The following is a 142,055-nucleotide window of genomic DNA, read 5'->3' as shown; positions in this document are numbered from 1 at the left end:
ACCATGTCCGGGGTTCCTAGAAGCTCAAGGAGATCCCGCCTCTGCTCCAACATAAAACTTTGGTTCCCTGTGGGTCTGTAGTCTCAGCCCCTTGCATTCTGTGCCACACACACATACTCAGTTCCCGTTCTTAGCACCCTGAGAAGCAGGGGGCATGGGGCCCTGAGCAGAAGTGTTCTGTTTGCCGCTGTACCGCATACCCTGGGCAAGTCAACGTCAGAGTCCACGTGTTCAATGTCAGCGTCCATGTGTTCAATGTCAGCGTCCATGTGTTCAGTGTCAGAGTCCATGTGTTCAATGTCAGGGTCCATGTGTTCAATGTCAGAGTCCATGAAATGGGTCTGACACTCAACAGATGCCCCCCTACCAGGTGAGGGGTGCAATGGTGTCCCAATAAAGACACATCCTGAACCGTCAAGGAGCTCAGTTGAGAAAACCACTTAATCCAAGGCAGAAGGATTTCAGGTTTAGGGCAAAGGTACAGAGTGTTTGGGAGGCCCAGGACAATAAGGGGTATCCTAGCTTCAAATCCCAGCTGCCCCACCTGCCAGTGGTGTGAACTTGAACACACTGCCCGTGGGAGTCAGAATAATGCCCACCCACCTCCCCACTCCCGCAAGATCTCCACATCCTAATCCCTGGACCCTATAAATATGTAAGGTAATTACATGACAATGGGGATATAAGGTCACAGATGTAATTAAAGTTGCTAATCAACTGTCTTAAAGATAGTGAGTTTGTCCTGGTTTCTCTGAAAGGGCCCAATGTCATCACGAGGGTCCTTAACAGTGGAAGAGAGAAGCAGGAGAGACAGAATGACATAGTGTGAGAAAGACGCAACTTGTCACTGCCGGCTTTGACGATGGAGGAGGGAGATGAGACATGCAGGCAGCCTCGAGAAGCTGGGAAAGGTGGGAAACAGATTCACACTTAGAGCCTCCAGAGAGCAATGCAGCCCTGCGGAGTGAGACTTCTGACCTCGGAATGTAAGGTGATAAATTCACGTTGTTTTAAGCCACGAAGTTTCTGGTAATTGGTTACAACCAAGACCAAAAACAAATACACTCTCAAAATTCTGTAAACCTGTTTCCTCACCTATAAAGTGGGAATAATAACCACATCTACTGCATAGAGTAGGTGTGATGATTCAACGAAAATCCTCGTGTGCCAAAATCCTAGTGCAGGGTTTCGCCCCCTGAGACGCTCTATGACACCTCCCTAGACAAGCCCGCCCAGGCTCCCTTGAGACAGGGGACAGGCGTGCCCCCCACCCCCATAGCCCAGGGTACATGGGCATCTCCCCTTACCTCTTTTTGAGGATGCCCGATTCTCCCTAGGACCATTCAGCCCACTTTCCCTTGTCCTCCCAATTTCTGCTGTCGTTGGTCTTTGATAGTGCAATCTCTGATTCTGGGAGGTGTGGGCACATGACGGAGAGAGAAGCTACAACCCACTTTCCATCAAAAAAAAAATGTATCCTTGGCCAGGAGACCAGGGTGTGCCCCTGGTATTCAGTGATGCTCTATTTCCAGAGCAGGCCGCGGGCAAGTCATCTCTTTACCGAAAAAGATGGCCCTAGTGAAAAACTGCTGGGTGTTTGTATTTTCGCCCATCTATTTATTCAAAGAACGCTAAGCTTTCTGATGCTGGGTTGATTCACAAAGATAAACGGGAAGGGAAATCCCAGTTTTTCTTCTTGGAGGGAAAAGAAAGGAGACACGGCAGAAAGCAGATTTACCACCACCGTTTATTAGAGTAGACAAGGCGGCGGGGGGGGGGGGGGGGGGAGAGATGATCAGACACCTGCACAGCCCCCAGTGCAGGCCTTGCAAGACTTGACCGAGTCCTGAGGGCCCACAGCCTGCCCAGCGGCTGAGCCCGAGGGACCCTGCCTCCTCCCCAGCTGAGCTTCCCGCCTGCCCCCTCATCAAACCTGTAGGAAGGTCAAGTGGGGAGGGGGGTTATACTTTAAGCTATTGGCTTTAATGAGTGACACAGGTTAGTAAAATGAAGCAGCATATATGTATTTGCCATCAGTCCCCAAGGCAGACTTGGCCACACCTGGAGCTCACAGGGTCTGAACACATCCATTTCCACGGCTGAAAAACACATGCAAGAGGGAGCCTTATCCCGTTTTGACAGTAGCCAGGTCGATGCTTATCAGATGGCTTGCTGGAAAAGAACAAGAAAAGAACAATCATGGGATGGTCAAGTTGACAGAAAGGGGAGGGGAGGAGGGGAAGGAGGAAGAGGGGGAGGGGAGACAGCCGAAAGCAGTCAGCTCCTAGCACTTCCCCAGATGCACCAGGCAGCACTGTGTTCCAACCACTGACTTTTTTAATGCTCCGAACGACCCTGTGAGGGAGGAGCCCTTACTGTCCTCATTTTGCCGATGAGGACACAGAAAGAAATCGGTCATTTTTTCCCGTGATCGGTTTTCACCATCTGAATGCTCTCCGAGTCCACATTCCAAGTTGGTGTGCACCCCTCCTCCCGTTTCCATGTAAGTGGGAGCTGCCTGCCGTGAGGCCTCTGTGGGATCCGTGTTTTGCAGGAGCCAGCGGTCCCCACCCCGGGCTCACCAGCAGGGCCGATCCCACCCAGAGGCAGAGGCCTCAGTTGGTCAGCCCCTGGAGGGTGCCGCCATGTGTGGGGCTCGCTCGACCCAGAAACCATCCCTCTTGCCCGGCCACACAATGGCACTAAGTGTCTCCCTTTATGGAGAGATGTCAGTCCAACCCCCACCCTTCAAAAGTGGAACTTCTGTTCCCCCCTCCCCTGCCCCAAACACACAGGACCGGGCAGTGCCGTCCACAGGAAGGGTGCGGGATTTGGCGTTGGCGGAAGTCTGACATCCCGACCAGTGCCTGGCATGAGTTAGTAGCTTAACACTGAGCTCCTCCATCACATGGGGTTAAACATATGCTCTCAAATGGCACCGGGTGTTAAGAGGATCAAACAGGACAATTTGTGTGAGAGGGAGCACTCTGGAAATTCTAAAGAGCACCACCCTAGAGGGTGGCTCGAAATGCTCTCCCCTGCATGGCTCTTGCCGTTCCTCTGTTGACTCATAGTAGCACAAAATCAACAACACAGATGTAAGATTCTTCTTAACCACAGATGATAAACGACCCAATTATATCCCGTCCTGCTTCGTCCATAAAAATGACAGAGGAGGACCGACATCCACTAGGCTTACCCTCTGAAGGGATTTGCTACTTCATCTAATGGGATCTGGAAAGGAGGAGCCAGCGAGGGAAGAAGCGAGGCGCCTGGTGTGGGAGCAGGCAGGGTGCGCAGGCACGCTGGGAACGCTGACAGTCCAGCTCAGGTGGCCCGAAAGAGCAAAGCCAGAGCAAGAGGGGGGCGGAATGGGTGGGCCGGGCAGACCCCGGGTCGGAAGGCTAGGGGAAGGCAGGAAAGAAGTTGCTGGTCCCCGTGACAGTGGTGATGGTTATGATGGATGTCACCGGTCAAGGCCATTGTTGCCAACTCCACCTGTAAAAACCCGAGTCTCCACAAGCCACACGTCTCCAGCTTCGTATTCCAGAGTGACCTTTTCTGGACAGCAAACAGGGTCACATCCCGCCCCTCTCTGGGATCTCTTGGTGTAGGGGTCAGGTTCCCTGTGTGTCCCCAGCAACCCCCTCGACCTGGCTGCCACCTCTCTCCCCTGCATGGCTCTTGCCGTTCCCTAGCCCTCAGCCGGCTGGTTAGCTGGCTCCCCTAAGCCACGGCCTTGAAAACCTCTGCGCCCACGCACGTGCTGTCCACCGCCATCTCCCTAAACCAGAAGGCCCGGGTGGGCGAAGGCACATACCGGATGCTGGCCCGGAGCCCCTCACACGGGATGGACCACGTTCCTGTCACAGTGGGGCTTGCAGTGAGGGTTCAGCCAGTGCTCCAGGAACTGCTCCTCGGCACGGTGCTCCAGGTGAAGCAGATGGTGCATGTATTCCTGTCCAAACAAACCCGCCCAGCAGAGAGGTTTTATCCACCGTGACAGCTGAGCCGCCTTCGAGCATGACACGGCCGTGCTTCTGAGACAGGGCGCGGCCAGGCGGAGGGAGGCTGGGAGGCAGGACCAGACGGGAGCCCGCCATGCCCACGCCTCTCTGCAGGGAAACGCAGTCAGACAGACCCGAGCAATGGGCAGAATAAAGAAGTCTGACAACCTTAAGTGCTGAGAGAGTGTGCATCTATGGGAACTCACACACACAGCTCATGGCGTGGAACGTGGAACCACCACTTTGAAAAACGGTCGGTTGCCGGCAATCGTCAATTATACCCTGAGCGGTAGCCCTCAAATGTGCTCAGGCCTCAGAATCACCTGGAGGGTTTGTCAAAACCCAGATGGCTGGGCCCCACCCCCAGAGTTTCTGATTCAGTGGGTCTGGGGTAGGGATCTGGAATTTACATTTGGGGCAAGCTCCCAGCCCGGGCTGATGCGGCTGGTCACTTCGAGAAGCAGAGAAACGTTTATCAGGAGCTGTGCAGGAACGTTCACAGCCGCCAAGCACTTGCGGTAACAAAACACTAGCACCATGCCAAATAGCCACGCACAGGAGGATGGATACGTAAATTGTGGTAGGAACGCACATGGAATAGTACACCGCAGTGAACACAAATGAATTCCAGCTACCGATGTCGTCTCAAAACATGAGTCGCTAAATAAAATATTATTTACGGCTGCGTGCATTTGTGATTAAAATCATCGCTTTTAAAAGGCAAGGGATAACTGTAAGAAAGCTGAAGTTGCTCTATTATTATCAAACAAAAGAGACTTTAAAACCAATAAAATGTGGGGCGCCTGGGTGGCTCAGTTGGTTAAGCGACTGCCTTCGGCTCAGGTCATGATCCTGGATTCCCGGGATCGAGTCCCGCATCGGGCTCCCTGCTTGGCAGGGAGTCTGCTTCTCCCTCTGACCCTCCTCCTTCTCATGCTCTCTGTCTCTCATTCTCTCTCTCTCTCAAATAAATAAATAAAATCTTTAAAAAAATAAAATAAAAATAAAACCAACAAAATGTTACTAGGGAGAGGGGGGCCAAATACAGCCTAGCAGTTCCTCGAAATGTTAAAAAAAAATTTTTTTTTTTTGAGACAGAGAGAATGAGAGAGAGAGAGCACATGAGAGGGGGGAGGGTCAGAGGCAGAAGCAGGCTCCCTGCTGAGCAGGGAGCCCGATGCGGGACTCGATCCAGGGACTCCAGGATCATGACCTGAGCCGAAGGCAGTCGCTTAACCAACTGAGCCACCCAGGCGCCCTCCTCGAAATGTTAAACATAGAGTGCCATGTCACCTGGCGGTTGTGCTCCTAGGGACACGCTCAAGAGAAACGCAAACGTGAGCCCACACAGACCATGTGCACCGATGTTCAGGACAGCATCAGAGAGCGTGGTCAAAAAGTGGAAAGAACCCGAATATCCATCAGCTGATGAATGGATAGATAGATACAATGTGGCAGATGCGTACGATGGAATATTATTTGGCCATAAAAAGGAATAAAGCACTGACGCATGCTCCAAGGTGGATGAACCTTGGAAACATTCTGCTTCGTGGAAGAAGCCAGTCACAAAGAACCGCGAGCTGTAGGATTCCCTTTCCACGTAGGAGCCTGCCCTACAGAGTGACGTGTTCACCGTGGAAAGCAGTTCACTATGTGGTGCCGCCCGCCTCGGAAACCATCTACTCGGGAATGCAAGCCAGGACCCAGACTGTCATGGTCTCCCTCACCCCCAAACTCAACATGACAGTGAGCAGGAGGACTGCGAGTCAACCCCTGAGTGTCCCAGATGCACCCCCCTCCATCGCTGCCACGTCTGTAGGTCGTGGCACCTACAGACCTAGATACAGACCTAGACCTACCACCCAAGATATGACAGTCTCCTCACCCCTCCATCCCTCCCTTAGCGCCCCCATCCCTCCACCCCACGCCACACCTGCCCCCAACATCTCCGCTCCACCTTGACAGTGACCAAATGCTGCCCAAAGGGGTGGGTTACAGCTGCCTTCACCACCACTGCCCACCTGGAAGGAAGAGCAGGTGACAACCCACTCTGCCCTCGGGGTTGGTCTGCTGGGTACATCACTGTGCCCAGCAGGTATTTTCTCCCCAGAAGAGAGGAGGTGGAGGTGGGAATGATTTTTAACTTGAAGGTATGCTGTTGACACTGTCCTGAATGAAGCCTGGGTGCTGTCATTATGGGATGTGAACCATTGCAAAGTATAAAACAGACCCATATAAACACATGCGGGTAACCCAAAACAGCAGGCCAATCATCAGAGATGTGGCATCTCACTTTGGGAGAGAGCAATCATATTCAGTAATATCTGTACAAGATTAAGCGATTTTGGTGTGTGTAAGTATCATAAAAATCCTAAATCCTGAATTCCCTCCTCTGGTGTTGATAAAGCTTTAAGAGAGGAATCCAGTTTAGAACTTTAAGTTTTTAAGGTTCTACGAAACCCTCTAGGAAGTCTGCATCCTGTATTAAACATAGTTTGGGGGGGAAAAAAATTTTTTTTTTTAATGACGGTGCAAAGGAATGAATTCTAAAGTGTCCAATTTTTCTGAATTTTTCTTCCTTTCCCAAAAGCAGGACCCATGCAGTTTGAATCTGTTTTGTTTACCGTTGTTGTTTTCATCTGACTTGTCAAAAGCACTCCTTGTCCTCGGCAGGGAGACCCTGGGGCAGCCAGGGAAGGAGCGGATGGTGAGAGGCCCCTGCGGGACCCCACTGTGGAACGATGACTGCCCAGCGGCTCACAGGACCCGTTTGTGAGTTTGGGGCTGAATCCTGCCCTGTCCTGGCCCGTCTGCGAGTCTTTGGGCAGAAGAAGAAGAACTGGGCGTGGAGCGGGGAGGTGGGCAGAGAGACAGGAAAGCAGTGTGGGGTCTTGTAAATAAAGAACAAAGACTTTCCAGCACACAGCCTTCCTTATTCTACTGTTCTGGGCAAGCAGCTCACTGAAGGAAGCCCACGTGGCCGGCTTCTTGCCTGCCTGTGCGCCAGACCGCACACGGTAGAGAGGCTTAGAGGTCTGGGTGTGAGCCTAGGTCGGGCGTCGGGGTCTGTTCAAACCCAGACCCTGCCAATATCGCTTCACCTCGCCGGCTTCCCTGTGCCCGTCTGCAAGACATGGATGGCCCTGACTCTCATTCCACTGGGTTATCAGGATTAAATGAAATGATACAAGTCTATGCCACACCTGTAGGCTCCAGCTACCCGTCTAAATCCATTCCTCTCCTCCTTCGCATGGCCCTGTGCAATGAGAAGCTGGCTTAGAAGTGCAGCCCAGACTCCCTTGACCTGGGGCTTCCAGATGGGTCTGATGTAGAGGCACCAGCAGGGGATTGGAGATAGGGGAGAGGGAGGCCTCCGGAGGAGTCCCAAAGGATTGGCTGGCTGCATCCTCTCCTGAAGACCACAGCTCCTAGGGGGCTGTCCTCTCCTACTCTGGGAGCCTGCCTTTCCCCTTCATGCCCAGGAGCTGATAGCCCCAGATCCTTTATCATCTCTTGCTAGTTGGCCTGATTCCTGCCTCGCCTTTGCAAGAAGTCCCTTCCTTAAACTCGGCTCAATTCCTTGGGGTTACTATTAGATAAGAAAGATCTGAGCGTGTCTTGAGGTTGTGGGTGGAGCCTCTCTCCCAGGAACTGGTCCACAGGAAACTGTCATAAATGCTTGTGGAACGAAAGACGAAAGCAGCCGTCCTCAAAGTGGGGTCTATGCTCCCCTCAGGGCTCCACAAGGTCAAAACTCTTTTCAGAATCATCCTAAGACATTATTTGCCTTTTCATTATGTGCATTGGTGGATAAAACTGGTGCCTTAACCGGAGTCAAGGCACTGACAACCACTATCACTGTCCTTGTATTTTTTTTTTTAAGATTTTATTTATTCGGGCGCCTGGGTGGCTCAGTTGGTTAAGCGACTGCCTTCGGCTCAGGTCATGATCCTGGAGTCCCGGGATCGAGTCCCGCATCGGGCTCCCTGCTCAGCAGGGGGTCTGCTTCTCCCTCTGACCCTCCCCACTCTCCTGCTCTCTCTCTCTCATTCTCTCTCTCTCAAATAAATAAATAAAATCTTTAAAAATATATATTTTATTTATTCATTTGACAGAGAGCGCAAGAGAGCATGAGCCAAGAGGAGCAGCAGAGGGAGAGGGAGAAGCGGGCTCCCCGCGGAGCACGGAACCCGATGGGATGCGAGGCTCGATGCCAGGACCCTGGGATCATGACCTGAGTCAAAGGCAGACGCTTAACGAGCCACCCAGACGCCCTGTCCTTGTATCTTTCACCATCACGCACTCACAGTGAAAGTACATAAATATAGAACATTCCAAAAATGCCCATTTCACTAAAGAACACCCCCGTGAAGCAGAAGAAAGTGAGCGCGTGGGAAAAAAAAAATTTTTAAATATTAAAAAAAAGAAAGAAAGTGAGCCCGTGGGGAAAAAAAATTTTTAAAAATTAAAAAAAAAAAGAAAGTGAGCCCGTGGGAAAAAAAATTTAAAAAAATTAAAAAAAAAAAAAGAAAGTGAGCCCGTGGGAAAAAAAATTTTTAAAAATTAAAAAAAAAAAAGAAAGTGAGCCTGTGGGAAAATAATTTTTTTTAAAATTAAAAAAAAAAAGAAAGTGAGCCCGTGGGAAAAAAATTTTGTTTTAATTTTTAAAAATTTAAAAAAAAAAGTGAGCCTGTGGGAAAAAAAATTTTTTTTAAATTAAAAAAAAAAAAGAAAGTGAGCCCGTGGGAAAAAAATTTTTTTTAATTAAAAAATAAGAAAGTGAGCCTGTGGGAAAAAAAATTTTTTTTTAAATTTAAAAAAAAAGAAAGTGAGCCCATGGGGAAAAAAATTTTTTTTTAATTAAAAAAAAAAGAAAGTGAGCCCATGGGAAAAAAATTTTTTTTTAATTAAAAAAAAAAAAGAAAGTGAGCCCATGGGAAAAAAAATTTTTTTAATTAAAAAAAAAGAAAGAAAGTGAGCCCATGGGAAAAAAAAATTTTTTTAATTAAAAAAAAAGAAAGAAAGTGAGCCCGTGGGAAAAAAACTTTTTAAAAATTAAAAAAAAAAAGAAAGTGAGCCTGTGGGAAAAAAATTTTTTTAAAAATTTAAAAAAAAAAGAAAGTGAGCCTGTGGGGAAAAAATTTTTTTAAAAATTTAAAAAAAAAAGAAAGTGAGCCCGTGGGAAAAAATTTTTTTTTTAATTTTTAAAAATTAAAAAAAAAAGTGAGCCTGTGGGAAAAAAATTTTTTTAAAAATTTAAAAAAAAAAAGAAAGTGAGCCCATGGGAAAAAAAATTTTTTTAATTAAAAAAAAAGAAAGAAAGTGAGCCCGTGGGAAAAAAAAATTTTTTTAAATTAAAAAAAAAAAAGAAAGTGAGCCCATGGGAAAAAAAATTTTTTAAAATTTTAAAAAAGAAGAAAGTGAGCCTGTGGGGAAAAAAAATTTTTAAAAATTTAAAAAAAAAAGAAAGTGAGCCCGTGGGAAAAAAAATTTAAAAATATTTTTTAAAAAAAAGAAAGTGAGCCTGTGGGAAAAAAATTTTTGAAAAAATTTAAAAAAAAAGAAAGTGAGCCTGTGGGAAAAGAAAATTTAAAATAAATTTAAAAAAAAAGAAAGTGAGCCTGTGGGGCAAAAAAATTTTTTTTAATTAAAAAAAAAAAGTGAGCCCATGGGAAAAAAATTTTTTTTAATTAAAAAAAAAAGAAAGTGAGCCCGTGGGGAAAAAAATTTTTTTAATTTAAAAAAAAAGTGAGCTCATGGGGAAAAAAATTTTTTTAATTAAAAAAAAAGAAAGTGAGCCTGTGGGGAAAAAAAAATTTTTAAAAATTTAAAAAAATGAAAGTGAGCCCATGGGGAAAAAAATTTTTTTTAATTAAAAAAAAAAGAAAGTGAGCCCATGGGAAAAAAAAATTTTTTTAATTAAAAAAAAAAGAAAGTGAGCCCATGGGAAAAAAAATTTTTTTAATTAAAAAAAAAGAAAGAACGTGAGCCCATGGGAAAAAAAAAAATTTTTAATTAAAAAAAAAGAAAGAAAGTGAGCCCGTGGGGGAAAAAATATTTAAAAATTAAAAAAAAAAGAAAGTGAGCCCATGGGAAAAAAAATTTTTTTAAATTTTTAAAAAAGAAGAAAGTGAGCCTGTGGGGAAAAAAATTTTAAAAAATTTAAAAAAAAAGAAAGTGAGCCCGTGGGAAAAAAAATTTAAAAATATTTTTAAAAAAAAAGAAAGTGAGCCTGTGGGAAAAAAATTTTTGAAAAAATTTTTAAAAAAAAGAAAGTGAGCCTGTGGGAAAAGAAAATTTAAAATAAATTTAAAAAAAAAGAAAGTGAGCCTGTGGGGCAAAAAAATTTTTTTTAATTAAAAAAAAAAGAAAGTGAGCCCATGGGAAAAAAAATTTTTTTAATTAAAAAAAAAAAGAAAGTGAGCCTGTGGGGAAAAAAATTTTTTTAATTTAAAAAAAAAAGTGAGCTCATGGGGAAAAAAATTTTTTTTTAATTAAAAAAAAAAAGAAAGTGAGCCCGTGGGAAAAAAAATTTTTTTAATTAAAAAAAAAAAGAAAGTGAGCCCGTGGGAAGCCTGCTGGCAGCGCCTTGCTGCATGACCAGGTATAGCGGTTTTCTCTAAGAAGAGTCCTTGAATGATTGTTGGTGTCAAGGACTGAACTAGCTATGTGTGGCAGGCATCTTTTCGAGAATGAACGAAGTGAGCCTGTCACTTCAAGGAAAACAACGAACAGTACTATTTACTAAACGAGAAACTTCAAGCTTTTAAAGGGAAATTAGAATTTTGGGAAACTTGTATTTATTCCCATGAGCCTGACAGCTTCCCAATACTTACAGACTTTTCTGATGAGATCAGTGGGGATATTAACAAATGTCGCCACTATGCCTCTTTTTTAAAAAAAAAGATTTTATTTATTCATTTGAGAGAGAGAGCGTGCGAGTGAGAGAGAAAGCATGAGCAGGAGGGGCAGAGGGAGAGGGAGAAGCAGACTCCCCACTGAGCAGGGAGCCTGACCCAGGACTCAATCCCAGGACCCTGAAATCATGACCTGAGCCAAAGGCAGACATTTAACCGTCTGAGCCACGCAGGCGCCCCGCACTTGCATGCCTCTTATAATTATATGTTCATTTGCATCCTTACTCATTTAATCCCTGTCCCACTCAGCCAAATCTCCAACTGGCTCTTCAATGGCAGGGACCAAGGTATACCTAGAATATGGCTTAGCGCTTGGCACAGAGTAGGACCTCAATAAAAATCACTGGAGAAGTGTACAAACGAGTGAATGAATAGATGACATGACTGTTCTTTTTCCGTAATCCTTCTAAATCCCTCTTGGAATTTCCTCGACATCTGTGTCAATTTGCTCATTATAATGGCCCAGGCCAAACGTACATAAAAGCGTCAAAGAGTAATATGTATTTCACACTCCTAAATAGCAGCTGAAATCAGCGTTGAAGAAAAACAACCAAAACAGACACACACATAGAGAGAAAGAGAAACGAGCACTGGTTTCCATGACATTTCCCTATTTATTTAAAATGTTAGGAAAATGGATACACCACAAAGGCCTAGGAGCAATCATTAGTCAAAGATGAAAAGCCCAACTGCAAATCTGCTGAAAACCACAAATTCAACAATTGCATTGGCTGAGTTAGAAATGACCCAGCATTAATGATAAACTCAAATGTTCCTGGATCGAGAAAGAAGGGATAGATGGAAAATAAGTTTTAATTTTTTTTTAGATTCCTTTCTTTTAAGGGGAAAAAAAGTAAAGCAAAACAAAAACCAATATCTGCATTCCATGTCCCATCCCAGCTGTAATGATTTAAGTAAATAATCTCTCAGTAATTAGAGAGGAAATTGGAAGTGATCCTTTGTGATGGCATTGGTGTGATAATGAAATTAAATACCCTCTAGACCCTGATCTAAGTGGAGAATTATAGAGTGGACAGTTAATCTATCAAGGCAGGAAATTTTTCCAAGAGGGCAAAATCCTTCCTCTGACATTTGCATGAAATTAAAAGTCCATCAACATGTGGATGAATTATTTTGCTCATTAGTGCAAGCAGAGTAATCCTCTAGGCAGGAAGGTGGCTGGGAACTTAGATACACGGGGACCCCAGAAGGCTTAGCACTAAAAGAAGGCAGATCAGTGATGTGTGCAATTTACATCACGGTCACTCCAAACTGACCTTTGAGATCATGGGGAACAAAAGGGTAGTAGAGTTACTACACATAGTTGTCAGAGGGCTAAACATGAAAGCATATTTTAGGAAGACTACTTACAATAAAGCTAATATGATTTATACTTGCCCAATAAGAACGTTCCTTAAAGGAATACAGGCCAAAATGGAAATCATATCCCCAGGGCACATGAGCACTTATGAACACACACAAAAGGCATAATTTTAGCTCCGATGTCATCCTTCTAAAGAATTTCCATGGCTCACCCCAGTCATTGGCAGATAATTCTTTCCCTAAATTCTGGGATGATTAGGAGAAAATTAATGAATTTAAGTGAGGCCATAGAAAAGATTTCTTTGAAATAACCTCCTGGTTATAGGGTAGAGTTATGTCCTACAAAATTTCTCCCCTGCAGAGAAGAAAAAAAAAAGCAATGGAAATAAGTATAATGTGTGTCTAGTAAACGTCAAATACTGTGCTTGGTGCTGGGGACCCAGAAGTCCAACAAAAAGTCCATCTGCTCTAGCAGTTTAGAACAGTCTAGCAGGAGAGAAAAATTAAAAAAAAATAAAAAGTCAGAAATAGCTATCTTAGGGCGCCTGGGTGGCTCAGTTGGTTAAGTGTCTGCCTTCGGCTCAGGTCATGAACCTGAGGTCCTGGGATGGAGCCCTGCATCGGACTCCCTGCTCGGTGGGGAGCCTGGTTCTCCCTCCCTCTCTGCACCTCCCCCTGCTTGTGCTCTCTCTCTGTCAAATAAATAAATAAAAATCTTAAAAAGAAAAAAAAAAAAAGAAATAGCTATCTTGTGTTATGCCAGAGCAAGGCACTAATTCATGGTGGGGAGGCCAGGGGCATCAGGGAGGCCTCCCGAAAAAGGCATCATTTACAGAGAATCTCTATGAACAAGAGTTAACCAGGTGGACAAGAGCAGAAGAAGGCAAGTTCTATCAGAGAGCTTCGAATTCAAACAGCATTATCGTAGACACCTGCTTCTCCTCATTGGTTTCTAATGACAATGAATGGTCTACGGCCATCCCACCCTGAGCACGCCCGATCTCATCTAATGCCAATGAATGGCACCACAGTGTCCATACAGATCCCTACAAGTCTGGGCTTCAGACCCAGCCACCTGTGGCCACCTCTTACTATTCTCCTGTGTTGTTTTTGGGAGATGTATACATATATGCCTTAAAACTAGAAAACTGAGTGTACTGGATTGAAAGGATTTCCCCCCGCCAAAAAATTTATGTTCACCCAGAACCTGCACATGTGACCTTTTTTGGAAATAGGGTCTTTGCAGATGTAATCAAGGCTAAGATGAGGTCATACTGGGTTAAGGTGGGCCCTAAATCCAGGGACCAGTGTCCTCATGCACTGAGTGCAATTTGGATGCAGGGACACAGAGCATAAGAGGCCATGTGATGATGGACAGAGAGACCTGCCAAAAAACACCAAAGACTAAAGCAACCATCAGAAGCTGGGAGAGAAAACCGGAACAGATTCTCCCTCAGAGGCCCCCAGAAGGAACCAAACCTGCCAACATTTTTTTTTTAATTTCTGGTCTCTAGATCTAGATTAGAGAAACGATGAGAGGGGATCGATGTCTACCGTCAGAAGCTACCCCATTTGGGGCACTTTGTTATGGCGACCATAGGAAGTGAATACACTGAGGGAATAGCAAAAAGGACATAAAGATGAAAGTAAAAAGTTTGCCCCAAATCTTATCACCGAGAGAATACTGTCACTATTGTTTGGCAACGTGTCTCCATACATATGTACAGAGAGAAGAGTAGATAGGTGAGGTTATCTTTTAAAACTTTATTTCTTTCCATTTTGAAAGTCCTGGCAAGAGTGTAGGGACCCGAGTATTCTTACGCGTGCTCGACGTGGGGGTTGGTACAGTTGATCAGGCAATTTGGCCAGATTTAATTCAGTCAAAAGTGCATAAACCCTCTGACTCAGCAATTCCACGTGTTATCATTGAACTCGGCCAAACATGTGTGTGCAAGGATCTTCATCACACGCTGGAAATAACTAAAAATGTCCATTGTTCTGGGAAGGGCTAAGTAGGTTAAGTTGAAATATGCCTTAGCCCGTTTGGGCTTCTCTAACAAAACACCACAGACTGGGTCGCTTATCAACAACACCAATTTGTTTCTCACAGTTCGGAGGCTGGAAGTCCGAGGTTAAGGGCCCAGCGTGGTCAGGTGAGAGCCCCCTTTCAGGTCACGGACTTCTCGCTGTCACTTCACTAGGCAGAGAGGACTAGGGAACTCTCTGGAGCCCAATCACACTGGGGGTTAGGAGGTCGACTTATGAATTGGGGGGGGGGGGGGACACAAACATTCAGGCCATAGCATGATACATTTAGACTATGCTTCAGGTAAAAATGAGCCAGAACAAGACATATGGTTGAATGAAAAAAAAAGCAAGTTGCAGAACAAACCCAGCCCCACTTACCACACAGCCTTACTTCAGCAGTGAAGTGATAGATAAGCCTGATGCGTTCAGAGCACAGAGGAGGCCGGTGCAGGGAGGCGGAACTGGGGGCAGGGAGGGGGCTGACAGGCCTCTAGCACCCGGGATTGGATGAGGTGGGAAGGCAGACCCTGGGACTCTCTGACATTTAAAGGACTAAGGATCCTGCAAAGCAGATGGAGGAGCAGAAACTGCCCAGCAGGAAGAGAAGTCGGGGGCAAGGTGTCCCAGGAGACTGGAATCCAAACGAGCAGAGTGCCCAGAAGGAAGGGGGAGAGATCGGTTGTGTCATACAAAACAAACATGGACTGGCTCCTGAGCCCTAGGACGCCGGGAACAGAGGCTAAGTGCCCCCCTCACAGGTAGCTCTGCAGGACTGAACTTAGTTCTCGCAGACCAAAGTGTGCCCGGGGCCTCTGGGGCCTGGCAGAGGTGCAGACTTGGCCTGCAGGGGGTGCGAGGAGGAGCCTGAGGCTCCAAGAAGCCCACCAGCCAGGGCTGGGGACCACATTTTGAGTTTAGACCCAAACCCCGAAAATCAACATACATGCACAATCACGGCTGAGGAAATATTCAGGGAAACCTCAGAATATTTTTTCCACTTTCTTCCCTCTAAACGTAAACCCAGCTCTTCTTCCCATGCATTGATTTCTCCCCAGTCAGATTTTTTTCCCTCCCTGAGGATCTTGAGGCTTCGTGATGCCAAAGCTCTTCTAACACGATGTCTTTGCGAACTGTCCTTGGGGTCCTAATGTTGACCCCAAAGAGATTCGGCTGACACCTAATCCAGATGGGCTGTCCCCCAACCCCCAGCAAATCCCAGCCTTCCGGGAGTGCCCATCACATTCCTGCGAGGTCTAGAACCACTCCCCCGAATCCCTGAAGATTTGGGGGCCATGTTTCTCCTGAATCAGTCTCGTGGCCTGTTTTGCCACCACTGGCTTCCAAATCCTCTTTTGTCAACCACACAACACACTGCCCACCACCTTCCCACCCGCTTCTCTCTCTCTTCGACCCCTCTTCACATCCCCTACCCCTTCCTGCCCGGCTGCCCCCATACAGTCAACATCCCTCCTGTTTTCTTCCCCGGAACCATGTCTCCTCTTGGTCTCAATCCCCATCCCCACTGGGATTCTACCTTCTTCTGTCAAGGATCCTAGCACAAAGCTTCCACTCCTCTGGGGCAGAAACCAGCCATCCCCGCAACGCAGGGCCGCACCTTCCCAAGAGCATGTGTCCTTCCCACCACAGAGGCAGAAAAGAACAGTCCTTGCGGTGAATCGGCAGGATTCATGTGGTCAAAACAGTCCAGCCCCTTGGATGCACTGGCACAGCTGGTCTGAACCTGTTTCCAAAAATCCTGTATGTCCGCAGAAGCCAACATCTGCCAATACTTGAGCCATGCGTCAAGATCATAAACGTTGTAGGGGCGCCTGGGGGGCTCAGTCAGTTAAGTGTCTGCTTTCGGCTCAGGTCATGATCCCAGGGTCCTGGGATCAAGTCCCACATCGGGATCCCCACTTGGTGGGGAGTCTGCTTCTCCCCCTGCTCCTCCTCCCCCACTCGTACTCACACTCTCTCTCTCTCTCTCTCTCGTGCACGTGCGCAAAAATAAATAAAATGTTTAAAAAAAAAAAAAGATCATAAACATTGCTTAGTAAATACTCATGAACAGGGGACTGCTGCAAATCTTCATACTTGTTTGCATTTGGAATTCTTAATACCTCCCCAAAGCTTCATTCGTTCACCCCCATCACTGGCCTCTCCTCTCTCTGAACTCGTTTTCTTTTGCAAGCCCCCAAGAAGGGAGAAGCGAGATAAAACCATTCATCTCTCAGTGATTTCAGCTCAGGGGGGAGCACAAATCTCAGGGCGCAGCTCCCAAGGGCGCATACATTCCCCAGAGATCACTCCCTCTTTTCATTTGTCCCCATCCACCGGTCTGTCTCCTGGGTCCCATGGCAAAGAGGAGCGATAACCTGTCCAAAAATGTCATTTCCCATTACCCGTGTGTAGCGGTAGCTGAAAGACAGAGTTGAAGAGACTTGTCCCTGACCTCTGCATGGCTCCGGTCGACTGGCTCCAAGCTCATCACCCCCCCGCTTAAAACCCCGGGTGGCTCCTGCTGAGTACAGAACAGAAGTCACCTCTGCTGATAGCTGTGGCCTTCCAACCTGGCCCCACAGGACCTCCCGGTGCCGTCACCTGTCCTTTCCTATATTCCAGGGACACGAGTCAAGGTCAAAAGTGGAGGAGAGAGAATTGGAATCCAGACCAAAATTATTCTGCAAGGTCTTTTCCAAAACATACATGCACATACCCTCACACGTACACAGACACACACAATCATACACAAACCCTACACACACTCTCTCACACACACACACACCCTCACATACACAACGCCGCACATGATATGCATACACAGGACGGTGCATCTACAGGACGGTGTGTCCACCCTGCCCTTTTCCCTAGCAGATGGTTTGCACAGAGAAACAAGGAGGGTAGCAGGTGATTTGGGAAAAGGTCAAGAACAGGGAAGTGTGTTTCCCCACAAATCAAAGGGACTTAACCCCCTGGTCCCCATGCGGTAGGCTGTAAGCCTGTGTGGCAGTTCCATCCACCACCCTGACCTCCCCTGCGACCAGAGGTCCCCCCTTGTGGCCTCCTCAGGACCAGACAAATGTGGGGTCACCGTGTCCAACGCTCACATGCAACAGTGATGTAGGACCAGGATCATCATGATGTCAGCCGCTCACCTAAAATGAACAAATGGCTTCTTGTACAGGACAGGTGATTGGTATTCATTTTGCTGTCAGCGAATCCATAAGAAGAAAAAGTCAACAACGAGACCCAATGTGGGGGAAGAGGTCAAATATAAGTCTAGGATGCTGGATACGGCGGCAGCAGGGCCGGCACGAGGGGAGGAGGCTCTGGCACTTTAGAGAAGCCCTCCAGGGCCTCTAAGTAAACCCTTCTGGCTCCTCGCCAGGGGCCAAGTCCTGCTACCCAGGGCTTTTCCTCAAGCTTTAGCCTGGCTACCAGGAAACCTGGGTCATCCCCAAAGCTCTATTCGGAACCCTAAAATACAAGACCTAGAACAGACCTCTTAGCCAGATTATCGGCAAATTCTCTGCACTTGACGGAGAAAACTGAGCTCCAGAGAAAGGAAATTGACTCATCCTACGCCCAAAGCCCAAAGGCCGTGACCATTTAGTGGCAGAATACGGACTGAAATCACATTGGGGGGACTATCCTTCCCATGTCACCTCCATCCCTTGCACAGCCTGAAAACTCTTCATCCTTCAAGCCTCAGTCAGATGGACACCTCCTCTGGGAAGCCTTCCTAACTTCCTCGCTCCTTCCAGTTAGAGCTAGAGACCCTCTCCCCTCAACCTCATTAGAGAACTCAAATCCAGGTGGATCGCTCTGACTCTTCGTGTCTTCACACAGTGGACATGGGCACCTGGAACAAAGGAAGGATGTCTAGTTCATTTTCCGAACCCGGTACCCGGCACTGGGTATGGTCCAGTCAATGGAAAGTATAATGAAGGGCACATCTGGGTCAGCAAGGAGCGCTCTCTGCATGTACCACGTGACCCTCTCATTCTCGCTATCTGAGCCGAATCCAAACTGGGTCATATACTCTCCATACCACTCAGTTCAACCTTTAACTGTTTCCTAAATGTTTTGTGCTCTTGGCTTTTGTGGTCCCGACTGGACTATGGGAGCTGGTATGACACATGGCAGGTCTCTCCCAGAAGGCCTGGCATGGGGGATCTCAGCTTCGGCTGCATGGCGAGACCACCTGGGGAGCTGTAACACCCACCCAGTACCCCAGGCCACCGCCCTGGGAGTGGGACCCGGGCATCAGATTTTTAACTTCCCAGGTTGGTCCCAGCATACAGCCAAGATTAAGAAACACATTCCTGGAAAAATATACTACCAGAAATTGCTTGTTGATTCAGCCGGTTCTGCATGCGGGTAATACAATATAATAAATAAAATAGAATACAATACAATAGTGAATGATAGTGCAAGAGACACACAGAATAAAAGAGAAAGAGGTTGTTCAGCATTGTTAGCCAGGGTAACTCACCCTGAGCAATGTGGACATTTTAGGCAAGATCATTCTTTGTTACAGGAGCTGAGCCCCTGTGCTTTGGAGGATATCTAGCAGCATTCCTGGCTTTAACCCATTAGACGCCAATAGGTTGTGACAACCAAAATGTCTCCAGACACTGCCAGATGTCCCTGGCGATGGGGGAGCAAAATCACCCTTGGATGAGAACTACTGAGGTAGGCTAGCCACCAAATAATTTATTGCATCTTTATTTCCCATTTCAACTGTAGGTCACATGAGCACTTTTCCAAATTTGGCTGAGTGGCAGAGGGTTCTGGACACTGGGGTCAGTGTCTCGGTGAGGGACATGCAGGACTGGGCTGGACGCAGGATGGATGGAAAATGGTTGGTGAGGTCAGCGGGGAGTTCCGAGGCAAGAGAGAATCACACAGAAACTAGATAAGGCAGGTTCAAGGCAATTAAGTCATTGGTGATCAGCCTATAAAAGATGATCAAAAACAGAACAAAACCAAAAAAGCCAGACATTCAGTAAAATCACAAGGTTGTCACAGGTGAAGGCCAGTGGCGACCAGAGGCCAGGAGGAAGGAAATGGTCAGAGAAGGGGCTCTTGGAAGTTCTGGGCAGGGAAAGACCTCGCCAAGCCATGGTTGGGGACACAAGTCTAGAACGGCATGGAGGCTGACATGGGGCCGGGGGCTGGGGGCAGAGCGCGGGAGGCAGGAAGTTGATCTGCAATGGTTCAACCCCACCTGCTGCAACAGTCCAAACTCACCTGTTGCCGGATGCCTAAGATGCCTTCAGCCCCTGTGAAGACTGCTCTTCCCCAGCCAGAGCTCAGAAAAGCCAGAGGCAGGTGCCAGCAGAGAAAATGCCCAGTGGCCAATTCCACTGCTGATTAGAGCCTGTCTCCTGGGCACCTGGAGGGGAGCAGCTTCTTGACTTCTCCCAGACTCCTAGGGCCCCTGAGGAAGAACTTCTGGAATGGCCCCTCCAGACATCACTCCAAAAGCACAAGGGACCAGTTAGAGCCCCCAGGGACCCTGGAGCCAGGCATCCTGCTCCCCACACTCTCTCGGTTTCCCCAATATCTCCCCACATTCCTTCTCAGCCCCTTCGAGTTCCTCCTCTTCGGCTCACCTCTGAACGTTGGCATCCCCACACTTCAATCCGGGGCCTCTTCTCTTCTAACCACTTCTCAAACCTTCTGTCTAACGCTCCAGTCTGCACTCCCCCATTTGAAAACTCCCATTGTCTTCCACTGGACACAAGATAAAGTCCAAGGTACTCCAGCCCTTCCTGATCTTGCACCTGCCCCCCTCCCAGTCCCCTTCTACCCTGCACTTAGATAGTCCAAGTCACATCTGACTGGAAGGAAGGAAGAAAGGAAGGAAGGAAGGAAGGCAGGCAGGCAGGGAAGCCATATTCACTCTTGACAGCCTGAAGTCCCTGACTCATTTCTAAGCCACGCTGTATAACAGCCATTCACTGACTTCTCTGTGTCTGCTACCAACTCTGAGCGGAATTCCAGGCAACAGTCTCTGCAGCTTGCCTGGTCCCCGGTATGTAATACTCAAAGGAGTAGTTACTGTTTGTTGAGTATGATTATAAGTGCGTTACTAGGAATTCCTTTACTTCATCCTTATAAAGTAGTTATTTTATGTTATTATTCAGAATAATAACATTATAAGAATGTAAGCAATATTCATTGTTACCCCATCTTATAGACAAGACTCCAGAGGTACAGGAACATGAGGAGTGGCACCCAAGTTCACACGGGTAGAAAAGGGGGAGCCTCGCCCACACAGTCTGACCCAGGGCCAGCACTCTTCTGCACTGTGCAATACCGCTTCTTTTTTTTCTTTTTTTTTTTTTTAAGATTTTATTTATTTATTCATGAGAGACAGAGAGAGAGAGAGAGGCAGAGGGAGAAGCAGGCTCCCAAGGAGCAGGGAGCCCGATGCGGGGCTCGATCCCAGGACCCTGGGATCATGACCTGAGCTGAAGGCAGACGCTCAACCATCTGAGCCACCCAAGCGCCCCTTTTTTCTATTTAATACTGCATCTGAATAAGAGACTTTTATATGAGCTGATCCTGGTAAAAATACCAGGGATACCAGTACTCCTGCCCCAGAATGGGGAGACAAGCCAGGCCAGGGCCAGCAGGGTCTGACTGCACCCACCACAAGTCACAAAGTGAAGGCAGGGACAGTGTCCTGGTTCAGAAAGACGAGGCAGATGGACACCATAGACCCAGAGGGCAGGCCTGAGGCTAAAGACCGAAATCAGCGGCGCAAGGTGAGGGCAGAACCCCACAGGCAGCAGGGCAGAGGGTCTGCCTGTCCAGACAGAGCTCGGTTGGCTGAGGATGCTGGTCTGGCTTGCTGGTCACCCAGGAGAAGGGGGGAAGATGCGGTCGGCACCAGCTACAACACACAGCTCCCTAGCATCCCGTTCAGGGGTGACATCCCGCAGCCCAAGGGAGATCCTGGGACTCTGGCCATCAGCCCCACTGTGTGCATTGTAAATACTGTGTGCAGAGCAGGCAAGCGGGGCTGGCCCCTCTGGAGGAGAAAAGGCATGAGGAAAAGGTTGAGCTCCCCATGAGCAGGGCAGCGATGGCCCCTTCCCTGCAAGTAACGGGACACCTGCACTCACCCGCATGGGCTCGTCAGGGAAGCCGGGTTTGCTGGGCCTGTCCTGGCGTCGGGACCTGAGGAGCTGCTTGGCCTGCTTTTCCGTCAGAATCGGGGAGGACCCTGAAAAAGCCAGGAAGGGGCCTGAGGGACTCTCGGCACACCTGCGCATGCTCCAGCTCACAGGCCAAGACCAAGGATTTGCAAGTTCAATTTCGGTCAAACACAAAAGTTCTTTCACAGGGACCTGTCCCAAAGGACATGGCATTCCAGAGGGCTCCGGGAAGAATTCTGAATTGTTCCTGACATGGGAAACCGAGAACAAAAGCTGCACAACTTAGACTTAACCTATTGCAATGGTGCGTTTCTTAAAAAGTGGGAGCTAATTTAATGAATATGGGGGTTTTCTTTTCCTTCTTTTTTAAGTCATCTCTCTACCCAACGTGGGGCTTGAACTCATGACGCTGAGACCAAGAGTCCCACGCTCTACCAACTAAGCCAGCCAGATGCCCCTGGATAAGTTTTTTAAAACATATTTTCCTCAGTTCCCTGGTCAATATGTTTCTTGTCCCTTAAGTTTGCTTTGATGGTTTTTTTTCTTTAAATCCCCAAAACACTAAATCAACTAAAACTTGTTATTGGAAGATTCTCCATGAGAACAAGATTGTGTTAAACTTGATAATCACACGGGATCCCTCAAAGAAGATATTATGATAATAAAATTATATTGTTTATAATCTAACATAAACTCCAAATGATATCATCACATAAAAGTCTGTGAAGTCTTGATGATCTCATATGAACTCTAAAAGATGATACAGTTGGGGCGCCTGGGTGGCTCAGTCAGTCAACCGTCTGCCTTTGGCTCAGGTCATGATCCCAGGGTCCTGGGATCGAGCCCCGCATCAGGCTCCCTGCTTAGTGGGGAGTCTGCTTCTCCCTCTGCCCTTCCCCTCTGCTCGTGCTCTCTCTCTGGCTCTCTCTGACTCTCTCTCAGATAAATAAATAAATAAAATCTCTAAAAAATAATAAAATAAAATAAAAGATGGTATAGTTAAAGATTTATCAGCATTTCTGAGAATTAATATTCAAGCACATTTAAAGATTTTAAAAAATAATCTATCTCTAACGATAGCAATTCTGGGAGTCTGCTCTTGGCAGGGGGAGCATTGAATTATCATATATTACCTATTCTTTGACATGAAAAAAAATTTTAAACATAAAATAGACTTACTCCAGTTTATCATGTCAGCAGAGAAACAGGCCATTTTCAGAGTGGATACTCACCTGTGAAGCAAGTCAGTAAGGTAAGGAAGAGGACGAGCACAAAAAGCTTCTCCATCCTGCCTTGGTTCCTGTCTCAGCCTCTTGCAGAATGAATGCCCCCGCCCCCGCCGCCCCAATGGGCCAGCCTACTTGGAGGAAGCCATGTCCAGCCCCAGGCTTGTTTACACTGTGACTAACTACATTTACGGTATGATGCTAAGTGCATCTGACTCTGAGTTTTTAGTATGACCACTAAACTATTTTCCTCTGAATCCCTGTCAATTTTCATCCTGAGCAAGGAAATTACCCCTCTGTGATGTGAATTTCAGTGCATGAATTTGAGAAAGCAACACTGATACTCGCTTCATTTAAACAGACACAGCTGGGGTGCCTGGGTGGCTCAGTCGTTAAGCGTCTGCCTTCGGCTCAGGTCATGATCCCAATGATCCCAGGGTCCTGGGATCGAGCCCCGCATCGGGCTCCCTGCTCCGCGGGAAGCCTGCTTCTCCCTCTCCCATTCCCCCTGCTTGTATTCCCTCTTTCGCTGTGTCTCTCTCTGTCAAATAAATAAAATCTTTAAAAAAATAAAAAATAAAATAAAAAAATAAACAGACACAGCTACATCATACAGGACTTTGTGAGAGTCTGTAGCTTCCGAGTATGCTCCTACTGTTTGCATCTCTTTCATTAATCACCTCTTATATTTGTCCATTGTATGGCATTTCTCCAAAGTCGGTTCACCAATTGATTTGACCTTCCTGAGAGTTTCAAAGGTAGGCGGGGAAATTGGCAAGGGGCACAGCAAAGGGGAAAATTTTTTTTCAGCTGACAGTGGAGCCAGAAAGACCAGGGTTCATGTCCTGGCTTCACCTCTTTCTAGCAACGTAACCTTCAGTAAATCCTTACCCTTCCTGAAACTCGGTTTCCTCCCTATCTTGTGGGTGTGATTAAAGATGAGGGATAAGCGGCAGCCAGCACCAGTAAGGACGTGAGGTTTGGAAAGACGGAACCATGATCAAGTTCACACATTATGGATGCTGAAGTCAAGCCAAACTCTTCAGTCTTTAAAGGCCACTGCTCTTCCCATTATGCCCAAAACGGCCTCCCACAACAGGCCCTCAGTAAGGGGGGTAAGCAGTCCCCACTCCGGACTTAAGGTTATTTTTGTAAAGACAATAAAATCTCAGTAAGCTGACACCCTTTTGAGTTCAAATCGTCTATAAATATTACATAAAGAAATGATCAAATATGTTCTTTTTTTTTTTTTAAAGAGTTTATTTATTTGACAGAGAGAGACACAGCGAGAGAGGGAACACAAGCAGGAGGAGTGGGAGAGGGAGAAGCAGGCCTCCCGCTGAGCAGGGAGCCCGATGCGGGGCTCAATCCCAGGACCCTGGGATCATTGGGATCATGACCTGGGCCAAAGGCAGACGCTTAACTGACTGAGCCACCCAGGCGCCCCAAATATGTTCTTAAAATATGTCTGGAAGGTATGTGGCATTTATGGGGATGATATCCTCAATTCAGAGAAATGATCCGCTGTTTCTGGGATCACTTGGCCAGCTCAAAGGAAAATAATGCCCCCTCTGTAGTTGTCCGAATTAATGCTAATGTTGCATAACTGATATTGAACCTAAATGCTCTGCCTACTCTGTTGGTATAAAGACAGCTTGAACAAACTGTAAACAAGGGGGGAAAATCATGCATTGTCAGCAAAGTTGCTCAGAGTTAGATCTTTGGTTTTATGCTCTCTGTCCCTATTAACCACCCTTCTATTTTTATATAGTTTTCAGTAACTGAGGAATTTTAGGAACATTATTTTAGGAATAGATATTTGTCATATTAAACATCTTGGGGTTTTTTATGTGCATTGTCAAATTTTTCATTGCTTTTGCTCTTTGTGGTTGGAATTGAACACTAACTGTATTGTTTTGTTATATCAAATAAATACCTTCAGTGGACCAGAAAAAGAAAATTTATACCTAGTCAGAGATTTCTAATGTGTCCAATGTAAATTTGCTAGAAAAGTATTTTTTAAATTCAGTAATTTTTGTCCATATCAGCAGTGTTCAAAAAAAACATAATGCGAGCTACAGGTACAAGCCACATACATAATTTAAATTTTTCTAGAAGCCACATTTTTTTAAGTAAGAAACAGGTGAAATTTTTTTATATTCTATTTTATGTATCATGAAATGTCCAAAATATTATTATGTCAATATGTAAGGAAGCTAAGCAAATTATTAATGAGATATTTTGTTAGTTGTTTTGTACCAAGCCTTCAAAACCTGGTATGTGTTTTTACACTCATGCATTTCAAGTGCTCAGTAGCCACATGTGGCCGGTGGCTACCATATTGGACAGCATGGGTCTAAATCCTTCTGTCTCTACGGCCACCACCTGATCTAGGCTCCTGTTACTCCTCACCCCGCTTCCAGCACCAGGCTCCCAACTGGTCTCCCAACTTCCCTTCCTGTTCACTTCCATCCATTCTGCATGCAGCAGCAATGGTGACCTACTTAAAACAGAAAATGGACCTCATCACTTCCCTAATTAAGAATCCTTTCTTGGGGGCGCCTGGGTGGCGCAGTCGTTAAGCGTCTGCCTTCGGCTCAGGCCACGATCCCAGGGTCCTGGGATCCAGCCCCGTGTTGGGCTCCCTGCTCCGCAGGAGGCCTGCTTCTTCCTCTCCCTCTCCCCCTGCTTGTGTTCCCTCTCTCACTGTGTCTCTCTCTGTCAAATAAATAAATAAAATCTTAAAAAAAAAAGAATCCTTTCTTGGGGCGCCCAGGTGGCGCCGTCAGTTAAGCGTCTGCCTTTGGCTCAGGTTGTGATCCCAGTGTCCTGGGATCGAACCCCATGTCATCATCATGGGGCTCCCTGCTCAGCGGGGAGCCTGCTTCTCCCTCTCCCTCGACCCCTCCCCTTACTCATGCTCTTTCTCTCTCTCTCAAATAAATAAATAAAATCTTAAAAAAAAAAAAAAAAGAATCCTTTCTTATCTTCTCACTGGACTCAGAATAAAATCAGAATCCTTCCCATGCACCACAGGACCCTGTTACCTGCTGCCCTTTCCAGCCCCACTCCGACCACTCCCCTCTAGCTCACTGCAATCTAGCCACACTCAGTTATTTTCAACTTAACAAACTCTTTCCCACCTCAGCACCTTCACATATGCTCTTCCTCGCTCTTTTAATGGCCAGGTCCTTCTCATCCTTCAGGTTTTGATTTGAAAGCTCTCTTGCTCAGGCAAGCCTGCCTTTACCAACCTAATAAAGGTTCCCTGCTCCACCCCCCACCATTCCACTCCTTTCATAGCACTCACCATAATGTGTAAATACTGGTTTTGTTTACTTTTTAAAATCTGTCTCTTCCACTGGACTATAAGCTCTAAGGAACCGTGTATTACTTTTGTAATAAAAAAAAAAAAGAAAGGGCGCCTGGGTGGCTCAGTCGTTAAGCGTCTGCCTTCGGTTCAGGTCATGATCCCGGGGTCCTGGGATCGAGTCCCACATCGGGCTCCCTGCTCCGCAGGAAGCCTGCTTCTCCCTCTCCCACTCCCCCTGCTTGTGTTCCCTCTCTCGCTGTGTCTCTTTCGGTCAAATAAATAAATAAAATATTTAAAAAAAATAAAGAAGAAAAAAAAAAGAGAGAGATAAAGGAACCCCTGGTGGACTGGAGAGGCGCTACTGGAGTCAGGCGTCTGGATCCCACTGTGGGATGCTGGCTCGTCTCAGGGCAAGGCGCAGAGGGCTCTTCAGGTGTGATGGCTGGGCCATTTTTTTAAAAAGATTTTATTTCTTTATTTGAAAGAGAGAATGAGAGAGAGAGCATGAGAGGGGGGAGGATCAGAGGGAAAAGCAGACTCCCCGCTGAGCAGGGAGCAGGACTCTATCCTGGAACTCCAGGGTCTTGACCTGAGCCAAAGGCAGTCACTTAACCAACTGAGCCACCCAGGCGCCCCTGGCTGGGCCATTCAAATGTCCCTCTGTCAATATTGTCCTAAAGGGGTAACTGTAGGAAAACTGAAAGAGCAAGGTCACTTTGTAATGAGTGTCACTCGGGTGAGGAGAATTCTTTTCTACCCCCTACCCCTGATTCTCAGGGAAAGCATCAGACAGATCAATTAGGTGAATCTGCAGGGCTCCCAGTTGAAGATGCAATTCCCAAAAACTCCACAAGGTGGCAGCCTAGAGAACAGAACCAGGGACAACCAAGGTCGGGGGAAAAAAACTCAAGGCCACCAAGGTTAACTATTCTAGAAGTTGCCAGGAGTACCAGGGAATCCACTGGAGATGGAGAGATGGCACTGCTGTGCCTCGGACTGTTTTCCTAGGATTTTAATCAATCTCAAGGTCTTCATTAGATGCTGAGGCCTAGGAAAGCTGCCTTACCAATTCCCAGCAGAAAGAATGCTACCACCCATGTTCTCGGCATCCTAACATAATTGATATTTCCATTTGTGTGGGTTTCCCATCTCTTTGTAAAAGGAATTCTTGGGGTGCCTAGCTGGCTCAGTCAGCAGAGCATGCAACTCTTGTTCTCAGGGTTGTGAGTTTGAGCTCCACGTTGGGTGTAGAGATTACTTAAAAATAAAATCTTTAAAAAATAAAAAATAAATAAAAGGAATTCTCAAATTATACTGATGTTTAAGGATCGATAATAAACCTGACACCATCAAGCTCCTGACATCATCACACCAGATACTTTCTTAAAAGGAGAAGACAGTGGGGGCACCTGGGTGGCTCAGCCAGTTAAGCATCTGCCTTCAGTTCCTGTCATGATCCCAGGGTCCTGGGGTCGGGCTCCCTGCTCAGCGGGGAGTCTGCTTCTCCCTCTCCTTCTTCCCCTCCCCCTCATGCTCTCTTTGTCTCTCAAATAAATAAAGAAAATCTTTTAAAAAAAAAGGATAAGATAGTGATTTCTTTATTTTAAGATTTATTTATTTATTGGAGAGTGTGTGTGAGCAGGGGAAGGGGCAGAGGGAGAGAATATCCAAGCAGACTCCCACTGAGCATGGAGCCCGACAAGGGGCTCAATCCTATGAGCCATGAGATCAGGACCCAAGCCGAAACCAAGAGTCAGATGCCCAACCGACTGAGGCACCCATGTGCCCCAAGACAGTGATTTCTAATTCTGTCAGCCAAAGAAACTTCAGAGACAAGGGAAACATCTTTAAAAACAAAAATAGAAACAAAAAAAAAATTATAGAAAGGTGCTGAATCTGTCCCAAGAGAATTATACTGTGTCCACTATCTTTAGGCCCAGAGTCAATTAAATAACTTCTAATATTCCTTTTTGTAGTTGTTTTCATTTTTTTTTACTATCTACCTTCCCCACTAGACTACAAACTCTGTATTTTTACAGTATACATATAATTCTCTTATAATTTTTGTAATTGTCCCTCCATAAGCTGCACATGGACCCTACACATGTTCCTTTACAGGCATGTTATGCCCGCAGGTGTCAGGTGTGGACAGGTGCGGTGGGTGAGATCGTCCCCATCGACTCGTCACCACCACCACCACATATGTGTGCTCTTTGCCATATGACTTTGCAGTCCTGCCCTTTGACCTTGGGCTCAACCAAGGGTCTTGCTTCAGACAATGGGGTGGTATCAGACACAGCACAAACAAGGGTACATGCCATGTGTTTGTGCACCTAGGTGCACCCTCTTGCATTTCTGTCATTCCTCCAAAAAGAGCTTCCCCCAGACCCCACCCCACCCCGCTTCAAGCTGAATCTCAGAATTAACTCAGATGGAAAGGAATCTGAGCAAGGAGTTCAGCCTACCTAGCAGTGGACCCACTCAACCCAGCCCCACTCAGCTCACCTGGCCTCCAGCCACCACAGCATGAAGCGCAGCCACCCATAACCTGCAGATCCTTAAGATTACATGTTGTTATTTTAAGCCACAGAGTCTAGGAGTGGTTTGTTACACAGCCTCACTCTGACAACAGCTAACCAATACAGGGGGTTCTTATGAGATGGGTAGTGTGTCCAAACCTGGGTGCTCTTGGGTCTAAGTAATTTATAGGGTCCTGACAGAAGCTTCACTCAAGAGTGAATGAATATCTACTGTGTAGGCCATGTGGAATCATGGCCAAGATTGTGGAGCACAGAGTCATCAATGAATCCTGGCTCCGAAACTTAGTACCTGGGTTATAGTGAAGCTGTAATTGGGCAGACTTCTTGACTCTACAAATTACTGTGTATTCGTTTATAAGAAAAGAATAATAATTATAATATGACTTGCCTCTCAAGGTGTTTTGAGAACTTAAAAAAAGAAAATTAAAAATAATAATAAATAGAAAAGTTAATTTTAAAAATAAACTAATAAAAAAAGAGAAAGTTGGGCGCCTGGGTGGCTCAGTCAGTTAAGCGTCTGCCTTCGGTTCAGGTCATGATCCCAGGGTCCTGGGATTGAGCCCCGCATCAGGCTCCCTGCTCGGCGGGAAGCCTGCTTCTCCCTCTCCCACTCCCCCTGCTGGTGTTCCCTCTCTCACTGTGTCTCTCTCTGTCAAATAAATAAATAAAGTCTTAAAAAAAAAAAAAAGAGAGAGAAAGTATACGGAAAGTACTTGACAGATACAGGAAGGATCTAATCGTTGGAAACCCCTGTTATTATTGTTATTAGTAGCATGATTATTACTATTCCTCCTTCTCTTTGTGAAATCACCTTTGTTTATATTAGCACACCCATCCCATTCTAAGACACGTGATAGAAGGTCTATAAAACTGTTTTCAATGACCAAATGATACAGAGATTAATCAAACACATATTAAGATACATAATTCTATATATTGTTGAAATAAAAATCCATCTTTATTAGAAAAGAAAATATGGGGCGCCTGGGTGGCTCAGTTGGTTAAGCAACTGCCTTCGGCTCAGGTCATGATCCTGGAGTCCCGGGATCGAGTCCCACATCGGGCTCCCTGCTCGGCAGGGAGTCTGCTTCTCCCTCTGATCCTCCCCCTCTCATGCTCTCTGTCTCCCATTCTCTCTCTCAGATAAATAAATAAAAAATATTTAAAAAAGAAAAGAAAAGAAAAGAAAATATGGCCCCTTTTCAGTAGGAATTGATATCCCAGCTCTGTCTCCACACCCCATGCCCTTGGCTTCCCTTTTCATATCCTTGGTACTTCTACACAAATGCGCATCTTCCTGTTTGGAGTAGTAATACAATGGTAAGATGGTTTGGCCTTGGACAGGAGCCTTGCTGGCCTGTTGCATGCTGCCACAAGCGGGCTATAATTTCTGCTCTGGGTCCAGGACATTGGCCCCGACTTACGTCTGCCCAACAAGTAAGGACAGACAAGGTCAGCATCGGATTCCCGATGGCCAGTGCCAGGCTGCCCTCCAACCTAAACAGGAACGACAGGGGCACTGGCAAAGTGTAAGAACGTACGGTGGTACAAATAAACACACTAGGGGAGGGGAGCATGGACCGAATAATTTGTGAAACCACTTCTAAGACTGCTGTCATATTACACTTCATTCAAGAAAGGGCTTCAGCTGGGAGAGAAAAACTCAATTCTTCTGGGGAAAAGATACTGAAGCTTGTGTTTTTCTCTGTGGGATCTCAGTTGGGACCATCAGCTTCAGAGAAATGAAGAGACACTCTGGCGGTGGTTCTCTAAACTTAAGCTACGTTAGAATCACCCGGAGGTTCATGAGACATCTGTGAAAGCAACTCACATGGAAGATGAAGACAAAGGAAACCAAAGGGAAAAGCAACGTGCAGCAATCAGAAACCATGCGAGGAGAGAAGGAGGGAAAAACTATCCAACACTATCCTCTGAGAGGCAAGAGAACGTTTCTGCTCCCATGAAACGTGAACAGGATGCTGTAAAAAAAAAAAAAAAGGAATATTCCAAAATCAAATCAACAAAAGTTCTTAGAAATTAAAAAATCAATAAAAAGGTCCAAAGACAGAGCTATGGAAATATTTTAGAAAAATAGAGCAAAATTGAGAGAGAATGAGAGAGAAAGGGGGATGGGAGAGGGCTTTAAAAAAAAAAGCAAGAAAGAAAAAATATATATATATTTTTTCAAAATAGACTTTTTTTTTAAAGATTTTATTTATTTATTCATAAGAGACAGACAGAGACAGAGAGGCAGGCTCCCCGCTGAGCAGGGAGCCCGATGCGGGACTCGATCCCAGGACCCCGGGATCACGACCTGAGCCGAAGGCAGACACTTAACAACTGAGCCACCCAGGCACCCAAAAATATATATATTTTTTTTAAGATTTTATTTATTTATTCATGAGAGACAGAGAGAGAGAGAGAAGCAGAGGGAGAAGCAGGCTCCCAAGGAGCAGGGAGCCCGATGTGGGACTCGATCCCAGGACCCTGGGATCATGACCTGAGCGGAAGGCAAACGCTTAACCGTCTGAGCCGCCCAGGTGCCCGAAAAAATATTTTTAAAGAGAGGACATTTCTCCAGGTGAGTTGAAAACTTATGTCCATACAAAAACCTGCACACAGATGTCTATAGTTGCTTTATTCATAATGGCCAAATCTTGGAAACAAACAAGATGTCCTTCGATATGTAAATGGATCGTCGATAAACTGTGATAAATAATATTCCAGACAATGGAATAGTATTCAGCACTAAAAAGAAATGGGCTATTGGGGCGCCTGGGTGGCTCAGTCGGTTAAACATCCAATTCTTGGTTTAGGGCCAGGTAATGATCTCGGGGTCCTGAGGCGGAGCCCCATGTTGGGCTCTGCGATCAGCAGGGAGTCTGAGATTCTTTCCCCTCCTTCTCCCTCTGCCTCTCCTCCCCCACTCATGGGCGCACATGCTCTCTCTTTCTCTCTCAAATACATAAATAAAAAATCTTAAAAAAAAAAAAAGAGTGTCTTCTTCAGACGTGGTAATCTCTATTAATCTGCCCTCACACAGATAAATTTCCCAGATGATTTTCACTTAGGAAAGAAAGACTATAATTGTTTAAAAAAGAAACTTCCTTAAGCCTTAAACTGTTCATATTCTTTACCTAAATGTGAGAATCTGAGGAGATAAACCTAAACAGAGGAATTATATATCATAGCAAAATATTAGAAACAAAGAGCCAAAAACAGAGGTAAGGTTGCAACTGTGAACTGTCTTCATAGAATGGAATATTATGCAACTATTAAATACAAATTCATAAAAACGTTAAAAGTTATTGTGTAAATGAAAAAATAGCCAGACAGACAATATATCTACCATATAATCAAAATTACGTATAGAAAAAAGTAAACCACAGTTTCCATAGAAATTAATGAAAAAATGTGCCAAGATTTGCAAACACAGGTTGTCTTTGGGGTGAGAGATGGATGATTCTTCTTCCTTTTTTCTTTTCTACATTTTCCAAATGTTCTATAACGGGAATTTTTTTTTAATCCCTCAATTTTTAAAAGCATATTCTTTGTTATGTTTTCAAATCGAAACTAAATTAAGGGCTCTGCCTCAGCTAGGAGCCACAGATGTGTACGGCCAGGATCAATCTTCTCCAAGCCTCACGATGCCTTACACGGGTCCCACGTTCACCACAGCCAGCCCCCAATCTTCACAATCCAGATGGTTAAATATTTTTGCTGACTACTCAAAATGTGTCCCGGGAACCCTCAACATCAGCATCGCTGGACCGTGTGTCAGAAATGCAGACCCTTAGGCCTCTTCCCCAAGAAAGGGAAATAGAATCTGCCTTTTAACAAGATCCCCAGGGGCAAGGTTCTTTGAAATAAGAGACACTCCGATGGTTTGATTTGGATTGAAGCTAACTTGGAATGACCAACTTAAAACAAAAGGATCTCAGTTCCAACATTGGCTTTGGGGCATCAAGCATGTTTCTCTACCGGTCTATGCCTTAGTTTTCCTCATCTGGAAAATGGGGATGATAAACTCAGCCTGGTGTCTAGCAAGGGCAGAGATGGAAGCTGGGATGCAGTAAGCCATTATTAATAGGTCTAAATAAATGCTTTTTATCAGGCTGCGAGAGCTGGGACTCCTGGCACAGTGCGTGGACCACAGTAAGCCAGCGTGTGTTTAATAAACTGGCAAGCACTCAGGTGACATCTATCAATTTTTGACCTGGATTGTCCCATTCTTTTAGTATGTAACACTCAAAACTGCCAGTTTTCTCCCTTCCATCATTCAAAACGTGCCAGCTCCCATCTCGGCCAGACAGTGAGGGAGGTGGGGGAAGTTGAAGGTCACAGATAAGCTTACTGTAAATCACTCATACTAGAACTTCCTATGGCTACACACGGGCGCGGCTCAACCTCGCATCCTCTCTACCGCCCCCACCTTACTGTTACTCCGCCCACTGTTCTCCCTAAGCCACGCCCACGGCCCAGCCCCTTCCTCTGGCCCCACCCTTACCCAAGGCCCGTCCCCCCAGGCCCGTCGGCCTCCGCGTCCCTCCTCACACCTCCGCCCCGCCCCGGGGCTCGCGCCGGAGGCCCCGCCCCCGCCCCCGCCCCCGCCCCCGCCCGCGGCCGCGCCGCCCGGCTCGGCGTGCGTACGGCTCGCGGGGCCCTTCGGCGGCGTCCGCGCCTGGGCGGGCTGCGGAGGCGGGCTCGTGCGGGCGGCGGCGCGAGGGCCGCCCCAGCCCTGGGTCCCGGGGCCGCGCCCCCGCCCCCGCGAGGTAGGGCCCGAGGGGTGGGCGGGGGCCGGTCGCGAGGCCTCGGGAGAGGGGTGAGCGGGTGGGGGCCTGCGGGAGGCCGCGCTCGGCCCGAGTGGCTGCGCCCGGGAGCGGAGTGCGGGCCCCGAGCTAACGGTCACGGATGCTGCCGGCGCCGCGCGGCCCACGTGCGCCACGGCGCCCAGAGCTCCGGGCGCCCAGCACCGCGGCCGCCTCGCCGCCGAGGGCAGCCTGTCCGTTTCTCCGGTGCCCGACGCGGGGAGGCTGCCGGGTCGGGCCGCCGGGAAGACGCGGCGCGTGCGCCTCCTTGGAGACGGCGGGGCCCCCTGGGCGGACGGCGCCCTCGGGGTCCCCTGAAAGGCGGGGGGCGGGCGGGGACCGCGAGCCCCGGGTGGACGCCGCCTGTTTGTCTCTCAGTTAGAAATCGGCCTTGGACAAGATGGAAGGGGAGAAGCGGCCGGCGCCCTACGAGGGCCTCTTTGCCGACGGGCACCTGGTCCTCTGGACGCTGTGCTCGGTGCTGCTGCCCGTGTTCATCACCTTCTGGTGCAGCCTCCAGCGGTCGCGCCGCCAGCTGCACCGCAGGGACATCTTCCGCAAGAGCAAGCACGGTTGGCGCGACACGGACCTGTTCAGCCAGCCCACCTACTGCTGCGTGTGCGCGCAGCACATTCTGCTGGGCGCCTTCTGCGACTGCTGCGGGCTGCGCGTGGACGAGGGCTGCCTCAAGAAGGCCGACAAGCGCTTCCCGTGCAAGGAGATCATGCTCAAGAGTGACGGCAGGGCCCTGGACGCCATGCCCCACCACTGGATCCGGGGCAACGTGCCCCTGTGCAGCTCCTGTGTGGTCTGCAAGCAGCAGTGCGGCAGCCAGCCCAAGCTCTGCGATTACCGGTAAGGACTTCGTGCCCCAGAATGCGGCGTCGGCGTCAGGATTTCACGCAGTGGGCGGAGAGGCCTACCTTGATCTCGGCAAATGGCCTAAACTGCCCACTTCGAGGAAACAAGCTCATAAACGTCCCCGGAATTGGACAGGCAGGGCAGCTTTGCAGTAGTCATTTGCCCAGATGATACATCCCCAGCCCCCACTCCTCAGCCAGCCTGCCCTTTCGGGTAATGAAACTTGGCACTTAACTTGGATCCAGAGGTCTCTATGCAGACTTCATAGCCACGGTGTGTTGTATTTTAGCTTTTGTTCCTATTGATTATCTCCATTTTAAGCAGGGAGAATCCAAGTATGGACAAATTAGCTTTTCCCTAGACTCACCAAACTGATCCTTCTTCTTGGGGTATTATGAATGGGGAAATGAGTGAAAACGAGTGTCATTCCATGGCAGCGTCGGAAGCATCTTTTTCAAATCTAGATACCGGTGCTGTCCTGAAAGATAGCCCTTAGAGGGACACTACTTCTGCCAAATGGCCTTCCAGGACATGTAGCATCTCAGACAAGAGTCTTTGGTTAAGCCAAGAATATTTTAGCGGCTTCTGAATACACACACGGGACAACACGTTAATGTTCTTAAATACTGTCTGAAAATAGGGAAGACACTCTTTGCCTTTGTTAGAGGTTGGTAAGAAGGAAGGCTGCTTCCACAGATCATCTGCTCTCATTTTACAGTTGAAAGAACTTTACTCGGTGGTAAAATAGACCTCTGGATTTCTAGTAAAATAGACCTGGGATTTCTAACCCCCAGATTAGGATTAGGCACTCCTAGCCTTGGCTCAGCGTTAGGTCTGGACATTTTCATTGTCATGAGTTTAATTTCTGACAAGTGGAAAGGGCCCTAAAAGTGTTTAGGAGCTAGATTCGAAAGCTGACACTGGATGTCAAGTTACTTTTTTTTTTTTTAAGATTTTATTTATTTATTTGAGACAGAGAGAATGAGAAAGAGAGCACATGAGAGGGGGGAGGGTCCGAGGGAGAAGCAGACTCCCCGCCGAGCAGGGAGCCCGATGCGGGACTCGATCCTGGGACTCCAGGATCATGACCTGAGCCGAAGGCAGTCGCCCAACCAACTGAGCCACCCAGGCGCCCCGTCAAGTTACTTTTTAATTTTTGTCTTTATTTTTTATTTTACTTGAAAATCCCCCCCTTTTTTTTTTAACTTAGCATGAGCACTGTTAGGTCAACACCTATTTTTAAATCTTATTTTTAACAATTTTACACGTCAGCTTTAGACTTCAGAAAGATTTTCAAAAACGTATTTTAAACAACTACTGGGTTTTATAACCATTGATTTTTATTTGGTATCTTTCAAATTTAGATATTGTTCTTTTGGCATCTGGGAGAGCTAGGTTACCAGCATCTTTAAGTAAATTTCATAATTCTCTCTATAGGTAAGCTTTAGTTTTCAAAACCTAGGATTAGTTGGAAAGATGACATGACTTGCATCTTATTCCCTTCCCTTCTTTGTGTCTGTGCAGAATTAGATAAAAATGGCTTCCATAAATATCTCAACTGTGCTTCCCATACTCCTTAACGAATAATCCTAGTAAACCCTTTCAGATGCTCCCATCACTTACCCTGATGGTCTTTCAGTGTAAACTTCCAGTGCTTACCATGGTACCCTCTGGACCCCGCTTGCTCTTCCAGGGTTACCTTCTACCATCTGCATTAAACTTGATGCACCAGCAATCCCGAGCTGGCTGTGCCTTACTTCAAATATCAGGCTTTTTTGTTCTGCCCTTCTCTTTCTTTCTCAAGGCTTTCCTCCCCTGGCTAGTTTCTAGGCATCCTTAGAGACTCATCTCATGCCCTTTCCTCCAGGAACCCTTACCTGATCTTCTACTCACCCCCAGGTACCAATCTTTCCTTCTCGATGATGACATAACATCCTATATTTTAGTGGTTCTCAAAGTAGGTTTCCCGGACCAGCAGCATTAGCATCATTTGGAAACTTGTTAGAAATGCACCTTCTGGTGTTGCCAGATTTAGCAAACAAAATAAAACATTTGCAATATTTGGGGTAGACTTATACCAAAAAAACGGTTTATCTGAAATTGAAATTTAACCAAGCGTCTTCTATTTTCCTGGCAACCCTACTTTCACCCCAGACCCACTGAATCAGAAATTTGGCCTGGAGACCAGCAATCTTTGCTCTAGCAGGCCCTGCAGGTAATTCTAAAGTTGTAGGACCACTGCTATATTTATGTACCTTTTACAACATCAGCCTCTGTCCTTAATGAGTATCCTTCCCTTTGTGCACAGTGAACGTGATGATTTTTTCCTCACGAGCTTGTTCTTACCAGTTACTGAGCAGTCTTTTCCCAGCATGCTAGAACCCCTCAACCATGGTAGAAATTATCTCTGTATAATTTAGGAAGTGTTTACTATTCCCAGGAGAAAAGAGCACAGTGTCCTGAATGTTCCACAGTGTTCTGATTTATTTTAGCCAATAATGTTACGCAGGATTACTGTCTGCTATGACCTTCAGTAGGAATTAGATATTTCTGAAAAATAAACAAAAGAAATATCTATTCAGAACCTTTGAACACAAGCCACACTGTCCCTCTGGATTTTATCCAGCCCTGGCAAGGGCTCCTTCCATGTCTGTATCACAATCTAAGTACGAGACTTAAGGGAACTATAAAGACTCAGGTAATAACTAATTTTAAAGCCTGCAGCCCACTTCAGCTCTGCAGAATAAGTGACACAGACCCTTTAATTTATACTCATTCAGTCATTATTTAATTTTCACATCGCGAGCATCTATTTTGTGCCAGGCACTGTGCCAGATTCTACTTTCCCTATAAATTTTTTCTCTTCTGTGTGTATTCCCTCATCTACCCCCAATCACTAGAATGTGTTTCTGCACCTAGTATCTTAGGCCCCTTTCCTGGTCTTTTCTTCTTCCCACCTCTCTTCTGACTAAAATAGGGAATTTTGTTAAGAGTATTTGTTACATTTTTTAAATAAACCTTTCTTCCTCATAGTATTCCATCTCTTGTTAAGAAAACTTAAGGTGCCTTTTTATTGATAAGACCTTTTCTTCATTACATCCTATCCCTCCCCACCACACACACACACACACACATACACACACTGATTAATGAAACAAAGCTTCTGACTTTGAGTAGGTAATTACATTGGCCACTTTAGTCTCGGCTTTGATCTTTTTTTTTTTTTTTAAAGATTTTATTTATTTATTTGACAGAGAGAGACACAGCGAGAGAGGGGACACAAGCAGAGGGAGTGGGAGAGGGAGAAGCAGGCTTCCCACGGAGCAGGGAGCCCTATGTGGGGCTCGATCCCAGGACCCTGGGATCACAACCTGAGCCAAAGGCAGACCCTTAATGACTGAGCCACCCAGGCACCCCTCAGCTTTGATATTTCTATGGTCTCGTGGTATGTATTTATTTATTTCACTCATTATCTGAAACGGTGAAAGATACCAGATCATCTTCTAGAGCAGAGGTAGGCAAACTTTCTATAAAGAGCCAACACTAAGTATTTTAGGCTTTGCGGACACTTAACCCACTGTCCATCATAGTACAAAACCAGCCCTAGACAGTACATAAGTGAAAGGGGATAGCTGTGCTTCAGTAAAACTTTATTCACAAAATCAGGTGGCAGACGCATTCATAATTGGCCAACCCCTGTTGTCATGGGAATATCATACACGAACATCTCAACGTGACGGGTAGTTCTGCCGCCTCTTCCAGCAAACTAAAGAAGAGAGCCATCATCAACAGGTAGCTTTACGGAAAATATTAAGCACTGTTGCCAACAGTTTCTTTTTTCCCCTTGTAAAGCTTCTTTTTTTCTTTTTTAATTTTTTTTTAAGATTTTATTTATTTATTTGAGAGAGACAGAGAGAGTGACAGAGATAGTGAGAGAGAGCACAAACAGGGAGGAGAGGGAGAAGCAGACTCCCCGCTGAGCAGGGAGCTGACACGGGGCTCGATCCCAGGACCCCGGGATCAGAACCTGAGCCGAAGGCAGAAGCTTAACCAGCTGAGCCACCCAGGCGCCCCTGTAAAGCTTCTTTTTAAAAAAAATAAAGCAGGGGCGCCTGGGTGGCTCAGTTGGTTAAGCGACTGCCTTCGGCTCAGGTCATGATCCTGGAGTCCCGGGATCAAGTCCCACGTCGGGCTCCCTGCTCATCAGGGAGTCTGCTTCTCCCTCTGACCCTCCCCCACTCCTGCTCTTTCTATCTCATTCTCTCTCTCAAATAAATAAATAAAATCTTAAAAAATAATAATAAAAATAAAAATAAAGCAGTCATACTCTAGCACAAGAATGGCACATAGGGTGACGTTCTATGTCTTGATAAAGGTTTTAGTTACATGAAAATGTTCATTTGTCAAAACTCAGCAAATGTACTAATTTGTACATTTCATCACATGTAAATTTTACATCAAAAGAAAAAACCTATAAATAAATGATGAACTCTAGGTAATGATATGCCTGCTTGGTGAGGCATTTAGGAGGTGTCCTGATCTACACTTTACTTGAAATGCACCAAAAATTAGGTGGATTAATGGATGGATAGAAATGTAACAAAGTAATTACAGTAAGATATTAATGCTGAAATGTAGGTGGTGGGCTTATCTATGTTTACTGTAAGAAAAAAATTCTAATGCGAAACATTTTAAAAAGACTATCCATGTATTTTGGAAATACTTGTTGAAATAGTGAAAGGTAAAATCTCATAATGTCTGTAATACTTTCAAATGATTCAGGAATGTATGAGTTCATGAAAGAGATGAAGCAACTGTGGGAAAAAAATATTAAGAATCAGAGTAAAGGGTTGGCTTACGGTCATTTTGCTATACTTTTGACTTCTGTGTATGTTAAAATTTTCAAAGTAAATAAGCAATTAGTCAATGACATGATTGCTGAAACTAAAATATCAAGACATTATTAGTAATGTCTTATTTTCCCATCAGGTTTGAAGTCTAGATCAATTTAAACACTAATTCCAAAATACATAAAGAGACCAGTCCCACTTTTGAATATGGTATTTGTAAGGAAAAGTAGAATGTTGCATAGCTAGCAAGCCTTTGGTTCTACCTTTACAGAGCAAAGGCTGATAATAGGCATCGTTTTAGGTACAAGAATCTTCTGTGAAATTGATGAGAATGTCGTAAATGATAAAGGTGTCCCAAATCAGTAGGGATAGAAAAGATTATTTTATGAATTGTGCTAGGACAGGTACTCCTTGGGGGGAAAAGCAAGATCTTCATATCACACTATCTACCAAAATAAACACCAGATGGATTAAAGCAGGGGCGCTTAGTTCACAGATGGCTAAGATTCCAAGAAATCCGGATACTTTCGAGATTCTCAGTGGAACCTGTAGCCCCAGAAGCAGCACTGAATTAAAGACAGAGATATGAAAACTGAATTGAGGGGATGGGGAGCCAGGGAGATAAGCGAGTGTCTAGTTTGGAAATGGTAAAGGACTTCAGAGCATAAAAGCATTTAAATAAATCACAAAGGGAAATAGAGATCTATCAAAAAATAAACTGATGTACATGAAACAAGTTTGCAGTAAACGTGACAGAAAAGAGGTTGATATCCTACATCAATAAAAAGTGCATGAAATTATTAAAAGCTAGTACAAGATGGGCGCCTGGGTGGCCCAGTCGTTAAGCGTCTGCCTTCCACTCGGGTCATGATCCCAGGGTCCTGGGATCGAGCCCCGCATCGGGCTCCCTGCTCTGCGGGAAGCTTGCTTCTCCCTCTCCCACACCCCCTGCTTGTGTTCCCTCTGTTGCTGTCTCTCTCTCTCTCTCTCTGTCAAAATAAATAAATAAAATCTTTTAAAAAATAAAAAACTTAATGGCATAGAACAACATTCATGAGAACATGGAAAGAAAAGTACTGTCCGGATATATATATACACACATCATATCCGTCCTGAAAAACAAGCATATATGCACAGTAAAACTGAGAAGTACATCAAAAAGTTAAGAGGAACTGTCTCTGGATGATTTTTATTTTCTGTCTTTCTGATACACTGATATTATTTAAAATATAATTTTAAAAGTTTATAAAGGGAGTTCATGAATATATTCTAGTTTTTAGAAACTCAAGCAGTACAGCAATACGGAAGAATATAGAGTAAAAGGGGAGCATTCTTCTCATCCCTCAGTCCCACTTTTCTTCCCAGAGGACAGCAATGTGAAATAATTCAGGGGGACCCTTTCAGGTTATTCTCAGTAACAGTACCCTATTTGAAAGTGACTGGCACACACAGTAGGTGGGGTTGGTGGACTTGGGCTGCAGTAAGCAATCTCTTGTGGTTTCTCAGGCTTAGTTTGAAAGTGAGTACTAACAAAACATATGCAAGTTGTTTTACAGTTTTCTTTCTAACAGATCCTGCAGATAACACTTCTTTCAGCAGTAAATAGGACTCCTGAGTAAATAGCAGTAATCACTTGGCAAATCTGAACATCCATCGGAAAAAAACAACCTTAAAATAGAAGTCCCAAAGGCTTGACCTTGGGCGAAAGACTTTTATCCTCTTTTTTTTTTTTTTTAATTCATTTAATTATAACCATTATTTTCTGTGGGCCTGCTTTTGTACGGTCAGCTCTGCCTTGTCTGTAAGTGGATTAAATTCTTAGCAGATTAATAATGGAAACCTAGGACCTTTTCCAGCGCTATTCTCTGCTTGTTCCTCACACCCATTCTGAGAGGCAAATCTGAATGTAAATGTCTTTTGTCTGTATTTCACATGCAAATGTATAGACTAGTTTTGTGTTAACTGCCAACAAGAAATTGACTATTGTGCTATATTTACTAGTGTTCACAGATGGTCATAAGTTAAGAGGTTTTCAAACTGGACAAACTAGACTGAGGAACACTCCAAAGCCCAGGCCAGGGGGCATTTAATTAAGATTCAGAACCACTGTTCTAGACCCACTTTTGTTCATGTAGATTATGTCTACTGGCATTTACCATGTTACACATTAAAACTGAGAAACTATTTAAATATTCATTTTTTAAGTAATGTAACAAAATATTTTAATGAAAATTCAGTGAGAAGAGCGACACTGTTTTTACTTTTTTGGTACACTTTTTGGTTTAGAGGCCACTTAGATTCTCCTGTCTGCTTCTGCATTGGGTCTGTACACTCTTGAGAGAAGGAAGATAGAATAACAGCTTGGTATTATTATTAAAGGGATTTTTTTTTTTTAGTAGGCTCCACGTCCAGCGCAGAGCCCAATGTGGGACTTGAACTCATGACCCCGAGGTCAAGACCTGAGCTAAGATCAAGAGTCGGACACCTTGGGACACTTGGGTGGCTCAGTCAGTTAAGCATCTGCCTTTGGCTCAGGTCATGATCTCAGGGTCCTGGGATCAAGCTCCCCATTGGGTTCCCTGCTCAGCAGAGAGTCGGGAATCTGCTTCTCCCTCTGCCTCTATCGCTCCCCCTGCTTGTGCACGCACTCTCGCGCTCTCTCTCTCTCTGACAAATAAATAAAATCTTAAAAAAAAAAAAAGAAGGGACATTTAACTGACTCAGCCATCGAGGCGCCCCTTATTATTAAAGTGATTTTGACCTCAGAGTCGTCCTGAAAGGATTTTGGGGGGCCCCAGACCACACTTTAAAAACCACTATTAGATTACACTGCCAAGTATGTTCAAACTTGATTGCCCATTTTCACTATGTAGAGAGTTATAAATCTTTTATTTGCTTGATTTTATGTCTAATAGTGATGAGATTACTATTAATTTTTTTGACAGAATGATCGGTTTACACATCATTAAAATTATGGTTTAAAATTAGTTATTGTCTTTGTTTCTTCCTTCCCTCAGGTGCATTTGGTGTCAGAAAACAGTACACGATGAGTGCATGAAAAATAGCTTGAAGAATGAAAAATGTGATTTTGGAGAATTCAGAAACCTCATCATCCCCCCAAGTTATTTGACTTCTATTAATCAGATGCGTAAAGACAAAAAAACGGATTATGCAGTGGTAATCAGAGTTCATTTTTCCTTATGTAATTGATTTTCATAAAGCCGCTGAAATCCCGAGTGTGCAACAGGTACAGAGTGCAGAGGGAAGAATCCTTATAGCGGGCCAGAGAGCCCTGCCCCATGTTCAGGGAGGTGCCTCAGAGTTTGGCTCTAGAGTCCTTTCATGTCTAAAGGGAAATTGGAAATGTTCTCTTACTGGTTTCTCAGTCACTGCCTGCATCTGAGTCACTTGGGGAGCTTTTTGAGAATGCAGATTCCTGAGTGCGCCTCCCTCACCAGGTTTGATTTAGTGGGCCTAGGACAGGTCCCAGGAATCTCTATTCCTTTAAGGTCCTCAGCTTTGAAATTCATTATTACTATCCATGAAAAGAAAACATGGATTTTCCTCACACATTGTTCTAACAGAATTTTTCTACTTAGAACTTTATGTAGGCTGCCTAGAGATAAGTTTACTTTACACATTAGGTGTTCCTTACAAATAATTTGAACATTAAAGCTGTCAGTGACGCTTTGCAGTATGTATGTGTATGGAAACTGATAGAAATATCTCTCTCAGTCTGTATGTAGTTCTTAAGGGATAACTATAAAAATTTGCATTTATTTCCTACTTGAATATGCCAAAATAATGGAACTATTTTTTCTAAAGATTTTATTTATTTGAGAGAACACACGAGCAAGTGGAGGGGCAGAGGCAAAGGGAGAGGACGAAGGAGACTCCCCGCTGAACAGGGACCCTGGGATCATGACCTGAGCTGAAGGCAGGCGCTTAACCGACTGAACCACCCAGGTGCCCCAATTAAACTATTTTATTTCAAAATTAAATTATGTGTCTTTTCCAGTTACGATTTTATATCTTAAATGTCATCTTTATCGGTATTCCTGCCAAAGGAAAAGGCATTTTAAAATTTAAAAACATTGGGGCATCTGGGTGACTCAGTCAGTTGAGTGTCTGAGTCTTGATTTTGGCTTAGGTCGTGATCTCAGGGTCCTGAGATCGAGCCCAGGCTCCTCACTCAGCATGGAGTCTGCTTGTCCCTCTCCCTCTGCCCTGCCCCAGCTCACGCATGCTCATTCTCTCTCTAAAATAAATAAAAATCTTAAAAAAAATTTTAATATTATGATACATATTTTTTAAACATACAATCCCCTAATGTATCTAAATTCAGTCTGAGATCCTGAGGGATGAGAATCGCTATGTAAGACTGTGGAACATCCCCATTCATGTTTACATCCACAAGGAGAAGGGGAGAAGAAAGAAATGGAAAGGTTAGAGGAACATGAATTTCATTTGACTTTGGCCTTTGTGCAAATCTGGATTCTTGAATCTAATTCTGAGTACCTGGTTTTTAATTTTTTTTTTTAATTTAAAAAAAAAAAACAACTTGCAAACTAAAATACATTAGAATACATCCAGAGAAGGACAGTCAAGGTAAGAGCAGAGAAAATCTGTGTCCATTCTGTGAACAGTTGAAAGAATCTAAAATGGATCACCTAGGAGACAAGACTGATAAAAGATCTAATGCTTCAGGTGTTTGAGCACAAGTTCAGTGGAAGAACAAATAAAATTATTTCTTGTAGCTTTAGGAAGCAAAATTAGAACGATGAAAGTTATTGAAAGACAGATTTTTAACTCTGTTTAAGTCAAAACTTGCTAACAATTTGAGTTAGTAGTGGAATGGGCTGCCTTGTTAGTTCCTTCCTCCATGAGTATCCAGGCATCACCAGGTGACTTATCTAGAATAACGGAGAAGAGAATTAGTACAGTAAGTGCGAGTTAAATTATTCATCTGAGTTCACTTTCCATTCCTAGAATTCTTTGATTTATATATTGTATTCATTGTACTGAGATAGTTCTTCTCCCAGCAAATTTACAGCACTATTGTTACTGAGAAATGAACATTTTATTGCTCGCCATCTTTGAGGTATTAAACCCTTTCCACTGGCATTAATTTTTTTAGCTAGGCTCTAAGCTGGGAAAGCAGTGGACCCCGTTAATAATCCTGGCCAACTCTCGGAGTGGGACGAACATGGGAGAAGGGCTGCTGGGAGAATTTCGGATTCTCCTAAACCCAGTCCAGGTAACTAAAGAGAAAATTTCCTTCTGTGTTAATCTTGTCATGTTTAGCTTTTCATTTTCCATCGTTGTAATGGTGGTTAATGCTTTAAAACAGTCATCACTCAATTATAGAAAGAATTTTAAAAGTATCAAGCCATTCAAATACATGGAGAAAGAGGTGCTTTCATGGTGGGGATGTAAAATGGTGTAGCCACTTTAGAAAACAGTGCAGCAGTTTCTTGAAAAGTTGAACATAAATTCACCATACCACCTACCAATCCCATTTCTAGCAACCGACCCAAGGGAAATGGAAGCATGTGTCCCGCAAACGTTCATAGCAGCGATATCCATAATAGCCAAAAAGTGGAGACAACCCAGCTGTCCATCAGCCGGCAAATTGATAAAACCAAATTTGTTCCCACCCAAGGGAATGTAACTCCATGAGAAGCAGGGACGAAGTACTCATGCGTACATGTTACCAAGGGTGAGCCTCAAAAACATGCTGAGTGAAGGAGGCCAGGTGCAAGGGCCCAGAGAGAATGGCTCCACTTACAGGGCTTGTCCGGAAAAGGCAGGTGCACAGAGATAGGAGACGAGCGGCCGCCCAAGGCCAGGGCTATAGATGGGGAGTGACTGCACCCAGACCCTGAGGGTTCTTCTCAGAGCAATGATAATGTTCTAACCTGGATGGTGGTGGTGGTTGCACAACTCGATAAACGTACTAAAAATCATTTAATTCACTTTAAGTGAGCATTTTGTTACATGCGCATTATACCTCAATTTAAAAAATAAGAATTAAAGGATCACACCATTGAGTTTACATGGTAGTAGCTTGTACTTTGAAAAACATTAATAACCCATGCAACGATCAGAAATGCAGTAATTTTTTTCCTTCCAATTTGTATTTTTCCCCTTCAACATTGTACAACTTAAGGAAACTATAAAAATGATAAAAACAAAAGAAAATCACCTGCAGTTTCCCCACATGAATACATCTGTTGTTTTCATTTGTCCATGTTCTTTCCATGAATTGTCTGTGCATCTCCCTATTAACATTATAGTAACAATAATTTAGATTTAAAATTTGTATTGTTTTAATTACTTAATATTTGTCCATGGTGTGATATAGTCTTCATAATTAGACATGTAATGATGAAGATAATTAATTGAATGGATGTATCATGTTCATCCAGTCTCCTGCTGTTGGAGGTTGAGTTTGTCTCTAAGATTATACAACTGTAAATAATGCCACACTGAATACTTTTATAAACAGGCATTTTTGGTTTTTGAAATATTTTCTTAGATCATTTACAAAATTACAGATATCAAGGATCCTTGCATCTTTCTGTCATTTTATGCATATAGCAAAACTTTTCCAGAAACGTGCTCTGACGTGCACTAGTAATGGATGTGAAGAATCCAGGATAAAGTATGAAGTACTGGTTAAAGATAAACTTAGCACATTCTGGTTTCTTGTGAACAGGAAGGAGGCAGTGTTGTATCATGGACACACCATAGGATTGAATCTATATGTCAGCACGTAATTATTGGGGAATCACGGGCAAGTTATTCAACTTTCCTGCGCCTCAGCTTCCTGGTCAACAGAATGAGGCTCACTCATCGTTAAGTAGGGTCAGTGTCGGGATGTGCCGCAAGGAACATCAAGAATCTGGCATATTGTTAGACACATCGTAGCCAGGACTGTTCTTCAACCATATCCGTACTCATCTGGAGGGACAGCATCCTCACAAATGGAGGATGGTGTTGGATAAAAATAATTTTTCCTTTTCTTTCATTTCTAGGTTTTTGATGTAACTAAAACTCCCCCCATCAAAGCCCTGCAGCTTTGTACTCTTCTTCCCTATCGCTCAGCCCGAGTGCTTGTCTGTGGAGGGGACGGCACTGTGGGCTGGGTCCTGGATGCGGTGGATGAAATGAAGATTAAGGTATCCGTCTGCAAGACCTATGTGCCTTTCACAGCAGTAGCTCAGCCGCTCCGAGACCGCGAGGCGCTCTTCGGGTTCTGTTTTGTATGATGCCGAGGAATGTTAGAAGACGTTGGCAATTTTGAATTTCGTGACTAAGCAGTTCTATAACCTTCAGCAAAACAACAGACAGTTGTTACGTTGTGTCTTTCTTGCTTCGGTCTGTGAGTTTTTACCAAATACTATGAGCCTACAAGTGGTCTGAAGAGAAAAATCTAACCTGTACCTCCCGTTTTCTAGGGACAAGAAAAGTACATTCCCCAGGTCGCGGTCTTGCCTCTGGGAACAGGCAACGATCTGTCCAACACCTTGGGCTGGGGCACGGGGTACGCCGGGGAGGTCCCGGTCGCGCAGGTCTTGAGAAACGTGATGGAGGCGGATGCGATTAAACTGGACAGGTGAGCTGTGCTTCCCCCAAAAGGTGGACTTCTGGAGCTTCGGGGATATCGTTTGGTTTAAGAATGAAGACTTACGGGGCGCCTGGGTGGCTCAGTTGGTTAAGTGACTGCCCTCGGCTCAGGTCATGATCCTGGAGTCCCGGGATCGAGTCCCGCATCGGGCTCCCTGCTCGGCGGGGAGTCTGCTTCTCCCTCTGACCCTCACCCCTCTCATTCTCCCTCTCTGTAATTCTCTCTCAAAAATAAATTTAAAAAATTAAAAAAAAAAAAGAATGCAGACTTACGTAGCTCCAGTGTAATTGAAACATAAGACTGTGTTAGCTGCACTCATCCACAGGTGCTGGGCATTTCTTTTGTTGCTGCCTATTGTGTTGTCATAGAAGGACTGGAGTCACGTGAGGCTGAGGACTTACCTCGTAATTTGTGTCGTTGCTTTGATGTGCTCATTTCTTCAAATGCTGTTTTCATCATTTCCAGGCATCCAGAGTTGACTGGTAATAATTATAGTTAACTGGCGGTTAATTTGGTAATAACTACCTTTTTTTTTTTAATTTCTGTTTTTTAGGTGGAAGGTTCAAGTAACAAGTAAAGGGTACTACAACTTAAGAAAGCCCAAGGTATGTGTCTGGGGCCTCCGCTGCAACGGTTTCCGCAGCCGTGAGGCAGTGGCCCCTGTATGGACGTGGCACGGTGCTGGGGTGCAGAGCCGTGGTGCTCACTGCCGCCGGGGGCCGCTCGCGGAGCAGAAGAGAAACCCACATGCTCAGCCCCCACGTCGGACTCAAAAGAGGGCCATGGGGGAAAAAACAGCAAGGGCACTCAGTGCCTCCCCAGCAGATCAGGCAGGAGAGATTTCAGGGGAAGTGACTTGTGAGGCGGTCCTTACAAGGTAAACACAATTTAGAGCAACAGGAAAAGGAACAGAAGACTCTCCAGGCAGAGGAAGTAGATCCTGGAGGATGCAAATGCTGGGTAGCAACTACTGCGGAGAGAGCAGCTCTGTATTTTCTAGCAGATACTCTGGGGATGGAGCGAAAATAGCCTGGAAACTTGCACGAGGGCAGAACAAGGGGCCTCTCAGCAGGAAATCGGAAGACATTCTAGAGACGGAATTAAGGGAGACCTGGCAGCTGATCGGTACTAGGGGAGGAGAGAAGATACTCATTATACCGCATTTCTTTTTTTTTTTTTTTTTTTTTTTTTTTTCACATGTATGTATAAATGTCAATTTTTTTTTTTCTTTTTTTTTTTTTTAATTTTTTTATTCTTATGTTAATCCCCTTACATTACAACATTAGTTTTAGATGAAGTGTTCCATGATTCATTGTTTGTGCACAACACCCAGTGCTCCATGCAGAATGTGCCCTCCTAAATACCCACCACCAGGCTAACCCATCCTCCCACCCCCCTCCCCTCTAGAACCCTGTTTGTTTTTCAGAGTCCATCGTCTCTCATGGTTCGTCTACCCCTCCGATTTCCCCCGCTTCATTCTTCCCCTCCCGCTACCTTCTTCTTCTTCTTCTTTTTTTTTTTTTCTTAACATATATTGCATTATTTGTTTCAGAGGTACAGATCTGAGATTCAACAGTCTTGCACAATTCACAGCGCTTACCAGAGCACATACACTCCCCAGTGTCTATCACCCAGTCCCCCCATCCCTCCCACCCCACCCCCCACTCCAACAACACTCAGTTTGTTTCCTGCGATTAAGAATTCCTCATATCAGTGAGATCATATGATACATGTCTTTCTCTGTTTGACTTATTTCACTCAACATAATACCCTCCAGTTCCATCCACGTCGTTGCAAATGGCAAGATCTCATTCCTTTTGATGGCTGCATAATATTCCATTGTATATATATACCACATCTTCTTTATCCATTCATCTGTCGATGGACATCTTGGCTCTTTCCACAGTTTGGCTATTGTGGACATTGCTGCTATAAACATCGGTATACCGCATTTCTGGTTGTTACGGCTGGATGTATGGAAATGACATTAACCAAGATACGAAAAAGAGTTTCAAGTTTGAGTAAGAGGAAAAGGAGTTAGATTTGGGGCCCCTTAACCTCGAGGCTGTGGCACATTGGACAGGAGTTGGAGATGCAGGCTTAGTGCTCAGGAGCAAGACAGAGCTGGAGATGGAGACGGGTCCATGCGGGGTGGGAAATAGATGAAGTGGGGACCCTGCAAGTTGCCATGACAGTAAAAAGCACATGTGATGGGAACACAGGCGGGGAGAGCCTGGATGCAAAGTAGAGCCGGGCTGGACGGTAAGATCTGATGCGCGTAGCTTATTAACCAGAACAGCAAAGGGAAATTCATATGGATTGTTATCGGCCTTTGAACTGAAGCTTTAGTTCTAGAAACTTCACTGGATAGTATCAGCTCTAAGTGAAAAGTAAATGCAGAAAGTATAAAATTTTCACAAAGAACATAAAGACGAAGATTTACATATTTAACATATGTCACAGGCTTAGACTAAGCATAATCTGTCACTTCCTCTTACCCCCTCCCACAGGAATTCACAATGAACAACTATTTTTCCATTGGACCTGATGCTCTCATGGCTCTCCATTTTCATGCTCACCGTGAGAAGGCGCCATCTCTGTTTTCTAGCAGAATTCTTAATAAGGTGTGTTGGATAAAATAACATTGCCTGCTTATCACCGAAGGTACAGTAAAAATCAATAGTTTAATTCTATCTAGCATCCTTTCAAGTAGATTCAGCTAGAACTTACTTATGGAAACATTTACCTGTTCTGTTTTTGTGTAAGACTGTCAAATTAGATCCTTAAATGTATTTTATCAAAGTATTTTATAATTCTGACACACTTTTTATAATTCAGAGAACGTTTTACAGCACATTTTGTTTAGGTAGCAACTAGATGGAAAGATACATGATCGCTTATCTTATTTAAATGGCAACTAAAACTGGAAAGAAATTTTAGGCAGGAGAAAGTTTTGGTGAAATCATAGTAGAAAAAGAGATTCCTTTAGCTTCAAAAAACTGCAAAATGCAGATGAAGTAAGAGAAGGAGCAATTTGTTAACCACAGCTTTTAACTATGATCATCACTCTGATTTCTAGTACAAGTGATTTCCTTTGGTGGAAGTTTGATTTTGGAATTTTTTTTTTCAAAGATTTTATTTATTCATTTGAGAGAGAGACAGAGCACAAGCAGGAGGAGAATCAGAGGGAGGAGGGAGAAGCAGGCTTCCCACTGAGCTGGGAGCCGAACATGCAGCTCGATTGCAGGACCTGGAGATCATGACCTGAGCCGAAGGCAGACGCTTAACCATCTGAACCACCCAGACGCCCCTGGAATTTTTTTTTTTTTTAATGACTTTTGGTGATTGAGCAACAGGATGTGAAAATTAAATGCAAAAAGTTTTCCTCCTGGTTTTGTTTCACAGATATTTCAAATTAACAGAGTCTCCTCTTATTCATATAGTTACTAAGGCAGTAAGTGTTGCTGTTTGTATGATTAGTAATTCACATCTCAGTGCTTTTATCAACCTTTCTATATTCAAAAGTGATTATAAAATGTTCACTAGATTGATCTGTATTCCTTTCAGTAAGTAATCTGAAGTATTAGGAAAAGATAGAATTTTCTAATTTTAATATAGTATTTCTTTATAAAATGCAGCTTTTTGGATAAACTGGGAGAAAACACCATTTAGGCACGAACTACACCTATTTTACATTCCCTGTGAAAAATGGGCTAATTCAGCTCAAAAGTAACGGTGCCCATTCTTCCCATGAGAATCGGGCCCACTCTAAGGAAACATGGCTCAGCGGTCGTGTCAGGAAACTTTGCTACAGTGTCTTTGTCTTGCTTACAGAGTTTGTTAGGTTGCTTTAATATCCCCTTTTCTATCCATTTCTCACAGGCTGTTTACTTATTCTATGGAACCAAAGACTGTCTAGTGCAAGAATGTAAAGATTTGAATAAAAAAGTTGAGGTAAGCTTTTAAAGTTTTAGGTGATTATAAACTTTTTTAACAAAAATGCTGAATTTTCTGTTAACATATTTTGCTAACATACATGGAGTATTTATTGTGTGCCAGGCACTTTATTAAGTGCTTTGTACACATTATTCCCCTAAATGGTCACCACAACCGTATGAGGCAGGTACCATTATATTCCCATTATGCAGAGGAGAAAACTGTGGAATTAAGTAATTTGCCCAAATTCACACAGTCCCCAAATACACATAGAACCAGGATTCGAACCCAGGTTTATCCACCTCCAGTCAGTTGAACTGATGCTGAAGAGCTTCCATTTGTACTTGATGGCGCAGGCGAAGCAGTCTCACGCAGCGCCTGACTCGTCGGGGACTCTAGGGGAAGTGTAAACGCACGGTGTAATTTATACTATGGCTGAGGTGTCTGTCTTATATACTAAAGCAGAGTAAAGATGTATGAGCAGTAAAAGTAGGATATTAACGAGGGCTTATTGCTACAGTATCCGATATGGCAAAGTCTTGTATATATTCCTTGCTTGCTTCCAGAAAGAATCTAATGGGTGACCACACTGACAAAGACATTAATACAGAGAAACCTAGAACTAGTAAAGTAAGTCAAAGGGGAAGAGTCAGGCAGATAGCTTGGGAAAAAAGAGAACAAGGAGCAGGGGACGAGAGGAGCCTGATGATACGTAGGCCAGGGCGGGAAGAGGCCATCAGGCTGACACTGAGCTCACAGACTCTGCAGCTGAGGCACGGGACGAATGGCAAGGTTTGCCATAAAAACAGTTCCCTTCCGCTTTATCATATTTCCTTTGTCCTGGACTCTGATAGCATCGGTAGAGTGAAGCAGACATGGTAACGCTTTATTTTTGTGTGTGTCTGATATTTTATTTATACAAATAGTATTTGTGAAGCCACCTACCAAAGGCCAGGCACTGTCCTAGGGACTGGGGGTACCGTGGTACATCCCTGGCTCTCCCTGAGTGTACGGTGTAGAGTGAAGGAAGACATCTAAGCCACATGGCAGTATGAGGGGTGACATGAGAAGGAAGGTATTCGGTCTGATGAGAATAAGAGCGACTGTCTAGGGAAAGTGACTGAAACCAGTCTCTCTGGAAGAAGTGCAAAAGGAGGTGAAAATTGTTCAAGGCTGGGCAACCCTCTTGGGTCCCCTCTCTGAGAGCTTTTTACTCTGTCATTCAATAAGCTTTACTATCGCTCAGTAAACCTTGCTTTGCTGCCCCATCCCCAAAGAAGAAAATTGTTCTCAGCTAAGAAGAGCACGTGCAGACATCCAGAAGTAAGAGAGAACATGGTGTATTTGCGTGAGTTCAAGCTGGAGGACGGCTTGCGGGAGGGAAAGTGGCGAGAGCTGAGGCCAAATCTCAGAAGGGCCATGTTGGCCTTTTAAAGAACTTGGATTTCATCCCAAGCATGAGTCAAGCCCTGAAGGGCTGTCATCAGGGGATGGCATGTTTGCATTTTGTAAGCGCCCGTCGCACCGCTCTGAGAGAGATGAGGGCAGACAGAGCCCGTAGGAACACATTAGGGGAGAGCTGAGGGTGTTCTGGACTCGGAGTGATGGAAACGGTAGGTTCTTGGAAGTGGAGGGTAAAGGCGAAGAAGGCAAAGATGACCCCCAGCTTCCTGGTGTAGGCACCTGGGGCCGGGGGTGCTCTTCCCTGGGAAGTCGGTGGTAGGGGCCGCAGAGAAGATGCTCCACGTTAGCTCAGTGCCGCGCGTAGGAGCTTCAGGGCCTGTGGTCAGTGGGTCACACGGGTCTGGCCCGGGTCCTCTCCCGGACCAGCAGGCTGGAGCTGTCAGCACTGAGGTGGCAGTTACGGCAGTTAATGACATGGCACTGGCTGAGCTTTTCCTCCGGAGTCTGCAGCCTGAGGAGGGCGAGGAGCCCAGGAGGAGCTAGTGTGAGGCAGGGCTGGGGCTCTCGGTAGTGCTGAGGACGAGTTCCCAGGGAAGGAGAGTCCGGCTGCCAGAAACCAAGGAAGGGGTAGTTCTGGAAGAGTGTCGGGTGCTTCCGGGACAGCACGTTAGATAAGGCTGGAAAAGGATACTGAGACCTAACAAAAACTGTGCCATTTTACCTTGGTAAGAAAGAATGCTGTAATTAACCCAGTAAGCACTGAAGAGGAAGGCAGAGTCGTTGGGGGGGCGCTGGGTAGGCCGTAGTCTCTTACCCGCGCGGATGGAAATGGCCGTGAATCCTGAGCGGCTGTGCCCCGTGGTAACGAACCGCTCGGATTTCTTTAAAGCTAGAGCTGGACGGCGAGCGAGTCGAACTGCCCAACCTGGAAGGCATCATAGTTCTGAACATCGGCTACTGGGGCGGCGGCTGCAGACTGTGGGAAGGGATGGGAGACGAGACGTACCCTCTCGCCAGGTGGGTGCACGGGTGGCCGCTGTGGGGTGCCGTGTTTGCTTTAAAGCAGCTCGTCCCGTGCTCTCTGTAGGCTCTTCGTATTTTCTCTAAAGGTTTTTCTGGTTTGCCTACCTCATTAATAGGAATATTTAACCAGTTGGTTGTCCACCTCCGTGAAAACGCAGTTGTCCTCACGGGGCTGATTCTCCGCCATTGCCTCACGTAGTCCGTGTTTCCTCTGCCCACCCGCAGGCATGATGACGGTGTGCTGGAGGTCGTCGGCGTGTACGGCTCTTTCCACTGTGCTCAGATCCAAGTGAAACTGGCAAACCCCTTTCGAATAGGACAGGCACACACCGTGCGGGTAGGTGGCATGTTGCTCTGTGCTTCATAGGCGCGGAGACTACTTGTCCGAGTCCGTTTCTGTTTTTTTTTTTTTTAAGATTTTATTTATTTGACAGAGAGAGACACAGCGAGAGAGGGAACACAAGCAGGGGGAGTGGGAGAGGGAGAAGCAGGCTTCCCGCCGAGCAGGGAGCCCGATGCGGGGCTCGATCCCAGGACCCTGGGATCATGACCTGAGCCGAAGGCAGACGCTTAACCGACTGAGCCACCCAGGCGCCCCTTCCGAAGGCGTCCGTTTCTAAGCCACTGCTCCCTAGAAAAAGACCTGCCCACTACAGCTTCCCTAGCACAGTGCTTACAGTCTCACTGCTGCTCAGCGTCCGCCAAGGCTTGGGCGTGATGGGGAGGGGACAGGACGTATGGGAGAAGCAGAGCTTTCCGTGGGAAAGGATCCCTTAAACAGTTGATGAGTAAAGGTGTGTTCAGATTAGTTCTCTGAGAACGAAGTGCAAAGACTTGTCCCTAAGAGGGGTTAAGGGACTGTGGATGATAGTACTAAGGAAGACCTTTCTGAACTTCAGGGGACTGACTTTCCTCTCATTATTTGTTCCCTAATACCAGCTGATTTTGAAGTGCTCCATGATGCCAATGCAGGTGGATGGGGAGCCGTGGGCCCAGGGGCCCTGCACTGTCACCATAACTCACAAGACACACGCACTGATGTTGTATTTCTCTGGAGAACAGACGGATGAGGACATCTCCAGTACTTCAGATCAAGAGGACTTAAAGGAAACCGAGTTGACGGATGAGGAAATGCAAGTTTAGAGGAGAATCCTCACACACACGTAGATACATGGTCATCCAAAAGTTAGAAATTCCCTATCAACTATTTAGTCTTAATTTCACCAGTAGTGTAATGGGGATACGTTTATGTAAATAGCATTCCAGAAACAGCCAAATTTCCAGTTATTTACAGACACCTGTTCCTTTTTCAGCAAAACACCCCAGTCGTATTGAACTAACTTTAAAAAGTCACAGAACGTTAATTACTCAAAGGTGAGATTTCTCGGGGCTTTTTGTTTGAGAGTAGGACTCGCTCTGAGCCATGCGCCCTCATTCCTTATTCCCGAATACACACGTGATGGACACACTACACGTCCAGCAAGATGTAGGTGGAAAAATCGTTGCCATCTTAATTCTTAACGTGGTGACACCATAACATTTTAAAAATGAACCTGCTTTTTTGTAAGGAGATGATTCGTGTCAAACCAGCACGGATAATGCGGGCCCTCCTCCTGCAGCTTGTCTCCGAAGACTTCCTGCAGCCCAGCACCGAGTGGATCCATAAGGATCTATTTCTAGGAAACCTACAAGGAGAAGTGTTAAAGAAAGACAATACTTAAATTTTCTGTTATAATTTTTATCTTGAGAGCATTTTCAGACCCCCAAATGTTGCTTGCTTAACCCCGTTAATGACCACATTGAGCTGGAATTCAGCATCTCATTTATGACCCTGTGTAGCCAGGAGACAACTACCTAGGTGAATTGGTAAAGATTAACATTCAGAGCACTTTGGATTGAAAGTTAGGGTTTCTGAACTGGACAGTTTACCAGTTTCTTCTGAGTAAAAGACAGCATCCACAATTCAAAAAAGTACTACAGAAAATTTATTAGTCATAGTAATTGCTCAAAAAAAGTTCAGTAATGATTGGTAACTTCTAAAAGTTCAGTGGTCTTGTAGTATTTTGAAGTATAGTAGTCTTTTATATCCAGAGTACTTAACAGAAATCCTCTTGGGAAAGCGGACAGAATCCTGTGTTAAAATGTTTATATCATATTTATTTTATAATGAGAGAGATTTTTTTTATTTATTTTCTTCATTGTGGTATACTTGTGTTTAGTGTTTACAATATATGGCTTTATTTAATAAGTTAAATTTATCACATAAATTCAGGGGTGCCTGGGTGGCTTAGTCGTTAAGTGTCTGCCTTCAGCTCAGGTCATGATCCCCAGGGTTCTGGGATCAAGCCCAGCATCGGGCTCCCTGCTCAGCGGGAAGCTTGCTTCTCCCTCTCCCGCTCCCCCTGCTTGTGTTTCCCTCTCTCATTGTGTCTCTCTCCGTCAAATAAATAAATAAAATGTTTAAAAAAAAAATTTATCACATAAATTCAGCTAGTCACAATCAGAAATATAGCCTGTTGACTAATTAACACCCATAATTTAATTCTCCTGACATATATGTTATCCAGATATTCTCATTCTTCAGAAATATTACCTAATATTTTTTAAAAAGAGGGGAATGAAAGCCCTGGCAAACAACTTTTGCGTAACTGGAAGTTTCATTCTTTTATCTGACCCTCATTTGCCAAGAACTTATTGAAGGGCTAGTCTCATGGTTCCCCATTAGAGGGCGCTCTTCTGGTGTGAACCAGCCTGCGCCCTCAGGCCCGTGAGGCAGACCCATTGGGCCTCCAGCCTGGTGTTTTCCTAACAAATGGCCCATTCTGTGGGCTTGGTGGTCTTTCATGACGTTAATCTCTGAAAGACTAGAATGTATCCCCCAAAACACCATTAGCTTCCTTTAAGGATCTGTTATGGATCTGTCATCCATGAATTGCCATAAACTGAGGCTGAGGCCATGTCTTGAAGGAAAAACTTAATTGTGATACAGTAGCCAGTGCATTATATATATATAAAATACTTTTTTTCTGCTTAAATTAACCTCTTCCAGATCTCAAAAGGAGATGCTAAATTCTAGTATTGAAAGATTTTGTGAGCAAATCTCTTTTCACCTTTTTCATACAGCTTCGTCAAGGTTGATGGGAGAGTTTTACAGATTTTTCTTTTACAGACTGATCATGTTTTGAGTATAATGAATTTTATTCCTTAACTCATGGTCAGCATTGTTACAGATGTCACATTTTATAAATATACTGTTAAATTCACTTTGCTTTAGACTGTAATTTATCTATAATATAATTCCGTAGTACTAATTGTAGAATCAAAGTAGATAGTTTGGGATATCAGAATTAAAATAATCAAAATAACTATTTTTTTGGTTAAAACCATACTCTAACCATAATGTTACATTGGATTTAGAACAGATCTATATATAACACCCTCGTGTATTTAAACAAATTGTTTTTTCAATTTTCATAATCCAGTGAGGTTTTTTCACCTACTGACTGTTCATGAAGGTTTTTCTCTTGCTTTATTCAGTCATTCAGACTTCATTTTCATTTGGGAAAGTTATTTCTGAATACCGTAACAAAATACCATTTTAGCAAAGTCCATTTACTTTTTAGGCACATGTACCCAGCATTTCAAATAAATGGGTAGGCATAGGTCTTGTTTTAAATGAGATCAGTTTACAAGGCTCCTGTTGGCAAGTTACACATTAGAGTAGCAGACGTCGACATCACCAGGGATTCTGTGCTTTGCAAAAATAATTTGCCATAATATTTTCCTGTTCCATTTTAAATTGTCCTGACTTAAACACAATAACAAATTCTACATTCTCAGGAAGGAATATATGAAATAAAGCATATCTCCATGTCTGTCTTTAGATTTCTCTCATCCTCTGCTGTCCTGGTGCATTCCCAACTCCTTCAGCTTAGTGGCTTAAACACAAAGTACCTGGCAGCTCGTATGGATCCCATAAGTAGATGGTGATAATTTCAGTGCTTGGTTATGTTCAGTAGAAATCAAACTGACTTGTGTTTTAAAATACAGGTTGTCTGATAGATTACATGATCTTAAATGAGTTTTAGGTTTTCTGCAACAATTAGCTGTGAACCCTTAATGTAGCTAATGTTTATAAAAATTTTAGGTAGTCAGAATTACTTATTTTTATTTTTGTAGGGTGTGTCAAAACATGTAGTATTTGCTTTTTGAAATATGTTTGCCTACTTAGAGTTGTAAAATATTCTGTGACTCAGAAATTGTAAAGTCCTTTGACATACTACCAGCATGTCAAAAGAAAAATAGTTTGCATTTGTAATATAAAGCAAAATTGTATTTACTGTATATTATGGAATTTTAAATTTGCACTAACTAGAATACTTTAAAGGTTTATTAATTTACAGATTCATGTGGATCCGAATATATAATCTTTACTTGTTCGGCCAAAAAGGTCAATAGAATAGGTGATAGTTTTGCGTGGTTTTTCCTTGAAATGATAATATTGAAGCAAGTACCAGCACTTTATATTCGGAGGTTTTTTTAATTCTACCTAATTTGGGACGATGGAATATAAGTAGATTTATTTTAAAAATTATCTAGGAATTTAAAAAGAAAAAAGAGTGTTGTTACTCTGTCCCAGTCTGAATGAAGGTATGTTCTCAGCGACAAGACAGAGGCAGTGGTTTTGGTTTTGCTTTTAAAATATGCCCCTGCCTTTCTCAAATTTTCCCTTTAAGGCCTGTCTCCTGTTTCTCAAAGTGTGATCTGCACGTTGCCTGCAGCCTCAGAAACCCCTGGGCGCTGACAGCCTCTGATGCCGAAGCCCAGCCCCTGACTTGAGGAATCAGTGTCTCCGGAGATGGGACAGAGACCTCTCCGGTTTTATTCACAGGCATCTCGGGTGCTCGTGATGCACACTGACATTTTTCAAGCGACTGGTCCGTACCTCGCGTTCACCCAGGGCTTTTGCTGGATGGATACCTGGTAGAAAAATTGAATTGGGTGTTCTTCAAGTTGTTTTTCCTTCACTCCACTGGAGTTCTTCCCCCCCCAAATCATTCTTCTAGAGGAATTCTATGAACAGTTTGTTCCTGTCCTCTCCAAATTCATGTATCCGTCTAGACTCAATTACATAAAAATTGGTAGCCTCAGATCCTTCCGTGGAAACAGGTTTTGAACTGTGATCCATGGAGTCTCAGAGAACAAGCAGTGCTGGGGGCCAGTGGAATGGACCCCCCAGGGGCTCCTGCTTTCTCACTTCACTCAGTGCAGGCCCCTGCTGGACGCTGCTTCAGATAAGATTTCGGTAGATAAAATTCTTCCTCTTTTTGAAGGAATAAAAAAAAAAGGATTCCACTGTTTTTTTTAAGGGTTTGGAAGCCACTATTCTAATGACTTTTGTCAGCTGGTTCATTTTCTGCTGATTTGTACATATTCAGAAACCTCATGTGTTTTGGTGAAAAATACTTCGGTGGTCTCGGTTACTGCTTGGAATGTGACTGTTGGGCTATTTCTCAAGTTTTAAAGGCATTTTGTTGAATAGTAAAGCACTGGCTTAACCTCTGTTTCTCCTGTTTCTAATTTTAGTGTAGAAATGGTCTGAGTATTTAGTTAATGTCAGTTCTGTAAATATACACACGCGTTTACCCCCACAGCCCTGCCTGTAGTCATGCATGAGGCTTGCAGGGATCCAAAAGGGACATGCCAAGGATCTGGAGGACGAATCCAAAAATGTCCCTCTCTCATACAGAAGTTCACAAAACTTAAATGATTGAACCTAGTCACCTGCAGAAACGTCAGAAGCCGTAGATACGAGTGCATTGCTGATGCTAGACACCCCCTCTCTGCAGCTCACTTCCTGGGCTGCCTCACCACGAAAGGGAAGTGTCCACGCAGGACGCCCTGCGCAGGATCAACCGTAGGAAATTTCCACTGTGTGGTGCTTTTTGGTGACCGATGTGGGAAGGTGGAAAGGAGAGCTGGGAAGTTAGGTTGCTGCCCTTGTTCCCCTCACACTGTCCAGGCGACAGGGCATCCGTCACGTGCACAGACTCTGCCACGTGTGAGAACATTCCTGCCGGAATGGGCACTGTGACTCGTAATTCTGTTTTCTACACGTTTAGAGCAGCCTGGATCCTTGGCCTCGATCACTCGCAGGTGAGCTGGCTGAACTGGCTCTCTGAGCCCCCAGTGTCAGCACTTGGGATGGCTCCAGCCACGCACGCCAACTGGCCTTTGCACTTTCTCCCCAGCCCTGGCCACAGTGCCACGTACCTACTGCTTAAGTACCCTGCGTTACTTGCTTTGTTGTGTTTGCTCTGTATTGTGGTCGATGCCTACAGACAGAGAAATGTGAATTAAAGCATTTGATATGTTGGAAACGTTTGTTTTTTAATAAAATTTAAAGTGCAGCACTCCAAAAAGTATGAACCTGTGTTGTTTTTTGACACAACAGTGAGATAAAATAACAGCTTTGAGTTAGTTTCACAGATGATGGTCCTTGGTCTACGGAAAGCAGAATAGAAGATTCCTACCACATGGTTTTGGTAGCCTGGGGCAGAGTGTACAAACTTGAATGCACATTCATTCTTGTCTTTACCCAAAAGTCCATTTTTACAAATTTTTTGAAATAAAAATTCAGGGCTCCTGGGTGGCTCAGTCATTGAGCGTCTGCCTTCGGCTCAGGTCATGACCCCAGAGTTCTGGGATCGAGCCCCGCGTTGGGCTCCCTGCTCGGCAGGGAGCCTGCTTCTCCCTCTCCCTCTCCCTGCTTGTGTTCCCTCTCTCGCTGTGCCTCTCTCTGTGAAATAAATAAAATCTTTAAAAACAGGGGAAAAAAACTTAAAATTCACTGTTCACTTGCCTACTTTTTATTTTTTTTTTAAGGATTTCTTTTTTTTTTTATTCATTTGAGACAGAGAGAGAGCAAGGAGCAGTGGGGAGAGGAAGAGGGAGAAGCAGACTCCCTACTGAGCAGAGAGCCCATGTGGGACTCGATCCCAGGACCTGGAGATCATGACCTGAGCCATAGGCAGAGACCTAACCATCTGAGCCACCCAGGCACCCCTACTTTTTATTTTAAACAGACACTGCCAAGCCTGGTGTACCTTTTCTTGATCAGTTTAAACATGAATTACCCACTGAAGTTCACAAGGAAGACTATTAACTGAAGAACCCTGGACAAGTCTGTTTTGACTTCTTACGCAGTTTTTTTTTTTTAAGATTTTATTTATTTATTTGACAGAGAGACACAGTGAGAGAGGGAACACCAGCAGGGGGAGGGTCAGAGGGAGAAGCAGATTCCCCGCCGAGCAGGGAGCCCGATGAGGGACTCGATCCCGGGACTCCAGGATCATGACCTGAGCCGAAGGCAGTCGCCCAACCAACTGAGCCACCCAGGCGCCCCTTCTTATGCAGTTTTAACACACTTATTGGCCATTTGGGTGCTCTGCCAGATGTTTCTACTTACTTTCATCTTGTTATAATCGGCAGTGCTCAAGTAGACCTTATCAAGTCCATATTCCAGGTTGGTAACTCAGAGCTTGATGATGCCCAGCGCTCATCCCCACTGCTTTCTCATCCTCAACACCCCTCACCACCACCAATGTACTGTACAGAAAGCAATGTGAGGTGTGGGCAGACATGTCATGGTGCCGGGCACTGGGAATGCTAGGGTTTGTGATAAACCCTCCTAGGGACTCCCCACACAAGGAAACTGATCCACATACATTTTATTATTTTTTTTAATGTTTTATTTATTTATTCATGAGAGTCAGAGAGAGAGAGGCAGTGGGAGAAGCAGGCTCCCCGCCGAGCAGGGAGCCCGATGTGGGACTCGATCCCGGGACCCCGGGATCATGACCTGAGCCGAAGGCAGTCGCTTAACCATCTGAGCCACCCAGGCGCCTGATCCACATACATTTTAAAGATGAATTACTTGTGGAAGGAGTTCAGAGATTTTAACGAGCTGAAAGCATTACACGGCCATAAGAACTGAATTTTTTCAGTAGGGTTTTGGAACTAGGAAATAGAAACAACATTAATTAGTCTGTGAGAAAGCTGTGTATACTCTGAGCTCTTGAGGGCAGGGAGCTTATCTTGTTCATCTCTGCATTCAAATTAATGAGCATGTGCACATAGTTTGTGAAGATTCTGTTCTATGTGTTCTAGAACACTTGCTCTCAACCTCCAATTTCCAGCATAGTCTACAAACAAATGAAGTTTCTGGGGCAGCCCAGGCAAACGGCATACCCGCATGTATCTCACACCCCATTCTCTGGGAAGTGCCCCCAACCAAAGACTCTGCCAAAGGACCATGTAATCATTTCCCGCTTGCGGCTGATCGGACCCAGGAGCCCATCAGTTGACCAGTAACCAGATTCTCAGAGGGGCTTTGTTTTCATGTACCCTCTAAAGCCATATGACTCAAAGTATGGCCCACAGATTGTTTGCTTCCAATCCATCAGGAAGTTAGTGCAGAAATTGAGTAAGCGTTTAGAAATTTTTACGGCTTGGAGTGCCTGGGTGGCTCTGTCGGTTAAGCATCTGCCTTCGGCTGAGGTCATGATCCCAGCGTCCTGGGATCAAGCCCCGCATCAGGCTCCCTGCTCAGCAGGAAGCCTGCTTCTCCCTCTCCAGCTCCCCCTGCTTGTGTTCCCCCTCTCGCTGTGTCTCTGTCAAATAAAAATCTTTTTTAAAAAATAAACATTAAAAAAAAGATGTATTAGAAATTTTAAAAAATAAGAACAACAACCAAAAACACCTGCCTGGTCCCACCACAGTGAGTTTTGAGAAGCCCTGCTTTAAATCCTTCCTTCCGTAGAGGAGGGGGGCCAGTTGCAGTGAGTTTCCTTATAAATAAGCTCTGACTGAAATACTGCAGGAGGCTTGGTTTAATTTGATGATAGGAGTAGTAACCTTTGGTGTCCTACCAAAGCTTGTGACCATGATTCAGGTAATGACAATGGACTCTGAACGAAGGAAACACTCAGATCACAGGAGAGAGGGGGAGAGAGGACCAATAAGGACTTGTCAACTATATTTCAAATAAAAAAGACTGGTAAGAACCTGTTATCTCAAGATAGGTAAGAAATTGTGTAAACTGGAACTTACCTATAAACAGAACCATATGGTTTGGAATTAAGTGGTATAATCACTTATGTTTACAGAGCATTTGACCATTTATGAAGCAATTTCACATATTTTATTTATTCCTCACAAAAACCCAACTGAGCAGGGAGAGGAGATACCGTTCGTTTTCCAAACGAGTACACTGTGATTCGGGAAGGTTAGTGACATGCCAGGGTCTCACGGAGCTGGAGTCTTGTGATTCCAAAATCTAATGGGCTTGTTGTTGCTTTGTCTCTAAGTTATGCCGGGTTCTGTCTCGGTCAGGGGCTCTCAGCCTTTACTGGGTCAGAAGCAGACTTCTGTAAGAAGCTGGTTATAGTTACGGACACACACACACACACACACACACGGTGTTATAATGTTGCTATACACGTACAGCAGAATTTTAAAACCAACTTCAGGGGCCTCCTTAGACTCCACTTAACAACTTCTGAGCCAAGAACACCAGTCCAACTGGAGTGTCTCAGACATTTAGTACCAACTGGCTATGAATTTGCTCTGTCTGGTTATCCTCCACCGTCTCTAGTCATTTTCTTTTTTTTTTTTTTAAGATTTTATTTATTTAACAGAGAGAGAGCACAAGCAGGGGGAAAAGCAGAGGGAGAATCAGGCTTCCCGCAGAGCAGGAAGCCCGATCCCAAGACCCTGAGATCATGACCCGAGCCGAAGGCAGATGCTTAATCGACTGAGCCACCTGGGCGCCCCTCTAGTCATTTTCTTTTCGGACTCATCCACAAGACCACGTGGTACTACAGGGAACTCAGTGACACACGGGTTCGGGAGAGCCAGTGGTAGAGAAAGGCTTCAGGAAGGAAGAAAGTGGCACTTAGCCTGAACTACAGGAGACGCCATCTGGCGTATTCAAAGAACATTGTGTTGGCCAAGTTGGTGAGGAGAAAAGGTTAGTGTGGAGGATTCATGGAAAAGGAATTTGGAGATACAGCAAAAACCGGAGAGCCTTGAACAAGAAGCTAAAGCATAGCGACTTTAAGCCTGTAAACTTCGGGGTGCTACCTACGAAATGTCATCTTGACATCACCCGGGCAGTGCCGTGGAAGATGAGTTACAAGGAGAAGGGTTAGAAACAGGAAGCCTAGTTCAGGGATTTTACTACAACGTAGGAGTGAGCAGACGAGGCTTTGAATTCAGGTGGAGACAAGAGATGGGAGTAGAGGCAGAAATGAGAACATTTATAGGGGAAGAATGACAGTTCTGGATGGAGGATACCTCGAGGAAAGGGTTAAGTTGCCTCAAGATTTCCAGCCGTGGAAGAATGAATTTGTTCAATATTGATTGTGACTACATCAACGATAGGAATGGGGACGTGCAGGGTTTCAAGCTCGCCTGAAAGGCCAAGGCCTGACTGATTCAACCAGTGAAGTTACAAGGAGCCACTTTTATTTATTTATTTATTTTTAATATTTTATTTATTTGACAGAGAGACACAGCGAGAGAAGGAACACAAGCAGGGGGAGTGGGAGAGGGAGAAGCAGGCTTCCCGCGGAGCAGGGAGCCCGACGCGGGGCTCGATCCCAGGACCCTGGGACCATGACCTGAGCCGAAGGCAGACGCTTAACCATCTGAGCCACCCAGGTGCCCCCGCTTCCAGGGTTCTAATGTGTTCTCCTGAGCCCATCTCTTGAGATGAGTGTTCCTCAGCTATAATAAAAAAAAAAAAAAAAAAAAAATGGAGAATAGAATCCGCTTCTCAGGGTTGCTTGGAAGACGTAATAAGGTAAGACGTGTTATGGTCCGCAGTGTCCTGACCCCATGGAAATGCCTACAACCATTGCAGTCGTTCTCTGACCAGGAGGTGAGCAAACCTGCAGACCAAGCCAATAGGCCAGGAATGGCAGTGTGGAAGGAAGGGAAGACCCATTGAGGAAAACACTGATGCACCGAGTCAGTCAATGCTGGAACTGCCCTACCTTGGGACTACGTGGTGTGTGAGATGAAAAATTTCCCAATTTTTTTAAGTTGGGTTTTCTGTTCATTGGCATCAAAAGCAGCGTCCTCACTAATATGTATGCAGAGTCTGGTACGTTACCGGGAACATAATAGGTAGGAACTAACAGTATACTGACTAGTTATGTACTAGTTATGTACTAGTTATGTACTAGTACTAGTAGTACTGACTAGTACTACTGACTAACCAACTACGTTGGTTAGTTATAATGAGGATGATGGTGGTGGTGGTGATGATAGTGGGTGGGTTCCTGAAGGGCAGAATGCCAAGCTAAGAACAGCGGGGACCCTGGACACTCAACTTTAAGGGGGAGTGGACAAGTAGAATCAACAGAGGATGAAATGACAACCAGGAAAGAAAAGGGGAAGAGTGAAGTATGATGCAAGTCAAGGAGATGAGAAATATCCGTATACGAGGGAAGGCTCTACCATGTAGAATGCTGCAGAGTGAATGTTCTTCCCCTCATCTTAGTGGACCTCAAAGGGGCCCAAACTGGACACACAAAAGCCCAGATGGATGTATTTATTGATGCCCCCTGAGATGTTCTTCTAGACTAGTGATTCTCAAAGCACGGTCCCCAGATCTGCAGCACCAGCAACACCTGAGAACTTGCTAGAAATGTTAAGTCCCAAGACCTACTGAATCCGAAACTCTGGGGATAGAGCCCAGGAATCTGTTTTAACAAGTCCTTCAGGTGATTGAAATGCCTCTAATATCTGAGAATCATCCAGACTAAATACCTAGGTGCTAGGGAATTTGCTCCTGAGGATGTTGTGTCCTATGAAGAAAGGGAGAAATGGAGAGAACTAAATCCCAGGGCAAAATCAGTCCCTTTGAGGGGTTGACGAGGGGTATGGAGGTTTTCTCTGTGCAAGGTTGAAGAAAGGGCTCTCTCCTCCCAGGAAAATCAGATGGACCCCGACGAGAAAAGATAGGCTAAACTCCAGAGTGCTTCGAGAGGATGCCTGTTGAGGATTTAACTTTTGCATTTTTCTTTTTTCCTAGGACTCTGGAAATAGTCGTGTTTAGCATCAGGTGTTAAATATTACTTTTTTGCTCTGTTACAAATTCCTCTGTCTGACCCCAAACATAGAACAGTCTTTTATGCACGTTGGAGCTTGTATTCGCGATGTTCATTCACAGATTTGATGAACATTTCTTGTGCATCTACTACGTCCCAGGCACTTTGCTGCTGTTTACGAAATAGCCGAGAACAAGAGAGACAAAAACTCCTGTTCTCTTGGGGCACCTGGGTGGCTCAGTCATTAAGCATCTGCCTTCGGCTCAGGTCATGATCCCGGGGTCCTGGGATCGAGTTCCACATCGGGCTCCCTGCTCAGCAGGAAGCCTGCTTCTCCCTCTCCCACTCCCCCTGCTTGTGTTCCCTCTCTGTGTCTCTCTCAAATAAATAAAATCTTAAAAAAACAAACTCCTACTCTCAGGGAGCTTTCTGGAGGGAAATGAGAGAGGAGGACTAAAGGGGAGTGTGGCCTTCCTCACATTACCTTACACTTGAAATAAAATACAAAACTCTGCCACAATGTCCTCCAGATGACAGACACATTCCTGCCACAGGGCCTTTGCTCTTCTCCCCAAGCTTAGCTTCACGTGGTCTGACCCTCTATGTCACTTCATTCTGGATGTTGATCAGATGTCCCCCCATCAGAGGGGTCTTCCCTGAACATCTTATCTGGCTCACCACATACACACATAAATCTATCACACTATGTCCTAACCTTGCTTTATTTTAGCGAACTTTTTCCCTAACATTTACCTGTGTTGTCTGTTCCCTCTACTAGAACGTAGACTCCATGAAGGCAGGGATTTGGGGGTTTTTTTTTCCACTGCTGTATCCCCAGCGTGAGAACAATACCTGGCATATAGTAAGAATTCCCAAAAGTATTCCCGGAATGAACAAGCCACCCCTCCACGAGGCTTTCTGTGTTTCTGATGATGACCATTCTCACAGGCATGAGGTGATAGCTCATTGTGGTTTGATTTGCATTTCCCTGATGATGAGTAACGTTGAGCATCTTTTCATGTGTCCACTGGCCATCTGATGTCTGCTTCAGAAAAATGTCTGTTCAGATATTCTACCCATTTTTCAATTGGATTAATTGTTGTTTCAGGTGAAGTTGCCATTGATTTCATGACACTTTTCCCAGTTTCCCATGATGTAAGCAAGTTTTCCCTCCACTGAATCACTCTAGTTCTTTCTTTCTGCCTGGCATATATTTATTTGATTTTTCTGTAAGTTTATAAGCTCTTTGTCGTTACATCCTATATCTGATTTATTCCATAATCTTCAGTCTTTGGTCCACTGTTTGGCATATAGAACACTCAAAACAACTGTTTGTCAAATAATAGGATTAACTAATAAATAACTGAATGAATGTGGAAGGAAAAAAAAAATAATACTGTGGTAACAGTATTATTGCAGGGAGGGATCTGGAGTCAGAGTTCCACGCAAAGAGCCACTCTAATGACCCACAGAGGCTTATCTGGGGCAGGGGCGGGACGACAGTCCTAAATAGAGCAACAGAAGATGACCTATGACCCAGGGAGGCACGCCCTTGGGCTCCACCAGATTTGCCAAATTGGTGGCTTTTCACTGTTGTTGCTTTGTTAAGGAACACAGGGCCTACCGGGCAGCACAGGGGAGAGGAACTACCTCATGGAGGGAAAGAGACTGATCAAAAATACAACAGAGAAGAGACCACTGTGGGATACAATTCCAGCATCTTCTAGTCTCCACCTTGCCGTAAGCTGGGAGGGGGGTGGATTATCACTTCCAGAATTCTCTCCTTTTCCCCATGGCAAAGCCTGCTGTTCCCTAAGTGTCCAACAGCACCTAATACTGTTGTACTTAGTTTCTGGTTATTGGCCACCTTCCAGAGAGGTGACAAATGAAAGGTCACTTACGTGTCACTGTTCAAATGTGCTAAAGGAATATCGAACTGTTAGACATCAAGGGTAATGTCTCATTATGAGTCATCAAGGAATGCAAAAGCTGAACAGAAACCACCCCACCTCACAGACAGGACTCCTGGGAATAGAACAGAGGTCTACCCGTAGAATAGGACAAAATTGCACAGCCATCCCACGAGAGGGAAATAAATGCAGAAGCTTTTTTGTTTACATTTCATAGGATTCTGTTTCTGACTAAAGATAGTTGGCACTTCTGATATCATTAGCAAATTTCCGATTTGTGTTTTTAAAAATAACTTTCATAAACAGCAGCAGAGCACAGACTAAATTCAGCCTTTTCTTTTTTTTTTAAAGATTTTTATTTATTTGAGAGAGAGAGCACATGAGAGGGGGGAGGGTCCGAGGGAGAAGCAGACTCCCCGCCGAGCAGGGAGCCCGATGCGGGACTCGATCCCGGGACTCCAGGATCATGACCTGAGCCGAAGGCAGTCGCTTCACCAACTGAGCCCCCCAGGCGCCCCAATTCAGCCTTTTCTCCAGGGGTTGCATCAAGAGGTGTCATTCCTTTCTAAGTGAGTGTTTTATAAAGTGGGAATGCATTTTAGAGCCTTTTCTTTTTTAAAAGAAGCAACTTCTGTTAACGAAGCATTGATTTGGTTTGGCGTTTTAAGAATTTAGTTTCTGGGGGTGTCAGTTGGTGGAGCGTCTGACTCCCGATCTCAGGGTTGTGAGTCTGAGCCCCATGTTGGGTGTAGAGATGACTTACAAATAAAATAAATTTAAACAAAGAATTTAGTTTCTGTGCAACCGAACAGGTGACGCTACTCTTTGTGTCATTTCAAGAGTTATTGTATTTGGTAGTTCCAGGGGCAGCAGGGGAATAATCCAATATTATTAATGGATATTGGTAGTGAGGTTCAAATGCTATTGTGTGTGTGTGTAAATCTTTTACATAGAGAAGATGAATGTAAAATTGCAAGCTGAGTAGTTTTTCCATATGAACATTTCCCTGCCCTCAAGAGTAGAAGAACAGTAACTGCACAGAACAAAAAATCAATTAACATAGATGCCAGCCAAGCTGAAACTGGTCTGTAAGTGTTCAAGGAGAAAAAAAAAAAAAGGAGAGCATTATGGCAGTTGTTGTTTTTTTTCCAAAGATGACCACAGCATTATTTCCCATTCTACATGCTTAGTTACATTCAGTGTATGTGGTCTAAACACATCAGTTAAAAACAGAGATTGTCAGATTGCAAAAAGCAGCAAGAACCAAATATATGCTGTCTTATAAGAAATACACTTCAAACATGACATAGGTTAAAAGCAAAAGGATGGAAAAAAGATATGCCATGCTAACATTAAGCAAAAGAAAGCTAGAGTGTCTGTATTAATATCAGACAAGCGGTTTTCAGAGCACAGAATTTTAGCAGGGATGTAAAGGTTGCTTCATAAGGATAAAAGGACATAAAAATCCTAAATAGGTGCTTAATAAGGAAGCTTCAAATTTCATAAAACAAAGACTGATAAAAAAAGAAAGTAGATACGCCCACGGTTTTAGTCAAAGATTATAAAACCCTTCTCCCAATAACTGATACAACAAGTAAGCATAAATCAGTAAGGATATAAATAAAGGACTTGAACATTATCAACTTGACCGAGTGACATGTATAGAACAGTCCACCCAGCAACAGCCGTATACACAATCTTTTGAGATGCACATGAACATTTTCCAAGTTAGATCATATTCTGAGTCATGAATCAAAACTTGCTAACTTTCCAACAATTCAAACAATGCAAAGTATATGTCAGACCACAATGGAATTAAATTAAAAGCCAATAGCAGAAAGATATCTGGAAAACCCCCCAGATATGTAAAAACTAAAAAAACACACTTCTAAATAACTGATGGGTCAAAGAAGAAATAAGGGAAACCAAAAGTATTTTGAACTGAATAAAAATGAAAGCATGGACGTCCACATATACGAAGCTTGGAAGTTGCAATTCCCTCCTAACAGTAAGTACAAAGCTGACAGATTGAATGATCAGCCACTCTTCTTGGACCCATACGAGACGGGAGTACGCAGGGCCGACTGCTGTCCCCAAGATTGGAGACACAGACGGCAAACAAGGAATCATGACTTCTGAAGGCTGAGACTCACCAATGGAACCACTGCTGGAGTAGAAACACCCGGAGTGTAACTGATGAACTGCTGGCGACTTGGGTGGACGACTCCGAAGGTTAAAAACTCCAAGGGGCCCAGTCATAGGGGGACTCCCACCGTATTGTGAGATTTACCTCCAAGAGCTCAATCAGGTTCCCACAGTAAATACCGGAGAAAAATCCTCTTGAGCTTCCAGGAGGTAGGGGAAGAGGGACCATTCTGAAATACAGCAGAGCACTCTGCTCTTCTTAACAAGGCCTGTCCTCAGGAGAAACTATTTCACCACAGCCTACCCTGCTGGGCTTTTATCAGAGCCTAGCAGATCTGGGGGCAGAGAAGTAGCCCACTGCAGCCCCCTCTAGCCATCCTGTCCTACTTGGGGGGAGGAGAAGAAGACTGAGAAATACTTGTGAAGCTCACAGCCCAGAAGCATAGGCTCACCCAGGTCTGAGACCTCATCACAGGACTACGGAACACGTCCCGTCCGCCCACACCAAAGGCCTGTCCACAGCCACGCCTCTCACCTTCGCCGAGTACATCGCGTGTGGCTAGGCAGAAGAGGTTACAGAGCAGGCCAGAAGGCAGACACCACAATCCGAAGAGGTACAGCAGACATGGTAGGGATGCTGGAACGATCAGGCTGGGAATTTAACACAACTATAATTAATTAGCTAAGGGCTTTGATAGATAAAGTAGATGGCATACAGGGACGATGGGCACTGTAAACAGAGAGATGGAATTCCTTATAAAGAACCAAAAAGATGGGACACTTGGGTGGCTCAGTCGGTTAAGCGTCTGCCTGCCAGGGTCCTGGGATCGAGCCCCGCATCGGGCTCCCTGCTCCGCGGGGAGCCTGCTTCTCCCTCTCCCTTTGCCTGCCGCCGCTCTGCCTGGGTGTGCTCTCTCTGTCAAATAAATAAATACAATCTTAAAAAAAAAACAACAAAGTTTGCAATCCCGCCACCTCTGTGCTCACAGCACATGGTGCACGGTGACACAATTCTGCTAACAGCCCGCAGTTTGGATTCTACAGGCTGGGGGACACTGTCCCAACAGGACTGCCCTTGCTTCAGACAGCAGCCACACTTCGGGGGTCCCCAGGCCGCCGACACTTCTGACTGGCAAATCCAGAAGGTAATGCTAACCTTGAAAATGAAAGTTGTATTTCCAGCAAAAATAGATTTATTCAGGAATAGCAGAGAATTGCAACTCGGGACATGCAAGTCACGGCAAAACTACACACAAGTCCTGAGAACAAAAGGGAGGAACATTCTTTGACAGAGGAAAGAGGGCGGGCGGTTTCTGGAGGGTTCTCAACAGAAGTCCGTTGGCATAAACTGGGAGTTGCAAGAGTGATGGCTTTTCACCAGCTGAGTTGTAAAGGTCTCTCATTGGCTGGGCTGTTGCCGGGGCAGGAGAAAATCTCTCTCCCTCCTGCTGGGGTAGTAAAGTGTAGGCTTCTTCCTGCTGCGAATGCAAGGTATTCTCTTCCCCCTGGGTCTGCAGAGGGCTGCAAGGAGTGGTACAGCATGAGAGCTCCCCCTTCCAGCCTCCTGACTCCATTTTTTTTTAAAAAAAGCCTTATTTATGAGAGAAAGACAGAAGGAGCACAAACAGGGGAAGGGGCAGAGGGAGAGGGACACGCAGACTCCGTGCTGAGCGTGGGGCCCGAGGTGGGGCTCAATCCCACAACCCTGAGATCGTGACCTGAGCTGAAACCAAGTGTTGGACGCTTAACCAACTGAGCCACCCAGGTGCCTCCCAACTGCATTTCAAATGAGGCTTCCTTTATTCAGCTGTGCAGCTCCCGCGTGTCGTAGGCTGAGATGCTGTGACAAAAGTACCAGAAACTGGGTGACTTCAATCGCAAACATTTATTTCTCACAGCTCTGAAGGCTGGAAGATCCAGCCAAGATCCAGGGCTGGTTGATTCAAAGCCTGGTGAGGAACAGCTTCCTGGTTCAGACAGCTGTCTTCCTGCTATGTCCCCACATGGCAGAAGGGGTGAGGGAGCTCTACGGAGGTCTCTTTATAGGGGCACTGATCTCATTCACGAGGGCTCTGCTTTTATGACCTAATCCCCCCACCCCTCCCATCGCACTGGGGGTTAGGTTTCAACACATGATTGTTGAAGCAAGAGAAACATCCAGCACCTCCCTCGGGCTCAAGAATTCACGAAAACAAAACAAAACAAAAACAAAATTCACGAGAACTCCCAGAACTCAGAAAGTGCTATACTTTTCAGTGTGTGTAGACGATGCATACGATGTCTGGGCTGCAAGAAAAAGTGCCAGATACTGCTTTGTTACATTCACAGGTTCTAAGGCAGGTCAACCAGCCTTGGCCCTAGTAGTTCTCATGGGTTTCAAAAGATCGGTGCCTACGGCCCTAATTGTCTCCTGAAGAGTCGACTCCTTAAAAAAATCAGCTCGTGAAATAATAGCTCAAATACTCTGAATTAACTAAAGTCAATAGTGGGGGGAGGCGGGATAAAGAAATGATGTCCCAATATTAGTTCCAGGTCACAGATCCATTTCAGAGTAATGAAGCCAGAGGCACCGACCGGTCTTGAATAATACAAACACCCGACCCTGACCTGCTCATGCTAGAGTGACTGCGTCGGTCCCTGACGCCTGCGTCTGGGGTCGTAGTTTTATGTTTGTGTTTCTGGGGATTTCTGACTCTTCCCCAGGGTGCCGGGGGGCATCTAGGTGGCATCTCCTCCATGACGGGATGGCAAGAGTAGTGAGCAGAGGAATCCAATACCTCCTCATCTGACTGACTTTGCAAAACGAGAAGTCAGATGAATGCAAAGTTGCCCCAACCTTGAGGACTGTGCCCTGGGCAGTGGCGAGGGAACTTACGTCTCACCGCTGCACACAGGATGGCTCAGGACAGCAAGGGTTTCCATCTCCAGAGCCCCTTGCACAGAGTTCAGCGCGGGCTACCCACTTGCCTCTCTCACACACAGAGGGAAGTATCTGCCCCGTCCCGAGGCTGGGACAACGCGCGGGGGAGGCGCGCTCTGTTGCCCTGAGGTCCACAGAAGAGAGCCACAGCAGGACCCACGGACTCCCCGCCAGCATTCTCCTCCCCTCAGCCCAGCTGTCTCCCAAGCCAAATTGGCTTCAGACAAGGCTTTTGTTTCAGAGGATCAATGAAGATGCTTTTGACCTGGGCCAACAGCAGAGAAGAATCACCAAAGAACTCTTCTTCCCAGAATCAAAGGAAGAAAACTTTAAAAAAAACTACATCTCGGCTACTGCAGGGATCTCTTCCCTACAAAGATGATCTCCCTCCCAAGGAAGTGGAAGTCCTTGCCAGGGGAGGACACAGATCAACACACCCATCAGGAATTTCCAGTGCTCGGGGCTCGATGGGAGTGCCCTGGAATTCCAGCTCGAGGCCAGAGATGTGTTACATTCTCAAATACTCATAGAAGAGGTCTGGGGTCGCCACGTCCCCAATGGTGACCTCTTTTTTATACCACAAAGAGCCTAATCTGAGCTTCCCCTCTTAGGAAAGTCCAGAGCAGGATTCATCTCACCAACAGGAGGTTAAATTCCTCCCACTTTTGGATTGGGAATTTATATCCTGACAACATCAGGATATAAGGAGCTTGGGAAATTCTGGCAATCCATTCCTTCCTTCCCCTTCATGGACTGGGATCATTTTCACTGCACAGAAGCACTGCAGGAAAGTTAGCCCCTTGTGCTTGGGCCCTGTAGTGCATTCTCTCCCTGGCCCTTAAAGTCTCTGGCTCCCCTAGCCTGGTCAACCCCCATCTGGAATTAGCTCAAAGGAGGCAAAGAGAAGGGGCTAGAGCCAGCGGCAGGCATCTGACTCCCGTGAGGGCCAGCCCCGGGGGGTGCAGCCTGTGGCCAGGGATAAACAGGAATGCTGATGTTTCCCAGGACCTGCCAGAAGATGCTTTGGGCCACAGGTAGTCACCCCAGCAGGTGAGCTAGCGTGGTCCGGGAGGCAGCCCCGCATGACCTGTCCATGCGATTACAGGCTACGGATAGCAAGCCTAGCTGTCCACTCGACTGTGCTGGCCACCGTGGGATCTCCACCAGCCAGTCCAGGATCTCACAGTCCTGGGGAGGAGAGGCTACCACGGAGCCCAGTTATCAGTAAGAAGGCAAGACAACACTCTACTAAGAGCAAAACCACCACGCTCTGTCAACCCAGAGCAGGGTCGCTCTTGCCCAGGGGAGTTCCTTGCCCCAAAGCCTAAGCTATGGGAAGAAGGCCTCCCCAAGGCTCTGTGGGTACAGCCAAAGAATGTCAGCCAAGAGTGGGAAATGGGAGGGGTTTCCATCTGTGGGACCTGGGTCACCTTCACCTTGAATCACAAATTCCACAAAGGCTGATTCAGATCGTGGTTCGAAACCTTAGCCTGAAAAGTTTCCTGTTGCATTAAACATTTGAAAGCCATCGATGGGGTGTGAGGTACGAGGAGAGGAAGGGGGGCAGGCCTATTTGCCAGTGGAGGGATCTCTTCCCTACAAAGAAACTCTGATCTGGGTGGAGACCCGACATGTGTAGTTTCTCTTAAGGACAGAAAATAACCAGGGTCTGAGCATACACCCGAATGCCCGCAGGTGGGCAGGGGGAGGGGTGGGGGGTGAATAACTGAAATTCAATTACTCTGGAATTTTTAAACAATCTATTGCGTTGAATAGCCCTATAGGGAGGAATCAAAATGCTAAGAACCGAAGGCTGATCCAGAGAGCAAAGGGGCTCACGCCACGTCGCCTGAGGAGCGCACGGCGGCTACAGACTCCCTCCAAGAGGAAAGGGTGCTAACGATTTTACCCCCCAAAGCCCCGCCCCACGCCCGCAGCCAGAGACCTACCAGAACAAGGGGGAGGAGGTCACCCTGCCCTAATGGGCACCAGGAGGTGGCAATGCTTCCTGGCCCAGCACGCGATCACCCCCACCCCTTCCCCTGGCCAGATCTCTCCTCTTACCCCATCCCCCGGCCCCCGCCTCCCACCAGGTCCCCTCCCACACTCTCAACCCCTGGTCCCTCAGAGGTCCCCCTGCAGCTCTGCCCCCCACAGTCTGGGGCCCGCAGAGGCCCGCGTCCGGGGCCTGCCTACTTGGAGCAGATGGAGAGCATGGCACCAGCAGAGAACACCCAGAAGGCCGGGTACAGGGCTTCCGTGAAGTCCACCTTGAACTTATACATCAGGTGGACCCTGTCGGCGACGGCAAAGAAGATGACGAAGCCATGGTCACAGTTGAGAAGCACACCGACCCGCGTGGCCTTGGTGGAGGGCAGCGTCTTCTCCACGTTGTTGTGCCACGCAGAGATCTTGGTGTTGAACCACTCCACGCACCACGAGGCGCTGTTGCGGCCGAGCCGGCTCTCGGGGCCCTGGCGTGGCATGCTGCCATAGCAGACGCCCACCCCACAGAAGTGGCTCTTCTGCAGCTCCACCTCCCAGTAGTGGATCCCTTTCTTGTAGCAGTGCAGGCCCAGCACCTGAGAGCAGTACATGAACCTCTTGGGATGCGGCTGGTAGTTCAGGGGTGAGTCGGCCACAGAGGCGACACTGTAGTTCTCCGACAGCGCCACCTTGTTGTGGGCGGTGTTGTAGTCCAGGCTGAATTTAACGGCATCTAAGAAAGCATTACCCAGGGGATCGATTACAAGGAGCCCAAAGTGCTCTCATGTTTAAACCTTTCCCCCTTGGGACGCCTGGGTGGCTCAGTCGTTAAACCTTTCCCCAACTGGTAGTACTTATTTATTTTATCCATCCATCTATCCACCCATCCACCCATATATCCATCTCTCCATCCATCCATCTATCCATCCATCTACCCATATATCCATACCTCCACCCATCTATCCCATCTACCTACCCATCCACCCATATATCCATATCTCCACCCATCCATCCATCTATCCATCCATCTACCCATATATCCATATCTCCACCCATCTATCCATCCATCTATCTACCCATCCACCCATATATCCATATCTCCACCCATCCATCCATCTATCCATCCATCTACCCATATATCCATATCTCCACCCATCTATCCATCCATCTACCCATGCATCCACCCATATATCCATATCTCCACCCATCCATCTACCTATATATCCATATCTCCATCCATCCACCCACCCACCCATCCACCCATATATCCATATCTCCACCCATCCATCTACCCACCCATCCACCCATATATCTGTATCTCCACCCATCTACCCACCCATCCACCCATATATCCGTATCTCCACCCATCTATCCATCCACCTACCCACCCACCCACCCATATATCCATATCTCCATCCATCCATCTACCCACCCACCCATCCACTCCATCTGTCCATCATCCATACACACATCCATCCATCCATCCTATCCAGCCAGCCTGACATGTGTCCATCTGTCTATCCATCAATCCAGCCAACTCTCCATCTATCTGTCACCCATCTGTCTATTCATTCACCCAAAGCCATTTACTGAGCACCTGATTCTGGGCAAGACACACAACTCTGACCAGACATGGTACCCAACCTCATGGCAAGGCAAGCCCATCAGTGACCACACCGTGAGGCCGCACTCTGCTAACCAGGTGGTGCACTGCTCTAGGGGCAAAGTGACTCTACTTGAAGGGTGGGGAGAGCACAGGGGAACATTTCGCAAGTGGGCTGGAATCTGAGCTGAGCAACAGGAAGCTGAGAAAAATTAAACAGAAGCAAGCAGAGTGGGGTGAAGCTAATCTGGGCAAAGGGGACAGCAAAAGCAAAGCCTGGAGTCACAAGGATGGTGGCATGTACTGGGACCAGAAAAGGCTGGGCAGCTGGGAGAGAGGTCCTAGCAGGAGAAGGGAGACAGGTCGGGGCCACAGGGCAGAGAGCTAAAGGATCTAGACTTTACTTGGTGGGCAGCAGGGAGCCAAACACAGCAATTACCTGAATATTCCTGGTCGGGACACTCGCATGGCCTCCCTACCCTTCCTGCCACACTTCCAATCAGCTCCAGGAGATCTGAAGACTGAGCTCAGCTGCATGTTGTCCCCATGCTCAACCTCCTTCCTGGGACACACTCATTTCTGCCCCTCCCCTCCCAGGAGACCCTGGACCGTGGGAGAGAGGTCCCAGGGCAGAGGGGAAATCCCTAGCTTGGGAACTTGGAAACCAAGAGACCCAGGTTTTTGCCACCGCCTGCCACTCCCTTGCTAGATGGCTCAGGGCAGGATGCTTTCCACGGAGGCCTGAGGTTCCCCCCCCCCCCCCCCGCCAACCCGGGGCAAGATGAACAGAGGAGGGAAAATGTTCTCCAAGGTCCTGCGTTGCTACAACTCCCTTTCTCTGCCCACGCGGCTGATCTCAAGCAGCCCAGGGCTCCAGAAACACGTGGCTCAGTGCGTCACCTCACCGGCAGCTCTGTGGCAGTTAGCTCTGGCCCCAGGCCAGGCCTGGGTCTTGCGGGGGGCAGGGGAGGAACCGCAGGAAGCTCTGGGGACACAGGCCCTGAGAAAGCTGGCCCCTGCCGTAGACGGCCCGGGCTGACTGCAAAGGTACCTATGAAGGAGCGACCAGAGGTGCGGGTGGTGCCCAGGGCAGCACAGCGACTCTGCAGACGCAGGGGGTGTTCCTTCTAGAAGGACGAATGCCCCCAGAGGGCCAGCCAACTGAAGGCTGGAAGGCGTCCTTGACGTTCAGCTGCACGGGGGCTGCCACTACCCCCAGCCAGAGCGGGCCTGCCGCAGGGCAGGGACAGAGGCCCGACTCGCGGCTCTCGCCCCCCGCGGCCCTGGGGGGCTTTCGGCAACACGGACACTTGCAGCTCTGGCAGCAGCGGGACGGGGTCCAGCTCCCCGGGGGTTCTGACCCTTGGCCACAGCAATGCAGCTGTAGTTTTCCAACTTCCCTCCAAAGATCACAGAGGAAATGAGACTACCACCCAGCTTTCTGTGCTGGTCCCCTGCAGCCGGATCTTGCAGCACTGGCCTGGGCCCAGAAATCTGTATTTTTCACCCGTATTCAGGCGAGAGGGAGGCTGTCTGCATTCGCCGCTTTTGTGTTCCTCTGTTGGCTTTGCTTTTGCTTTTGGGATGAGGGGAACTGAAACATCTGCGGAGGGACAGGCCCCAGGAGAGCCGGTGAGGGTGACCAGGTGCAGGAGTGCAGACAGAGCAGGAGGAGGTGGACTGGCTGGGGAGGGGGGCAGCCGGGGAGGGGGTGGGAGGGGGCAGGTGGCGATGCACGAGAGATGGCAGTAACAAGGGGACGAGGGGCCCCTCTTCTCTGTGAAGTGGAGGAGGGCGGGTGGGACAGGGAGAAGACTGGTTATGGCAAGTGGGAAGGTTCTGGAATGGCAGGGGAGCCGAGGAGAAGACTGGAGCCGGGGTGCTGGCAGTGGGCCCCCAGCAATGCCCGAGGCATGGCAGTGGGCAGCAGGTGCGGGTCCAGAGAAAGGGGCGAGCTGGGCTCACGCAGGGCTGGGGGTTCAAAGCACCACCGTGGCATCGGTGTTGGCGGGGGAGGGGCGGGGGGGGACGGAAGGGGAGCGAGGAGGGCTGCGGCCAAGTGCAGGACAGGCCGGTGGCGCACAAGAGGAAGGGGAGCCGAGCTGGACCTCCAGACAGAGGCGAGGGCGAAGCCGTGAGCAGAGCTGCACAGGAGAGCCCAAGAGCCAGTGGGGCCGCTCCCCAGAGCCGACGCTACTCACACTCCAAGAGCTCGGGCCTGGACTTGGCTAAGAAGGTCTCCAGCACCTTGGCCTTGAGGACCGCCGCATTCAGCGGCGCGGTGGTGGCTTTGCCTACACCTGGGAGAGGACACAGAGAGCCGTTTTCAGCACAAACTCAGAGTGGACACCCCACACTACCCCCTGCCCACAATAACTCACTCTCCAGGCCAGCCTGCTTTAGTTCCAGTAACTCTTCCGGGACTCCAAAGGTGGGCATCTTGGTGGCTGAGGCAGAGGCAGAGGCAGGGGCTGGCGATAAGGAGGAGAAACATGAACTGGACCCATGACACAGTGACCAGATGGCCTGTCGTCCCTTCCACACTGATCGGCAAGCGCTACTTCTGCAAACACACCCCTGGACAGCCGGAAGGATACAGCTGAGTCCAGACAGGGCTACGCTCCTTATCCGTCTCACTCCATGCACTCGCGCTCACCCCCAACCTCAGGCCCGCCTGCCACGACAGAACCTAAGCACAGAACTCGGGCCCCATCACAGAACCCCGACCAGAGAGGCCAGGCTCTGCTGCCAGCATTTAGTTCCACACCTGGGCAATCTCAAGAAACAAACGGGGGCACAGATGCATAACTTACGAGGTTTCTTGGATCTCTTTTCTTCTTCTGAAAAAGAAAATTTTCAGAATTAAGATGAAGCACAGCATGATGACACTTTCAAAACACCATAATAGGGGCACCTGGGTGCCTTGGTTAAGCGTCTGCCCTCGGCTCAGGTCATGATCTCAGGGTCCTGGGACTGGGCTCCCTGCTCGGCGGGGAGACTGCTTCTCTGGCTCCCTCTGCCCCTCCCCCTGCTCATGCTCTTGCACTCTCTCACTCTCTCTCTCTCAAATAAATAAATAAAATCTTTCTTAAAAACCACCATAATAATAATTTGCATGAATGTGACCCATACAAATAAAGTGAGAATGTTGTCCCTGGAAACAAGCAAATGAATCTATGGTGACAGAAAACTGCATAGTGGTTTTGGGGGCTGGGACTGATAATGAGGAGCATGAAAGACTTTTCTGGGGTAATTCTTTAACTTGATTTGGTAACACATACACGCTTGTCAAAATTAATCTAACTGCACATTTAAGATCTGCACATTTTACTATAGGTAAATTTTCTCTCTATAAAAGAAAAAGTACAAAAAACAAAAAGGGAGTCAGCAAAAAACTGTGCTTGCTGAGTATCACAATAGTCTTTAAAAACTATCTGGAGTGTGTGCCTATGAAAACTGAGTTTACCTAAAGCAATGAGTCTCTAACCAGCAGCATCAGCATTGCTGGGGAATCTGTAGGAAATGCAAACTCTTGGATCCCACCCAAGACTCTGCTGACTCTGACAGTCCAGGGGTGGGGCCCAGCGACCTGTGTTTTATACACCCCTGGTGAGTCTGAAACATGCTCAAGTCTACGTGAGCTAGAAGATTTCGGGTTCCCTCTGCCACCTTCCCCACCACTGGAATGAAAAGGGGTGTTGTGGATCTTATCCCTGCCCGCAGACAAACGCTGCTCTCCTATCATCCTCTACTTCCCCACCAGCCCCCACTCAGCCCCACATGACCCCCTTGCTCCCCATTCCTCCCACTTCCGAGTCCTATGTCCAGACGCTGTCTTCACTCTGGCCCCATCTCCTCCTCACCTGCCCACTCACACAGGACCAGCCACTTGGGAGGACCCCAGGCTGTGCCGCCGGCCTAGGGCACGGGCCCCCTCCCTGGTCCTCACAGCCATTCTGAGTCTCATCTGCACTGTGACTGGTCCACTCCTTCCCACCATCTGCAGCTCACTCGGGCTAAGAGCCGCACTTGTGATCTGGGCCGGCGGTGAGGATGCTCTCGGGGAAGTGTGGTTGGAGGACAGGTGCATAGTGCTTGTTCACCAATTTTTCCCTTCCCTGGTCACACCAGGGGCCTTTCCACATCTGCCGGCTGGCTGGGGGCTCCCTGCTCCATCCACACCAGGCACCCCGGCTCCTGGCTCTCTACTCCATTTGGAGACCTAATACCACACATCTGTCTGCCAAAGACAGCCTAGACTCTAAAACCAAGCAACAATAGCATGGACCCAGAGTTCCCACATCCCCCAGGGGCAGCACTCCTCGGGGCACGCTGACTTTTCAGAGAAGTGATAACAGCCACAGGTCAGGGGCATATTTATGGGCTTTAAGGAGCTTCACAATGATCAGTGTCCCGTGGAAACCTCAGTCATAAGAATCCCATGAGGTCATCGTCGTTATGGTCCAAGTTTGACAGATGAGGAAACTGAGGACCATTCATCTCCCTGACCCCCACCCTCAACAGCATATGCCTTCTCACCGTGTGGGTGGTATGCCCCCCTCAAGGGGGCAAAAATGGATTCTTGGTGGAAGAGGGTGAAAAAAATCTTACTCTTTACATGTATGAAAGCATAATATATAGAGAGACATACTGCATATGTGTAGTATTAAAATTTCACAGGTGGGGGCAATTAGGAAAACACGGTCTTCAGTGGCTGGGGGGGGCGGGTAAGAGAAGGACAGTCATGGGAAGGAGGTCAGGAAGTGCTCGGACAGAAGCACAGGATGACTCAAGACGGAACAGCTCTGAGCCGCTCCTCCAGGGGGCGCTCTGCCCAAGTGCCAAAACTTGGGTGTCAGCAAGTATTTCTCAAGACAAGCGGGTGTTGGTAACCTTGCTGGCCCAGGCCGGCCGCACAAGCACAACCCGTGCTGAAGGGAAGGTCCTGCCAAGCACCCCAGGGGAGCCCTGCGGCAGCCCCTCCAGCCTCCACTCGGTGGCACTGTGGCCAGACTCGTCTGTAGAGGTACTTGCCCCCCTCCCCCCCAACCACGGCCATTTGGGACGGGCTGGCAAGAGCCCCAGGAACAGCAGCAAGGTTACTTACTCGGGAACTTTTTTGCAAAGTGTATGGGTTTGGGCGTAGATGCTGGGCCATGCTCTCCGGGGTTCCCTGTGCCAAAGAAGAAGGGGTTACTTTATGCAGCTTTTCCAAAGCAACCCCAGGGGCCAGCTTTGCCAGGGGCAGGCGGAGAGAGGGTCTACAAAGGTGATTTCCACGGACTTTCCCTACCCAATCCTTTACAGGAGCTAGAAACAAGGAGACAAAAAGACGAGTTTGGTGTGTCCCTCTTTTCTCTTAAAGTGTAGCCGGGGTCAATGTTTTCTCTGCCAGTGCCCCGCTCCATGACCTCTAAAGCCTCTCAGGTTCCGCTTCTTCCGGTGTCAACAGGAAGGGACGAGCCCTTTGCTTGTGGCGATGAGGCCAAGAGGCCTCGTTCCTCACCCTCCAGTTTTTCCATCACCCTTCCCCAGACCAGCAATCACTGATGTAGCAGGAAAACAAATATGCATGGCCAATTCGTCTACAGCTGTACCCTCTACACAGAGCATGCCACACCTGTTCCAGAGGCCCTTCTGCAAGGACACTCAGCTCGCCCAGCTGAGACTCAAGCCCCACCCCCAGGGTTACACGGTAAGATTCACTATGTGCCATGCTCTGTGCTAGGCACTGGGGAGAGTGTTGGATGAAAAACAGACCGAGCCCCTGCCCTCACAGAGACTGCAATCTAGTGGGGGAAGAACAAAATGACAGATACGCAAAGGCTCCCAAGGGATGATAAGGATCCTGGGACCTAGTCTGAGGAGTGGGAGTGGTGGTGACAGGGGAAGTTTGCTGAGAAATACAATGTTTCAACTGATCTCTGAAGGGTGAGAGGAGTGAACTGGTAAGGATGGTGGGGTCTGAGCCTTTTGGTCAGTGGGAAGGGCACATACAAAGGCCCTGTGGCAGGAAGCTTAGCATATGTGAGGAGCTGCATGCAGAAAGATGTGTGGGAGGAGGAGGCGCTTCAAGGCTGGTGAAACGGACAAGGCCTGACCAGGCAGGGGCTTGTAGAACAGTGGCAAGAGCGTGGTCTGAAATCTGAAAGCCATGGAAATTCTCTGAACAGGGTGAGGGAAGAAGGTCCCAGGAGATCAGATTCACACCCTGAAAAGCTCTCTCTGGCTGCAGCAGGAGTGGATGCAGAAGGACTAGCTAGAAAGCTGCCACAGGTGGGGGCAACAGAAAGCAGGCAGGTGATGGCTGGCGGGGGGGCGGTGGACTGAGTCAGGAGAAATTTAAGAACTAAAATCTGGTCATGGATTGGATACAGGGGGGAAGGAAAGAGGGTGTCAGAGAAGAATGCCAGGTTTCTCTGACCCCAAAACTAGCCATTCCCCACCAACTACACTGATAATTTGGTGGGGAGTCTATTCAGAAGCCACCTGAGCCAGCCTCAAGATCACACACAAGAACAGCCTGTCCAGAAAGTCCCGTCGTTAGCATCAAGGTGCCCAGAAATGTTTTCGGAAGGATGGCTACGACTCAGGAGGTTTCCCCGTGACCTCCCAGATGGAGGGCAGATATGCCTGGACCCCTGCAACTCAAGCCCCAGTGTTCTGGATCAAGACCCTACCCCCACCCCCAATGGGGGGACCCCTCCCATTTTAGGGGTCCCAGTAGGGGAGCTCGGGGTTTGCTAATGGCTACCTGAGCCGGTGGGTTCCTCGGGCTTCTTGTCCTGGGCCTGCCTGATATACCGCTTCAGCTCGTCTTTGAGGCCCGAGGTGCCCTGAGAGACACTCTTGATCAGCTCCTGATTCAGCTCCACCTTGGGGACGTAGACTGGCTTTGTGGAGACACCTTGCAGTTTTATCCCTTTCTGAAACAAGCCAGAGTGTTAGTTCAGGCAGCTCCAAGGAAGCCAGGGCCCGGGCTCAGGCCTCATGAACCCCAGGAGGAGCTTCCCTGTGCTCACGGATGCTCAGTCCGATCACAGGCCAGAGATTGCTGGGAGCTAACGTGCACTTTCGGTCACAGCTCTCTGGATCTGGAAGGGCCCTCAGAGGCCACTCACCTACCAAGGGAGAAACTGAAGTCAAGAAATAACACGTGAGAAGGAAGGGAAAGGGAAAGGGAAAGGGAAAGGGAAAGGGAAAGGGAAAGGGAAAGGAAAGGAAAGGAAAAAGGGGAGGGGAGGGGGAGGGGAGGGGAGGGGAAAAAGGAAAGGAAAGGAAAGGAAGCAAAGAAAGAAAAGAAAGAAGGGGCACCTAGGTGGCTCAGTCGTTAAGCGTCTGCCTTCGGCTCAGGTCATGATCCCAGGGTCCTGGGATTGAGCCACGCATCGGGCTCCCTGCTCGGCAGGAAACCTGCTTCTCCCTCTCCCTCTCCCTGAGCTTGTGTTCCTTCTCTCGCTATCTCTGTCAAATAAATAAATAAAATCTTTAAAAAAAAAAAAAGAAAGAAAGAAAGAAAAGAAAAAGGAAACAACAAGCATCCTGCCAGGAACTCTGCCAACCAGTGGCAAGGACAAAGTTGGGACACAAATCTCCTGACCCCCGTGGATAATGCTCTTCTACTCCTCCCCCTGTGACTGGCCAAGCACAGGAAACCCAGGACCATCTCCAGCCCTCCAGGAACAGCTCTGAACACACGTTCGAAAACTGGACAGGGATGCCTCAAGGCACAAAGGGTTCAGCCAGGGCACATCCAGTGAAAAGGAAGAAACTGACAGAGGGTCCCACACTTTGAGATAAAATCGGGTCATACAGCATCAAGAGGCCCCAGCTAAGGACTCAGAATCCTTCTCAGAAAACTCTAGGCAGCGGGCGCCTGGGTGGCCCATTCAGTTAAGCGTCTGCCTTCGGCTCAGGTCATGATCCCAGGGTCCTGGGATCGAGCCCCGCATCAGGCTCCCTGCTCCGTGGGAAGCCTGATTCTCCCTCTGCCCCTCCCCCCACTCATGTGCACGCTCTCTCTCCCTCTCTCGCAAAAATAAATAAAAATACTTTAAAAAAAAAAAAAAGAAAGAAAGCTCTAGGCAGTCACTCCAACAAACAGGAAGGAACACTGAGATGAAAGTCAGGGGTGCCCAGCCCAGGCATGGAAAGAAGTCCATTCAGGGAGAAGAGAAGGTTCCCAGTCACTCCTGTACTCTCCCCAGGACCTACACAAGGAACCTGGTCCTCTGAGCTGTCGTCGCCCCATCGATGGGGCTCACGGGAACACGGGCTGCATGCCAGGAGAAGGGAGAGGTAATAAGGGAGCGGGCGGCCTGAACACAGCCAACAACAAGCGCATGTAAAACGGCGCCACTGGGTGCGACAGCAGAGGACATGTGAGCTCCTCAATCACCAGTAATGGCAGAATAACGGGATCTGAGGAAGATGGGGGGAAGCTAGAGTGAGCCTGGAGAAAGGAGAAGATTTACCAGGCAGAGCAGGTCAGCCACGGTGTTCCCATCCAATGCCCAGGGTGTCTGGGGAATGGTGAGTGCTCTGCTGTGGTTACAGCACGGGGCATGGGCAGGGCGTGGGTGGCAAGAGAGGAGGGTGCTGGCAAAGACAGGGCCTGGTCACCCAGGGCCTTCAGAGAGACACTTCCAGGGTCCATGGGGAGGAGGGATGGAAGGAAGGGGGTGGAGGCGTTTGCAGTAGGCAACATTCTAAGATGGCCCCCAGGATGCCCACCTGGCCCAGGGGTACACACCCTGTATAATCTCCTCCCCCTGAGTATGGGCAGGACAGTGAATGTGCTAGGATAGCACTCCTGTGATTCAGTTGCCTTATATGGAAAAACTGAAGGAATATTGCAGATGTAATGAAGATCTCAAATCTGTTGGTTTTGAGTTCATCAGGAAGGTGAGTATCCTGGTGGGCCTGACTTAACCAGATAGGAGCCATTAAAAGGGACCAGGCTTATAAGAAAGAATGAAATCTTGCCATCTGCAACATGGACGGATCTGGAGAGTAGAATGCTAAGTGAAATAAGTCAGTCAGAGAAACACAAATACCACATGATTTCACACATTTGTGGCAATTTAACAAACAAAACAAACGAGCAAAGGGGAAAAAGAGAGAGAGAGAGCCAAGCAGACTCTAGAGAACAAACTGGTGGTTACCAGAGGGGCGGGGCGTGGTGGGATGGGGGAACTAGGTGATGGGGATTAAGACCACACTTATCATGATGAACACTGAGTAAGGTACAGAATTGTTGAATCTGGTGTACATGGGGAAACTAATATAACAATGTATGTTAACTAGATACTGGAATTAAAATGTTAAAAAAAAAAAGAGGGGTGCCTGGCTGGCTCAGTTGGTAGAGCATGTGACTCTTGATATTGGGGTCATGAGTTCAAGCCCCATGTTGGGCATGGAGCCTACTTAATTAAAATTTTCAAAAAAGGAGAGAGAGACCAATAATCTAAGTAATCTAAGCAGAAAAAAAAAGGGACCAGGCTTTCCTGGAGGGAGAAATTCTCCACTGGCTTTGAAGAAGTACCTGGCAAGCCGAGAGAGGGCCACATGCCAAGGAACTGCAGCAGCTTCTGGGAACCGAGAGCAGACCTCAGCCGACAGCCAGCGAGAAAGGGGGCCCTCGGGCTGCACCACGGGAACTGAAGTCCGCCAACAACCACAGGAGCTTGGAAGACAAGCCGCGGCTCATCCTCAGCCGGCAAGCCCCTAAGCCATGCCCGACCCCTGAGCCATGGAAAGTGTGAGATAGCAAATAAATGCTCTTCCAAACCAGTAGGTTTGTGGTTAAGTTGTCCCAGGGCACAGAAAACGGACATAGCGAGTGTCTCGGGGCAGCTCCCAGGGACCTCGTACAGCCCCGTCTCCCGGTGGCCTCACTGCACGAGTCGTCAACAGCATGTGGGCAGACAGAAAGTGCATTCGACCATGTCTTCGTCGAGACCTACCTCCAGAAACTCAAACTCGTCCCCCTTGGTCAGGGCAAGTTCAACTTCCTCCTTCAGAGCCTGGATCTCACTCTTCTTCTTGAGAAGGATCTGGTAAATGTTGTCAAACTTGGTATTGACCCTCTTCTCCTCTTCCTTTATCTTCCGTGTGGAGGTGGCCTCTGCGGCATCAATGAGCACCTTGATTTCCATGTATTCCTGTCTAAGCTGCTCCATCTTCCGATTTGTAGCCTCCTAACAGGGCCAAGACACAGGGGCATCTGTCAGAGAGGCAAGAAAGTTAAGGCTGTGGTACCAAGTGCTGGTGAGATGTGGAGCACCAGACTCTTACCTGTACTTCGCGGTGGGAAAAATGGGCACAACTGCTTTGGATGGGAATTTGGCAAAGTCTAGTGAATCTCAAGGTGCTCCTACCCAATCCGGGGAACATCCTCTAGAAAAACACTCAAGATACCTGCCCCAGAGATAGACACAAGAATGCTCCTAAGCAGCATTGTTTGAATTAGCAACCGAATGTCTATCAGTAAGACACAAATCTGCAAATTATTCATAGGATAGAATATTAAATAGTAATGAAAATTAATGAACTGGGGCAACGCATGGACAAATTTCCCCAAGGGGAAAAAACAACGTGCAGAAGAAGACATAGGGCGTGATGCTCTTTATATAAAGCTTAGGAACAAAGAGAATGGCTTCCTCTCGGTAAGAGAACACCCCTGGAGTTTGCCAGGGCACATGGCCGCCCCAGCACAGGCTACCTCCCCAGCCACCCCTGCAGCTAGACTTGGCCACGGGACTAAGGTGCTCCCGATGCAGCATGAGCAGAGCGTTCATCTTCCCCGTCCCCTCTTCTGCAGGCTAGAACAAAGACGTCATGGCAACCCAGCTTCAACCAGAGGTGAGAAACCACCTGCAGTAGTCGGGTAATAAGAAAAGTCTCCGAATCCTGAATGATCACGTGGAGCAGAGACACCCCACTAGTCTGGGCAGCTCGTATCTGGCACTGAACTGCCAAAGGGAGCAAAAGAAACTTCTATTTTATTTAAGCCTCTGAATTTGGCGGGGCAGGAGGTGCGGAGGTGGGGGGGTAATCTCTGTTAGCAGTTTAGCCCGCCCCCTCCAACCAGTACATGTACATTCCCGTAGGTGCCCTCATCTAAGCCGCACAGCCACCGTCGGGAAAACGTTGTGACTCCGTTGTGCAGCTGGGAAAACCGAGGCTCAGAGATCTGCCCACAGGAGGCAATTATCACAGGCTATTATGTAACAGAGCTGGTATTCTCAGAACTCGTCTAATTACACCACAGATACCACAATAAAACCAGACCCTACAGCTCGAGAGCAGGATATTTAAAACTCAAATCTTCTTTCATTTTTTTTTTTAAAGATTTTATTTATTTATTTGAGAGAGAGACAGAATGAGAGACAGAGAGCATGAGAGGGAGGAGGGTCAGAGGGAGAAGCAGACTCCCCGCTGAGCAGGGAGCCCGATGTGGGACTCGATCCCGGGACTCCAGGATCATGACCTGAGCCGAAGGCAGTCGCTTAACCAACTGAGCCACCCAGGCGCCCTCAAATCTTCTTTCAATATAAAAATCTTCTTTCAGTATATTCCTTTAGGGGCGCCCAGCTGGCTCAGTCAGAAGAGCATGCAACTCTTGATCTTGGGGTCATGAGTTCGAGGCCCACGTGGGGTATAGAGATTACTTAAATAAATAAACTTAAAATATATATACATTCTTTTATTTATAATATCAAAAACCTTATAAAACTTATAAAAACTAGACCCCCAAAAAATCTCTAATTCTACCACTCCAATGCTTGTACTACTATCCTGTTACTATACTTCCAATCTTTTTCAGTCTTTTTTCCTACACTTTCTGTAATGGGCTGAATGATGCCTTCCCTCCGCCCAAAGATATGTCCAGATTCCAGAACCTGCGAAGGTTGCATTACTTAGCAAAAGTCTTTGCAGATGGGGCGCCTGGGTGGCTCAGTCGTTAAGCGTCTGCCTTCGGCTCAGGTCAAGACCCTGGGGTCCTGGAATTGAGCCCCACATCAGGCTCCCTGCTCAGCGGGAAGCCTGCTTCTCCCTCTTACACTCCCCCTGCTTGTGTTCCCTCTCTCACTGTCTCTCTCTTTAAAAAAAATAAATAAAATCTTTAAAAAAAAAAAAAAAACCCTTTGCAGATGTAATTAAGGTAGGAATCTTGAGATGAAGTTAACCTGGATTACCCACGTGGGCCCTAAATCCAATGACAAATGTCCTTATTAAGGACAGAAGAAAAGACAGAGAGGCTGTGAAGACAGAGGCCGGGGCTAGAGTGACACCAGCCACAAGCCTAGGAACACCTGAGCCACCGGAAGCTGGAAGAGGCAAGGAAGGATTCTTCCCTAGAACCAGGAAGTGTGGCCCTGTCTTTGATTCTGAACTTCTGGCCTCCAGAACTGTGAGCGAACACACTTCTGTCCCAGTAAGCTGAGTTGGTGGTGACTGGTTACGACAGCCCTAGAAAACTAACACACTTGCTTTTTATAAATAGATGAACTCTAGTGTGTATACACTTCTGCCTCCTGTTTTTCTCCCATTTAAATCATAACCACTTTTTATGTCAGTACTTTTTTTTTCACGATCTTTTTTTTTTCAAGTAAGCTCTACGCCCAACGTGGAGCTCGAACTCACAACCCCAAGATCAAGAGTCACATGCTCTACCAACTGAGCCAGCCAGGCGCCCCTCTATTACTACTTTATAGCCCTAATTTTTAATGATTGCCCCTGTCCTCCCCACACCAAGGTCAGGGCTTATGGATTGTCCTCAGTTTACGTCTACAAAGGATCTTTCCTGGGGACATAGCTTTCTGGATGTCTTGCAAGGTGGATGTCTATTCCCGACACCGTGCGTGAAGCCAACAGGAGCCCAGGGTCGAGCTGGCGGTGGAGAGCCTGGTCACTCACCCGCACATCCTGCTGCCTGGCTCTCACGTCCTCAAGCGCCCTCGAGGCACCGTTGACCTGGCTGTAGATGACAGTCAGCTTATGCTTCAGCTTGGTCTGCAGAGGAAACAACCAGCATGAGAACTCACCTCAGCCCAGCCCCCAACACCAGGGACTGGCCCTGGAATCTATCCCATAGGTGCTTCTGCCACCCCGAGTCTTGCCTGCCTGTAGCTTTTTGAAGCATTCGCCTATTTATTGCCTCCCTTCAAACTTCTAGAGCAACCATACAAGAAAGAAGTTACGAGCATAGGATTTGGAGACAGACCAACTAGGGTACCAGCCCCTGTTCCCAGCTGTCCGAGCACCTGTCACCTGTGTCCTCGGCCAAGAAAGAGATACAGATGTTCCCACCTCCCAGGGCCAGTAGCAACATGAGAAGTCAGCACAGTGCCTGGATTTTAGTAAGGACAAACCAAAGGTCAGCTTGTAGGATTAGGAGCTTCTTCATTAGCCCCCATTTTACAGACAATGAAACAGAGGCCAGGCGGCCAGCAAGGGGGCCGAGGACGAGCTGGAGGGGTTGCTTCAGTGATGGCAAATGAGGTCGTTCCGAGTCAGCCCTCCCCCTGCAAACAACCACACAAGCAAACTGCTGGGAAGAAGAATCTGCTTCACGACAATGGAGAGCTAACTAAGCAGGGAAGGATGACAGCCAAGATCTGGGAGAAGGCAATCCAGAGAGGTAAGCCTGGCCTCTGGGGTTGCTCTCCCAGAACCATCTGCCGATTCCAGAAGACAGCTGGAAGAGTCACTGTCAACCTCGGGGAAGTAGGGGGACAAGAGAGTCCAAGGCTCCTTTGGCCCCACGGGTGGGGACCTCCACAGGCTACACGCTAGGAATAAGGATGAACAAGCGGTAGCCCAGCCCCCCAACAGCTCAATCCCTGAAACTGAATTAAAGTGACTCAGAATTGCTAAGTCCCTAGCAACCTCCAGGAACCAAGGCCAATTACGCACGAAGGAAGATAATACCATCCGAGGCCTCTTAGCATTTCTATAAATTTTCAGAATCAATATCGGGAGTGTCCTCCCTCCCTGCTCAGGTGAAATGCTGGGCCACAGAAATGGGGAGGGAAAAAAAACCCAGCACCAGAATAATAGCAGTTAGTGTTTCTTATATATGCACTGCAAGCCAGGCTTCACAGGTGTTAACTTACTTAAAGCGAAGAACAACACTATATAAGGTGGGAGTTACCTGTCCTTTATAAATAAGGACATCGAAGAACAGTCACATCACTGTTAACTGGTGTTACAAGGTCCCGGTGTTGGGCGCCTGGGTGGCTCAGTCGTTAAGCGTCTGCCTTCGGCTCAAGTCATGGTCCCAGGGTCCTGGGATCGAGTCCCACATCGGGCTCCCTGCTCCACGGGAAGCCTGCTTCTCCCTCTCCCACTCCCCCTGCTTCTGTTCCTGCTCTCGCTATCTCTCTCTCTGTCAAATAAATAAATAAAATATTAAAAAAAAAAAAAAACAAGGTCCCGGTGTTATAATTAAAGCACTGAGTACACAGGAAATGTCTAGGAAAAAACATTTACTTCCCCTAACGAGCTGGCTCAACACCCTCCAGCCTGCCCCCTCCACTTCCCTGCCTCTCCCACTCCACTAGAGATATCAGGTCTAAACTTGACCTTGAACCTGAATTTGAACAACCCAGTGACAGTCACATATAAGGGAATGGAAGCAGAGATCAAGGTCACACTAGCTTGACCCTGAAACCCCAAGTTACTGGTGATGTTTCATATTCAACCTCTGCGACAATGCCCTTCAACCTGGCCTCTTAAAAGTGGCCAAGATAAACTGTGGGCCAAAGGCAGAAGGCCAGGCCAAGGCAGATCTGGACTCACAGGCCTCAGAGCTGGAAGAGAACTCAGAACACCCGGGCACTGGGTTCCACCTCCAACAGCCACGCTCAGCAGTGCACCCCAAAACTCTGTGTTTTGGAAAGTTTTATCCACCATTAATGAAATGTATATATGACAGTCCCCTGACAGCAGAGAGAGGGGCCTATGTGGCTCCAGACAAAGGAAAGTGGCCCAGGGACTTCAAGAGAGGCAACAATCCCCTCATTGAGGGTAGAGAACTTTTTGAAGTTCTGAGGATCTGTTCACAGATTGGGGACTTGAGTCCTCCATGAGGACGTGGGAGGCACCGGAGTCCCGAGTCCACCCCGCACCACTGGCCAAGACAAGGCAGCCACCCAAGGCCGGGGCACTGCCCAGATACAGCTGGCTCTGTCCCAGTAGCGAGGGGCAGCGGGGCTAGAAAGGGAGGCTGATCGAAGGACTTGGCAAGCCAGGACAATGGTGGGGACCAGGGAGGTGGCAAGGTCAGGCCTGTTACAAGGATTACAAAGCCCAGCGTGTACAACAAACAAGTACGCTGGGTGCAGACTCCAGCTCCAGGCCCCAGGCTGGGAGCCAGGTGTAGCTCCAGGCCAGACTGAGAAGAACTCTCCGGCCCCTACTTGCCTTCTGCCTCCATGGATAAGAACTTCTAGAAGAGCCTTTTGACGGGAGCCAGCCGCCCGGTCCTCAGGGACAGGCCCAAGCACCCCGAGGCAAAGAAGACACCTCCGCCCCAGCAAGCTCTCTCCTACCCCAGCTGCTCAGAAATTACACCTGCAGTGCTTAGCACTCACCCAGCGAGGAAGCAGAGTCAGAATTCAAACCTAGGTCTCAACACCCAGGCCGAGGTCAGAGCCAACCAGCCATCTGACGCAGGGACCTGCCTATGAAGCACTTCCCACCTCATCCAAGCTCATCGCCCCGGAGCCTCCTGACCACCCTTGCAGATCAGGAGGAAATGCTATGAATCCCATTTTACAGATGAGGCAGCTGAGGCTTGGCGAACTGCAGTGACTTGGCATAAACCACAGCTGACACGGAGCCATGTTCTGGCCCGAAAGGCTTGGCAGGTTCTTTAGGGAGGCAAGTGGAGACGCAGGTGGCCGCGCCTGACATGGTTGTGCCTCAGGGGTCAACTCTCAGACACTGCCTTGAGGTCTGGCCTCTGAGACTCAGGGAAGAAGTCCTGAGGGACCCAGCTCAGATGGAGAAGCAGACGGGGCCCGGGAAGGGCTATGGCTGCTCAGGAGCAAGGCCTGCCCCCTGGCCCTGGTGCTGCCGTAAACCTCAGCCAGGCCTCCTATCTCCTCCGACGACAGAACAGTCCTTGCTCTCCACGACAGGGCCTCGAGAATTAAAGGCAATCTGGCCACACTCTGGAGCTCAGGCTGATATAAAAAAGGTGGTCCCACTACACCTTTTCGGCCTCTGCCTTGAGTCCGCGAGGGAAGTTATGATCCCCCAAACCACTAACATCATCAGAGACCTGGAAGGCCCCTTAGGGAGCCACCTGGTCCCACCGCCTCGATTTACTGATGAAGACTCGGGCCCCGGGGCCAAATGCTGTGCTCGAAGTCGCACAGCCAGGGCGGAAGTCACTATGGTGCAAGACTTTGGTTCTGCCTGCGGGTAGTAGCCAGACGTATCTGGCACTCTGCCCACCCTTCTGCTCATAACAATCCTCCCTGGTCACTAGAACTCTCTGGCTCACCAAAAGTTTTTGCTCACATGACCTCAAGCCTCCTGGAATGTCCCATGCTCCATGAACTCGGATATCAGGCTGGTCATGGGGAAAAGCAGCAAACTGTAGAGTCGAACCAGCCGGGGTCCCAATGCCTGCTTAACCACCTACTGGGTTAGCTGAGGCTAAATTAACTTCTCTGGACCTCCATTTCCTCAACTGTAAAATGGACCTAATTATATCCACCTCTTGGATGCTGCCCAGATTTAATGAGGGAACAGAGGTAACCTCCAGGGCTCCTATCTGACGCCGAAAACCCTCGACTAAACACCATCAGACAAGTACGAGGCTCAAGGCAGGCAACTTCGTCTGTTCAGTGGGGGAAGAGGGTGGACCACGGATGACAGAGGAGGGCTAGATGTTCTCCTCGCCCCTTTCTATTCGGACATCGGGGACGCCCCTGCCCCGGCTCTCAGGCCCAGCAAGGCCCACCCTCCTACCCCAGGTGGTCCGCGGTGGGCCACGATGCCCACGGCGGCTCCCTCCGCACCCCCCAGCCCAGACTGCCTCCCAGTGCCCGTGCCCTCGCCCGCCACCACCTACCTCCAGGTCGGCGCTGGCCTGGCTCAGGGACGCAGGCGAGCAGGCCTTGTGCTCCACCAGGCAGATGTGGCAGATGCACTCGTCATGCTGGGGGCAGAAAAATTCCCGCAGCCGGTTGTGCTGGGGGCACTTGCGGCGCATCAGGTCCCGGACGGGGGACTGCAGCTGGTGGTCCCGGAAGGCGGGGCTGTCGAAGTGCGGCTGCAGGTGCTCCTGGCAGAAGGAGGCCATGCACACCAGGCACGTCTTGACGGCGGGCTCCTTCAGGCAGTGGTCGCAGGCCACCGGGCCCGCCGGGCTGGGCGCGGCGGCGCGGGCGGGCGGCTTCCAGCCGTCGGGGGGCGGGGGCGCCGCCCGGGCCTGCTCGGCCTGCAGGAACTGCTCCACCACCGCGCACAGCACCGTGTTCTTGCGCAGCTGCGGCCGCGCGTGGTAGCCGGCGCGGCACTGCGGGCACAGATACGGCGGGCCCTGGACGGCCCACGTCTCGTCCAGGCACGAGCCGCAGAAGTTGTGGCCGCACGGGGTGGTGACCGGCACCTTGAAGGGCTCCAGGCAGATGGAGCACGACAGCTCCTCGGCCAGGGGGACCAGCTCCGCCATGGCGCTCCTGCGGGACGGGAAGGGACGCGCTGGGACGGCGGCCGCGGAAGACCAACGACCGCGCGAGGCCCGCGAGGAAACGAAACTGAGCGGCGGGCGGGGCGGGCCCCGCGGCCCTGCAGGAAGTCACGTGGGGCGGGGCGGGGCGGGCCGGGCCGCCGGGGGGTCCCGGGGCGCGGGGCGTCGGGGCGCGCGCGGAGCGGCTCGGCCCCGCCGGGTGGGCGCGGGCGCCGGCCTCGGGCCTCAGTTTGTGCCCCCAGGCCGCAGCGGTTTCTGCTCCCCCCCCCCCCCCCCCCCCGGCCCGGGCGGAGGAGGAAACCTGCGCGGCAGGTGGAGAACCCCGGCCCGGTGGCGCTTCTGCCCCGGCGCGCCCAGTGCCTTCCTGCGGAGAACCCACCCAGACCCGCGCGGCGCGGTGCGCGCCCGCCGGCGAGGCTGTCGATCCGCGCTGGCCTTAAAGACCAGCCGCCCCCTTTTTAGACCCTTCCCTCCTCCCCTCCTGGCTGGGCTCTGGCACATCGGGGTATGGTCCTTGAAGGCCGGAGCCCCTGGGCCCACACTCAGAAAGCTCGCCGTTTCTTTCCATACCAACCAATAGAACACGCAGTTTTGTTCTGTTTTTTTCCAGTTCTACTTTACTGGGGTTTGCAGATATCCCAGTCTTAACAAAGGTTTTCTCTCACTCACACACAATAATTTTGAAACAAATGTTTTTCTCAAAATCGTTTATTTAGATTTATTTCCTTTCATTCGTTCAGCTCTGTTCCCCTGGCCTGGGTGCGGGGAAAGTGGGTGTACAGGAGGGGGAGAAGTCATTCAAGAGAGGGGGTGGGGGACAGAAAAGAGAGGTAGGGTTTTGGGAAGAGTTAGCCAGAGTTTGCACTGGACAGGGTGAGCAGCAAAAATAAGAAAAAAAAAAGAAATGTCTTAAACTGCTAAAAGTAAAAGCTACCGTTTATGGGGCACCTACTCTGTGCAAGACAAGTCACATACCTTATCTCTTATCCTTACAAAGGCTAGAAGACAGAATTTATAACGTCCATTTTACAGATGAGGATCACATGTTTTGTTTTGTTTTGAAGATTTTATTTATTTATTTGAGAGAGAGAGAATGAGAGACAGATAGCAAGAGAGGGAAGAGGGTCAGAGGGAGAAGCAGACCCCCCCCCCCCCGCTCAGCAGACCCCCACCCCCACCCCCACCCCCCGCTGAGCAGGGAGCCCGATGTGGGACTGGATCCCAGGACTCCAGGATCATGACCCCAGCCGAAGGCAGTCGCTTAACCGACTGAGCCGCCCAGGTGCCCCACATATTTTGTTTTTTTAAGTAATCTCCCTGCCCAAGGTGGGGCTCAAACTCAGGACCAACAGTCTGCTGCTCAAGGACTGAGCCAGCCAGGCACACTCCCCTCACCACTTTTTTTTTTTTTTTTAAGTAATTTCTCCACCCAAGGTGGGGCCCAGAATACGGTCACATATTTCATACAAAACAAAACTGAGATTCTAACTCAGGATTGCTTTGCTTAAAATTCTGATTCCTGGGTTTCCTTTCTGTTCCTCCAAGACTCTTAACCCCATTTGTTCTCTTTTGTATTACGTTGTTGTTATTGTTTGCTTGGTGAGGAGGAAGGCAGAAGGCAAGGAGGGGTTAGGAAATCAGATTTGTACATAGTATCTCATTTAATCCTCACACTACATCTTTAAGGTAGGTATCATTATCTCATGCTACAGATGAGAAAACCAAGGCTTAGAGAAACGAAATAACTTGCCTACGATAACAGATCCTGGCATGTAGCCCATCCCATTCTAGAAGCCAAACATTTCCTACTAGAAGATGTTGCCTCCCAAGGGGAGGGATGGAGCCGTTTCCAGGAATTAAACTATGAAACACCCTATGACTTAGCTCTTGTGGGTGAGGCGGCCTGGTGACTCAGCCAGAGTATCTGTAGAATTTTCTGAGAGTTTAGAAAGGCTAGTGAATGAAGAGGACTCAGGGGAACATAGTTTATGTTTATCAAATTCCGTGCAGTAGATATTTACTAAGACCTACTGAGACAGGGAAGCTCAAGAAAGGCCCCATTTACTCACGCTGTATAATTCACCTTGCATCTAGGTAAACCCAGAGAAGCTCCTTTCCCACTCCAAGGGGGAAGCAAGGAAGTGAATTGCTCTCTGAGTCTCGTCCTGGCCCCAGAACACCTGAGAACATCTAAGAAAAACGGGATCCCAACCACGTTCCAGGACATTAGCTTCGAACAAACCTCGGCCCACACTGGCATGGATACCCCTACCTTCGGTGATTTATGGAAGAACACCTGTTGTTCAGCTGACACTCCGTGTGATTGATCCCTACCCTGGACTCCTGGAGGAACACAAACCCTGGACCCCTTTCCTAGCCCGAAGTGATGGGGAGACTCACTTTTCCTTTTCAGAGTCTCCCAGACACTCCATCTTCTAGACCCTATCACTACTCTGTAAACCCTGTGTTCTCTTCCTCCTGGCTCACGTTTGATTCCTATCCTGCCTGAAGCCAAGGGCCCTCCTGACTGGTCCTGTGAGGCCCCCCTGCGGGTCCTCAGACCAGGCCTGCCTACTCACTACTATGGTAAATTCATCCCATTGTGGTTAGAGAATAGGCTTTGGATTATTTCAATCTTTTAAAATTTAATGAAACTTGTTTTGTTTTTGTTTTGGGGGTTTTTTTTTGAAGATTTATTTATTTATTTGACACAGAAAGAGAGAGATCACAAGTAGGCAGGCAGGCAGGCAGGCAGAGGGAGAGGGAGAAGCAGGCTCCCTGCTGAGCACAGAACCCAATTTGGGGCTGGATCCTAGGACGCTGGGATCATGAGCTGAGCCGAAGGCAGATGCTTAACCGACTGAGCCACCCAGGCGCCCCTGAAACTTGTTTTATTTCCCGAATGTGGTCTTATTGTGGGTTACTGTTCACATGGTATCTCTTCTTCTGTCTTTGTACTTTCAACCTGTTTGGGTCTGAATCTAAAGTATGGCTTTTGTAGACAGCATATAGTCAGATCCTGTTTCTTGTAATGCATCCTGCCAACCTGACTTTTCATTGGAGTATTTAACTCATTTACATTAAATTAATGATAAGGTAGGATTTACATCTGCCATTTGCTATTTATTTTTATGTCATATCTTTTTTGTTCTTCTGTTTCTCCATTACTGCCTTCCTTTGTGCTAAATATTTTCTAGTGTACTATTTTTATTGCTTTGTTATTTCTTCAAATATTCTTTGTGCCCTCCCTCTCTCCCCTCTCCTCCAGGAACTCCCATTCTGTGTATGTTGTTTGCTTGTTGGTGTCCCACAGGTCTCTGAGGCTCTGTTCATTTTCCTTGATTTTTTTTCCCTTTCTGTTTCGCAGACTGGATCATCTCACTTGATCTGTATATCCAGATTCACAGATTCTTTCTTCCGCCTGCTCAAATCTGCTATTGAACTCCTCCGGTGAATTTTTCATTTCATTCTTTTGCTTTTCAACTCCAGAATTTCCATTTGGTTCTTTTAAAAAAAAAAAAATTGGGGGGCGGAATCACCTGTTACAGCTGGGTTAAGTATCCAACTCATGGTTTCGGCTCAGGTCGTGATCTCAGGGTCGTGAGAATGAGCCCCACATCAGGCTCCAAGTCAGTGCAGAATGTGCTTAAGACCGTCTCTCCCTCTCCCTCTGCCCCTCCCCACCGCTCTCTCTCTCTCTCTCAAATAAACAATCTTTAAAAAAAATAAAAAATAAGTTTTTTTCTATCTCCTTACTGTATCTCTATTGAGAGAGATATCATTTTCATACTTTTCTGTATTTCTTTAGACATGTTTTCCTAATGTTCTTTGAATATATTTAAAATAGCTGATTTAAAGCTTTTGTCTAGTAAGTCCAACATCTGCACTTCCTCAGAGACAATATCTATTGATCCTTCTTTTCTTATATGGGCCATTCTTGTTTCTTTGTATTGTGATTTTTTTTTTTTCAAAACTGGACATTTAAAATAATGCAGTATGGCACTGTGGACACTGGATTCCCCCCTGCCCAGGATTTGTTGTTATAGATGTTTGTTGCTGTTTTTCTTTAGTGACTTTCCTGAATGAATTCCATAAAGTCTATATACTGAGTCTCTGTTCAGTTGGCTTAGTGATCACCTAATGACTGGACAGAGATTTCCTTAAATCCCTAGAACCAATAAGTTTTCCAGTATTTTCCAAGGGCTCAGACTGGTTTGTAGCCCGTTGGTTTTTAAAACTACCATGGAGGGGCGCCTGGGTGGCTCAGTTGGTTAAGCGACTGCCTTCGGCTCAGGTCATGATCCTGGAGTCCCGGGATCGAGTTCCGCATCGGGCTCCCTGTTCAGCAGGGAGTCTGCTTCTCCCTCTGACCCTCCCCCTCTCATGTGTTCTCTCTCTCTCTCTAAAAATAAATAAATAAAATCTTTAAAAAAAAAAAAAAAGTAAAACTACCATGGAACTGGGGGTGGGGGTAATGGGAATAGAGCAAGTTAAAACACCCAAACCTTGCTGTCCTCACCGGGATTAAGCCACTTTTCTTAAATAGGCATTCCCTGAATTGTTGCAAGCTCTTCACTAATTTCCAGAGTTCTGAAAAAGTTGATCCTGACAATTTTTGTTAGTTTTCTTCTATGGAAGCAGAATTTTCAGAGGTCCTTCACAATATAATGATTTATAAGAAATATCTATTTGGCCATTTGAATGACCAAAATATATGTCTCAGATATATTTGGTCTTCACCCACAGTTCCCAAAAACACCTCAGAGCCATAAAGGTGAAATGGGTGGCTTGTTATTAATGAAAGGGACTTTTGGATCACACCCAAGATGGGGGATGGTTGCCAAGAGAACCAAATGATTAGAGGGTTCGAAATTTTAGTCCTCCCTGTCCCCAACTCCAGAGAGGAGAGAAGCCTAGAGGTTGAATCAGCCAATGGCCAATGACCTAGTCACTCATGACTGTGTAATGAAGCTCCCATAAAAATCCAAGAGAACAGCTTTTTGGTCCTTTCCAAAGAGCCTCCATGCTCAGGGAAACAACACTTTCACGTATCACTGAGCCAGGCCCCAAGCTCCAAGGGGACAGAAGTTCCTTTGTTTGGGATCTTGCCCTATGTATCTCTTCATCTGGCTATTGATTCACATTCTTTATCATATCTTTTTATAAACCAGTAGACAGAAGTAAGTAATTTCCCTGAGTTCTGTGAGCTGCTCTAGCAAATTAATCAAACTTAAGGAGGCTGGCTCAGTCAGTGAAGTATGCGACTCTTGATCTTGGGGTTGTGGGTTCGAGCCCCACGTTAAGTGTAGAGATTACTTAAAAATAAAGTCTTTAAAAAAGAAAAAGAAAAGCCCCCCCCCCTTTATCTCTCAAAATAATCTTTCTCTTAAGATCTATTCTGGGGGCACCTGGGTGGCTCAGTCGTTAAGCGTCTGCCTTCAGCTCAGGTCATGATCCCAGGGTCCTGGGATCGAGCCCCACATCAGGCTCCCTACTCTGCAGGAAGCCTACTTCTCACTCTCCCACTCCCCCTGCTTGTGTTCCCTCTCTCGCTGTCTCTCTCTCTCTGTCAAAATCTTTAAAAAAATAAAAAATAAAAAATAAAAGATCTATTCTGCTTGATAGCAGGGGTCTCACCAGCTTTATTACTTTCTTCTTTGCATGGTATATCTTTCTATCCTGTTACTTTCAACTTCTCTGTGTCTTTATGTTTAAAATGTGTCTCTTGTAGACTGAATATAGTTGGGTTTTGCTTTTTTGTCCACCCTGATAATCTCAGCCTTTTAGTTAGAGTATTTAGTCCATTTGTAATTAATGTACATACTGATTTTTAAGTTTACCAAATTGCTACTTGTTTTTTAGTTATCTCTTTGGTTTTCGTTCTTCTTTTCCAGTCTTTCTTCGCATTAATCTAATACACTATACATTTCAGGGGCATCTGGGTGGCTCAATCAGTTAAGCATCTGCCTTCAGCTCAGGTCGTGATCTCGGGGTCCTGGAATTGAGCCCCACATGAGGCTCCTTGCTCAATGGGGAGTCTGCTTCTCCCTCTCCCTCTGCCCTTCCCTCCTCGCTTGTGCTCTCTCTCTCAAATAAACAAATAAAGTCTTAAATATATACACCCTATACATTTCATTTCTGTTTCTTCTTGTTGACCTTTTACTTATACTTTTTATTATGTTTCTAGTAGTTTTCTACGGGTTATAATATGTATCTGTAGCTTATCACAGTCTATTTAGAATTAATATTGCATTAATAATTCATACAAGATATGAGAATCTTATTACATGAAAATTTCATTCACCACCCCTTTGGCTATTGTTGCCATATATGTCACATACCCTTAAATAATAAAGCCCACAACTACTGTAAAAGTCATTTAAACAAGGAAGTCATTAGACTGGGATGACTCTGATGTTTTAACAGCCAACATTTGCAAGCCAAAACCTAAGCCAGAGTCCACTCCTATAAGTGCCTTGATGTTAAGAAAGCAAAACTAAAGAACACTGAGCTAGGCTTTCCCAAATAAGGCAACTGCTTAAGCTATAATTAAATAACACAAAGCTTTCTCCCAGCTCCTGCCAGCACAGTACACCTAATCACTTCAGGTCTGGCCCTGCCTGATACAAGTCCATGTTTGTTCAAATAAACTCTTCAAAAATGTAATGTGTCTCAGTTTCTCTTTTAACAGTATTCTATTATTACAATTACATTTACTTTAAACAGTCAACTTCCAAAAAATATAAAAAAATTAAAGAAGAAGAAAATATGGCTACTTGTAAAAAGATAACTATATTCCCCACATATTGGCCATTCCCAGTACTCTCTCTTCCTTCTGATGGATAGCAGTTTACTTCAGTATATCCTGTAGTGCAGGCCATCTGGCAAAGAATTCTTGCAGCTTTTGTTTATCTGAAAATGCCTTTATTTCATCTTAATTCCTAGTGGATAATTTCACAGGATATTTAATTCTAAGTTGACTTTCTTTCCTTTCAACTCTTTATAAAGATGTCATTCCCTGGAGAGGATTGTGTGGGTTTATAAATCTGCTTTTTATCTGAGAAAAAAATTTAAAAACAAAAAAGATGTCATTCTAGGGGTGCCTGGGTGGCTCAGTCGCTTAAGCAGCTGACTATTGATTTTGGCTCAGGTCATGATCTCAGGGTCCTGGGATCCATCAAGCCCCACATTGGGCTCCAGACTCAGTGGGGAGTCTGCTGGAGGATTCTCTCTCTCCCCCTGCCTCTCCCCCAGCTTGCGCTCTCTCTCTCAAAAATAAATCAATCTTTTTTTTTTAAAAGATGTCATTCTATTGTCCTCTGGATTCCATTTTTCTGATGAGATGTCCACTATCATTTGTACTGGTGTTTCTCTGCAGGTATTTTACCTCCTCTGGTGAGTTTTGAGATTATCTCCTTGTAATTTTCAGCATTTTAACTATGATATCCCTTGGTGACTTTTTTTTTTTTTTTAATCCTGCTTGGAGTTTGCTAGGATTCTTGGATTTGTAACTTGAAGGTTTTCTCCATTTTGGGGCAGTTTTTTGGACTTTGTTTCTTCAATGTTTTTGGCCCCATTATCTCTCTCCAGTTAAATATATGTCAGCTTACTTGATATTATCCCATAGGTTTTTGGGGTTTTTTTAAGATTTTCTTTATTTATTTGACAGAGAGAGACAGCAAGAGCTAGAGAGGGAGCTCAAGCAGGGGGAGTGGGAGAGGTAGAAGCAGGCTTCCTGCTGAGCAAGAAGCCCAATGTGGGGCTCGATCCCAGGACCCTGGGATCATGACCCGAGCTGAAGGCAGACGCTTAACGACTGAGCCACCCAGGCACCCCAATATTATCCCATAGGTTGCTGAGGTTTTGTTAATCTTTTTTCTTTCTATTCTTCAAATAAGATAACTCCTACTGATCTGATTTCAGGTTTATTCAGGAGTCTGCTTGGGATTCTCCTCTCTCCCTCAGCCCTTCCCTCCCCCAACTTGCTCTCTCTCTTTCTCAAAAAAGAGAGTCTTTCCTCTGAAGTCTCTAACTTGCTGTTAATATCCCACAGTTAAATTTTAATTTCAGATATTTTGCTTTTCCATTCTTGAATTTCCACTTGGGTTCTTTTTTTATGGTTTCAATTGCTTTGCTGAGATTTCCCATCCATCCACTCATTTTGACTATATTTTCCTTTAAGTCCTTAAAAATATTCATAATAGCTACTTGAACACCCTTGTTTGTTCCAACATTTGGGTTATTTTGGAATCTGTTCTATTGATTTTTTAATTTGTTTGTTTTTCTTGGATGAAGGGTCCTCTGGAATCCTCCTCTCCCCCAACACACACACCACTTCCTTTTCTTCAGTAACCTGCCTAATTTTTAATTTTTCAGTATCCCATTCACCCAATCCCTGCCCCCTCAGCTCAGCAAGACAACTTTCCACTTGTGATCAACCTCCTGTACCACAGTAGAAGTCTGGGGCAATTGTGAGGCTTACTTCACGTTTCCCTTCTCTGCAGGATCAAACTCCTACACTACTTTTTGCCCAATGCTTGAAAAATGTTGCATAACGTATTTTGTCCAGTTTTGTAGTTCTTTGATTGGAGGGCAGTTCTTACACTAATGACTCTGTTGTAGCCAAAGGTGGATGTTATCTGACATCAAATTCTTTCAAAATATTTTATTTCTCATGTTTTTGATGATCATTTTTCTGGTGCCCTAAACTTGGGCTTAGTCCAGTATTTGGATAATCTAGCACCTCCCTGTCTCCTATTTCTTGTTTTTTTTCCTTCATTTTTTTCTCACTCTGTCTCCAATCTTTTTTTTTTTTTTTTTTTTTGAGAAAGAGAGAGAGAGTGCAAGTTGGGGGAAGGAAGGGCCGAGGGAGAGAGGAGAATCCCAAGCAGACTCCATGCTGAGTGCAGAGCCTGACATGGGGCTTGATCCCACAACACTGAGATCATGACCCAAGCCAAAATCAAGAGGCAGACATTCAACCAACTGAGTCACCCAGGTGCCCCCAGCTCTGTCTCCAATCTTAAAAATGGATTCAGATCAAGGGAATAAGAAGACAAGACACAGGGTGGGACAAAATATTTGCAAAATACATCATTGACAAAAGACTGTTATTCAAAATATACAAAAAACTCTTAAAACAACAAGAAAAAGAAACAACTCAAATGGAAAATGGGCTAAAGATCTGAATAGACACCTTGCCAATGAAGATAATAGATGGCAAATAAGTTTATGAACAGATGCTCCACTTTATATGTCCTCAGGGAGTTACAAATTAAAACAACAAAAAGATACCACTATATACCAGTTTGAATGGCCAAAATCTGGAACACTGAGAACACCAAATGCTGGTGAGGATGTGGAGCAACAGGGACTCTCACTTATTGTCGGAAGGAATGCAAATGGTACAACCACTTTGGAAGACAGTTTGGCAGAGTCTTACCAAACTAAATATATTCTTACTGTACAATCCAGCAATCATTCCCCTTGGTATTTACCCAAGGCAGTTGAAAACTTACCTCTGCACACAGATATTTATAGCAGTTTTATTTATAATTGCCAAATCTTGGAAACAATCAAGATGTCCTTTAGTAGCTGAATGGGCACATAAACTGTGGAACATCTGGACAATGAAATATTATTCAGTGCTAAAAATAAATTAGCCATCAAGCCACAAACAGACATGGAAGAAACTTCATATTAAGTCAAAGAAGGCTACATGTATGATTCCAACTATATGACATTCTGGATAAGGCAAAAATATGGAGACGGTAAAAAGATCAGTGGTTGCCAGGGGCTAAGGGATAGGAATGAATGAATAGGCACACAGAGAAGATTTTTAGGGCATTGAAATTATTCTGTTTAACACTATAATGGTGGATACATGTTATTACATATTTAGCAAAACCCATAGAGTGTGCAATACCAAGAGTGAACCCTAATGGAAATTTTGGGCTTTGGGTGATCATGATGTGTTAGTGTAGGTTCATCAGTTGTAACAAATGTTACCACTGTGGTATGCGATGTTGATAATGGGGGACCATTAAGGGATGTATAGGAACTCTGTACTTTCTGCTCCATTTTGCTATGAAAACTGCTCCAGAAATAAAGTCTATTTTAAAAAAATGGATTAGGAGTCACCAAACTTGGCTGTTTCCAGAAATTAAATCGATGCTTAAAAGGTGAGAATTCAAATTATCTCTTAGCTATATTTTTATTACTGTTATTGCTGTCATTATTTGACAAGGGTTCTCAAGATTGTCCCAAAAGGAGGTCCAAAGAAGGTTGGCAAACTGGCAGCATTAATGGAATAAGCGTTTAAAATTCCAAGGGTTTTTGTAAAACAGCACTTGTTGTTGTTGTTCTTTTAGATTTTATTTATTTATTTGACAGAGAGAGAGCACAAGCGGCGGGGAGGGAGAAGTAGACTCCCCATTGAGCAGGGAGCCCAACGTGGGGTTCAATTCCAGGACCCTGGGATCATGACCTGAACCAAAGGCAGATGCTTAATGGACTGAGCCACCCAGGCGCGCCAAGACAGCACTTGTTTTATAAAAATGGGACAGGGATGGGGGTGGGGTGGGGAGGATATTCTACATGTTGTTGTTAAAAATCTTAAGTGGGGGCACCTGGGTGGCTCAGCTGTTAAGGGTCTGCCTTCTGCTCAGGTCCTGGGATGGAGCCCCGCATCAGGCTTCCTGCTCCGCGGGAAGCCTGCTTCTCCCTCTCCCACTCCCCCTGCTTGCGTTCCCTCTCTTGCTGTCAAATAAATAAATAAATCTTAAAAAATATATATTAATGTGATCAGACATGAAACAACATACATTTGAATTTATATTGAAGGAAAATAAAACTTTTAAAGTATTGCATTGTCATTATTATGAAGAAGTTAAAAAAAAAAAAAAACCAAGCCCCTTATTCATGATGCACAGACAGAGCAGCTGATTCTAATTATCTGTCAGGGGACCGAAAGCACATTCTTGAACTCATTTGTGCTTCGCTTTTTCCCTTTAACAGTGTTCGCAAGAACATATTCTTAAGGGATTCAGCTCCAAACATTTTGCTCAGTTCCTAATGTGGAATTTAGTATCTGTTTCCTCTTGTTCGTCCCTAACCAGGTGATGGGGACCCAGCAGCCCGGGTTCCAGATAAAGCCTCAGTCGGCTGACGGGATGCTGCCAGGTCTGGGTGTCCTTTTCACTTCATACTCCGTCTCTCTTTTTTTTTTTTTCTGTTTTTTGTGGTTTTCTTAAGATTTTATTTATTTATTTGACAGAGAGGGACACAGTGAAAGAGGGAACACAAGAGAAGCAGGCTCGCCGCGGAGCAGAGAGCCCAATGTGGGACTCGATCCCAGGACCCTGGGACCATGACATGAGCCGAAGGCGGATGCTTAACGACTGAGCCACCCAGGTGCCCCACTCCGTCTCTTTCTTCCCTGGGATCTTCTACTGCTGGACAGGTGGTACAGCAAGAGGACAGACTCTGGAGCAGACAACCCAGATTTAGACCTCCTTCGTTCGCTAGCCGTGTGACCATGGGCAAGGACTGCACCTCTGTGCCTCAGTTTCCTCGTCTGTAAAAGGGAAATGGAACGAGTACCTAACTCATCAACTTGTTAGGTAAAGGAGTTAATACATGTTTACTGCTTAGAAAGACAGCTGACGCCTTTTCCGAGCTACTCAGGGAAGGGTCCATACGGCGTTGTTTTGCGTTTCCGTCGTAACTTAAAGGGAAACTTTCACAATGTCCGGAGCCCTTGATGTCCTGCAAATGAAGGAGGAGGATGTCCTCAAATTCCTTGCAGCGGGAACCCACTTAGGTGGCACCAACCTTGACTTTCAAATGGAACAGTACATCTACAAAAGGCAAAGTGATGGTATCTACATCATAAATCTGAAGAGAACCTGGGAGAAGCTTCTGCTGGCAGCTCGTGCCATTGTTGCCATTGAAAACCCAGCTGATGTCAGTGTCATATCGTCCAGGAATACTGGCCAGCGAGCTGTCCTGAAGTTCGCTGCTGCTTCCGGAGCCACTCCTATTGCCGGCCGCTTCGCTCCTGGAACCTCCACTAATCAGATCCAGGCAGCCTTCCGGGAGCCGAGACTGCTGGTGGCTACTGATCCCAGGGCTGACCACCAGCCTCTTACAGAGCCGTCCTATGTTAACCTGCCTACCATTGCTCTGTGCAACACAGACTCTCCTCTGCGCTACGTGGACATTGCCATCCCTTGCAACAACAAGGGAGCTCACTCAGTGGGTCTGATGTGGTGGATGCTGGCCAAGGAAGTTCTGAGCATGCGTGGCACCATTTCCCGAGAACACCCGTGGGAGGTCATGCCTGATCTCTACTTCTACAGAGATCCTGCAGAGATTGAAAAGGAAGAGCAGGCCGCTGCTGAAAAGGCTGTGACCAAGGAGGAATTTCAGGGTGAATGGACGGCCCCAGCTCCTGAGTTCACTGCTACTCAGCCTGAAGTTGCAGACTGGTCTGAAGGCGTGCAGGTGCCCTCGGTGCCTATTCAGCAGTTCCCTACTGAAGACTGGAGCGCCCAGCCGGCCACTGAAGACTGGTCTGCAGCTCCCACTGCTCAGGCCACTGAATGGGTAGGAACAACCACTGAGTGGCCTTTTTTTTTTTTTTTTTAAGATTTTTTAATTTATTTATTTGAGAGAGAGAGAATGAGAGAGAGCAAGCACATGAGAGGGGGGAGGGTCAGAGGGAGAAGCAGGCTCCCCGCCGAGCAGGGAGCCCGATGCAGGACTCGATCCCGGGACTCCAGGATCATGACCTGAGCCGAAGGCAGTCGCTTAACCAACTGAGCCACCCAGGCACCCAACCACTGAGTGGTCTTAAGCTGGTCTTCCACAAAGGCAAACAAAATGGAAATAGAAATGGAAAAGGTTGACGGAAAATAAACAGTTTGTAAAAGTCGAAAAAAAAAAAAAAAAGACAGCTGACATGTAGCTGTTGTTACCATTTCCATTCTTCCAAGCTTCCTTGTGCTGAGCATCTCATCCCCAGTTGTGCGTCTCAGTCTGGGGCGGTGCTCCTCCGGGGCTAGGATGGTGACCAGTCCAACATGGTGCTGGGACTGCTCAGGACTGCTCAGGGCACCAGGATCCATTCCCTGCTCCTACCCTGACCTAGCTGCTGTGTCCTGGAACCCTGGTGTGCTCAAATGGCTCGCTTTACCTGTGTTCCAAGACTTCGATCCCTACGGCTCTGGTGCGGCAAGAAGCTGGGTGGTGGGTTGCCTCTGACCACTAAGAGCATTATTTGCTTACCCCAAGGTGCCTGCAAATGTTTTCTACGTGTGCTCTGATACGAAAAGTGTCTGGAAGCACTACTTACAGCAATCAACTGAATGTCAGTCCTGATTAAAATGAAACCTTTAGGGGCACCTGGTGGCTCAGTTGGTTAAGCATCTGACTCTTGCTTTGACTCAGGGTCAAATGCTCTCAGGGTGGTGAGATCAAGCCCCCCCGCATCAGGCTCTGTGCTCAGCGGGGGTCCGCTTTTCTCTCTCCTTCTGCTCCTCCCCCTGCTCTCTCTCTCTCTCAAATAAATAAATTAATTTTTAAAAATTTGTAAATAATTAAAAAATAAAACCCTTATCCTTCGGAATGCCCTGAGCCAGCTCTTGGTTGGAGCGGCTGTCACTCACTCCCTTTTCCCGCTACAATGAAAGAGAATCTCAGGTTTGTCAGGTCAGCCCCCCAAGACTCCATGCACGCATGGAGTCACGGGAACCAGGTTTAGTCAAGCAGGGGTAACCTGTATTAGTCTGATGAGCGGGAAACAGAGCCAAGGTCCCAACTGTGTCGTCCCCTAACTCAGTGCGTCCCAGAACTTCCTGCGCATGGGTCACCTGGGGTTCTGCTACTACATCCTTCGATCCAGCGGGTCCGGTGGGGCTGGGACCCGCCTTTCCTAATCAGCTCCCAGGAGGCAGAGGCTGCCAATCTGCAGACCCACGGGAGCAGCAAGGTCCCCAACCCACCCGCGCCTTCCCTTGCGGCACAAGCAGGCTTCCCTGGCAGACTCAGCACAGCAGCAAACGGGCTGGCCTGTGCCGTTGGCCCTGAGGGTGTATCAGTGAGGCTGACCGCTTTCAGCTGAGACAGGCTGGCTGAGATAGGTAACCAATACAACCTGAGTCCAACCCAGCCTTTGGACTCTCTCATGGTTGGCTGGTAAATATATATATATATATACATTACCTAGTAGCCACATTTGTCTGTAGTAAAACCCTATAAATGGTGTCCCCAGATGCACTTGTTTAACACAAGGGGTTGCATTGCTGCAAGGTTAGCAAGATGACCGGGGACAGGAGCCAATAATCACCGGTCCTATCACAGCCCCAGGGCATTTTTCTGGGGTTTCATTGTACTTGTTTTCCTGTAATCCCTCACTACTTCATCTCCGAAGGACTTTTCTCTCCTGTTCGCTGGGGAGGAAGAGAAACCCCAAGCAAACCCTGAGTTGTTTTCTCAATATAACTTCCTTGAAAGTGTGGATCGTGTGTTTAAGTAGCTGAAGTCACGGGGGCAAACTGTACCATTCAGGTATGAGGATAAGCACAACAGTTTAGAGATAATGCATGCATGGAGTCAGGGCAGAAATCCCCCAAGCCTTCTAGAATAAAAGCATCACTGATCAGAATTAGGTGACTCGCTTGCTCCTACCTGAAGATGCAATTAAGGGGGCGCCTGGGTGGCTCAGTCAGTTGCGCTTTAGACTCTTGGTTTCAGCTCAGGTCATGATCTCAGGGTGGTGGGATCGAGCTCCCCCTGGAGACAGGGGCTCAGCACTCAGCTGGGAGTAGGCTTGTCCCTCTCCCTCCCCCTCTGCTCCTCCCCCTGCTGCATGCGTGAGAGCGCACTCTCTCTCTCTCTCAAATAAATAAATAAAATCCTTAGAACATAAAATAAAGATGTAATTAAGGAACATCTAAACATGGCAGCTGTAATATGAACTATGGCACGAGTTGTTTCTAACAGATGAAAATAAAATTTAAAAATTAAGATAAATTCAAAAAAAATTTGAGATTCTGCCCCAAATTCAGAGCCGGACCTTGGCCAAGCGCCGTAACGGGAACATGAACAAATGACAACTAATGTCTCAACAAGCACCTACCTTCTCTCCCACAGGCCCGGCCACACTCACACGGTGGGCACGGTGGGCACGCTGCTGAGGAAGCTGAGGCCGACGGAGGCTACCGGGCTGCTCGGAGGTGGAGTGAGAGACAGAATTTGTAGCCAGCCCAGCACGCGTTAGAGCCCGCGTTCTAGCCCCGTACTGCCTCTGCCAGGTCACTTCCTCTGGCTCTGCTGTCAGCTTAAAGGGGATTCAGAGGACGCCTGCGGGGTTCAGTCGGTTAAGCCACCCAACTGACTCTTGATTGCTGCTCAGGTCATGATCTCAGGGTTGTGAGATCGAGCCCCGTGTCAGGCTCCACGCCCAGCCCAGCGTGGAACCTGCCTAAGATTCTCCCTCTCCCTTTGCCCCTCCTCCCCTAAAATAAATAAATAAATCTCTTAAAAAAAAAAAAGAAAAAAAAAAGGCGGGCGGTGGGGGTGGGGATTGGGCTTCATTATTCTGAGGGTGGCTTCTGGCTTTAACATCCTATGACCCCCAGTGCCCCAAGTAGGCACCCAAGGTTTGGCCTCATGACTTTGGCCAGAGCTTTGGTTGCTCTTGAGTCCTTTGTCAGAGCTGTCACGCTCCCATGGGTACACCTGGATCGTCCGAGCAGCCGGGTGCTAACGGTAACTACATTCTTGTTGGTGCAGAACATCTGCCAGTGGCATGCGGGATTTTTAGGCATGTTTAGCAGATCCTTTTGACTGAATCGGCATCACTCTTGCAGTGAAATGAGTCCACGCTCAAGGTGATCACATGCTGATACTCAGTTGTGACTTTTCTTTCTGAACGTTAATGATGGTAATGAATGTTATTAATTAGCCTCTCGAGTCTGATTAGAGGCTTAAGAGTAGACCAACCCTTCCTGAATAGTGTCACATTTTGCAAACATTATTTTGACTTTTCATTGTAAGCCAAGGGTGGGGCAGGCCCACTGCAGTCATGAAGACACGCGCTCTGACTTGGGGCTCACATGGGGCCCCCAACCCCGACTTCAAAACCCGTCTCCTTCCGCGAGGCCAGCAGGTCTCTCAGCATCTTTCAGGGCCCGGTGAGGCCCAAACCACGAGGGGGTTGTCTTGTCACCGCGTTACGTCTGCGGTGATGGTGCAAAAGCAGGGAGGAGAAGCACTGTCCCTGATAGAGCGGGGCGATTACTGTTAGGAAATCATGACCCGCGAAGGCACATTGGCTGCTGCGAACCCGAGGACGGTGGCTTTCCCACGGAGAGGCTTGCTGCGTCCCGTTCCTTCTGTGGAATGCCATCATTGCTTGAAATACGGCGGGACAGACAATCTGTGGTCGCTCGGACATGGGTCTGGCAGACACCTTTTTTTTTTTTTTTAAGATTTTATTTATTTATTTGAGAGAGAGAGAATGAGAGACAGAGAGCATGAGAGGGAGGAGGGTCAGAGGGAGAAGCAGACTCCCTGCCAAGCAGGGAGCCCAATGTGGGACTCGATTCCGGGACTCCAGGATCATGACCTGAGCCGAAGGCAGTCGCCTAACCGACTGAGCCACCCAGGCACCCCTGGCAGACACCTTCTTGACAACGAACGAAGTCAGTCTCTCACTTCAAGAGCAACGGACTGTGTCAGTTGCCAGTGAAAAAATGTGAGCTTTCAGGCAAAAATTAGAAAAATTTGGATTTTCAGATACATTTTGGAAATGTATCTGCTATAGTGAGCTGACAGTTTCCCAATACTCAGAGACTGGTTTGACGGGATCAGATATTTGGCAATATTAATAAATGTAACTTTAAAATACCACATAATTAAATGTGTGGGAGAGGGCAGATTTCCAGCAAGTTCTGCCAGTACAGCAACACAGAGACTTCTCTGCCCTTCAGTGAGGGATGGCCATGACCTCCCAAGAGGGCCTCAGCATGAGAGCCCCAGGGGCAGGGGTTTGGGGGATCCTTCCCTGGGGGCCTCTGTCTCAGCTCCAGGAGTAGCTGCTTCTCATGTTTGCTATTCTGTTAGCGCCCTCTTCATTTCCTACTAGCCGGTCCCTTGTTACTCCAATCCCTGTTAGAGTTAGTAATTTTTTTTTTTAAGATTTTATTTATTTATTTGACAGACAGAGAGAGAAAGCACAAGTAGGCAGAGCGGCAGGCAGAGGGAGAGGGAGAAGCAGGCTCTCTGCTGAGCAGGGAGCCCGATGCAGGGCTCGATCCCAGGATGCTGGGATCATGACCTGAGCCAAAGGCAGTTGCTTAACCAACTGAGCCACCCAGGCGCGCGAGTTAGTAATTCTTGATACTAAACTTTTCCTGTTTGAATTACTGTGTGGCTTCTTTCTCCTAATCGGATCTAGGCTGATACAGTAGGCCTTGCAAGCCAGTGCTGGGAACAGAGCCCCAGGAAGAAAAACCAACCAGTACAGTCATTACTGAGAAGGGAGGGGATTCCTGCCCGTCCCCCTCATCTTGGTGAGTGGCAAGAGCTGTCTACTTGACATGGGGGGAGGGGGGTCTGGGTTGAAGGAGAAAGTTTGGAACAGCTCTTTTAGGTATAAATAAGGAAGTTAAAAGTTAGAACCAAATAGTACCCACATTTTGAGAGTACATAGTTCTCTCACCTGGGAAGTTTTTGTGATGTCATCCCTTCAGAACAGTTAAAAAGTTTGGGAATGAATGCTCCAACGAATCCAGGTTTGGAAGTAGCTAAAATAAAGTTGGCAGTAAGAAGTTAACAACACAGTGCCCCCAGGGAGGACAGCAAAGAGGAGATCGATCATATCAGGGACGTGAACAGAGTTGGAGAACCTGCAGCTGTCACAAGAAGGGAAAAAAGATCCAGTGGGATATTGGACTGATTAATAAGGGTCACAGTCTTTTTATACAGAGTTGAATGTCTAAGAGCTAAAGCAGTTTAGAATTTAACCATGACCATGGTCAGATGTAGAAACCTAAACGTCCATCCATGCATGAATGGATAAAAAGTGTGGTACCTACAAATAACAGAGTATTATCAGCCTAAAAAATGGCAATCCTGCCATTTCAACCCGGATGAACCAAAGCGTGCTATGCTAAGTGAGATAAGCCAGGCATAAGGGACAAATACTACATGATTCCACTTATATAAAATTTAGGACGGTAGGTCTCATGTTGTGTTAACATACACACAAAAAAACAAAACAAGGCGCAAGGAAACTTTTGAAGGTGCTGCTTATTAGCTTAATTGTGGTGATGGTTTCATGAGTGTATGCATATGTTCAGACCCATCAAATGGAACACATTTAATATGTGCAGTTTTTAGGTTAACAGTTATACCTCAATCAAGCTCTTTTAAAATAATTTTTTAAATCGAAATAAAAATAATAAAAAACACCCAATTAAAAAAACAAAAAAACTGGGGTGCCTGGGTGGCTGAGTCGTTAAGCGTCTGCCTTCGGCTCAGGTCATGATCCCAGAGTCCTGGGATCGAGCCCCGCATCAGGCTCCCTGCTCCACGGGAAGCCAGCTTCTCCCTCTTCCACTCCCCCTGCTTCTGTTCCTGCTCTCGCTCTCTCTCTCTCTCTCTCAAATAAATAATCTTTAAAAACAAAACAAAACAAAAAACAAAAAAGAACTTAATGGTGAGCAGACAACCTGAAGATAGACCAAACTGAGTCGTGGGGGCAAAAGGTCATGAGCCAGAAGTTTCCTGTTGACACAGGCTGCCGTGGGGGAAGGGTGTGGAGAGCGCCCTACTGCTTACAGTCAGGCCAGGACACAAGAGCTTTAGGGACAGCCACTGAAAAACCTTGGCAAAAAATACTGCTCTGAAATTACACTAGACGCTTTCTCCTCTGTGTGGTCTTTGGCAAGTTACTCAATATTATGTTGAGAGGAGTTAGATGCGTCACTACTTGAAATCCACAGGCTAATCCTATAATGTTCAGGGCTGGCCACTGAGCACTTGCTATTTCCTCATCTAGAACAGGACCACCAGCCCAGGACAAGTGAGGCAAAGACTTAGTCTTTGGCAGGTACTTTTTGCCCAGCATCTTTCCTCATCTCCCTTCTTCTCTCTCACTCCTGGAATAAACGGTATAGTTTAGTTTCCACATTGGACAATGATCTGATTTCCAGCAAGAATACATACAGCTACGGGGCACCTGGGTGGCTCAGTCGGTTAAGTGTCTGCCTTCGGCTCAGGTCATGATCCCAGGGTCCTGGCATCGAGCCCCGCATTGGGCTCCCTGCTCAGCGGGGAGTCTGCTTCTCCCTCTCCCTCTGCTGCTCCCCCTGCTTGTGCTCTCTCTCACTCACTCTCTCTCAAATAAATAATTAAAAAAAAAAAAAGGAATAAATACAGCTACATTTTACATGGTGGTCCAGTACACACACAGCTATATATAAATTCTGGGGTTTAAGATTTTATTTGAGAGAGCGCACGTGTGCACACGAGCTGGGGGAGAGGCAGAGGGAGAGGGAGAAGCAGGCTCCCCACTGAGCAGGGAACCCCATGGGCCTTGATCCCAGGACCCTGGGATCATGACCTGAGCTGAAGGCAGCTAGCCACTAAACTGAGCCACCCAGTGGTTCAATCTGTTTTATAAAGAAAACTGAAATGTACTGGATGTAGTATTTTTCTATCCTAGTGCATCTTTCAAAGAGGTCATGACCCCCAATTTGACATCATGAACCTTCTAGTAGGCTGCTATTTGTAGTTTGAAAAACACCACTACAGAGGAAAAAGGGGACTCATGAATTGAGTCTGAAGAAATAATCTGAAGAAAACACACCCTGAGGTCAACACTTCCCTTTGATCTAGTCAATGTTTACTAATTATCTTTTTTAACTGAAGTAAAACTGACATATAACATTAGTTCCAGGTGCACAATATGACTCGGTATTTGTATACACTCATTGCAAAACGATAACCACAATAAATCTAGGTAACATCTACCACCATACATAGTTACAGAAAACTTTTTGTGATGAGAATTTTTTAAGATCTACTCTCCTAGCAACTTTCAAATATGGAATACAGTATTATTAACTATAGTCACCATGTTGTACATTACATGCCTATAACTTATTTTATAACCGGAAGTTTGTACCTCTTACCCCCATTGCTCATTTTGCCCCCCCCCCCCACCACTGGCAACCACCAATCTGTTCTCTGTATTTGAGTTCCTTTTTGGGGAGGGGGGGTTGTTTAGACTGCATATATGAGATCATACAATATCTTTCTCTGACTTATTTCACTTAGCATAGTATCCTCAAGGTCCATCCATGTTGCCACAAATGGCAAGATTTCCTTTTTATGGTTGAATAACAAGTACATACATATATATATACCACATTTTCTTTATCTGCTCATCCACTGATGGACACTTGTTTCCATATCTTGCCTACTGTAAATAATGCTGCAATGAACATAGAAACATACTGTTTTCCAAAGTGGCTGCACAGCAGATTCCCTTTTCTCCACATCCTCACCAACACTCATTATTTCTTGTCTTTTTGATAATATCCATTCTAACAGGTGTGAGGTGATATCTCATTGTGGTTTTGATTTGCATTTCCCTGATGATGATGTTGAGCATTTATTCATATGCCTGTTGGTGCTTACTATACCTTAATTTGTTTTCCAGACCCTGGAAAGAAAGTGTGCTATGCAAGAACCCCAGTGCCAAGATCCCATCATTCACATTGACCTCACACTTTCTGGAGTAATACTTCTCATTACAAATCAATAAATCCGGGCGCCTGGGTGGCTCAGTCATTAAGCGTCCGCCTTCGGCTCAGGTCATGATCCCAGGGTCCTGGGATCAAGCCCCCATCAGCACTGGGCTCCCTGCTCAGCAGGGAGTCTGCTTCTCCTTCCCCCACTCTCCCTGCTTGTGTTCCCTCTCTCGCTGTCTGTCAAATAAATAAAATCTTTAAAGAAAAAAATCAATAAATCCCCATCTGATACACATCAATGTCATGCAGGTTAAAAGTTGACAGCATCACCGGCCCAACAGCTCCTACATCTGATGAATCTCATTGGACTAAACTGTGCAACACCAGACTCTTCAGTCAAAACAAAACTTCCTCCCCAGAACATTTCTCTCTCTCGCGTTATTGTGAAACAAGACAGCAATTTGCAATACTCAACTAAACATGATGACTCAGCATGGAAGTTTAGTTCAATATGGTTTTATTTAAAAATCTGCGAAGCTGAAGGAGGAACCTGATCTTTTGTTAAAAGGAAGCAATTTTCACAGTATAGATTTAGCCATTTTAGCTTTGTGTTGAATAATAACAGAAACTGAAGTTTCTGTTCAGTCCTCACTCAGCCAGGTGCTTGGGATCTTGCAGCAAGATAACACGTTCCCTGGTCTGAACTCATAGGAGATCCCCTCACCCAGGTGGAACACCAGTTTATCCCAGGCAAACACACGAGGTCTTATTTTCACTGCTCTACACAGGGCTCTGAAAATCCTCAATTTTAAAGTTGAGAAAAATGTGAAAGGATTCCTTAACTCATTGCCTGCAACAAACCCAGCTACTTTTTAATTCTTGACAGTTACAATTATAAAATACTTGCAATTTATAAGATGTTCCATATTTAATGGAACAACCCGAATGTTAAAAAATTAGGTCAAGTAACATGCTTTCATGTTTTAAAACGTTACTTAATAAAACTTACTAAGACAAGATATGCAGCATTTTCTTGTACTTGGTGTTATAAACTCCTACTGACGATGGCTACTTGATGGTCAAAAAATAAATAAAAAAGAGAAGAAACCATATATACTGATATGCAACAATGCCTGCAGGGAATGTCATGTTTTAAATTTTGTTACTGGAATTAAGCCTGGAAGAAGAAAAAAAAAAAAAGATCTACAAAAAGCAACACCCATGTTATTTTAAATGATGAGGTAGATTTTTTCCTATGCAGTAAAGTGAACAAAAAAATGCATACAACTTTCAAATCTTTTTTTTTTTTAAGTTCAGATTATAGTCACTTTCACCAACAAGACATTCATAAACTATGAGGTGGAGAGGTCATCCTCAAGCAGGCTCTGTACTTGGTATGGTACTTGGAGAATCAACAATCAATCTTGGATCAATCAGCTCTCTCCAAAAAACAGTGATCTGAGGAAAAACACAAAATATTTGGTTTAGAGGCTTCATTTGGACATCATACAGGTTTCAGTCGGTTAAAAACTTCAGTCAAGTAAATTTCCATTTGTGCAGAATGGTTGAAGACCTGGAATGATCTGAGTCCCAGTAAGCTGAATTCAATTAAGGTAAAAGAATTGTTTACCTAGAATGCAACTACACTTTACATTAAACACATTTCACCTTTCCTTCATTTCCAGCAAGGGTAGGGATGGGCTGGGCTGGGTTGTGGGGCAGCTGGTTACCCAGGGTCAATAGGATTTGCTCAACAGACCCTGTGGCTCAGCAGCCCACAGACTCTTCACAGGCAGATGTGGCCCTTAAGGGTTATCAGTGGACTCCTTATGCTCGGTTGCACACCTCTATCCTGTACGGCCTAAAGCTAGGAGGCAGTTCATGTTTTACCAAGAGCGAACAAATGCTAACACTCGGCCATGTGGACGAACCATGAGGGCCATCTAGCGTCAGAGAACGGTAGCTCTGCTTCAAGCCCCAGTTTAATAAAGCCTAGAGAGGAGTCCAAGGTTAATTTTCCAATGTAGTTTCCAAGAATACATTTCAACAAAAAAGTGAAGAGGCATACATTGCAAATAAAGAAGTTCAGGAGACTTGGCCAAATCTGTTGATCCTACCATAGACCCTAAAAATGTGTTTTTGGAATAAATCCCTAAGAGTGTCATCTATCCTAAAGACAAAGGAAAACAGTCTGGTTAGGGTTTCTACAAGTTTACATTTCTAAAATGTGAGTTTGCAATACTGAAAGTTACAGAATAATATCCATAACATTTCAAATATAAACACCTTAAGAGGAAGCATTTTCTTAAATATAAATTCTATTTAGTTTAATGCTAGCATAGCCTTGTCAGCAACTCTGGAAGTCTGGCTGCCTAAAAGCTTTAAACCAGGTATTTCCTAAAATGGCAATTTAAGGATTTAAACAGAAGTCAAAAGACAGAATCACGGTAACATCTGGGAGATAGTAGTGACTGCAAGGAGACATGATGGAGATTTCCAGGGGGGCTGTTAACGTTCTGCTTCTTGACCCAGGTGCGGGTGACATGGGTACGTTCATTTATGACAATCCTTCAAGCTATATACTATACATACTTTTCTCAATGTATATATCAATAAAGTTTTTAAAAACGCTACTCTTCTCTACTGAAGCCCTTACATAACTATGTTTTTATGCAACTCTACAGTCTTCAATCAGACTTCGTTGTTTGTGCACCTCGTCCTGTAGGCTCTTTGAGATCCAAGATGGCACCCTAACCTGGCACTGGGCACTGAAACTGCCACCCTGTAGGCAGACCAGAGATCCCAGGGCCAAGATCTTTTATGACTTTAATACAGGCAGTTCAGGAAGCCTCAATGTCACCTTCCAGACTGCCAGCAGCCAGTCGAGAGAACAGACGACCAAGCGACCCCAAGAAGAGAAGCGCGCCTACCCTCTTCTCCTGCGTCACAGCATACTCCACTACCTCAGTTCCATTTTCGTTGTGATAAACCAAATCAAATTTCCCAGGTTCTTTCATGGCTGAAACCAGACGGTAGGAAGGAGAGACAATAAGTCATTTCCCAGTAGTGAAAATGTTCCTCTACAGGGAATTTATATCATTAGAAAAACAACCACAAACAAATTGTCCATTGATGTGGAGGCTGGGTACACACATGAAAGCATGGAGTGCTCAGTGACAGGAGACCCTTAGAAAACGCTGTAACAGCAGACGAGAGCTTCTTGGCCATTTATCAGAGACAATCTCTCCTTCATCGAAAAAAGAAATGAGCTTGATACACTGTTATCAGTACTCTCAGAAAAGATTATGTGTAACCATTAGATAATCCAAAAGATAACTGATATGTTCCAGCCGGGAAAGGTAATCTGAAACTGCAAAATTTGTCTACCTTGCTCTGTCCTCAGAAATTAAACATACTTACTACTTGGTAATACAGCAGTCCTCGCTTTGTATGGTAGTGCAGGGTCATAAAAATGACCATGTAGGCTGAAATTATGTAGAACAATCTGAATAATCAACAGGGAAAATTATGATGGTTCCGTGACATTTTAAAAATTGTCGAAACATTAAAACCTCTACTGTACTGAGCGATGAAAAGTAGCAAAACTAATACTTATTTAGTACACTGTAATCTAAACCACCAGAAAGACAGAATTAGTGTTCTATTTCTTTGTTAAGAAACTTATCCAGGCACCTGGCTGGCTCAGTCGGTAGAGCATACGACTCTAGATCTTGGGATCGTGAGTTCGAGCCCCGCTTTGGGTGTAGAGAAGACACAAAAATAAAAAAATCGTTTGTTTGGTTTTTTTTTAAAGAATTTATTTTTTTATTTGACAGAGAGAAAGACAGTGAGAGAGGGAACACAAGCAGGGGGAGCGGGAGAGGGAGAAGCAGGCTTCCCGCTGAGCAGGAGCCCAATGCAGGGCTTGATCCCAGGGCCCTGGGACCATGACCTGAGCCGAAGGCAGACGCTTAACGACTGAGCCACCCAGGCGCCCCTAAAAATAAAAATCTTAAAAAAAAGAAAAGAATATGCTATTATCAAGGGTGGTCTGAACAGTGCTCGCCTTCCTGTCACATAACGACAACACCGAGTGAGAATCTTTTCTACACCTTGCAGAAGCAGCAGGCTCCTTTCTAAGTGTGCATCAGCTTTCAGTATTTTATCCTTCGAGCTCTTAACATCATCATGAAATAGCTCTTAGAGCTTCTTTGCTTCTTTTTTGCAACTGTGTGACGTTTTTGCTGATGTCACCTTGGGGACCTCTTCATCCCTTCTGTCACCACCATCCTTCCTCATTTATGTCAAGAAGTTCCCATGAACTGCAGTGCCAACATCCCCATGGTCAGCTGTTTCTTCTGACCCCACTTCACTTGAATTCCACTTGGATGTCACCTCTAGGATCATCACTTTTTGTTTCTTTGTTGTACTTTCAGCCTTGTTGACCAATTCCCTACCTCAACGTCCATTTTTGTAAAATGCCATGTGGGTTTATCCCTGAGAGTCAAGGAGGCAGCACAAGTACACGCATTGCATGTGGAGTAACAGACGCACAGGGACCAATCACCGGGAGACCTGGAAGTGACATGACTGGCCACTGACCATGATGTGCACCTGTTATTGACATAGTCGTCTGTGGACCGAAAAGCTAGCAGTTATTCACAGCTAACAGCATCCCTAATGTCATTGGGAACTGGTGTTATTTAACCAAACCATGGTAACTAAAGGTCCTACAGATACATGTATCAGAACCATGCAAAGCGAGGACTACCTGTATTTCTATTAGTGAACAGATAAAGCCACTTCTAGATACTCCAAAGAAGAAAAGTTCCAGTTGGATGCTCTCACTGCCAATCACCTGACAAGCAGTGATCAGGCTGTATCCATGGAATCTGACCATGGACAAACTTCTCTGTCCACCGTTCCTAGGCAGGGAGATTTCTTCAAATAAAACCTAATCAGAAGAAAGCTGGAAAACCAATTTAAGTTATATCTAATCATTTACTTAACATTTTAATTGCCTTAGGGCCTGCTAAGAAAAAGGGATCTCGGGCGCCTGGGTGGCTCAGTTGGTTAAGCGACTGCCTTCGGCTCAGGTCATGATCCTGGAGTCCCTGGATCGAGTCCCGCATCGGGCTCCCTGCTCGGCAGGGAGTCTGCTTCTCCCTCTGACCCTCCCCCCTCTCATGTGCTCTCCCTCATTCTCTCTCAAATAAATAAATAAAATCTTTAAAAAAAAGAAAAAGGGATCTCCCCTGCTCTCTGGCCAGGGACCCCTACAACACAACCCAAGTGAAGCCATATACAGTAAAAGCTCTCTTATTCCCGGATTTTAGAACCAATAATAGGTGAGATGAATCAGGGATAAAGCAGGGAAGCATTTGAAATAATATGTGAGAGTAGGCATGCACATATACTTCAGACATTTTATTTTGACTTCACACACAAAAGTATGTTTTTTTAAAGAAACCAATTCTTTTAAAATAGAGCTGAGTAGGTCTTAGGAGCCTGCTGATTAGAGTTATCTTTCTTTTATAAACCATATACTGTCTGCAATTTCTACAATTACAAGTTCTAAGTTTTTTTTTAAAGGGATGCAAGAATGCAAACACTAGCAAGGCAGTCTAAGTTCAGAATCTTCCTAGATTTTTACCAGATTCTTCCCAATCTCTTTTGGCAGATCCATAATTCAATAAATTTCTTAGTTACACTCTTGGGTCAGCATTCAATCTGGGTTTCATAGAAATAATTCTTTTTGCAATCAGTGCTCATCAGTTTATGTCATTTTTATGAAATTACATAATTACAGGAATAAGAACAACTTGCCTAACAGCTTTGGAAACAACTCCAACAACCCTCAGTGGACATACACCTCCCCTAGAGGGAGTGCGGGTCCCCAGAGCTGCTCTGTGCCCACAGGGGTAGGGGTGAGTTGGTCACAGAGGCCAAGGCAGAGAGCAGCTCCTGGGTATAAAAGCTATTTAGAAACCAACGTAGATATGAAGAGCCTAAATTTTCAAATTCTTTTCTAGAAGACTCACCAGGTAAGGATGAAAGAATTTCTATATCTACTTGCTGGGTCTCTGGATTGTGGCTTAGTATTTTTCCTTCCTTTCAAAAATAAAAGTCCAAGTCAAAAACCAACATGTGAAACATTGAGAATATACTAAAACCACCGAATTATACACTTTAAAACAATTAAAATGGTGAATTTTACATTATATAAATTTTATCTCAATACTAAATCTTTTTTGGGGGCGCCTGGGTGGCTCAGTCGTTAAGCGTCTGCCTTTGGCTCAGGTCATGATACCAGGGTCCTGGGATCGAGCCCCGCATCGGGCTCTCTGCTCGGCGGGAAGCCTGCTTCACCCTCTTCCATTCCCCCCTGCTTGTGTTCCCTCTCTCGCTGTCTCTCTCTCTGTCAAAATAAATAAATAAAATCTTTAAAAAAAAAAATACTAAAACTTTTTTTAGGGGCACCTGGGTGGATCAGTTGGTTAAGTGTCTGCCTTCGGCTCAGATCATAATCCCAGGGTCCTGCATCGGGCTCCCTGCTCAGCAGGGAGTCTGCTTCTCCTTCTCTCTCTCTGCCCTCCTCACCCCCCACTTATGCTCTCTCTCTCTCAAATAAATAAAGTCTTAAAAAAATTTTTTTAGGGGTGCCTAGGTGGCTTAGTCATTGAGCGTCTGCCTTTGGCTCGGGTCATGATCCCAGGACCCCAGGATTGAGCCCCACATAGGGCTCCTTGCTCAGCAGGAAGCCTGCTTCTCCCTCTCCCGCTCCCCCTGCTTGTGTTCCCTCTCTCGCTGCCTCTCTCTGTCAAATAAATAAAATCTTTATAAAAAAATTTTTTTTAAATAAATCAACCTGTAGGAGAAATAAAACTCCCACACCTCAAGCCAGTATTTTCCCTGGTCTAAATCATCCCAGAGGCAAGTACCACACAACTAGGGACAGCCCCTATAGCCCAAAGCCTGCTAATTCTTCAAACTAGCCAGTCCTAAACTACCTCCCCCATCCTGCCTTGCCAATCCCACGGAAACCCCAATAAAGGCCCTGGCACAGGCTTTCTCCTCACTCCTGCTTCTGCCTCTGAATGACGTCCCCCAGGGACGCTTTCCCCCAGGGGCCCGCATGATATGCATTCCCTGCTCCCTCGGGAAATATAAGTAAGAAATTCTTTCTTCATTGCACTGACTTCTGCGGTGTCGCTCAGTCTCCTCCATCGATTAAAATCCCGCAGGTAGGTGCGTACACGTGAGACAGGGTCGGAGCAGAGGAGACTACGTTCTTTGAAGACAGATTTGACTTCTGAAGACAAGCTTCAGGAATAAAGCCAGTGATCAAGCTAGATAGCAGCACTTGAGGTCAAAGCAAAAACTGGGACTGATTTTCACTCTGCAAATGGTTTTGAAAATAATTTCCAGAAAGTTCTAAAAATACCGGGAAAGTAAGCAAATAGCATTCCAGGCTAATAACTGTGATGACCAACACTGATTTAATATGCATTTTTTTAAAAAATAAGTATCACCTAGACTTATAATTTGTAGAGGCTGTAGGACATATGAATTCTGTATTTATCTATCTCCCCATATATCACAGAATTAAAGTCTTTATCTACTATAAGGTGACAAAACATCCCAGTTTGCCCAAGACAGGTCCATTTATATTTCCTTCCAGGATAGTTATTTATTTTTTTTTTTTTAAAGATTTTATTTATTTATTTGAAGAGAGAGACACAGCGAAAGAGGGAACACAAGGAGGGGGAGTGGCAGAGGGAGAAGCAGGCTTCCCGCCGAGCAGGGAGCCCGATGCGGGGCTCGATCCCAGGACCCCGGGATAACGACCTGAGCCGAAGGCAGACGCTTAACGACTGAGCCACCCAGGCGCCCCCAGGATAGTTACTAATATAATATTAATCCTTTTCATTCACAAGTATCCTGCTTTAGATGATAACTTATATGTCACCTATAATAAAGGGCTAAGATGAAAAATGTGATAAAATACCAATTACCTACAACTGACCTACCAAACCCCTTTCATGAACTGATTCTTCTTCTAGTCTGCTTTTGAGGAAAGGTTCTTACCAGGATTTTAAAAGTCTTCCAAGGTTTTAAAAAAAAAAAAAAAGTCTTCCAAGGTATCAACTCAGATTAAATCAAATCTCCTTGTACTTTCTCTGTATTACTGTGTTAACATTATCAATCATTTTTTAAATGGACTTATATTCCACATATTACATCGAAATAAGAAATTATGCATTTGAACAAAATTTTGAATGGGTGAAAAAGGGAAAGAAACATGTGATTCTGTAATCCCACTGGAGTTAAGCTTTTACTGAACTATGATAAAGCTCATACCAACGTGAAGTCCCACACAGATGTTTAGTGAATAAATTCCAAGGATGATATTTGTGAATTACCTGTGGTTAATGGATAATGCAAAAGGGGCCATGTTAGACCGTAAGAATCTGCAGTAATTCACAATTATATAAAATAGATTCCTATGATGAAAATAATCAAATTTTCTGGCTGAGAGCTATTTATTATTTCCTTTCAAAGTTTAGGATCCTGGGGGAGTGGCATTCAAATAAGCTTGCAAATGTCTAAGCTGGTTTAGAAGAAAATGACTTAAAAAAATTAAACCTCGTCATTGTCCTACATTCATCCCCAAGTGTAAGGAAAACAACACTGGGGGGCTCCACAGTGATATTATTAAAAAGTTTACATTTTGGGACGCCTGGGTGGCTCAGTCGGTTAAGCGTCTGCCTTCAGCTCAGGTCATGATCCCAGGGTCCTGGGATCGAGTCCCGCATCGGGCTCCCTGCTCCGCGGGGAGCCTGCTTCTCCCTCTGCCTCTGCCTCTCTCTCTATCTCTCATGAATAAATAAATAAAATCTTTAAAAAAAAAAAAAAGTTTACATTTTGATAATGTTCCCATTTTCTACTTTACAATATTATTTACTCCAAAAAAGCAAAATTATCCATATTAGCAGTACTAAATACGACTTTAGCTTCTTCAAAATACTAACAGTTAGTTTTAAATAAAAAGCCTTACCTTATAGTCAGAGACATCAGGAGAATAATCAGACGTTAGTTCCAAAAGCTACAAAAGAAGAAAGAGCCCACAAATACACAAACTCTGCGGTTCCTCTCCTCTGCCCCTGAGAAAATGTGCCGGGTTGGGGCGCCCACCCCACCACTCTGGGGGCCCTACCATGAACCTATGGCAAAACAGGGGTTCCAGTGGGAAAGGTTTCTTTGGTTTGGGGGATGTTGGGGGGTGGCTGGTGATATGTAGAGCCTTTTTTATTGAGTACTTGCTATGTTCCAGACATTGGGCTAAGCCATTTTTATTCATTCACGAAATAATAAGTAGGCACCTACTATGTGCCAGGCATGAGAACAGGACAGATATGATCTGGAAGGGTCTACATACATATACATACATAATCCTGAGCTGCTAATGAGTAAGTTTATTTGGAGGGAGGATAATCTTTTTTGTTGTAATTGTCGTGGTTTTAAAATATACCTTAAATGCAATCTTTTCTCCAACTTGAGGAGCAGCTGCTAACAGTGGTAACAAACCGTAGTCCTTCTTGTGTGTCTCTACTGGATTCTGAAAAACAGCATTAGTCATGGGACTCTGTTAATGGTGAAAAAAAGCGAACCCGTGACCCCCACTCCAGACACACCCTGTGGGAGAAGGGGAAGAGGTACGCTCAGGAGATATCATACTTGCCTGGATAATAGTAGATGAGTTCGTGACCATTTCATTTAATTGCTGGTGCTTCTGATATTCGGCGTTTCTATTTAACACCAAGGAAACGGCCTGCCCTCGGCCTCGGCCTCTCCCCCGCATCCCCCGCCCCCTAGCTCCCCTCCAAGAAAGAAGGTCCTCTCCTCTCCCCCAACCTCTTCCCAAACTGGCGGGGAGAGTCACGTTGGGAGGAGGGGCAGGAGGGGCGGGTCTGGCACCGTTGGCTTCAGAATGCTTCCACGGGGCAGCGCCGGGAGTCTGGGAGCAGGGCCCTGGGCCCGGACAGCCTCGTCCTGCAAAGAGGCCTACCGGCTTCAGGAACCCGGCAGCGCGCTCCGGGGTGCTCTTGGACACCGTGCACTGGTCGTCTGACTCTGAGCTAGAGTCTGAACTAGAAGACGATGTTCTGGTTGTCTTGCCCTTGACAGCAGTAGAGTTAAAGCCAGTTTTGGCGGCCACTTTGTTTGCAGCTGTGTTTTTGGTAGAGGGTCCCTCCTTTGATGACTCAGTTGATATCTTCTCTGAGGAATTTCTGACCTCCAAGATGACATGGCTGAGACCATCGCTGGTTGATTCATGGTAAGACTCGGACTCTGAGGAGGAAATGGGACTCTCTTTTGTACTAATGCCCGGGCCACCTTTCCTTTTGGCTTTGACCAGGCTGTTTCTAGCAGGTGAGCCTTTCGGAGGACCACAGTTCGGGGCGGCCCAGTCCTTCACTGTCTGTGCTTTGGAAGACCTGGAGTTCTTTGTCTGCTTTTTATATTCACATTTCTCCTTTCTCTTTGGTGATTTTCTCTTGGTTTCTTCGTCATCACCATCCACTACACTACACATGGCTTTGTTTTTCCTCTTGCTTTTTTTCCTCACACTCAGATCTATGACAGCTTTAGGTTCTAGATCCAAGGTCTTATCATTATTGTTCTCTTGCTTCTTCCAACGCTTCTTTGAATTTTTGTAATCTAGTTCAGTTTCTTCACCCTCCTCCAACTTAAATGCCCTCTTCTTTGCTTTTTTAGGTAATAAATGACTATCATCACCATTCTTGATGGTCACGGTGTTCTCAGCAGCTGCTCTCTCTTCTAATTTAACTCTATCAAAACAACAAGAGAAAAAGCCACAGTGAGTAATTCATAAGCACGTCTCCAGGACACAGTTATATACTGGGATGGTTGTATATTATCATTGCCACTAGGCAATGAAAAAATGTCAAATCACTTAAGGACAAAAGACTCTTTTTGACAAAATGGCCTATATGGTATCACTTACGGTCAACTTTCAAATGACTAGTTTTATTTATTGTGTATCTACTGCATCCCAAATATTTTCTAGACCTTTTCTCTAATCTAAATGCCACCATGAAGTAGATATCCTTCATTTTAAAATAGATCACAAAATTACAGTTCAGACATGTAACCCGCCCAAGATCCACAGCTGATAAGCAGTAGAAATGGGATTCAAACCACCGTTTGTCTAACTTCAAAGTTCACGATCTTTCCACTCTATTAGACTGCCTATCCCAAATGGTGATAATGCAGAGTATCCATTTTTGTTTTTAAATGTGGGCTGCTTTTTCTTAAAATCCGATTTTACTTTTATTCTGTTGAAATTTAGGAAAAAATCCTCTAACAAGTTATGTTCTCTGGGATAGTGACAAGCCATTGTAAAATTCAATTCTGTGATTATTTATTTTATGTATCAACTTGACTGGGCCGTGGGTGCCCAGAGATTTGGTTAAACACTGTTCTGGGTTTGTCTATGAAGGTGTTTCTAGATGAGATTAACATTTGAATTGGTACACTAAGTCAAAAGATTGCCCAACCCAATGTGAGTGGGCCTCACCCAATCCACGGAAGGCCTGAATGGAATTCCCTCTCTCTGCCCAACTGTCTGAGCTGGGACCTCAGCCTTCTCCTGCCTTCAGACTCAAACTAGGACTGGAACTTACACCATCAACACCCTGGATCTCAAGCCTTCGGACTTGGACTGCAACCATATCATTGGTTCTCCTGGGTCTCCAGCTTGCTAACGGTGGATCTTGGGACCTCTCAGCCTCCATAATCTCATGAGCCAATTCCTTATAGTAAGTTCATATCTATATATATACATCTATTATCGCCATTGTTTCTGTTTCTCTGGAGAACCCTAACACACTCCATCCAAAATTGTTATCATAGTAAAGAAATTCTGTTGTTCCATGAACTGGCAACAGCTAATTCTGTTTTTTGTGCAGTCCAATGAGGGACTGTCCCCAGTGTCAAGTACATAGCGGGTGTTTAAAATTGCCTGCTAAAAACAGACATTATACTTTTAATACATTTATATCCAGCTATATATTTCATCAAGTTTTTTTAGTGACCACAGAAAGATTAGATAATCATATTTGAAAAAAAAAGTATAATTGGGGAATAAGAAGATACAGGCATTTAAAAACAATTTTTTATGGGATAGTAATCCTGTGATTTATCACAATGTGGTAGCTGAAAAAAAATCCACAATTATTCTTCAGAATACACAAATACACAGACGCATACAAATCAAAGTAAAATCAAAGCTACTGATATCGGGATAAAGACAGAAATAAAAGTCTGCAAGATCAAGGATTTAATTTATAAAAACACATTACTCTCCATTCCCAGGATGGACCTCAGCATCTAGCAGCAAGCAAGTAATTCTCAAATGGGCAAAAAATAGGTTGGCATCCTGTGAATCTAAGAACTACTGGGGAACTTGCTGTCTATTGGATTGTCCCTTGACATTCTTGAGAAATTGGTTTTACTTCTAGCAATGTTATGATTCAAGCTTCAATCCTGAGGCAACCAGTTAGGACCAAATTTCCCATCAAACTTTGAAAATGGTTGCAAGACTCTCCGTTCAGTCCTGCGGTTTACTAAATCACCGGAACACAGCACCTGCTGCCATTCAGAGGAGGCTCCAACACCTTCACGCTTTCAAAACCCCGCCGTTGGCATCACCTCACCTATTCTGAAGACGTCGGATCTGTGCATATTGGCTTAAAGGTCCTGTGATTGTTACAGCCTCACTCACTCTCTGCTGTTCCTGGGGAGAATCATTCCCGTTTGGAACACAGTAAGATTGAGAGACAAACTGCCATCCAGAGGATAAGAAATGGCTCATTAGGGTCTGCTGAGTTACCATTCCTTTCAGGGTGTACACTTTCCCTGGGAATGTCCTTCATTTCTCTTCCTGCATCACAGATAACAAATGTAGCCGTCCTTGTACGAACAGAAGTGAATTAACTATGTAAGCGGTGCCTGGGTGGCTCAGTCGTTAAGCGTCTGCCTTCGGCTCAGGTCATGATCCCAGGGTCCTGGGATCGAGCCCCATGTCGGGCTCCCTGCTCCGCGGGGAGCTTGCTTCTCCCTCCCCTACTCCCCCTCCTTGTGTTCCTGCTCTCTCTATCTCTCTCTCTTTGTCAAGTAAATAAAATCTTAAAAAAAAAAAAGAAAAAGAGAATTACCTATGTAATTAGCAATAAAAGAGATTTAATTCCAAGAAGTTTTTAAACAGACTCTTCAATGTTCAGGCAAACTCTTTGCAGGGCAAGCTGGGTGGTATTATCAAAATGCGAAGCACTCCCTCTATTTATTTTTTTAAGATTTATTTATGAGAGACAGAGAGAGAGAGAGAGAGAGAGCATGCGCCCAAGCAGGTGGGGGAGGGGCAGAGGGAGAGAATCTTTAAGCAGACTCCCCACTGAGCGCGGAGCCCAATTCAGGGCTCAATCTCACAACCCATGAAATCACGACCTAAGCAGAGACCAAGAGTCTGACACTCAACCGACTGAGCCACCGAGGCACCCCAAAATGCAAGGCGCTCCCTTTAAATGTGCAATTTCATTTCTAGGATTCTATCGTACAGAAATACAGCCACACCCAACTGCACAGCCTGATACCCCAAACCCACTGCCTGCCAAGGCCAAAGTGACTGGATTCAAATCCTTCTTCTCCCACTTTAAGTAGAATTTTTAAATAGTACCTCAACCTTTCTCATTTGTAAAACTGGGGACAGTGATAATAATTACAACACTCAGATGAGCTACCATCTATGTTTACAGCAGTGCCAGACTCAGAGCAAGTACTCTCCAAATGCTAACTCTAATTTTTATTAATACAACAATTGTTAGTCCAGTGAGGACAGGAGTTGGCGGGTTTTTAATAAATTTGTCCCACCAAATGGAGGTGAAATCCAACAAGGAGAATGAAAAGGTAGAGGTGCACCCTCTCTGGGTCCCCTCAGTTCCCTGCAGCCTCCCTCCTGCCTGGCTGCTGCATTATCACCTTCAGAGAGGTTAAGGTACTTGACCAAGGGAACACAGCTAATGAGTCATGATTCAAACCTAGGGTTCTGACTCCAGACCTTGAACTCTTAATCACTCTGCTCTCTTACCTTTCACACAATACTGAACAAAAGTAACTCATATATTGTTGGCATAAATACAGACCTGTACAACTTTTCTGGAGGCCAATTTGACAGTACTTACCAAATTTTAAAATCTGACCAAAAAGTACCTATTCTAGGAATGTATCCTGCTGAACCACTGCCCAAGTACACAAGGCCGTACAAGGATGCTCGCTACAGCGGTATGTACCAGTGAAACACAAAACAACCGTCATGGGGAGGGGCTGGCTGGCTGGCTCAGTTGATGGAGTGTGTGACTTTTGATCTCAGGGTTGTGTTTGGGCCCCATGCTGGATGCAGAGATTACTTAAAAACAAAATCTTAAAACAAAACAAAATGCCATGGTCTAAATGTTTGGGTCCCTGTAAAATTCGTTTGTTGAAACCCTAACTGCCAAGGTGATGGAATTAGGAGGTGGGGACTTTGGAAGGTGCTTAGGTCATGACGGTGGAACCCTCACGAACCAGATTCGTGCTCCTATAAAAGAGACCCTATCCTCCCTAGTCCCTTCCACAGTGAGGGTACAGTGAGAAGGTGCCATCTATGAACCAGAAAGCAAGCCTCACCAGACACTGAATCTGCTGGCACCTTGATCTTGGACTCCCCGCCTCTAGAACTGTGAGAAATAAATTCCTGTTGTTTATAAGCTACCCAGTTTATGGTATTTTTATCATAGCAGCCCAAATGAACGAAGATAACAACCTAAAAGGTCCATTTGTAAGAGGATGGTTAAAGAAATTGACATGGTCATATAAAAGAATACTACATGGCATTTAAAAAGAAAGATGCAGGGCGCCTGGGTGGCTCAGATGGTTAAGCGTCTGCCTTTGGCTCAGGTCATGATCCCAGGGGTCCTGCGTTGGGCTCCCTGCTCAGCGGGGAGCCTGCTTCTTCCTCTCCCCTTGCCCCTCCCCCTGCTTATTCCCTCCATCTCTCGCTTGCAAAAATAAAAAAATAAAAAAAAAGAATGATGGGGGCGCCTGGGTGGCTCAGATGGTTAAGCGTCTGCCTTCGGCTCAGGTCATGATCCCAGGGTCCTGGGATCGAGACCCGCATCGGGCTCCCTGCTCCACAGGAAGCCTGCTTCTCCCTCTCCCACTCCCCCTGCTTGTGTTCCCTCGCTCACTGTGTCTCTCTCTGTCAAATAAATAAATAAAATCTTAAAAAAAAAATACAAAATTTTTCCAAATTCAGTTTTTTCCTAAGGTCTGCCCCATTTACCACTGAAGCCAGCTGCAGAGGTATTTCTTACCACATCACAATTATGCATTTGAAGTGTTTAGGAGAAATTCTGCCTGCCACTGTGCTGTATTTATTTCCTATAACAGCTGTCATGGGTTGCTTTTGACATTAACTTCATTATAAAGAGTATAATTCCCAGCTAATTCATTAATTGAGGTATAACTGCAGTTAGTGAGCAGCAAGTTATTAATTCATTAGGCAGGGGATAGTTCAGAAAGTAAACTTAATAGGAGGGGAGCCAGTCCTTGCAATTGAATTGTAATATTTAAGTAGTCCCTGAATTGCAGAAATAATGGAGAGCCATTACAGTGAAAGAAAAAGGAAAAAGAACTCTTTTTGAAATTTGGACCATTTCAAATTGTCTTTAGAAACAGCTAAACACATTCTTAACAAGTCACAGCATTCCTGAATTTAAGACACACACATACACAAAGATGTAGTTATTAATCCAAACTGAATTCCCTGATGTTCTCAAGAAATCTCATGAAATCTGACATGTTCTAAGGAACAGAATATTCAACAAAGAGCAAGCAGAGGAAGTAGCCTGGTTCGTAACTCTAGAATTTTTTCATTGTAGCTGAGCTTTAAAAGAAGCCCTGAATAAATTAGTCAAAAAACCCAAACTGATACGATCATGTCTTACCCTTTTATTGAGACAAATCAACCACACACGGGCAATTCATACCACAACGGCTCCCTGATACTCATCTCAGTACCATTTTTTTAATTTCCAAAAGCATATTTAAAACTATTTTATTTCTCAATTCACAACCCAAAAGGTCCCAAATACCTATTTAAAAGAACCACAAAACACCCACGTTATGACAAGAATGACACCGTAAGTCTGAGAAGATCTCGCAGAAGCACTAAGGTAGGACGAACCACACGCTTTGAAGAAAACGCGACTGTTCCTGTTTGCCTGGCTCCCCTGCACCTGACCTTGAGAGCCGCCAGGGGAAGGCCGGGTCTCGGGCACCTCTGCATCAAGCGCTAAGCGAGTGCCCGCTAAATCGGGGCGGAAAGAAACACAGGCCCGGCCCACGCACAGGATCAGGGTCTTTCCAAGTCTGGTCCACCAATCACCTGGCTCAGAAGCACTCCGGGGAAGGATGCTCCTCACCCTGCGGCTTCCCGAGCCCCAAGCCTGCCTAGACCAATCAGCATCTCCTGGGTTCACAAACGCGCCGCTTGACAGCCCCACCCCACGCCCACCCCCACTCCCCACCCCCCACCCCCCACCCACGCGCGGCCTCCGAGGGCCGCGGCGCCCCGAGCGTGCGCAGGCGCGTCCGCAGCCCGCCGCCCTCCCCGCCACCCCCGACCCCGCCGCGGCGCGCACCTGAGGCAGTCGTTGTCTCGTACCAAGCGCGCGCTCTCGGCTGGGGGCAAGAGCCCCCCCTCCAAGTAGAGGCCCAGGAGGGCCCCGGAACTGAAGCCGAAGCGCTGGCGGATGAGACTAATGAGATCCGTGACCACTCGGCATCTGTTCAAGTCGACAAGAAGCCAGAAGGCCGTGCAGTGCGGGGTAGCCGGCGGCGGGTAGTCAAATTGAAGCCGTAGCCTAACCGTCTCGGAGGCCGCCATCTTGCCCGATGCTCAACGGAAGCCGAGAGACACCAGAGGGCTACCGAGAGGCGTGCTCGGCGGCCCGCCCCCTGGGGCCTTTTAACGTATGCCCCCTATTGGCTCCAAGTAGCTACTACAGGCTCCGTGACCGGCAAGAACGCCGAGCGGGGTTGATTCGATTCCATTCTGTTCATCACGGGGCTGGGGAAGAGTGTAAGTGAATTCCTTTCCCGCTGAGCGCTGCGCAGGGTCCGAATTTAGGCAGATCTCTGGATAAACATGCACTTCTCAGTAGTTGTCTTCTAAGATAGTTGCTTTTGCACGGGAAAGAATTTCAAAAAACATTAACTCCCAATACATTTTTTTTTTAAAGATTTTACTTATTTATTTGACAGAGAGAGACACAGCGAGCGAGGGAACACAAGCAGGGGGAGTGGGAGAGGGAGAAGCAGGCTTCCCGCCGAGCAGGGAGCCCTATGTGGGGCTTGATCCCAGGACCCTGGGATCATGACCTGAGCCGAAGGTAGATGCTTAATGACTGAGCCACCCAGGCACCCCCCCAATACATTTAATTGACAGAATTTTTCATTGTAAAGAGTTGGAAAAGATACAATTCCCAGTGTGTTGTAAATATCCACGTTTTAAAATAAAACCGTTAGGGACGCCTGGGTGGCTCAGTCGTTAAGCGTCTGCCTTCGGCCCAGGTCATGATCCCGGGGTCCTGGGATCGAGCCCCGCATCGGGCTCCTTGCTCAGCGGGAAGCCTGCTTCTCCCTCTCTCACTCCCCCCTGCTTGTGTTCCCTCTCTCGCTGTGTCTCTCTCTGTCAAATAAATAAAATAAAAATAAAACCATTAATCAGAGCTTTACATGTGCCTCCTGGAATTTAGAGACCTGAGCAATATAATACCTACCACCATCCATATTTTAAAATATAAAAATAAGCCCTCTTATTAGCCACTAGCTAAGTAAATGATAAATTGTACATCATTTAAATTTCCTTTCTCTCACAAAGTATATTAATCCCTTTAGTTTTCAAGACAAAGATATGAATTATAAACTATTAGTATTCCCATGTTGAAGAATTTTTTAAAAGTTCAGAGAGATGGGCGCCCGGGTGGCTCAGTCGTTAAGCGTCTGCCTTCGGCTCGGGTCATGATCCCAGGGTCCTGGGATCGAGCCCCGCATCGGGCTCCCTGCTCCGCAGGAAGCCTGCTTCTCCCTCTCCCACTCCCCCCTGCTTGTGTTCCCTCTCTCGCTGTGTCTCTCTCTGTCAAATAAATAAATAAAATCTTAAAAAAAAAGTTCAGGGAGATGAAGCTACTAACACAAGGCCACTGAACTAGTAAGTGCTAATACTTTGTAGTCAGTGGAAACATTGAAAAAAAATGTTTTTGTAAATTTTATTTTCCTGTCACCTTATGCTGTAGGTCTTCTGATTGAATTATCACTACTATTAAGATCAAAATAGGACACATTTTGGTAATTATTAAACAGGGAAAATAAAATGGACATGGAAACATATCTATTAATGAAATAAATGGAGGTGTGTGCTTTTTTTTAAAATTAGTCCAAGTCTCTCTGGATGAATATTCCTAAATGAGACAGGGCTCCACATGGATTCTGGATCTATTTTTTGTTTTTATAGATGTAAAGTCCTAAGAAAACTTGTTCATTATGTAAGTAGATAAGACTAGAATGACTTGGGGCGCCTGGGTGGCTCAGTCATTGATACAACAACCCATAAATAAAATCTTAAAAAAAAAAAAAAGCCTAGAAGGACTTATATTGTTGGCAATGTCCGCCAATTCCTGCCAAGTTACATGCTAAAGTTACCTAGAGATCTTCCTTTAAAAATTATTTTCAGTACTCCATCAGCCAACAATTCAGTTATGTTCAATAATGTTAAAAACAAAAAATTGTTAAAATGTAACAAAGGAAAGTTAAAAGCAAACGCCTGACTTCCCAAAGGAGTGTTTACCAAGTCACTAGAGTCATTTACATTCTCAATATCTGGGAAGGCTCCACTAAGACTTAAATGATTATTATATTAACTCTTACACTTAGAGATGCCTGGTTTCTGGAGCTAACATTAGATGAAACTGGGGTAAAAATGAAAATTCCCTAAAAATGGGGGTCATAATCAAAGACTTGCATATTCATGGATAGGGAGATGGACATTTGTGAACTCTTATAGATTTATCAGCAATTTAATCTGATAGTTGAAATCAATTATGTTTATAAGCACGCATTGAATTGAAAGAGCATACCAGGGGCGCCTGGGTGGCTCAGATGGTTAAGCGTCTGCCTTCGGCTCAGGTCATGATCTCAGGGTCCTGGCATTGAGCCCCGCGTCAGGCTCCCTGCTCAGCGGGAAGCCTGCTTCTCCCTCTCCCTCTACTGCTCCCCCTGCTTGTACTCTCTCACACTCTCTGTTGAATAAATAAATAAAATCTTAAAAAAGAAAGAAAGAGCATACCAATATCTAAGAGAAAGGAGTTAATCCCAATAGAATGAAGCTGTTCTCAAGTTCAGGGCATTACTAGATTTTATGTATCAGTGATTGCTGTCATGTGCATTATTTACCGTAGAATGTACTACATTTTCCCCTAAAGTTAATGTAAATTTAATAATACTGGGTAGAAACGAATAACCAAGTATAGTAGGTGCCAGTGAGGCTATATGGATGGAACAGGAGAGAGAGAAACACGTTTCTTTTGGGAGAACAGAAAGTGCAATCACATTCTCAGACAATCAGTTTTAGGAAGAAGTTCAAGTGAAAGGAGATGTATAACTTGATTTTCTTAAAACTGTGCATGCCCTTTTCTCCTTAGAAAGTGTTTGGGTACTCTTCAGGACTGACTTACCCCAGTGTGAAGACTGCTACCCCAAAAGTAGAAAGTTACCTAAGCAGCAGGTGGCTTTTAAGTACTTGCCTGCCTATTCTTGTTTCCTTCCTGGAGATTCCTGAAATGCCACATTCCCTTTACTATGGGGACCTAGAGTGATGACAAAGGATTGATTCTAAATTGTAAATCTGGATGGGAGTCTGCTTCTCTCTCTGACCCTCCCCCTTCTCATGCTCTCTTTCTCTCTCTCTCTCATATTCTCTCTCTCTCTCGGAAAGAAAAAAAAAAAAAAGACTGGGTGGTAGGTACCCAATTCTGTGTGTTTATCTGTATTTTGCAATGTTCATGACTGCAAAAATTTATAGACAGGACCTATTCTTTTGTCAAATAACCCTTTAAAAACTTTTAAAGGGCCGTTTGACAACATTTGTCTAAACCGTAAATTCATGTACCCTTTTTTTTTCATGTACCCTTTGACCTAGCAATTGCATATTTAGGCATTCATTTATCCTAGAGATAAATACTATGAGCAAAGACTCCTGTACCATGTTTCCTAAAACGTTGAAAAAGCCAGTAACAAGAAACAAAGTAAATACCCATCAACAGATATTTAATTGAATAAAATTAGTGTACATCCAACAGTTGTATAGAATTCCACTGTATCAAAATTTATGCAATTAAATCCCTATTGAGGTAGTTCCAAATATACTGCCATGGAAATGTGCCTAGGGTATAATGAAAGAAAAGAGAAGGAGCAGAGCAGTGTATGTTTTATGCTTCTATTTGCTTTCCTTTTTAAAATTAAGGGTTTTTTTGTTTTTGTTTTCTTTTAGGGGCACCTGGGTGCTCAGTCAGTTAAACGTCTGATTCTTTTTTTTTTTTTTAAAGACTTTATTTATTTATTTGAGAGAGAGAAAGTGAGCACGAGAGGGGGGAGCGGGAGAGGGGGGAGCGGGAGAGGGGGAAGCAGACTCCCTGCTGAGCAGGGAGCCCGATGCGGGACTCGATCCCGGGACTCCAGGATCATGACCTGAGCTGAAGGCAGTCGCCCAACCAACTGAGCCACCCAGGCGCCCAACATCTGATTCTTGATCTCAGGGTCATGAGTTCAAGCCCCACATTGAGGAGGAGCCTACTTTAAATAAGCGAATGAATGAATATTAGATTAAGCATGTTTAAATTAAGGTTTCTTTTTTTTAAAAAAGCTTTTATTTATTTATTTGACAGAGACAGCAAGAAAGCACAAGCAAGGGGAGCAGCAGAGGGAGAGGGAGAAGCAGATTCCCCGCTGAGCAGGGAGCCCTATGCAGGGCTCGGTCCCAGGACCCTGGGATCATGACCTGAGCCACCCAGGCACCCCTAAATTAGTTTTTTCAATATGAGTTAATTATAGATGCACATGCAGTTTTAGAAAATAATCCAGAGAGATCCCATGTACCCTTCACCCAATTTCCCCCAGTGATAACCAGGATATTGACATTGATACAGTCAAAACACAGAACAGTTCCATTATCACAATGATCTTCCCTACTGTTGTTACAGCCACCATGATGCTTTCCATTTCTGTGATTTTGTCATTTCAAGAATGTTATATGAGTGAAATCATAAAGTATGTAACCTTTTGGTATTGGCTTTTTTTTCTCCTCAGCATAACTCTCTGGAAATTCATTCAGGTTGTTGTGTGTATCCATAGTTTGTTCCTTATTATTGCTGAACAGTATCCCGTGGTGTGGGTGAACCACTGTTTGTTTAACCATTTGCATCGAAGACCTGTTGGTTGTGTTCAAGGCCATTTGAGTTGTTTCCAGTTTGGAGCTATTACAAATAAAGCTGCTATAAACATTCATTGACAGGTTTTTATGTAAACATAAGACTTTATTTCTCTGGGATAAATGCCCAGGAGTACAATTCCTGGGTCGTATGATAGTTGCATGTTTAGTTTAGTTTTTTTGTCTTTTTTTTTAAGATTTTATTTATTTGAGAGAGAGCACAAGGGGGGGGCGCAGAGGGAGGGGGAGAAGAAGACTCCCCGCTGAGCAGGGAGCTCAACTTGTGGCTCTATCCCAGGACCCCAGGATCACGACCTGAGCCCAAAGCAGACACCTAACTGACTGAGCCACCCAGGCGCCCCTTGCATGTTTAGTTTTTTAAGAAATTGCTGAACTGGGTGCCTGGGTGGCTCAGTTGGTTAAGCGACTGCCTTCGGCTCAGGTCATGATCCCGGAGTCCTGGGATCGAGTCCCGCATCGGGCTCCCTGCTCGGCAGGGAGTCTGCTTCTCCCTCTGACCCTCCTCCCTCTCATGCTCTCTGTATCTCATTCTCTCTGTCTCAAATAAATAAATAAAATCTTTAAAAAAAAAAAAAAAAAGAAATTGCTGAACTATTTGCCAGAGTAGCTGTACCATTTTGCATTCCCACTTGCAATGTATGAAGTAATCCAATGTTTTCATAAGGGTTATTAGCAGAGATCAATTTTATCTGAGTGACCCATCTGTATGGCAGGGCAAATACCTAATTACCAAACATCTACTCTTCTTCTTATGGCTCTTATCCTTTTCTCTGAAGTCCCAGATCCCTACCCCTTTCTCCTTAGTTCAGGATGACATATGTACCTCATTTTGCCTGTCTTTGAATTTCCATGTCTATGTGGGTTCTCCATATGTATGCTATTACATTTGGTTTTCTCCTGTATTATATCAGTTTGATTCTTAGTCCAGCTAGAAAGCCATTTGAGAGGGCAGGAATTCTTGCTCCCCGAAAGAACCTTTGTCCAAAATCAGTTGACAGGCCTATTTCTGTGTTCTCTGTTTGGTTCTGTTGATCTATGTGTCTATTCCTCTACCAATACTGCACAGTCTCTTTCTTCCTTTCTTTTCTTTTTGTCTTTCTTTCTTTCTAGAGAGGGGGGAGGGGCAGAGGGAGAGGAAGAGAGAATCCCAAGCAAGCTCCATGCCCAGCACAGAGCCCTACATGGGGCTAGATGTCACAACCCTGAGATCATGACCTGAGGTGAAATCAAGAGTCAGACGCTTAGCCGACTGAGCCAGCCAGGTGCCCCTATCACACAGTCTTTTTAAATTTTTTTAAAGTTTGTTTTTTTTAATAATCTCTACACCCAATGTGGGGCTCAAACTCATTACCCCAAGATCAAGAGTTTCATGCTCTTCTGACTGAGCCAGCCAGGCGCTCTACCAATACCACAGTCTTGATCTCCAGTGGTAGATATACAATAAATTTTAAAATTGGGTAGACAAGGGGTGCCTGGGTGGCTCAGTCGGTTAAGCGACTGCCTTCGGCTCAGGTCATGATCCTGGAGTCCCGGGATCGAGTTCCGCATCGGGCTCCGTGTTCAGCAGGGAGTCTGCTTCTCCCTCTGACCCTCCCCCCTCTCATGTGCTCTCTCTCTCTCTCACTCTCTCAAATAAATGAATAAATAAAATCTTTAAAAAAATAAAATAAAATTGGGTAGACAAATCTACCCACTTTATTTACGCTTTATTCTAATTGCTTTAGCGATTCTAGTGCCTTTGCCTTTCCTTATAAATTTTAGAATAATCTTCATCTATATCTACAAAAATCTTGTTGAGGTTTTTATAGGAATGGTGTTAAACCTATATATCAATTCAAGAATAATTGTCATGCTTACTATGTTGAATCTTCCAATCCATGAACACATTATATCTCTCCATTTATATAGAGCTTTGATTTCTGTCATTAGCATTGTGTGGTTTTCTGCATAGAAACCCTATACATTTGTCATTAGATTTACACCTGTCTTTCTTTCTAGCAATTGTAAATGGTATTGTGTTTTTAATTTTGATGTCCATGTGTTCTCTAATATATGGAAATATGATTTATTTTTATATGTTTATCTTGTGTCCCATGACCTTACTGAACTAAATTATTATTTTTAAAGATTTTATTTTTAAGTAACCTCTACACCTGACGTGGGGCTTGAACTTGCAACCCTGAGATCAAGAGTTGTATGCTCTACTAACTGAGCCAGCTGGGTACCCCTGAACTAACTTATTAATCCTAAGAGAGTTTTTGGCATATGTTGATTCCTTGGGATTCTCTATGAAGGCAATCATGTCATCTGCAAATAGGGACACTTTTATTTCTTCCTTTCCAATCTGTATGCCTTTTCTTTCTTTTTCTTGCCTTCTTGTGCTGGCTAGAAGTTCTAGTACTATATTGAATAAGAGTGGAGGGAGTGGATATCCTTGCCTCATTCCCAATCTTAGGGGAAAACATTCCATTTTTCTCCATTAAGTTTATGTTTGCTGTAGATTTTTGTAAATGTTCTCTATGAAGGTGAAAAAGTTCTCCTCCATTGTTATCTTCTGAAAGTTTTTATCATAAATGGATGTTTAATTTTGTCAAATGCTTTTTCTGCCTTGATTTATATGATTATATGATTTTATCCTGTTACTATGATGGATCACATTGGTTGATTTTTTTAAAAAGATATTATTTATTTATTTGTCAGAGAGAGAGAGAGAGCACAAGCAGGGAGAATGGCAGGCAGAGGGAGAAGCAGTCTCCCCACTGAGCAAGGAGCCTGCCCAATGTGGGGCTCAATTCCAGGAGCCACCCAGGTATCCCTGATTTTTGAATATTGAACCAGCCTTACATTCTTAAATAAATTCCATTTGGGTATGGCAAATAAATTCCTTTTATGTAATGCTAAGAAAGAAAGAAAAGAAAGAGAGAAAAAGAAAGAACAGACTCAATATGGAGTAGCTTGCCCCCACAGCAAGCTAAAGCTTAATTGCAGAAATGTGACCTTTATTTTTTTAAAAGATCTTATTATTTTTTAAGATTATTATTTTTATTTTTTTAAAGATTTTATTTATTTGAGAGAGAGAGAGAGTGAGAGAGAGAGAGCACACAGCAGGGAGAGGGGCAGAAGGAGAGGGAGAAGCAGGTTCCCCTCCAAGCAGGACCCCCGAGATTATGACCTGAGCTGAAGGCAGACACTTAATTGACTGAGCCACTCAGGTGCCCCTAAGATTTTATTTTATTTTATTTATTTATTTATTTATTTATTTATTTATTTATTTATTTTTATTCTTATGTTAATCCCCATACATTACATCATTAGTTTTAGATAAAGTGTCCCATGATTGATTGTGTTTGCATAACACCCAGTGCTCCATGCAGAATGTGCCCTCCTCAATACCCACCACCAGGCTAACCCATCCCCCCCTCCTCCTCCCTTCTAGAACCCTCAGTTTGTTTTTCAGAGTCCATCGTCTCTCATGGTTCATCTACCCCTCCGATTTCCCCCACTTCATTCTTCCCCTCCCGCTACCTTCTTCTTCTTCTTCTTTTTTTTTTTTTAACATATATTGCATTATTTGTTTCAGAAGTACAGATCTGAGATTCAACAGTCTTGCACAATTCACAGCGCTTACCAGAGCACATATAAGATTTTATTTTTAAGTAATCTCTACACTCTACTTGGGTCTCAAACCCACAACACTGAGATCTAGAGTCACATGCTATACTGCCTGAGCCAGCCAGGTACCCCAGGTCTGTGCCCTTTAATAGTCAATCTGAAATCTCCTGATCAGCACTAGTTTAAGTAATCTGCATGATAAAAGCCACCTCCCCACCCAGCCCCCAAGAAAGGGGATCTTGCCTGAAACGATATATTTTTTTTCTTTTGTTAATAACTTCCTTGGTCAGAGGTTTCTGCCTATAAAAAGCCTTAAATTTTGTACAGCTCCTTAGATCCCCTTTCTATCTGCTAGATGGTATCCCGCCAGATTCATGAATCATTGAATATAGCCAATAAGATCTTTAAAATTTACTCAGTTTAGGGGCACCTAGCTGGTTCAGTTGGAGGAACGTACAACTCTTGATCTCGGCATCATGAGTCCAAGCTCCTTGTGGGGTGCAGAAATTACTTAAATAAATAAAACTTAAGAAAAATAAAATTTACTCAGTTGTATTTTATTTTTTTAACACACCTACCAAAACATACAACATTACTGTTATTTCAGGAAATTACCTTACGCCCCTTCCCCCTGTCAGTGTCTGCCCTTTTTCCCGGAGGGGCAACCATAGTTTGTAGTTGATGTTTACACCACTGTTTTTGTTTGTTTGTTTTTAAGTAGGCTCTACCCCCAGCGCGTAGTCCAATGTGGGGCTTGAACTCAAACTCTTGAAATCAAGACCTGAACAGAGGTCAAGTTAAACACCCAACCAAATGAGCCATCCAGGGGCCCCATACACCATTGTTTATTAGGCAATACCCTGGCTCTTACCTGTATCCCCATCACCCGTACTGAATAAGCCCACCCCATGATTTAAAGTTGGAGCGCCTGGGTGGCTCAGTCAGTTGAGAGTCCGGCTCTTGATTTCTGCTCAGGTCATGATCTCAGGGTCGTGAGATCCAGCCCTGAGTGGGGCTCCCTGCTCAGTGGGGATTCTACTTGAGATTCTCTCTCCCTCCCCCTCTCCCGCTGCCCCTTCCCCTGCTTGCTCTCTCTCTCTCCCTCAAATAAATAAATCTTAAAAAAAATAAAGTCTACATTTGTAGACTTTCATACAAGAGGATCACTTCTATTTTATCTTAGAGAAATAATCCCAAAAATACCATACGGAAAATATATTTACTATAGTGTTATTTTTGCAATGAAAACACGAAACCCTGAAAGTCTAGCTCTAGTGGAATGATTAAGAGTATTTGAAACTTTCATCTAAAACTAATGATGTAATGTATGGGGATTAACAGAATAAAAAAAAAGAGTATTTGAAGCTCTGGTGACACAGACCAACTTGGATGCTTTAGATAGGAAAAACTTTGACAATGTTTTTGACATAGTTATTTCTGTTTAACTAAGGGTGTAACCTGTATGTATATTTTTCAAATGTTCCTTTAGAAGAGGCTTATCCCCAGTACCCTCGTTATGACATTTAACACATTCCAGGACCAACCCAAGCTAAAGCTTAAGAGAACCTGCTTGCCTACTTCTTTTCTCTGGCCCAAATCTCAGTGCCCTTGCCCTTCACCGGCAGGACTGTCATTTCATAAGGTTGCAGATAAAAACATCTGTCCATTTATGAGAGTCAGGAGGAGAGGGATACAGAGGGGAACAGGAAAAGGAGTCATTATCACATGGGCTTTGTTTTTCTGTTTCATTTTCTATCATATGCACTTTTTGAAATAGAGTATTCAGCAATAACCTGACCCTCACACTGTCCTTGTATTATCTTGTGTCCTAGTTCTACAAGGTGAGTTATTCAGTATATCCTAAGGGGAGGGGGGAAAGACCGTTACACACACACACACACACACACACACCCTCTACCATTCATTTCCTCCCTTCTCCTACCCAAACCTACAATTCCCTCTTTCAAATGACTGTTGTGGGGGCACCTGGGTGGTATAGTCTGTTAAGCGTCTGCCTTCAGCTCAGGTCATGATCCCGGGGTCCTGGGATCGAGCCCTACAGAGGGCTCCCCACTCAGCAGGAATCTGCTTCTCCCTCTCCACCCTGCTTGTGTTCTCTCTCTCTCTCAAATAAAATATATATTTTTTTAAAAAAAGGACTGTTGTGAAGACAATGTTAACACAGAATTATGTGAATGACAAATTATCAACACAGAAAAAAAACAATAAAACTTTTTATCATTATACTTAAAAAGATGAAGACCAGAGAAAAATATATCCCAAATGCCAACAACGGTTTTGTGGAATCTAAATTTTTTTTTGTAATTTCAAAATGTCCACGATATATGTAATTTTATAGTTAAAATAATATTGCAGCTATATCTGTGAAAATGGAATCGCAGTGTTCTACGACCAGCTGGTTCAGGCTTCATCTGCTTGGAGGAAACGCAGGAGCTTTTGAAATGCCAGGGCTATTTCGGGGGAAGGAAGAGATGAGCCCGGCAGGAAGGACGGTTCTCGTGGTTATTAGTCCGTAGGGTTTCAGTCCTGTCCCACGATCCGACCTAATCAAATGCATTAAACGCCTCAACTTCTCTGATTCGTCCCCAAAACGGCAGAGGAGGACGT

At 45.8% G+C, this 142,055-nt stretch overlaps 5 protein-coding genes across 13 annotated transcripts; 2 read left to right on the top strand and 3 right to left on the bottom strand.

The window, feature by feature from the left end:
- Positions 1-1,901: 1,901 nt before the first annotated feature.
- On the bottom strand, positions 1,902-22,731 carry CUNH17orf67 (chromosome unknown C17orf67 homolog). The gene is made up of 4 exons (XM_045888101.2): positions 22,677-22,731; positions 21,412-21,512; positions 3,821-3,958; positions 1,902-2,172 (listed from the first exon to the last, which is right to left on the bottom strand). The coding sequence occupies exons 1-3, from the start codon at positions 22,729-22,731 to the stop codon at positions 3,842-3,844; spliced, it is 273 nt and encodes a 90-aa protein (XP_045744057.1). The 3' UTR covers positions 1,902-2,172; positions 3,821-3,841.
- Positions 22,732-33,152: 10,421 nt separating this feature from the next.
- Positions 33,153-59,458, top strand: DGKE (diacylglycerol kinase epsilon). The gene is made up of 12 exons (XM_045889205.3): positions 33,153-33,295; positions 33,710-34,186; positions 42,060-42,219; positions 44,180-44,299; positions 46,080-46,223; positions 46,503-46,660; positions 47,226-47,277; positions 49,183-49,296; positions 50,555-50,626; positions 52,902-53,029; positions 53,261-53,372; positions 53,975-59,458. Exons 2-12 carry the CDS (start codon positions 33,732-33,734, stop codon positions 54,176-54,178), a joined length of 1,719 nt encoding a protein of 572 aa, XP_045745161.1. The 5' UTR covers positions 33,153-33,295; positions 33,710-33,731; the 3' UTR covers positions 54,179-59,458.
- An 8,760-nt stretch (positions 59,459-68,218) lies between these two features.
- TRIM25 (tripartite motif containing 25) lies at positions 68,219-93,495 on the bottom strand. Of its 2 annotated transcripts, XM_045889206.3 has the most exons (9): positions 92,805-93,494; positions 88,637-88,732; positions 85,681-85,914; positions 82,470-82,641; positions 80,823-80,888; positions 78,529-78,555; positions 78,097-78,186; positions 77,917-78,015; positions 68,219-74,845 (listed from the first exon to the last, which is right to left on the bottom strand). In XM_045889206.3, exons 1-9 carry the CDS (start codon positions 93,405-93,407, stop codon positions 74,319-74,321), a joined length of 1,914 nt encoding a protein of 637 aa, XP_045745162.1. In that variant the 5' UTR covers positions 93,408-93,494; the 3' UTR covers positions 68,219-74,318. The 2 variants fall into 2 exon arrangements, with proteins under 2 accessions (XP_045745162.1, XP_064438501.1); XM_064582431.1 differs by lacking the exon at positions 88,637-88,732 and having other exon boundaries at positions 92,805-93,495.
- An 11,577-nt stretch (positions 93,496-105,072) lies between these two features.
- On the top strand, positions 105,073-107,547 carry LOC123840799 (small ribosomal subunit protein uS2-like). Its single transcript, XM_064583303.1, has 2 exons — positions 105,073-106,051; positions 107,367-107,547. Exons 1-2 carry the CDS (start codon positions 105,171-105,173, stop codon positions 107,545-107,547), a joined length of 1,062 nt encoding a protein of 353 aa, XP_064439373.1. The 5' UTR covers positions 105,073-105,170.
- Positions 107,548-114,687: 7,140 nt separating this feature from the next.
- COIL (coilin) lies at positions 114,688-131,238 on the bottom strand. Of its 8 annotated transcripts, none has more exons than XM_064583549.1 (7): positions 130,951-131,238; positions 123,930-125,040; positions 123,720-123,806; positions 123,246-123,293; positions 120,229-120,298; positions 117,048-117,206; positions 114,688-115,645 (listed from the first exon to the last, which is right to left on the bottom strand). In XM_064583549.1, the coding sequence occupies exons 1-7, from the start codon at positions 131,193-131,195 to the stop codon at positions 115,617-115,619; spliced, it is 1,749 nt and encodes a 582-aa protein (XP_064439619.1). In that variant the 5' UTR covers positions 131,196-131,238; the 3' UTR covers positions 114,688-115,616. The 8 variants fall into 8 exon arrangements, with proteins under 8 accessions (XP_064439619.1, XP_064439620.1, XP_064439621.1 ...); XM_064583550.1 differs by having other exon boundaries at positions 117,118-117,206; positions 130,951-131,237; XM_064583551.1 differs by lacking the exon at positions 123,246-123,293.
- Between the last annotated feature and the right edge of the window lie 10,817 nt (positions 131,239-142,055).

Source organism: Mirounga angustirostris, unplaced genomic scaffold (assembly GCF_029215605.1).
Source record: "Mirounga angustirostris isolate CCGP_5_RB_7025 unplaced genomic scaffold, mMirAng1.0.hap1 SCAF_17, whole genome shotgun sequence".
NCBI classification, from domain to species: domain Eukaryota; kingdom Metazoa; phylum Chordata; class Mammalia; order Carnivora; family Phocidae; genus Mirounga; species Mirounga angustirostris.
Note: the sequence above shows the minus strand (reverse complement) of the source record. Positions and strands in the feature narration are given on the sequence as shown.

Bases quoted from the DNA above. Each gene is read 5' to 3' on its own strand.
- LOC123840799 (XM_064583303.1), top strand. From the start codon at position 105,171: ATGTCCGGAGCCCTTGATGTCCTGCAAATGAAGGAGGAGGATGTCCTC. The intron at 106,052-107,366 runs GCCTTTTTTTTT...TTTCCTAATCAG, and splicing joins GTAGGAACAACCACTGAGTG to CTCCCAGGAGGCAGAGGCTG.
- CUNH17orf67 (XM_045888101.2), bottom strand. From the start codon at position 22,731: ATGGAGAAGCTTTTTGTGCTCGTCCTCTTCCTTACCTTACTGACTTGC. The intron at 21,513-22,676 runs GTGAGTATCCAC...TGGCTTTTTCAG, and splicing joins CTTACTGACTTGCTTCACAG to GGTCCTCCCCGATTCTGACG. The intron at 3,959-21,411 runs GTGAGTGCAGGT...TTGTTTGGACAG, and splicing joins TCCCTGACGAGCCCATGCGG to GAATACATGCACCATCTGCT.
- DGKE (XM_045889205.3), top strand. From the start codon at position 33,732: ATGGAAGGGGAGAAGCGGCCGGCGCCCTACGAGGGCCTCTTTGCCGAC. The intron at 47,278-49,182 runs GTATGTGTCTGG...CCCCTCCCACAG, and splicing joins ACAACTTAAGAAAGCCCAAG to GAATTCACAATGAACAACTA. The intron at 49,297-50,554 runs GTGTGTTGGATA...CATTTCTCACAG, and splicing joins CTAGCAGAATTCTTAATAAG to GCTGTTTACTTATTCTATGG.
- COIL (XM_064583549.1), bottom strand. From the start codon at position 131,195: ATGGCGGCCTCCGAGACGGTTAGGCTACGGCTTCAATTTGACTACCCG. The intron at 125,041-130,950 runs GTGCGCGCCGCG...TTGTTTTGATAG, and splicing joins CGAGACAACGACTGCCTCAG to AGTTAAATTAGAAGAGAGAG. The intron at 120,299-123,245 runs GTAAGGCTTTTT...TATTTTTGAAAG, and splicing joins CTGATGTCTCTGACTATAAG to GAAGGAAAAATACTAAGCCA.
- TRIM25 (XM_045889206.3), bottom strand. From the start codon at position 93,407: ATGGCGGAGCTGGTCCCCCTGGCCGAGGAGCTGTCGTGCTCCATCTGC. The intron at 78,556-80,822 runs GTAAGTAACCTT...TTTCTTTTTCAG, and splicing joins CTTTGCAAAAAAGTTCCCGA to AAGAAGAAAAGAGATCCAAG. The intron at 78,016-78,096 runs GTGAGTTATTGT...GTCCTCTCCCAG, and splicing joins AAAGCAGGCTGGCCTGGAGA to GTGTAGGCAAAGCCACCACC.